At 38.7% G+C, this 144179-nt stretch overlaps 1 protein-coding gene across 1 annotated transcript; it reads right to left on the bottom strand.

The window, feature by feature from the left end:
* Nucleotides 1-70625: 70625 nt before the first annotated feature.
* DEGS1 (delta 4-desaturase, sphingolipid 1) lies at nt 70626-95603 on the bottom strand. The gene is made up of 3 exons (XM_053712595.1): nt 95412-95603; nt 88517-89259; nt 70626-80322 (listed from the first exon to the last, which is right to left on the bottom strand). Exons 1-3 carry the CDS (start codon nt 95491-95493, stop codon nt 80176-80178), a joined length of 972 nt encoding a protein of 323 aa, XP_053568570.1. The 5' UTR covers nt 95494-95603; the 3' UTR covers nt 70626-80175.
* Between the last annotated feature and the right edge of the window lie 48576 nt (nt 95604-144179).

Genomic DNA, 144179 nt, shown 5'->3' with positions numbered 1-144179 from the left:
TTGAGTGGAACATTCCCTTTATGATAATCCTTTTGCAAGGAATGTTAATCCGGGCAATTTATGTTTGTAATACAATTTCCATGTAAAGTTAACTTTGTTGTATATTATATTCTGTTAAATTGATGTATCTGTAACACCGGTGTATATGCTTCTTTATTTTTAATATGTAACAAAAAAAATGTCTGGTTTCCCCCATCACCCTTAGGGAGACTATCCCCAGGGTCATATTACATATGCAAAACAGAAAGAGAATTGCCTGGTATTTCGGGGCTGGACTGACCATGTTGGCGGGATCAGACTGATATACTACAGGAAAGTTTTCCTCTGTGAAAAGCACAATTGGGCAGAAAGAAGCTACTCCCAGGTGGCAACCGGGCCATAGAACAAGCTATTAATGCTGCTGTTCGTTCCTGGCAGACTGCTTCTCATTCTGTTTTGCATATGTAAATATGACCCTGGGGATAGTCTCCCTATGGGTGATGGGGGAAACCAGACGTGGACTCCTTGCCCAATGTGCTTAGAGGGATATGGCTGCACCTCACTGACGAGGCCCAAAGGAGGCCGAAACGATCGTCTGGGGTTGTCATGTTCCTTGTTCAGAGGAGAATTGCCTGGTATTTCGGGGCTGAACTGACCATGTTGACGGGATCAGACTGATATACTACAGGAAAGTTTTCCTCTGTGAAAAGCACAATTGGGCAGAAAGAAGCTACTCCCAGGTGGCAACCGGGCCATAGAACAAGCTATTAATGCTGCTGTTCGTTCCTGGCAGACTGCTTCTCATTCTGTTTTGCATATGTAAATATGACCCTGGGGATAGTCTCCCTATGGGTGATGGGGGAAACCAGACGTGGACTCCTTGCCCAATGTGCTTAGAGGGATATGGCTGCACCTCACTGACGAGGCCCAAAGGAGGCCGAAACGATCGTCTGGGGTTGTCATGTTCCTTGTTCAGAGGAGAATTGCCTGGTATTTCGGGGCTGGACTGACCATGTTGGCGGGATCAGACTGATATACTACAGGAAGGTTTTCCTCTGTGAAAAGCACAATTGGGCAGAAAGAAGCTACTCCCAGTGGCAACCGGGCAATAGAACAAGCTATTGAGCTGCTGTTCGTTCCTGGCAGACTGCTTCTCATTCTGTTTTGCATATGTAAATATCAGAAAAGTAGCATAACACAATTTTTTAAACGTACCCAGGTTACACTTTGAATGGATCCTAAAATTGTGTGCTGAGTTCTTAGTGTCGTATTTGCAGTTAATACTCCAGCCTAAATAAATGGTACAAAAGAAAAGTGTATGTACCCACTAGTTACTATTATATCAGGGATGCTGACTTAGAGTTATAAATTACTGTATTATCTGCTCACAAGGAACTAAATCCCATTGGCCACAAGCTGTTCACATGACCGTCAGCCACCAGCAGCTATGATTTTATCTTAGCGCTCCTACTACCTGATTGATCAGCTCCTCAAATGTCTAAATGTGGCAGGGTTGGAATGGGCAGCCTGTAGTACCTACCAAAACAGCCTGCAACCATCAATGGGCACTTCTCAGCAGCTCATGTGTGCTCTAAGCATTGGCAGCCTGCACTCACCTTATCCTCTGTATGATAGATTAACCATCAGCTATAGAGGACACATTGCTGTCACCAGGCAGGTGAAGAGGAAGTTACATAGTACCTGAACAAATGTAGAGACAAACCCTTGCCCTAGGATAAGCTGGAAGTGGCCACAGATACCTGTTCCCAGTTTTGCAAAGCATCAGAGTCAGCTCCAAAGCCAGTAGAGTGAAAAACAAAATTCCTTGTTGTAATCACAGGATAATGAAAACAAACTTGCACTTTTATCTTTAGTCTGAACAAGTCATTGGAACTTTAACTAAGATCTTAAAGGTGCAAGGCGATTTAGTCAAGCCACTAAGCTAAAATATTAACTTAATTACTAGGAAGGAACTTGGAAGCACTTACTCAGCTCTCCTCGAGTCCTCAGTGAAGATGAAAGGGCGGGTTTAGGGCACGCAACTTCTATCAGCAGCCTGCTCTGAGGAGGAGGAGTTGCTCTGACTCTTTAAAGACTGTGGCTGAAGTAAATAATAGATAGAAGCAAGCAGCCTATGCACAGTGCTCTAGACCCCACCCACAAGACTGTAAAGAAATCCACCGACTTAGAGAATGGCTCCGCCTACTATAGGGCGCTCTCAAAGGTAATTTTTTCTTTCATACAGGTGGTGAGAGTCCATGATTCATTACTCCTGAGAATTACTCTTCTCTACCACTAGGAAGAGGCACACATTGCCAAACCACAAGAGCTATATAAAACCCCTCCCACCCCACACATACCCGAGTCTATACTTTGCCTCCGCTGGAGGTGGTTGAAGAATGAAGATGTGCATTTGATTCTTCAGAGAGAGGGGTTTTCAGTTTATACTAAGGCCCGGTTCCCCCTCAGAGTACAGAGCTTGTCAGAGGGATGAATATCGGGTATCATTTGTGATTCTTTTTTCACCTCATGGGAAATTTTTCATAAACCTTCCATAATTGGTTGCAGGGACTTATGTCAATCATTAGGTGGGAATTCACAGTTCCCTAGCCATGAGGGAGATGTCTAAATTTCTCACATGGGCAGAAATCAATTCTTGTCTAGTTTCTGTGATCATATTCCAGGGGAGAACAACTGGGAAGCGGACTTTCTCAGAGGTCAATCTCTACATCCAGGGGAGTGATCTCTTCACCAGGTTGTGTTCAATAAGATTGTGGATCTTTGGGGCCTCCCAGACATAGTACATTGCGAGGCCCAGGGACCCTCAAGCAGAGTTAGTGGATGCTCTAGTAGCAATAGCGTGATTGGTTATTCTGCTATCCTGGAAAGACAATGGGCTGGATTACAATCAGAGAGCAAAATTATTAGTGCTAATGTGCATTAACATTTGCTAGAGTGAAATCAATAGCGCTTCTGTTTTTGTGCTCATATTGCCAAAGTTATTTGTATCACTCGAGCGATAGCATAGTGCTCACTAACATTTGCATGTCAGAGCAGGCTCGCTAAATCCCTTACATAATAGACTTATATGGGAGGAGAAAACTCATGTTGGAAATCTCTCGAGTGCTAAGCTGATGGAGCTCAAAAAAAAAATACCAAACCTTTTTTTTTCTTCATTAAAGGGACAGTCTACACCAAAATTGTTAAAAAGATAAAGCCTTTACTACCCATTCACCAGCTTTGCACAACCAACATTGTTATTAATATACTTAATAAACTTTAAACATCTAAATGTCTGCCTGTTTCTAAGCCCCTGCAGGCCGCTTCTTATCTTATGCATTTTTTTACAGCTTTTCACAGCCAAACAGGGCTAGTTTATGTGTGCCATATAGATAACATTGTGCTCACTCCCGTGGAGTCAGTCATGAGTCAGCACTAATTGTCTAAAATACAAGCCTGTAAATAACCCTGAGATAAGGGGTGCAGTCTGCAAAGGCTTAGATACAAGCTAATTACCAAGGTAAAAAGTCTATTAATATAACAGTGTTGCTTGTGCAAAATTGCGGATTGAGTAATAAAGGGTTTATCTGGCTCTTTATTGTTTATTAAGGGGTAATACAACACAATATATAGACCTTCATTCAAGTCTAACATAAGTCAAGTACAATCAATAAATAGTAGCTTGCAGCGATACATTACAACAAGCTTGTAGCCCGGAAGTCAGTGAGTTCAGATCAAACATAGCTCTTGTAGGATCCGCTTCTTGAAGAATATGAAGTCCATTCCATATAGAATGAATATGAGAGTATCAATCCATTATGTTAACAATCTTGCATAACCAGAATTAAAGTAACTGTTGAAAACCCGTTGTTTTTCTTTATTTCTTTTTTTTGTATAAAACAAACATAAGAGAAACTAAAGAAACCTTAAAGGGACACTGTAACCATATTTTTTCTTTTGTGATTCAGATAGAGCATGACAATTTAAGCAACTTTCTAATTTAATCCTATTATCAAATGTTCTTTATTCTCTTGGTATCTTTATTTGAAATGCAAAAATGTAAGTTCAGATGCCGGCCCATTTTTGGTGAACAACCTAGGTTGTCCTTGCTGATTGGTGGATAAATTCATCCACCAATCAAAAACTGCTGTCCAGAGTACTGAACCAAGAAAAAAGCTTAGATGCCTTCTTTTTCATATAAAAATAGCAAGAGAAAGAAAAAAAAATTGATAATAGAAGTAAATTAGAAAGATGCTTAAAATTGCATGCTCTATCTGAATCAAAAACTAATTTTTTTGGGTTCAGTGTCCCTTTAACCATATAAATTTGTACAAATTCCAATAAGAAAGAAATATCATATGTATCATTTAGCCTACCTTTCTTATCATGAAAATGCAATGCTATGTGGTCCAGGGATAAAACAAAAAAAGGTTGAGAAATGCAAATAATATGTCTCTTTCCCACTCTCCCTGCGCCTGCGGAAATATGTAATACTGAGGTATCTCCTCCGCCTGTTTCCTATTCCAAATTCCCTTATATAAGCGATTCAGTAGACTGGCACTTTTAATAAATCTTTGTTTCATAAGTTTTTTTTATCTAAATAAAACTTAAATAATTTATTTATATTGCATTTTCATCTTATACTAACTAGCAAGCAATAATCTTCAAAAGGTCTCAAAAAGCACTACATCAGTATTATGGATTGCGCTCTAGTAATACAAATGCATCTCCCTGTGCTATACATTAAAATGATAGGATGCACTAAGAACATTTTGACCACATTAAGTTACTCTGGAATACCAGATTGGGAGCTGTTCTTTGCGTAAGACTAGGCTTTAACGCTGTTAGGATGGCATGGAACATCCTACCTTATATGGCGTATTGGCGTCCTGCAGCCTCCTCCTTTCCGGGAATGAAATATCATACTAGGGGGCGTGCCTAGCAGCGTAGCCAGTCCCTCATGATCTGATCTTGACCTTGAAATCACGTAACCGCATTGACGATCGCATGATTTCCTTTTTCAAGCAAATTTTTACATTGGAACTTTGTTCCGATGTTAAAACGTTTACCCCCAACATGAAGGGGTTAAAATGTTCATATTCTGTTTATAAATATAAATGTGGTATATGATGAAATGGAAAAAAACAAACAAATGAGGACATTTCACATACAAATAATGGCTCAGGATACCAGCTGTCCTTCACAAAAAAAAATATATTGGGCAATGTATATTTGACAATAGATCTGTTCCAAAGCTCTATCTTGGACATCACCTTTGACCTTGAAGTATATATTTGTCACAGCTCAGCAGCAATTTAACTGATCGATTCCTAAGTGTATTGCGTCTGAGTAACCGTTGCACTTTTCCGCTTATGCACATGGCAGTTGTCGGTGGGAGCTTTAGCAGGTTTTCCAACTGTTAAATCACTTAAAAGTGCTGCAGTGTAAAAGCCTAACTAGAAAATATCACATGAGTATCTTTATGTAAAAGGCAAGATATTTACCTCCAAAGTTCCTCAGTAGCAACCTCTCTTTGTAATGAGACTCAGTTAAGGTGCTTGGCCTGTGTTTTGCAGGGGTGCATGCATCTGGCATTTGCAGGCACAGCCACTTTATTTCGCTACTCAGTGTACTATTAATTCTCAAGAGATTATGGTGAAATCCCAGAAGATTAGAGTAAAGCAACATGTGAATTTAGTAAAGATGATGCTTTTGATTGGCTTTTTTTTTTCATTATGCAGATGACAGTAGCAGAATGATAACTACTATCAGAACACTTACTCTGGTGAGCTGGAAAAAAAGTTAAAGGGATAGTAAAGTCCAAATTAAACTTTCATGATTTAGATAGGGCATGTCATTTCAAACAACTTTCTAATTTACTTTTATCATCAAATTTGCTTTGTTCTTTTGTTATTCTTAGTTCAAAGCTAAACCTAGGTAGGCTCATATGCTAATTTCTAAACCCTTGAAGACCGCCTCTTATCAAAATGCAGTTGGCAGTTTTTCACAGCTAGAGGGGCGTTAGTTCATGTGTTTCATATAGATAACATTATGCTCATGCACGTGAAGTTATTTAGTCAGCACAAACTGCCTGAAATGCAAGTCTGTCAAAAGATCTGAGATAAGGGGGCAGTCTGCCGAAGCTTAGATACAAGGTCATTACAGAGGTAAAAAGTATATTTCTATCACAGTGTTGGTTATGCAAAACTGGGGAATGGTAAATAAAGGGATTATCTATCTTTTGAAACAATAACATTTTTGGTCTTTACTATCCCTTTAAGGTAAAATATCTCAATTTTTTACATAGAGATGTTTATGTGATATTTTCTAGACAGTTTAAAGGGATTTAGCATAGAGAGTAAATTAATTAATTGTATTGTTCTCAAAACATGTACAGTTCCAATTGATGCTTTAAAAAAATAAGCTGACAATAGGAGCTTTGTCATTTAGTTTATAATCATGCTGGTTCTTTATATTAAACTCTTAAACAAATAAGGCTTAAAAATGAATCCAAGAGATTGGAATTAATTGTATTTATTTTATTACTTTTTTCAACTCAGTCATATATAGTGTTTAAAGAATATAAACGGCCTCACTCATTTAGCTGATGATAAACATATAAATGAAATCTGTCCTTGTTTCTCCTGTTTTTGTTTTGTTTTCTTTGGGGGAGGGGGTTCCTGCAATCTATAAACACGAGCCAAGCTCAAACATTTCCCTGGAAGAGTTTTCTGGCAATCAAACTGCTCAGTACAATATACGGCTTCCAGGGAACCTTTAATTGATCATTTTCTTAACTGAAGCTCATAAATAGATATTTTATGGCTGTATTGTCCCATGCTAATCTGCCTCTTATACAAGTATTGGTCTTTACAAACCAATTAGGTTCCAAGCTTCTTAAACGTGTATGAGGGTATTACCTATTAGAATAAGCCATATTTTAGCTTAAAGGGACAGTATACACCAATTTTCATATAACTGCATGTAATAGACACTACTATAAAGAATAATATGCAAATATAATGATATAAGAATCCAGTATAAAACCTTTTAAAAACTTTCTTAGAAGCTTCCAGTTTAGCTCTGAAATAGTAGACCCTCCCCCCCTCCCCCTTTCTCTGCGTATGAAAAGACTCTTTACACAAACAGGAGCAAGCTGGAGTAAGTCTAAAAGGGTCCCCCCCCCCCCACACAGCCTTGCTTGCACACAAAGAGATTAATAGAAAATTAGTTTAAACATGGTGGCGACCATTACTTTATAGAAACTAAAGTACTTTATAGGAGCTAAACCTTTACACTTACTTTTTCAATATTTAAACAACTAATATAATTGTATACATACATTTACATAGTATTCCTAAGGTCCAGGCTAATCTTTAGCCTTTAATATATATCATTATGTTTAGCATGTATTCACTGGTTGGTTAACATCCCTTTAAGTGAAAGAAAACTGACAGGCATGGTCCTACATTTTTGAGCTTTTACCTAATAGTGTGAGGATGTTAGGGTTTAAGGAATGCAGGAACAGATACACAGAAAAATGAAAGTCTTTTGGAAGCTTTACTGATTGATAAGCAAAAGAACAGTTGATAGTTCAGAGAAGATTACAGAAACAGCAAGTTTGACCAAACTCTAAGTAGCTTGCAGTAACTAAATCCAATAGACATTGGTGCTTGAATTGAGCAGTAAAGGGTGAGATCGACACAGGATACCTTAAAGGTGCAGCTGTTTTGGGGAAGGCTGTCACCGGTAGGGTAGACACAGGTTTCTCAGTAGGCACAGGAAACCCAGCGGGTACTGTTGTGAGACTGTCACGGGATACCAGATAGCAACAGCTTCAGGAACAAGATGAGCATACACCTTATCAGGTTATTTTGCTTGGCTTTCAGGATCCAGGTGAGCATATGTAGATGCGAGGTAAATGCTTGGTCTCATAGGGCAAGGTGATGTGTGGTGTCTGAAGCAAGGTGAGCATACACAGGTATCAGGTAAGTATGCTTGGACTCTGGAGCTAGGTGAGCATACACAGGTACAGGATAAGTATGCTTGGTCTCTGGAACAAGGTGAGCATACACAGGTATCAGGCAAGTATGCAAGGTGTCTGGATCAAGGTGAGCATACGCAGATGCAAGCTAAGTATGCTTGGTCTCTGGAGCAAAATGAGCATTTTCAGGTATCAGGTAAGCATGCTTGGTCTCAGGAGCAAGGTGAGCATACATTGGTATCAGATACGTATGCGTTGTTCTCAAGAGCAGGGTGAGCATACACAGGTATCAAGTAAATATGCTTTAGTCTCAGGAGCAAGGTGAGCATACACAAGTATCAGGTAAATATGCTTTAGTCTCAGGAGCAGGTTGAGCATACACAAGTATCAGGTAAGTATGCTTTAAACTCAAGAGCAAGGTGAGCATACACAGGTATCAGGTAAGTAGTCTTTGGTTTCAGGAGCAGTGTGAGCATACACAGGAATCAGATAAGTATGCTTCAGTCTCAGGAGCATGGTGAGCATACACAAGTATCAGGTAAATATGCTTTAGTCTCAGGAGCAAGGTGAGCATACACAAGTATCAGGTAAATATGCTTTAGTCTCAGGAGCAAGGTGAGCATACACAGGTATCAGGTAAGTATGCTTTAGTCTTAGGAGCAAGGTGAGCATACACAGGTATCAGGTAAGTATGCTTTAGTCTCAGGAGCAAGGTGAGCATACACAAGTATCAGGTAAGTATGCTTTAGTCTCAGGAGCAAGGTGAGCATACACAAGTATCAAGTAAGTATGCTTTAGTCTCAGGAGCAAGGTGAGAATACAAAGGTATCAGGTAAATATGCTTTGATTTCAGGAGCAAGGTGAGCATACACAAGTATCAGGTGCAGGTAAATATGCCTTGGTTTCAGGACCAAGATTAGCAAAGTAGGTAAGGCAATAACTCAGCCCAGAGTGAATGTGAAGCTATTCCTACCTTTAGAGAAACATAACCAAATGATTTGGTGTTGTCACTACTCATTTACCGTATTTCTAGCATATGTCAAAATAGCAAAATATTTTTAATGTTAGCAGTAATCTGAAAATTAATAATCATATCTAGAAAAACAATAAAACAAGCAACAGAACCACGTAGCACAAGGTCTAAAAAGATATTTTAGTTTATAATAGATAAAGAGCAAGAAAAACAAATAGAAAACTGAAGCTTGGAAAATTAGTTTCATGTACCTTTAAACAGAGAGAATGGAAAAAGTTGAGGGAAATGTAGGTAATAAAAGGAAGGGATTTTCAAGACATGGAGAGAGATTTGTGAGAAAGGTGTGCAAGGTGGTGAAAAATATTGCTAAAGAAAGACAGAAATCTCAGAAAAATTTAGAGTAAAGTGAGAATGAAGTGAGAGAATTCTGGAGAAGAGGCAGAAAAAAAAAGCTTAATGGGAGAATGTGAAAGAGGAGTAAGAGGGGGAAAGACAAGATTAGAGGGGATAGGGGTGAAGATGAATGAGCAAGTAAAGGAGGAGACAATCATCTAAGACTCTGATAAAGGTGGAGGAGCAAGAGGAAGTGCTGCTGCTGTCTGTAACCAGTGGCACATAAAGACAGCAAAGCAATTTTCTTTGGAAAAGGTGCATCAGGTTTCCAAAGAACAAATATATATATATATATATATATACACAAAGTTTAGGATCCAGCACTCACAATATTGCCAGCCTCCGGGGTGCACTTCAAAAATTAGCATATAACCATAGAAGTGAAGAAGGCACTCACTGTTAAACAGTTTACAATTTATTCAGCAGTAAACGTTTTCGGGGTCTGAGGACGGGGGAGACCCCGAAAACTTTTACTGCTGAATAAATTGTAAACTGTTTAACAGCGAGTGCCTTCTTCACTTCTATGGTTATATATATATATATATATATATATATATATATATATATATATATATATATATATATATATATATAAAACCATAGAAATATATATTTATTTATTTATTTATTTATTTATTTAAGGCACTTGAAATGTCCAGAGAGTGTAAGCCTGTGTCACACTTGGTGTTGGGTCTGGGGAGTGAAGCTCATTCGCAGAGGCATATTCGGTTACAGGCTCTAGTTTATTCACTGGGGCTAATGTAGCCTTCTTACTTTTAGGCATAATGACAGATTAGGAATACAGGAGCTGGTATCACATCATGGGAACTTGGTTTCAGGCAAGCAAGAGGGTAACAGAGGTCCTGGCTGTTCAGGCAAGCAAGAGGGTAACAAAGGTCCTGGCAGTTCAGGTAAGCAAGAGGGTAACAGAGGTCCTGGCAGTTCAGGCAAGCAAGAGGGTAACACAAGCCTTGGCAATCCAGGCAGGCAGAGGTTAAGCACATGCCTTGGCAATCCAGGCAGGCAGAGGTTAAGCACAGGCCTTGGCAATCCAGGCAGGTAAAGGTTAAGCAGAGGCCTTGGCAATCTAGGCAGACAGAGGTTAGAAAACAGGCAAGGAAGAAAATCCAGCAGGTAAGTCAAAATCAGGCTTCAAGGCAAAAGGATTCTTCTTTCACATACAAAACCACAGACTGAGTAGACTCAATGTCAAGGCCCAGACTGATTAGCCAGGCCGGTTTAAATAGTCTGTTGGTAATTGCATATTACCAACAGCTGATATGAGGTGGAGCCAAAGAGCCTAAAAGAGAAAGCAGAAAACAAAAAGGAAACATCCACAAGTAAAAGCCCTCTAGTGGCTCAGTGGTAAGTCACTGGGATACAACCTAAGAGACCAGAGTTCAAGACCTAATGTGGGCATGACAGCCTTGTATTGTTTTTGGATTTACTTGTTTGCTGGCACCCTGTCAGTTGAACTTTTACTGGTGAGATACACTCCATGAGATTAGCATTTTATATATATATATATATATATATATATATATATATATATACAGAGCTCAAAATTTCAAGCCCTAGCCCAAAATGTTATGCGCCACTTTTTATTCCACCCACTACCCTGCACACACCACACCCACTAAACAACCTACTCTTCAGTAGTGTCATTAGGGGGTGCGGGGGGTGCGGACCGTACCCGGGTGACACCCTCCAGTGGGTGACACCACCACATTAAAGTCAATGACATGTGCCTTGTTGTAAGGAGGGCCAAGGGGTCCACCGTCAATGCTAAGGCAGATGCGGGGGGTTCTCAGCACACCCGGGCACAGAGGTCAGCAGGGCAGGGCTCCCGGCTTCCAAAACTATGCCTTGCGCAAAAATCTGCACCGCACGCAGGCACTATAGCACAGTGCTGCGCGCAGGCTTTAACAGTCCAGCAGTATCTCTGAGTCTGAAGGATATGAAGGAGATCATTTCCAAGTCCGGTGTACCGGACACCCAACTGGTGCTTTGTGTGAGATGGAGAGGCTGCCCTGGTCTGAGGGCTCTGAGCTGCGGTGAGTTATATCTCTAACTTCTCTTAGGCATTTCATTAATTGTAACTGATGACAATGTTTTATTGTTAGATTGTTTGGTTTCCGTCTGATTTAATGTTGTACAATCACTGTGTTAACACTTTAGCTACTAGATTGTTTCAAGTTTCTCTAGCAGCCCAGTGGTTAATAAATATTTTGCAGCAAACCATCCTGTTAGTTTTGGGCTTATATATAAAAAGAGAGAGAGATGCACTCAGCTGAGACAGAACAAAAGCTAGAAAAACTTCCGTGCCTGTTCATTTTTGGGTGCCACTCAGGGTGCATACTCTTTTAGCACACTATGCCCCTTCACAGAGAAAAAATATCCTGTAGCATATCAGTCTGACCCTGCCCAATGACAGTCCAGCACCGAAATACCAGGCAATTCTTCTCTGAACAAGAGAAAACAACAACCCCAGACGATCGTTTCGGCCTTTTGTGGGCCTCGTCAGTGAGGTGCAGTCGCATCCCTCTAAGGGCATGTGTGCAAGGAGTCCACGTCTCTCTCTCTTTTTATATTTATGCAAATTGCTCTTGGGTCTCCCTAAGAGTAAAAGGGGAAACCAGACGTGGACTCCTTGCACACATGCCCTTAGAGAGATGCGACTGCACCTCACTGACGAGGCCCACAGAAGGCCGAAACGATCGTCTGGGGTTGTTGTTTCTCTTGTTCAGAGAAGAATTGCCTGGTATTTCGGAGCTGGACTGTCATTGGGCAGGGTCAGACTGATATGCTACAGGATATTTTTTCTCTGTGAAGGGGCATAGTGTGCTAAAAGAGTATGCACCCTGAGTGGCACCCAAAAATGAACAGGCACGGAAGTTTTTCTAGCTTTTGTTCTGTCTCAGCTGAGTGCATCTCTCTCTCTTTTTATATTTATGCAAATTGCTCTTAGGTCTCCCTAAGAGTAAAAGGGGAAACCAGACGTGGACTCCTTGCACACATGCCCTTAGAGAGATGCGACTGCACCTCACTGACGAGGCCCACAGAAGGCCGAAACGATCGTCTGGGGTTGTTGTTTCTCTTGTTCAGAGAAGAATTGCCTGGTATTTCGGAGCTGGACTGTCATTGGGCAGGGTCAGACTGATATGCTACAGGATATTTTTTCTCTGTGAAGGGGCATAGTGTGCTAAAAGAGTATGCACCCTGAGTGGCACCCAAAAATGAACAGGCACGGAAGTTTTTCTAGCTTTTGTTCTGTCTCAGCTGAGTGCATCTCTCTCTCTTTTTATATTTATGCAAATTGCTCTTGGGTCTCCCTAAGAGTAAAAGGGGAAACCAGATGTGGACTCCTTGCACACATGCCCTTAGAGAGATGCGACTGCACCTCACTGACGAGGCCCACAGAAGGCCGAAACGATCGTCTGGGGTTGTTGTTTCTCTTGTTCAGAGAAGAATTGCCTGGTATTTCGGAGCTGGACTGTCATTGGGCAGGGTCAGACTGATATGCTACAGGATATTTTTTCTCTGTGAAGGGGCATAGTGTGCTAAAAGAGTATGCACCCTGAGTGGCACCCAAAAATGAACAGGCACGGAAGTTTTTCTAGCTTTTGTTCTGTCTCAGCTGAGTGCATCTCTCTCTCTTTTTATATGTATGCAAATTGCTCTTAGGTCTCCCTAAGAGTAAAAGGGGAAACCAGACGTGGACTCCTTGCACACATGCCCTTAGAGAGATGCGACTGCACCTCACTGACGAGGCCCACAGAAGGCCGAAACGATCGTCTGGGGTTGTTGTTTCTCTTGTTCAGAGAAGAATTGCCTGGTATTTCGGAGCTGGACTGTCATTGGGCAGGGTCAGACTGATATGCTACAGGATATTTTTTCTCTGTGAAGGGGCATAGTGTGCTAAAAGAGTATGCACCCTGAGTGGCACCCAAAAATGAACAGGCACGGAAGTTTTTCTAGCTTTTGTTCTGTCTCAGCTGAGTGCATCTCTCTCTCTTTTTATAGTTTTGGGCTTATGTCAGAGTGGAATGGGGGATGTGCAGAGAAATGTCAGCTTCCCTTGGCTTTCTGTCACCTAGAAAGTCCTTAGAGACTTTATTAATTTAACTGAACTAGACACACAGACTCTCTGTTTAGTTTGGGCACCAGTTGCTGCTTTAACCCTCTCACTCTAAGCAGACCAACAAAACTGCTCTCCAGCTCCCTCTGCCAGTAAAACGTTAATGTATAACTCATCTGACTTTAATCCTATTTTACAAACCTTTCAGATTATTTATAAAGTTTAGATGTTGGGAGTATTTTGTTTAAGCTGTTGTATAAGTAACAATATCCATACAACTGGCATTCATTCTTCCCTGAAGCTCTTACAACCTCTAATTGTGCAATACAAGCAGATGTTCTAAAAACAACCATTTAAATTAAATCTAATTTATTTTATGCCTGTTTTCTTAGTATTTCAACTGTACTCAGTAATCCCTAAGCACTATAACAAGTCACGCACGCAAACATGAGGATTCCTATCTGCAGCAATACACAAACAAGTGCTGTTTTTTTCCCCTTTCAGTGGTCTGTCTCCCCCTCTGCCCTTATATAAGATATAATATATATATATGTGTGTGTGTATGTATATATGTATATATCTTTACATTCCCATCTGAAATACTCAAACCAGTGGTGCTTCCCCCCCCTTTCAGTGGTCTGTCTCCCCTCTATATGTGTGGATCAAGCACCCCAGAAACATATAATTAAATCCAGTGTTAAATGGGAGATTGGAGTTAAGATTTACAATTTATAGCGTTGGTAAAAAAACAACATTTCTTGGTGGGGATGGGGTGACACCATGAGTTACCGCACCGGGTGACACCAAGCCTAGTGACGCCACTGCTACTCTTTGCATATGTTTAGCCAATGTGAAACACCTTATTGTGCAGTTACAAACATTAATAAATGAGCAAAAAATACAGGTGAAACTCGAAATATTAGAATATTGTGCAAAAGTTAATTTATTTCACTAATGCAACTTAAAAGGTGAAACTAATATATGAGATAGACTCATTACATGCAAAGCAAGATAGTTCAAGCCATGATTTGTCATAATTGTGATGATTATGGCTTACAGCTCATGAAAACCCAAATCCACAATCTCAGAAAATTAGAATATTACATGCAATCAATAAAACAAGGATTGTACAAAGAACAATATCGGACCTCTGAAAAGTATAAGCATGCATACTGTATGTACTCAGTACTTGGTTTGGGCCCCTTTTGCAGCAATTACTGCCTCAATGCGGTGTGGCATAGAAGCTATCAGCCTGTGGCACTGCTGAGGTGTTATGGAAGACCAGGATGCTTCAATAGCGGCCTTCAGCTCTTCTGCATTGTTCGGTCTCATGTCTCTCATCTTTCTCTTGGCTATGCCCCATAGATTCTCTATGGGGTTCAGGTCAGGCAAGTTTGCTGGCCAATCAAGCACAGTAATCCCACGGTCATTGAACCAGGTTTTGGTGCTTTTGGCAGTGTGGGCAGGTGCCAAGTCCTGCTGGAAAATGAAGTCAGCATCCCCATTGAGCTCGTCTGCAGAAGGAAGCATGAAGTGCTCCAAAATCTCCTGGTAGACGGCTGCGTTGACCCTGGACTTAATGAAGCACCATGGACCAACACCAGCAGATGACATGGCTCCCCAAATCAACACAGACTGTGGAAACTTCACACTGGATTTCAAGCATCTTGCAGTGTGTGCCTCTCCATACTCTGGGTCCTTGGTTTCCAAATGAGATGCAAAATTTGCTCTCATCAGAAAAGAGGACTTTGGACCACTGAGCAACAGACCAGGTCTGTTTTTTTTTAGCCCAGGTAAGATGCTTCTGACATTGTTTGTTGTTCAGGAGTGACTTGACAAGAGGAATACGACATTTGAAGCCCATGTCCAGGATCCGTCTGTGTGTGGTGGCTCTTGATGCACTGACTCCAGCCTCAGTCCACTCCTTGTGAAAGTCTCCAACACTTTTGAATGGCCTTTTCCTGACAATCCTCTCCAGGCTGCGGTCATCCCTGCTGCTTGTGCACCTTTTTCTTCCACACTTTTCCCTTCCACATAACTTTCTATTAATGTGTTTGATACAGCACTTTGGGAACATCCAACTTATTTTGCAATTGCCTTTTGAGGCTTTCCCTCCTTATGGAGAGTGTCAATGATGGTTTTCTGCACAACTGTCAGGTCAGCAGTCTTTCCCATGATTGTGATTCCTACTGAACCAGACTGAGAGACCATTTAAAGGCTCAGGAACCCTTTGCAGGTGTTATGGCTTAATTAGCTGATTAGAGTGGGACACTTTGAGCCTAGAATATTGCACCTTTTCACTATATTCTAATTTTCTGAGATTGTGGATTTGGGGTTTTCATGAGCTGTAAGCCATAATCATCAAAATTATGACAAATCATGGCTTGAACTATCTTGCTTTGCATGTAATTAGTCTCTCTCATATATTAGTTTCACCTTTTAAGTTGCATTAGTGAAATAAATGAACTTTTGCACGATATTCAAATTTTTCGAGTTTCACCTGTAAGTGCATAGCAGTTAGCAACATCAACTAGGGTTCTGGGGAAGACAACAGCTGGACAGAAAAAGGAAGTTGTTGAACTGAGAGAACGCAGAGAGTGTTGACATTAATGTAAGGTCATAGCAGTCCATCTATCTTTCTCCCGTCCCTCCCCTCTTTCATCTCTCTTTTTACCCCCACCCTTCTCTCTCAGTCCATATCTTCTTTTTACACTCTCTCTCTCTTCTCTCTCCCCCCTTCTCTCTTAACTCTACCTTCTCCACTTTCACTTTTACTCTTCAATCTCTCTCTTCCCCTGTTTACCCTCTCAGAAGTAACAGTCTAAGGCAGCAATAAAAAGGTCTTTATAGTCCTAGATAAATAACATATGCTTGCCCTTTCATGGATATATAATATCCCTTTAGATAATATTTGTAGACATCCACTCACTAACTTTCACTCGCACCTGTTAAATGTCCACTGCTCAATGGCTAGTGGAAAATGTGAGCCTTATATATAAATATATATATACATATAACATAAAATAGAAAATAATTATAAAGAAAAAAGTACTTAAGTTTCCCTTTAAACAAAATAGAATAACTATACTGATACTGTGAGAGTCAATAACCCTGCTAGTGTTAAATAATAATGTAGAATATACTATTAATACAAATTTATACTTCTTCTATGCAAGTTATTCTGGTTTATATATTTTTTACTCCCTTTATATTAATAAGCTTAAGAAACTCCTTTGGAATTTGTCACCTTATCTAATCTTGCAAATCACTATTAAATTTATGAGGTACTTTATTTTTGCACGCCTGCCAGATGACTTCAACCAGACTGATTTTTATGTGATACATGGCTGTCTGGTAAATATGTCAGTGCTATGCTGTTGCTACCAATAAAGTTAGATCCGATAAAATGTTACCTTAGGCTAATAAGTTCGTTTTTAGAAACAAAATGTTTTTGATTAAACATATCAATTAGGATTGTGTAAGTTAAACTTTGATCTGTGTTGTAGTGTTTTAAACCATTAGTCATCATTAAAAACAATGTTAAATGGACATTAAAGTAACAGATTATATAACATATTAAAGGCACAGTAACGTTAAAATTAAACTTTCATGATGCAGTGATTATCAAATTCACATTGTTCTCTTGGTACCCTTTGTTAAAGAACATACTGAGGTAGACTCAGGATCAGAAATGCACTACTGTGGGCTAGTTGGTAATTGATAAAAAAAAAAAAATCTTGCAATTTTATGGATTTCATTTTGTGTAACAGTAACTAAACAGTCACAGGAAAGAAGACAAGATGTCACATGACCTTTGTTCAGTGTCTGTAAAGTGCTTTCTTTGCATTTGCATAAATGTATCTCCAGTTGAAAATACCAGGAATCATATGAGTTCAGTTTTCTGTCTTGGAAGCTGCTGATCTGTAGTTAATCATAAAAGAAAGTTCAACTTTGTTACATATATTCATGTTCATATACAGTGCTATATCTATATTCAAGGGTGGAAACATATCACTAGTTTACTAGTCAAGGGAAAAGTTACAAGTAAACACATTGGCAAAGGACTAATTTAAATGTATTTTAATATTCTTTAGTCTATAACATGAAAATACTACAAGTCTCTGAGCCTAATAAAACTTTCTTTCATATAGGTGACGAGAGTCCACGAGCTGTTACGTATGGCATATACCAGTGCTTTCCAAACTGTGTGTCGGGACACATTAGTGTGTCGGCAGCAGTGTGTAGGTGTGTCCCTGCTTCAGCACAATTTTTTTTAAATTTAATTTTTTTTTTTTAAATTGTTTTTTGGTTTCTGACTTTCCACCTGCCTGCTACGCATATCACATGGTTGACACGTGATTGATACTGAAACTATTACCATTCCCGGATTTGGCGGCAAATTGGCTCCTGACTGGACGTGTAGTCTCCTTAATTGGCTCGTGACTGCATGTGTAGTCAGTGAGTGGGACAGCAGTGTGTTTGCAGCGCGGGCAGTAGTCAGTCGGACTCGCAGAGCTCTGAGGGCAGCAGCTTAAACGCTGAGCTGAAGTCAGAAGTCAGTGGGATTTTTTTGCAGCTAGCTCCCAGTAGTGCATCGCTGCTCCTACTCTTGATATATGGATAGGAAGTAGAAGCTTAAAAATGCTTGATAATGAAATGCGAGTGTCTTTATCTATTATTACACCAAATATTCAGAAACTGTGTTCATCCCATCAACCTCATACATCCCATTAAAATAGTAAGTAGCTATTGGTGTTATTAAACTTTTTTTATTCTTGCACATACATACTGTTACTTGTAAATACATTTAGTTATTATATAATTTATGTAAGTGTCCGTATCTTTTAAAACAAGTTAGTTTAACCTCCTTTTTGCTGGTACAACTGAATTACTGTGTCGCAAAATGATGTAGGTCTACAAAGTGTGTCACCAACATGAGAAGTTTGGAAAGCTCTGGCATATACATTCATACCAGGAGGTAAAGTTTCCCAAACCTCAAAAGCCTATAAATACCCCTCCAATGTTGCCTCCCTAGGAGGTAGTTGAAGCATGATGTGCTTGATTTCTTTGCATGATTACTCCTGGCATTCTTTTAGAATCCCTAGGATTCTACAGTTTCTTTAGGATGGTTTGGATAAAGTTTTGTCTGCCAGTACTTTGAAAGGACAAATCTCCGCTCTCTCTGTTTTGTTTCAAAGAAAGATTGCTCATCTTCCTGATATTCACTGTTTTGTTCAGGCTTTAATCCGACTTCAAACTGTCATTAAACCTATTTCTCCTCAACTGGAGTCTTAATTTAATATTAAAGATTTTGCAGGCTCCCCCTTTTGAGCCTATGCATTCTTTGGACATTAAAGGGACAGTTTACCCAAAATATTTTTCCCCTTTAATTTGTTTCAAATTATCTATTTTACCAGCTGGAGTGTATTAAATTGTTTACAAGTAGCTCCTTTACCCATATTTTGGCAATTGAAATAGCTGATTTAACCTGTGGTATCCCCACCAAGTTTGTTTTACCAAGTTATTAACAGGCATTGTAAACAGAGCCGGGGGGGGGGGTACAAAAGATAACTAATAAAATGAATTTTTCCATTGTTTTCTCTAAGTACTGGGCATTGATTTACAAATAGACACACAATAAGGAACCAAGTGTGTGTATACAAAGTGATAACATAATGAGATCTAGTTTTACCTGCAAGCTCAACCCATTTCATAAGCACAAAACCAGCAATATAATATCCACAAATAAACCTGACAATGCAATTTCTGATGCATTGTATAGTCTGCAGCTGGTATAACAAGTCATTGGAAATACAGTAAGGGAAAAATAATTTTACAGTATACTGTCCCTTTAAACTACTTTCTTGGAAAGTGTTGTTTATTTTGGCCATCTCTTCTGCTAGAATAGTTTCTGAATTGTCTGCTCTCTCTTGTGAGTCTCCTTATCTGATTTTCCAACAAAATAAAGCTGTTTTGCAGGCTTGATTTAAAATTTTACCTAAGGTTGTTAATTCTAACAACATTAATAGTGAAATTGTTGTTCCTTCCTTGTGTCCTAATCCTAACAATGCTACTGAAAAATCCTTGCATACTTTCGATGTTGTTAGAGCTTTGAAATATTATGTTGATGCTACTAAAGATTTCAGACAGACTTCTTGTTTGTTTGTTATTTTTTTCTGGTTCTAGGAAAGGTCAAACAGCTTCTGTCATTTCTTTAGCCTCTTGGTTAAAACTTCGAATTCACAAAGCTTATTTGGAGGCAGGGCATCTCCGCCTCAGAGAATAACAACTCATTCTACTAGGTCAGCCTCCACTTCTTGGGCTTTCAAGAATGAAGCTTAAGTTGATCAAATCTGCAAAGCTGCTACTTGGTCTTCTTTGCATACATTTACTAAATTTTACCATTTTTATGTTTTTGCTTCTTCAGAAGCAGCTTTTGGTAGAAAGGTTCTTCAGGCAGCTGTCTCAGTTTGATTCTAGTGCCTATATTTGAGTTTTTATGATTTCATAAAAGACTTTTATTATTTTATTATTAGTGAAAATAGCCATTTTTTATTGTTATCCCGCCCTTTATTGTTACTCATGGACTTCCACATCTTGGCTATTATATCCCATACGTAACAGCTCATGGACTCTCACCACCTATATGAAAGGAAACATAATTTATGTAATTTATGGCAAGAGTCCAAGAGGCCCACCCTTTTTTGGGTTATGATTAATTTGTTTAAAGCACAACTTTTTTCCTGCTCCTCTTTCAATTGATTTTACTCCTTAAACACCTCACTCCTTGGCTATACGTTAAACTGAGGTATGTGTGAGGTGGGCGGGGTATTTATAAGCATTTGAGGTTTAGGAAACTTTGCCTCCTCCTGGTAGGAAAGTATATCCCATATGTAACAGCTTGTGGACTCTCGCCACCATGAAATAAAGGAATTTATCAGGTAAGTTCTTACATAAATTATGTTTTGTGTGCACTTTAATCATCATCATCTTTAGATCTCTTAGGATGTAGTGAAATAAAGCACAGACATGCCCAACTGCAGATCCACAAATGTTGTGATCAGCATCTCAGAATATATAATGTTGCCAACCAGCATATACAGTTTTATTCCAAAACCACTTTAAAATATGGTCTTTTATCAGGGCAGGCTCAACCATGGGAACAAGTGGGTCCAACGAACCCAAGAAGCAGTTGACAAGGGGCAGCACTTCATCAACTGAGTCAGTCACTGTCAGACCCAGCCCACTCCCTAGACCATAAGCATTGGTTGCATGCAGGTAGGTAGGCTTAGTAAGGCCAGCAGCCAGGCTACTAGGTTGATATGCTTATCAGTAATGTATGTTACTACTGGGGGTTTGTCTTTGAATTCTCGGACCCAGGCAGCACAATATTTTAAGCTGTCACCGTCTTTTATAATGTTTAAATATAGCTACCATTCTTGGGAGAGGCTAAGGAATATTTTAGCCTAAAACATGCCCCTTCATACCTAAACTCTGCCCTCCAATTAGCATAGACTCCTCACAGTTTGTTCTGTACCTAATTGCCAAGGGGGGCAATGTTGGGATGTATGCTTATGTGACCATTTTCAACATGACTTTAAAGGGACATGAAAGTTAAAACTAAACTTCCATGATTCAGAGTGTACAGTTTTTAAATAATTTCAAATATACATATAGTATCACTCTGTCCTTTTGGTAGCCTTTGTTGAAGAACATGCAAAAGTAGGATCAGAAGTGTACACATGTTAATAGCACTATTTAGCAGCACTGTTTGCAATGCAATACATAAAGGAGACATACACAGTCCTGAGCATACCTAGGTATGCTTTTCAACAAGAGACACCACACCAGAAATGTATCGAGTTTAACCTGTACAGATCCTACTTGACTTACAATAAAGAAACTGCCAACTAAAATTAAAACAAGTAATCACATCCCTGAGTTCTGTTTTTAGCAAGAATGTATCCAAGCCAATTTTTTTAAAGGTATTGGCATTCACTACCTTCTTAGGCAATGAGTTCCACAGTTTGATTGCTCTTACAGTGAAAAAAAACGTTTACATTATTTAAGATTAAATCTCCTTTCCTCTAGTCTTAAAGGGACAGTACACTGTAAAATTGTTCTTATATGAATGTATTTTCAATCACTTGTTATACCAGTATAAAAATTATGAGAAAATGCATTTTTCGGTTTAGTTGTGTATATCATGATGTAGGTGGTTTTGTGCTTTTAAACCACAGCCTATTACAATGGGTTGAGCTTCAGGTAATATCAGATCTCATTATGTTATCACTTTTATGTACACAGACTTGCTTCCTTATCTTATATTTGTCTACAAAACCAAAGCTCAAAACTTAGAGAGAACAATGGGAAAATTATAATTTTATTACTTAACTACCATGCCCCCCACTGAGAGTGTAATCTCTTCTGCTGGCTGTGTTTACTTAAGCTATTCAATAGAATATACTCCAGTATAGAAACTTTCAGTATAGGTGGGGATACCACAGGCTAAATCAGCTATTTAAAATGCCAAAATAGGGGTAAAGGAGCTACTTGTAAACAATTTAAAATACTCCAGCAGGTAAAATGAATCATTGGGAACAATTTAAAGGGGAGACATTTTTGGGGTGAACTGTCCCTTTAAAGTGTGACCTCTTGTCACAAACACTAGTCTTTTGTCCACTCTGTATACGGGTCTTGAATATATTTGTATAAAACAATCGTATCTCCTCTTAAAGTGAAGGTAAAGTTACCTTGACACTGATCCACAATCTAATTCTTTGTAAAAAATCAATAGGACTTTAATTCATCATTTTTTAACATTTTTATTCTAAAGCCAGTAATCCCACTTTTAATTGCATTTTTGCCGCTTTGCTAAATCAACAGTTTTTTTAATTGTTTTTTTTTTTTAATCTTTGGGTCACTTTTTTAGTTCAGCCAATTGAATTTCTGACCGTTAGGCAGCCGTGACCCTACGTCATCCACCTACTTGAGGATATGCGCATGCGCTACACTCTATTGATTTATCTGAAAGTAAAAGTGCATTCTCGCTTTGCGCATGCGTACTAGTTTGGTTAACGGCCGCATTGAATACAGAGAAGAGCATTCATTTTGGATTGATTCAAAGAGTTTTGTTAAATAATAATATTTTTATTGGAACGAAATTTGCTCGCGCAGAAGAAGAACCACTTGCGCAGAAGAATGTTAAAATTGCCAAGTGGTGCATGCGCTGTGTCACGGAGCATTGTGAACGCGATTTAGGAAGACGTAGAAAGTGGATAGGACCGCTTTCTACGTCAAACACAAGAAAAGCCGGAACTGGTATGTGGGAGGAGTTACACATAGGAACGGTAGAAGGATAACGATTTAAAAATAAGAAGATTAGAAAAAAAAATTAAAAAAATAAACTTAGCGATTAGGTTAGGGTAAGATTAATAAATGCACTCCTTTATTTCAGATGCTTAAACTTAACCTTCACTTTAAGCACCATTTTTTTTTCTAGAGTAAACACAACCAATTTGTGGCCCTTCTATGAACTTTTCCTAATTCTGTGCTTTTTTTAAATTACCAAAAAATGCACTTCATACTCAAGGTGAGGTCTTACCAGGGACCTTATTAGCTTTAGAAGCCATTGTTTTACATTGCACATTCATTTATAGCTTTCCCACGATTAATCATGGTACTGTCTCACATTTTAATGTACCTATATTTTCCTTCTTAGCTTATTTTGCCATTTATATACTTAAAGTGATTGTAAAGTTTAATGAATAAGTGCCCGATATGTAAAACGAATCTTAAAAACAGAGGCACTCTCATTCATTACACTTTACAATGAAACTTCTTTTTAAAAATACTTACCTTTCTTTATGGAAAACAGACGGGTGATCCTCTGCCCGCATCTCCTGCTGTAGTTAACACAGCGATGACAAATCCGGCTTCCTCCAATCGTTGCGTGCCCCCTTTGGTGTCCAGCTTGTGAGGCCACACAATGATTGGAGGAAGCCGGCTTCGTCATTGCTGTGCTAACTAAAGCAGGAGGTGCGAGCGGAGGATCGCTGGTCTGTTTTCCATTAAGAAAAAGGTAAATATTTTAAAAAAGAAGCATCATTGTGAAGTTTAATGAATGAAAGTGGCCCTGTTTTTAAGATTAGTTTTAGATACTGGGCACTTATTCATTAAACTTTACAATCACTTTAAAAACTTTTCAGGGTTTGTCTTATATTACTTTTTAATACATTTTTCATTTTTGGCTAATCTGATTACTCTTTTTAATGTCTTACATTCCTTATATATCTGAAAAGATTAGTCCGTACTATTTTTTTTTTAATAATTCGAATGCCCTACGTTTTAAACTAATTTGTTCACATTTGTATTCAGCCACATTGATTTGGCTTTCTTTCTTTTACTTTCAAAACCATGTGGTGTGTGTTGACGTATATTTAATTAACAAAGTTTTAGAATGTGAGTATAGGTGGTGAGATATTTGCAATGTAATTTTACTGCTGCAGCTATAGCTACAGATTTGAATGCTGATTTGCTTACTGCCAATTTATTTTCAAATTATGTAACACTTAAAATAGTTTCTGATCTTAAAAGCTAAGAATTTCAGTAAAACTGCTCCTCGGGATGCAAAAGCCCAAATTACTTTTCTTCCTGAAAAAGTTTTAAATTGATTTTTAAAGGGACACTGAACCCAAATTTTTTCTTCCGTGATTCAGATAGAGCATGACATTTTAATCAACTTTCTAATTTACTCCTATTATCAAATGTTCTTCATTCTCTTGGTATCTTTATTTGAAATGCAAGAATGTAAGTTTAGATGCCGGCCCCTTTTTGGTGAACAACCTGGGTTGTCCTTGCTGATTGGTGGATAAATTCATGCACCAATAAAAAGTGCTGTCCAGAGTTCTGAACCCAAAAAAAGCTTTGATGCCTTCTTTTTCAAATAAAGATAGCAATAGAACGAAGAAAAATTGATAATAGGAGTAAATTAGAAAGTTACTTAAAATTTCATGCTCTATCTGAATCACGAAAGAAAAAATTTGGGTTCAGTGTCCCTTTAAACTCTGTGCTTGCAAGTGAGTGCTGGACTTTCTCTGTGTGTTGTATTAATTTCTTTTGTAATTTTCCCTATGGGTCTTGCACCCAGACCTGCTATTAGCACCTAGGGCTGAGCATGTTGCAGGGTCATGTGATGTGTACCCAGCCCAATCTGAGAGTGCAGTCCCCTTCCGTGTTTTATATATATATAGTAATATAGGGTGAAAAAAAGACTCAAGTCCATCAATTTCAACCGTTCACACATTCCTATTACTACTTTCAATAAGGAGGGGATAAACAAAAATTTAAACAATTTCCAAATGTGCCTCAATGGCAAAAAAAACTTTTGATATCCTGCTTTGACAAAAAAGCAGAGGCACTGTAGCCCCTGAGTTCAATGCTTGGGGCTGCATTTATCATTCCGTTACAGACAAGAACGTACATATTCGGCCCTGTACACCCGGCTTCTCCTCTGGCATTTAGCATTGCACATGAGTGCTCCTGTCCTTGGCTCACCCGATGTGTTCAGCTAGCTCTCAGTAGCGCATTGCTTCCTCTTAAACAAAAAACATAAAGAATTAATCAAATTTGATAATAGAAGTAAACTAGAAAGTTGTTTAAAATTGTGTGTGCTATCTGAATCATGAAAGAAAAATTTGGGGTTTTATATCCCTTTAAAGTAAAAAAAAGAAAAAAAAAAAAAAAAAAGAAAATACTTTAGATAAAATAATAAATGCCCACAGCAAAAAGGTCCACTTTCCTGATGTTCCTAAATTGGTTGGGTGTTTCCTGAACAGTTGTATGAATATTTGAAATGCAGCTGCCATATTTTGCTCAAGTCACGGGTACTCTCTTGAGCATACTGCAGTATGTTCTCATGTAGAGGAGCCAAGCTTAAAAAAATGATGCCAAGAGAACAAAGTGAATTTGATAGCAAAATTAAATTGCAACGTTTTATGTAAAAAAAAAAAAAAAAAAAAGTACTTTATCCAGATTTTATTGTTCAAGAAAACAAAGGAAGGCTAATCAAAAGCTTCTCTTTACTGGTAATTTAAGGTCCATAACATATGGTATCTAAAGAATTCAACACAATACCGAGCTGCCTTCAAAATTAAACGCATAGTTGCAGTAGCCAGTGAAATATAGTAAAACATATGCCAAAAACCCAAGTCATACAAAATGGCATCCAAAAAACTAACCAAAGCAGACAAAACCCCTAAGTCACAGATTATAAATCCATACTTCAGATCTGCCAAGATTAATAAATCCTCTAACGATAACATTATAGAAGAGGAGGGAGATTTTGAGCAAGAAGTAGATTCTAATATTACTGATGGAGATCAAACTCCGGTTACAAGAGCAGATTTACGTCTACTTGTATCGAAACAAGATATATCAGCAAATTTTGAACGCCTATGGGAGAAGATAGACTCCATGCACACCGCTGTTACCGACAGCCTCACTGATATAAAGTCTGATATTGCTGATTTAGGAGGCAGAATTGAAACTTTAGAGGAACACAGAGACGCTGTCTCAGAAGACCTCACCTTAATATCTGAGGCTTTCAACTCTCAACAACATTCTATTGCAGAACTCCAAGATAAGATCGAAGACCTAGAGAACAGGGGCAGAAGAAAGAATATTAGAATGAAGGGCATACCAGAAACGGTCTTAAATAAAGACCTCCAAACATATCTGCAACAACTATTCAGAGCTATTACTGGTGACAAAGAAGAACATCTATATAACATCGAAAGGGCCCAAAGAGCTCTCAGAGCGAGACCTAAAGATGATGCCCCACCAAGGGATGTCATTGTGAAGCTCATGACCTTTCAGGAGAAGGAGAAAATTATTTTCGCATCCAGACGAAACCCAACCTTTAAATTTCAAGGGACAGTGGTCCAATTCTATCAGGACCTGAGCCTTAAAACCCTACAGAGGAGAGCCCAGCTGCGACACTTCACAGCCGTGTTACGAAAACACCAGATCCAATATCGCTGGGGGTTCCCCTTTGCCCTGCACATCATGAGAGACGGCAAGACACTCAGTCTGAGGGAGGAGGAAGAAATTCCCGACATTTGCAAGCTGCTGGGTCTGGATCCACCAACTGCTCTGAAGGATGCACCTGCTAAACAACATAAAGATCTACAGCCTTCCCTGAGAGATAGGCAGACCCATAAATGGCAGGCTGTCAGCAAAAGAAAATTGAAAAATAGATGAACCTCGCCGTTAGGCGACAAGAAGTTATTCTAGAAACTGGAGTTTGCAGTCAACTATCAAGTCTACCTTAAGACTGTATATCCCAAGATTTATAGCACAACCATACAAGAATGGGTAAAGTATAGACTATACTCATTAACCAGAAACATTAGAGTTCATTGAACATATCTGTTAATTGTTGAATCCATTGTTTACAATTTTTGCGGCACTTTTAGAACCCGCTCCTTTGCGACTGTTTTCCATGAGAATTTGTTTCTCTCTTTTTAAGAGAGATATAGTTAATGTACTTTTTTCTCTTTATATTCACTGTTTATGGTTTGTTTTTTTAATTTTTTTTCTTCTTATGTTAAATCTGCACTATGGATTTGAGTCACATAAGGTATGGAGGGTTATGATACGGAACTTGGTGGGAGGAGGGGCAAATGTTTTAGTTCACCAAATAAAGATACAAATTAGTCATGTTTCAGGAGCTACATCCAAGCTAATGATAGATATCTCTGATGTCTAAGATACACTTAGTTTCTCACAATGTGAGAGGATTAAATTCAGACATCAAACGTAAGGTGGCTATGACCCACTATCAGAGACTCCATGCTAATGTTCTTTTCTTACAAGAAACCCATTTAACTCACACAAATATTCCCAAATATTGGTCGCATGCATTCCCGCTGCACTACCATGCCACAACAGATACAAAAAAAAGAAGTGTATCTATCTTGATCCATTCATCTTTAAATTTTATACACGAATATACCCTAGCAGACCCAGAAGGCAGATACCTCATTGTAAAGGGGCAAATAGATGAATCTGAAATTATTTTCTGTAATATATATGCCCCAAATGATAACCAACACACATTCTTTAAACATGTCTCGCATGCACTAACAAACTGGTCACAACATAGAATAATACTAGCTGGAGACTTTAACATTAATATGAAATCCATAACCACTACATCGAATTTAAGGCTAAACAACAAACAAATCCGGCATAATATGATTGTTAGATCTATATGGGATACCCTCTCACCCCACACTCTCATAGACACTTGGAAATTTTTGTACGGGGAATCAAATGACACTACATTCTATTCAGCGGCACATAAGTCATATACGAGAATAGACTACATACTAGTTAGCCAAATCTTGCTTCCACTAATCTTGTCATCGGAAATCCATTCGTGTACATGGTCTGACCATTCCCCAATTTCAATCTATCTAAACGGGGTTCAAGATCCTAAAAGATCTAAAACATGGACTTTTGATCCAACCTTACTTAGAGACAAACACACTCTAGACAAAACAAATGAGTTACTGACCGAATTTTGGAAAAATAACACCAACACTACCAACAACCCGATAAACACATGGGCGGCACATAAGGCATACATTAGAGGGCTCCTTATTCAGAATAAATCTCGCTCATCGCATCATAAAAACACTTTGATATCCCAGCTTCAGAATGAAATAAAAGTGCTAGAAACGCAACATAAACTTACCCAGAGCACCTCCATTTTTAAAGAACTCTCTTAGAAACGGGACAATTTAAATAGTATCTTAAACTCTATGGCAGCTAGGGCATTATTAAAGCTGAAGACACAATATTATGTGTTCGCGAATAAACCTGACAAATTCTTGGCCCATAAAATTCGTGAACGATGCAAGGCTTCTGCCATCCCAAGTATAATTAACCCACAAGGCGTTCAAGTAACCCATCCCCAAGAAATTGTAGATATTTTTGCAGAATTCTACGGGAAATTATATGATGGTAAAAAGGTGTCCCACACTCCACAAACTCAATATGCCACTATTAATTTTCTCACAAAAGCTAAACTAACTACTATAACAGAGGAGGACAGAAAACTTCTGAACTCCCAGATTTCGCCGCTAGAAGTGTCATTAGCAATTAAAGACCTTAAAAAAGGAAAGGCCCCTGGCCCTGATGGATTCTCAGGGGAATACTACAAAATATTCAAACCCATACTAGTCCCCCAACTAACTAACTTATGCAATCATATTCTGGAGGGTCGCCCGATTCCATCTGAACTTTTAATGGCTAAAATTGTAGTGATCCCCAAGCCAGGTAGAAATCCAAAATATTGCTCAAACTATCGTCCCATTTCACTTATTAATCAAGACCTCAAAATTCTTACCAAAATCCTTGCCAACCGTCTTAAAACAATACTACCCCAAATAATCCACCCGGACCAAGTCGGCTTTATAAAAGATAGGGAAGCCCCAGACAATATTAGACAAATTATAGACTCTATACATTACTTATCTGTGATTAAAACGCCTTCTCTGCTCCTATCATTGGACGCGGAGAAGGCGTTTGATAGAATAGATTGGCAGTATCTCTTGCAGGTGCTTCGCAATATGGGATTTAGTGGCCCATTTGTAACGGCAATTGAGATGATATATTCAAAACCTTCGGCACAGGTAATTGCGACAGGATACAAATCAAAAATTTTCCCTAGGTAGGGGTGCCCTTTGTCGCCCCTCCTGTTTGCCCTCTGCATTGAACCCTTAGCAACACATATAAGAAACTCCCCACACATTTCAGGATTTAAGCTTCGATCCACTGAATATAAACTAACGTTGTTTGCGGATGATATTCTATTAACAATCACCAAACCACTGATCTCACTCCCTAACCTATACCAACTTTTAGACAAATTCTCAGCCATCTTAGGCTACAAAATTAACCTAGAAAAATGTGAAGCCCTCCCTATAACACTACCGTCCCAAACACAAAAATTTATTGAAACAAATTTCACCATGAAATGGGCTATGCACTCTATTAAATATCTGGGAATAAACTTGACACCCCATTTTAATCAACTATATAAATTAAACTACTTACCGATGTTCAAAGAGATCCGCCAAGATCTTAAGAAATGGTCTCAATATTCCTTTTCCTGGTATGGACGAAAAGCTGCGGTTAAGATGAATATCTTACCACGCATACTTTATCTTTTCAGAACACTCCCAGTCAAAATTCCAATCCCAGAACTAGCTCAGGTTCAATCTGACTTGATTAGGTTTATTAGGGGAAAAAAATCCCCTAGAATCCCGACTACCTGTTTGACGAGACATAGAACACTGGGGGGGGTAGGAGTCCCCAACCTTACTGATTATTATAAGGCGGCGAGATTAGCTCAAACAGCCCTTCTGGATAACCCCTATATTGACACCATTTGGCCGACTCTTGAAGCGGAAATGGGAGGCTGGAATCACCCTGCAGACATTCTTTGGGAGGAGGGACCTCACGCAAACACCTCACAGACACTTAGACCACCTACTCTAGACTCTACTCTTGTATCTTGGAACAAAGTGGCCAAATCAACTAAACTACGACCAATACACTCCAGAAATTTGCCAATTAGATATCTATTAATCCAAGAATACCGCTTACTAATAGACAAATGGCGCAACAAAGGACTCTATAGAGTTGCTGATTTAATATGCAACAATACACTCACAACATTCAACCAGATCCAAGATAAAATCGCACCCCTAGAACTAAAATGGTTCCTATATCTTCAGATAATGTCTGCTCTGAGGGAATTTAAAAAACTGATCACTACACAAAACCCTACAATACTAGAGATCATAATCAAAACACCACACAGAACTAAACACACCATTTCAAAGCTATATTCCGCTATCCAAGCATCCCAGACGCAGGTGAAAACCCAGCTACTATTAAAATGGGAAAGAGACCTGGGAATTGAAATTGACATACAGGAGTGGGCCGACATCTTTAGGGAGATAGATAAAGGCCTAATAAATGCAGATCTCAGGGAAAATGTCCTTAAGACAGCATACCGATGGTATTTGACCCCGATGCAAACGGCACATATGTCACCCACAGGGAATAGATTATGCTATAGAGGATGTAATGCCATTGGATCCTACTCGCATTTATGGTGGGAATGTGACAAAATCAAGCAGATTTGGGACAAGTTATCCCTTCTAATAAATAACACATTAGATGAAAAGATTCAGCTCACGCAGGCACAAGCGCTCTTACACATCCGTATTCCCAACCTTAATAACCCAATTAACACATTTATCAGGATCTTATGCACGGTCACAAGAGCCAGCATAGCTAAATACTGGAAAATGGGTTCTATAACGTGGCAGGAGGTCTTAAAAAAAAATGAATGCAACATTCACTATGTACAATTCTGCATCCTGGATCCTAGATAACAAGGAGGCTGTTGACAGAGTTTGGTTCTATTGGATACTAAAAGGTGGATCAGACACTACTCACACCCCTACTTAGGTAATTATCTACATTCTTAATACTAATGTTCAAAACCCTCAAAATACTTGAAATTAAAATATTGATACCCTTTCCTGAACTGTTAAGCAGATAATATTAATGACAGACTCATACATTGTGTATTCTTGTTTTCTTTGTTTTTCCTTTTTTTTAAAAAATGTTTTTATTAAAGGTTTTGCAATAACATAACAATCGGGGACTCGCAGGACCCCTTTTTTCAGTAATGGAAATGAACAGATTATTGGGTCATAGAACCCATCACAGAAAGTTCCTCACATTTGAAGAACAAAAAAATAAATAAGAATACAGCAGGGCACTTTAGCTGGTATGTTTTGAGTGTAGAAAAACAAAGGTGAGGGGAGGGGGAGGGGGGGGGGTTCATATATGTGGAAGGGGGGGAAACACGCTATCATCAATGTTTCTAGGCACTTGTATACTAGGCTTATTAACTAGAGTAGTCATGTTGTTAGCTGTCAGGTTAGGCGTCAGTCGTCAGAGCCTGTGGGTGCCACAAAGTGTCATGGTCATTCTTCCAGTCGGCCCAGGCCATCTCAAATAGGTCAGACTTATTAAGGTCGAAGTATATTGGCTTTTCCATGGTGTATAGATAGGCTATTGTATGGGTAATCTCCTGCCAGCTAGGGGGGACATCCCTTTTCCAAGCCTTAGCTATGTTGGTCTTGATTGAGGCCAGGAGATAGACACTAAAAAGTCTCTGGTGCCTAGGTAAATTGTGTAAGTCTAAATGAAGGAGGGCAAGCGCCGGATCAGCAGAAACTCTAATGCCATAATTTAGAAGGATACGTATTCCTCTTTCCCATAGTGGTTTAATGACGGGGCATTCCCACCAGATGTGTAGCAAGCTACCGCGTAAACCGCAGCCTCTCCAGCACAGAGGGGACGATCCAGGAAACATCCTAGATAGTCTTGTGGGGACAAAGTACCTGTGAGAGAGCACCTTGTAATACGTTTCAAATATTGTTACACAATGAAGAGTCTTCTTGGTTAACTGGATGGCCCGTTGCCACGTTTCACTGGGGGTGTCAGTGCCCAGGAGAGCATCCCATCTCGAGAGATGAGGAGCCACAGTCGGTGGTGAGGTGCCATCTAAGAGGACGTAGTGCCTTGACAAGGGTCGGATAAGCTTGCGCCCGCCCTGCCAGACAAACTCCCATGGAGTAAGGGGGCGGGAAGCATGTGGAAGAAAATTCCAGCTTCTTAGGAAACTCTGAATCCTGCAAAGTTCAAAGTTGAGAAACTGAGGAACGGTTGTCTGCTGGTTTAGTTGTGGTAATGTTATGAACTCGTCTGGTTTTGTGGTGGACCAGAAATCTGAAACTTTAATGACTCCTAATCGAGCCCACATGTTCGGGTGGGTATCAGGTAAGTTCGCGAGTAGGCCAGCTACCGAAGTTATGGGGGAGGGATGAGGAGCAATAAGCTGACGGTGTCAAAGCTTATCCCAGACTGATAGACACTCCAGAATAACCAGATTATTTATGCTCAACATTCTACGACTGTGGTGTGGGATCCAAATAACATCCCGGAGAAGAACGTTGGGCGGCAATGATGCCTGCTCGAGTTCTCTCCACCTGTCCTGGGCCTGGAGTACTCCCCATTGGGAGATATGTGTCAGCATGGCTCCCTCATAATATTTCACCACCGACGGGGATGCGAGTCCACCTAAGGGAACGGGGAGTTGCAAGGTCTTGTGAGCGATTCGGGGGACCTTGCATTGCCAAATGAACTTCGTAAACTCGCTCTGAAATTGGAGAAGGAGGTGCATTGGGACTCTGATCGGCAAGCAGCAAAATAAGTATGTTAACTTAGGAAGGAAAGACATTTTGAGTGATGTGATTCTTCCTATCCACGATATGGACTTATGATCCCACGTGTTTTTTAACCGTCGTAGCTCTGCTAATAGGGGATTTTCCTTTTATTATACCATTTTTAATTAAGATGCTGTATAAACTTTTATGTACAGTAAAAAATGTTCAATAAAAAAAATTTCAACATAATTAGGAAATGTAATTTTAAACAACTTTCCAAATTACTTTTATCACCAATTTTGCTGTTTTCTTGGTATTCTTAGTTGAAAAGCTAAACCTAGGAGGTTCATATGCTAATTTCTTAGACCTTGAAGTTTGCCTCTAATCTGACTGCATTTCGACCACTAGAGGGCATTAGTTCATGTGTTTCATATAGATAACATTGAGCTCATGCACGTAAAGTTACCATGGAGTGAGCCCTGATTGGCTAAAATGCAAGTCTGTCAAAAGAACTGAAATAAGGGGGCAGTCTGCAGAGGCTTAGATATAAGTTAATTACAGAGGTAAAACGTGTATTATTATAACTGTGTTGGTTATGCAAAGCTGGGGAGTTGGTAATAAAGGGATTATCTATCTTTTTAAACAACAAAAATTCTGGTGTTGACTGTCCCTTTAAGCAACCATAATCCAGGTTTCTAAACCAAAAATGAGCTCGCCCCTAAGATTTACATTCCTGCTATTTAAATAAAGATAGCAAGAAAACGAAGAAAATTTGATAATAGGAGTAAATTAGAAAGATGCTTAAAATTACCTGTTCTATCTGAATCATTCAAGAAAAAACGTGGGTTTAGTGTCACTTTAACTTATTGCAAGAGAAGACGTTCTACAAAAATTATGAAAAACATCACAATAATTTGTACAGGATATTGTTCTACTTATTCAATGGCTGTTATGATAATTAGTAACTCAATAATGTTTGACCTTATTTAACATAAACTTGATGGTTTTGAGAGACATTTGATAACAACTTGGAAGATAAATCATTTTTTAAGCACTTAAGCTAATATTTGTCCAAAATAAACATTAAGTAAATGACTTAGTAGAATGGATATGATATTTCCAAGGTCAGTTAATTATATCCAGAGTTTTTAATGTAGTTCTTGACCCATCAGCAAATGAAGCAATTATGAAGAGTATCAGGTTGAATAAAGATTCTATGACTTTTTAGCCATATGTAAATAAAACACATTTTTTCTTGAAATACTTCAAGATATATTTTATGGGGCGTTAAACTTTCATTTATATAATAGAGAAGCAATTCAACGGCTTGAACATAATTTATACACAACATTAGTTAAAGGACCAGTCAACACAGTAGATTTGCATAATCAACAAATGCAAGATAACAAGACAATGCAATAGCACTTAGTCTGAACTTCAAATGAGTAGTAGATTTTTTTTTCTGACAATTTTAAAAGTTATGTCTTTTTCCACTCCCCCTGTACCATGTGACAGCCATCAGCCAATCACAAATGCATACACGTACATGTGACAGCCATCAGCCATTCACAAATGCATACACACTTATTCTTGCACATGCTCAGTAGTAGCTGGTGACTCAAAAAAATGTAAATATAAAAAGACTGTGCACATTTAGTTAATGGAAGTAAATTGAAAAGTTCTTTAAAATAGCATGCTCTATCTGAATAATGAAAGTTTAATTTTGATTGAGTGTCCCTTTAAAGGGACATTGTACACTATTTTTTTAATCAAAAAGAGAAAATGACAAAATATTTTATTTTTTGTTTATTTGAAAATTGTATATTCCTTAACAAACCAGTTAGGCGTGGTAGGAAATAAGCCTTCAACACTGCAGTATTAGTTTCAATATACTTTAAAAAGTTAACATTTTTAAGGTACAAACATATTTTCAGTAAGTTTAAAGGGACATAAAACCCAAAGTTTATCTTGATTCAGATATAACATACAATTTTAAACAACCAATTTACTTCTTATATCAAATTATCTTTGTTTGCTTGTTATCCTTTGTTGAAAAGCATGGATATAAGCTCAGGAGTGTGTACATGTCTGCAGCAGTATATGGCAGCAGTTTTGTAACAATGTTATACGTTAGAAAGAGCACTAGATGGCAGCACTATTTCCTGTCATGTAGTGCTTCAGACATGTGTACGCTACCTACCTAGATATCTCTTCAACAAAGAAGAACATGAGAACAAAGCAAATTTGATAACAGAAGTAAATAGGAAACTTCTTTTTAAAATTGTATTCTTTGTCTGAATAATGAATTTTTTTTTGGGAGGGTTCATGTCCCTTTAATTAAAGGGACATAAAACAGGTTGAGATCTATGCATGTCCTTAAAGGGCTAATTAATGGTGTATTAATAGATGCTTGCGTGTCAGCAGTTTCCTTCAGCGGGTCTGTTATCAGGGTGCTCATGTCTTCAATAGTGTCCTCAGAAGTAAGAAAAGCCAACGTAAGTTTAAAGGGACAGTCTAGGCCAAAATAAACGTTCATGATTCAGATAGAGCATGTAATTTTAAACAATTTTCCAATTTACTTTTATCACCAATTTTGCTTTGTACTCTTGGTATTCTTAGTTGAAAGCTTAACCTAGGAGGTTCATATGCTAATTTCTTAGACCTTGAAGCCCACCTGTTTCAGATTGCATTTTAACAGTTTTTCACCACTAGAGGGTGTTAGTTCACATATTTCATATAGATAACACTATGCTCGTGCACGTGAAGTTATCTGGGAGCAGGCACTGATTGGCTAAACTGCAAGTCTGTCAAAAGAATTGAAAAAAGGGGCAGTTTGCAGAGGCTTACATACAAGATAATCACAGAGGTTAAATATATATTAATATAACTGTGTTAGTTATTCAAAACTGGGGACTGGGTAATAAAGGGATTATCTATCTTTTAAAACAATAAAAATTCTGGTGTAGACTGTCCCTTTAACCAAAAATTGGCTTCATCCGGGCATATTAATACAAATTGGCTTCATCTGGGCTATTATTACACCAGCTGAGAATGAGCTGCGCATACAGTGTGTGAGTGTAGAAGGAGCAGGCATCGGGTAAAACTTCTCGATTTCTCTGCGGTTAGGATTTACCGAGGTGACTCGGCTGCCGACCACATAAGAGATTGGCACACTCCTTTTAGTATCACTCACACAAGCGGCTTCCAGCAAGAGTGTATTATTGGTCAGCAGCGGATTGTATAACACCTATCTGTTTGTGTTTTCGGCGTGGGGGGAGGAATTCTCTTCAATCAAGGCTTTTCTTTCAAGAACTGTGGCCACCTACTTTTGGGATATTATTATTATCCCTGAGCTCACGGGACTTTACATATTGACGTGGACATTGACGGATAAGTATAACAGTCTTTAAGGGCCCAGTTTTCTTGTACTTGTATTATGGAGATTAACAAATTGTCTGTTTGATGTCTTCATGGTATTCTCTAGTCATACATTGTTTTCAATTTTAGGTGTGTATTAAAAAATAGCACTTATTGTTATTATCTCTTGATAAGAGCCTGTATTCACTAACAATAGGGGTATTCCCTAAGTTATTAAAGTAAGGTTTAATTTGACTAGAGTGCTGTTGTGGGGTTTCTGTATCTCTTGTTGTTATTTGCATTGCTTTAACATTGTTGTTGAATCACACCAATACTAAGGGATAGACTTATCTGCAGCCACACTTGCACTAACAATAATTTGAAAGGTGGCTTTGAGTATCTAAAAAGCTGTGGTAACGCCATTCTATGGGGCAGCAATACGAACTAATCTGAATTGTATTGGGACACAATATACTCATTTGGAAATCAATTTTCATATATTATCAACGGATAATTGTCTCTATAGTGTTTTTACAAGTGTTTAAACATTTTAACCTGTTTTATATTATATGCATTTAGCTATTGATGACCACCGTTGGTTTAGGAATAACAATTTTGGTTACTATAAGTAACTTTTAATAATAAATTGCTCTGTTTATTTTAATTTTAAAATACATTTTTATGACTGTTTTTTACATTGCTGCTTTTCTTAGCACCATACCCCTTTTATAGTGTCTCCCCCCCACCTCAAAACTCAAGTGGGATAACTCCAACAAACCCACTTACCTCACTTACCTGAAAGACGTCCAATTAAATAAAATGTCATTTAAATTAATTCAATATGAATGTGGAAGTTTTATTGAATAGTTATTCTGAAATAATGGCTATAGAATATAAATGTTAACAATGTTATATAACTGTGTCTATACTATACTAGTGTTAAACATTTTCTATGGCCGCTGAATGCATCACCACTGTGGACATGTAATAATGTTGTACAATAGTTATTACTTATGTTGGAAACCAACCATTTTATATTGCCATGTTAGAAATTATTGGGAGTAACTCAAAAAGCAGCCATTGTAAAACACATAAAACTGATGGTAATAAGAAGATTGAGAACATTATTTAAAGGGACACTCAATCAAGATTAAACTTTTATTATTCAGATAGAACATGCCATTTTTTTTTTTTAAACCTTTATTTATAATCCAACCAAATGTCAAAAACAAATAAAACAGCATTAAACACATAACATAAACCACAGTTTCATGAACCACAATTTATACAAAAATCCATTCATGTAACACTATGTTTAACTATAGATGCAGATATACATTAAGTAATCTGCGTATTAGTATAGTCTAATCAATTTATTCATTGACATTGCTTGGGGTTTTACTTTTCAACCCCCCCTAAACCTTCCCCTCCCTCCCCGCATATATCCCCCCCGGTGCAAAGAGGTGATCCAACTAAACAAAAATCATAAAAATAACAACAGAGAGAACAAAGAAAAAAAAAAAAAAAAAAAAAAAAACCATTATAATGCTACCTCGCCTAGTTTTTACCAATTCCCTAGCAAAACAATTTCTGTATTCCTGAAAGGAAAGATTATGTGATTCATTTCTGCCTCAGGAAATATTTTTAGAAAGACTGCCCATTTATCAAAGAATCTTTTGATGTCTTGGTCATTATTTAAGTCTGCACCTCTCTGCTCTAAAATACATTGTTTTTTCATGCAATTTTTAATCTCAGAGATGCTTGGAGTTACACGACTTTTCCACTTTTTACAGATTAAGTATCTGGTGGCAAGGATGGTAGAAATTACTATTTTTTCATTAATTTGCCTGCCAGGATCTTTCTTAAGACAGAATATTATCTGATATAGTGTTAGCGAAAAACTTGCTATCTTTAGCACATTCTTAAGCCAATACTCAACCTTGGCCCAAAGATTTTTGATCTTTGGGCAGAGCCAAAACATGTGAATTAAATCAGCCGCCTGTAGCGAACACTTAGGACATTTATCAAACCCCACACTAGTACATTTAAAGCCTCTCTTAGGGGTAAAATATGCCCCGTGTAGGAGTTTAATGTGTGCCTCTCTCCAGGTTGCAGATAGTGTTACTTGAGCAATTTTCTTAATTGATAATTGAATAGTATTTTTTCCAATATTACTACACGGGATTAACATGTTCCAGTGAGCTATCATATTTGTCAATACTGAAGCTGCTTTATTTATGCTCAGAAGATGGTAACACGGTGCAATCGACATGTGACCATTCCTTGTTAAAATGAGCCACTTTTCCAATGTGCCCAATCCCCACTCCCAGCCCACTATTCTAACTAGATCTTGAACAAAGTGTCTTAATTGTAGGTATGCAAAAAAATCCTTATTGGATAAGTCAAATTCCGTTTTTAATGTCTGAAATGTTTTAATACACTTCCTTTCGTTATCTATAATTTGAATAACCTTTGATAGTCCAGCAGTATGCCATTTTCTAAAAACTTCCGAATCCAAACCTGCTTGGAAAGTAGGGTTACCTATTATAGGTAAGATATAGGAAAGTCTATTATTAATTGACAGAAAATACATTATTTTACGCCAGGCTTTGAGTGGATTAAGGATAGTTTTGAACCTTTTAATTTCTGCTGGAATTTCTTTAGGTTCTAAATGTATTAACGCATCTAGAGAGTACGGATAGCAGATACTGGATTCAAGATCGTTATTCAATACATAATTATTATGTGAGATCCAGTCTGCTACGTTTCGAGCTAGAAAGGAGAAATTATAGAACCTTATGTCAGGTAAGGCAAGACCTCCACATTCTATTGGTAATGAGAGTTTCATGAGAGAAATTTTTGACCTTTTATTTTGCCACAGGAATTGAATAAGAGAGGTGTTAATTGATCGAATGTCCTTTCCTAAGAGAATTATTGGTGTATTTTGAAGTATATACAGTAGTTTTGGGAGGAGGGCCATCTTAAAGAGAGCAATCCTTCCAGAGAGTGATAAAGGGAGTTTTTGCCAAATCAAAAGCTTTTCTTTAATTATTTTTATTACCGGAGGGATATTCAAAGCATATAGATCTGAGGTTCTTGTCGGGATGTGAATCCCTAAGTATTTAAAGGAGTCTGTTACTTGGTGAAAAGGAGTTTTCAGTATGGAGGTATTATTTTTCCTAAGCCAAAATATCTCTGATTTGGCCATGTTTACTTTATATCCAGAGAATGACCCAAATTGTTCCAATATCTGAAAAAGTTTTGGCAAATTCAATTTAGTATTTGCCAAATAAAGCAGCAGGTCGTCAGCATATAAGCCAATTTTTATTTCAGTACTACGGATTTTTATACCATCCAAGAGATGACGAATTTTAATTGCTAGGGGCTCAATAGAGATATTAAATAGAAGTGGAGAGAGAGGACACCCCTGCCTTGTCCCTCTACCTAAAAGGATAGAAGACGAGATGGTGTTATTTACTATCAGTTTCGTTGAAGGCTGTTTATAAAGATTCCCAATAAATTCAAGAAAATTGCCCCTGAAACCAAACTGTCTTAGTGATGTTTTAATATGTTCGTAGTATATTGAATCAAAGGCTTTTTCGGCATCGATGGAAATAATGGCAAGGTCAGGTGTGTCCCCCCCCCCATCCCCCAGCTTAGACATAGCCTCGAAGTATTCTGTCACTAGTAGTGCTTCTCTAATTTTTGCAGCTGAGTTACGATTATTCAGAAAGCCTGCTTGATCCGTGTGTATAATTTCTGAGAGGATCCCTTGAAGCCTGGATGCTAAAATCGCAGTAAGAATTTTGTAATCAGAATTTAACAGAGCAATTGGTCTATAAGATTCTTTATAGTGGGGATCCTTTCCACCCTTTAATAACAATGTTGTATATGAACTGGAGAATAGAGAGGGAATCAAGTTGCCCTTTGTGAAAAAACTATTAAAAAGAATAGAAAGATGTGAGGTAGCTTCACTTGACAAGATCTTATAAAATTCATTGGGTAGGCCATCCGGACCTGCTGCTTTATTTAAAGAAAGTTCAGATATTATTTTCTCTATTTCTTCAACGGAGATGGGAGCATTTAAACTGTTAGACATTTCTAATGTAATTGTAGGATGTTTGATATCCCTCCAGAAATCCAAAGATTTCTGTGAGTCACTTATTTTAAATGAATACAATTCCTGATAATATTCGTAGAATGTTTTTAAGATGTCATCCGGTTTAGAGATCTGTAGCCCTCTATCCTGCAGTTTATCTATTACAGGTTGTTTTTTCTCATTTTTAATTAGTTTGGCCAACATCTTACCCGATTTATTCCCATATCTATGTAGCTTAGCCTCTATTCTTAATTCTCTTTGTGTTTCCTGCAACAAAACAAAGGTATCCCTCTCGTTTTTTGCCCTGACATATTTTGCCCAATTCAATGACGATTTATCAAGCAAATACTGATTGTAAGTGTTGGTCAGACATTGACATGTCTCTCTTTCTCTGAATCTGAATTTCTTTTGTAGGGCAATATTGTACGATAGTATTTCCCCTCGCATGACTGCCTTCGCAGTCTCCCAGAATAATTCAGGGCGGTTCAAAAATTCTTTATTAAAATGTACATATTCCTTATATTTGTTAACAAGCCAATTCTTAAATTTTATTTCTGACATCAGATAATAGGGAAAGAAAAAACGCGATGAAACAGGGCGTGAATGTGAAAGCTGAAACTCAAGCACAATTGGTGCATGATCTGAGAGGAGGATTGGTAGTATGTCCGATTTTACCCCGTGCATTAACATGCGTTCATCAATTAAGAATATATCAATTCTAGAGAGTGTTTTATGCGCCTTCGAGAGACACGTGAAACTCTGGATAGAAGGATTTTGATGTCTCCAAACGTCTCGCAATGCTAGATTTTGTGTAATTCTTTTAAACATTTTACATTCTAAGTTGTCTTTTTTTTGTTTCAGCCGTTTAGAATCTCGTCTTAATCTGTCGATTGGGCTTTGCGGAGCCATGTTGAAATCTCCGCCTAAAACCAAACACCCTTCTGTGTACGCTAACAGTTTGGACTGAAGAGAAGTCCAAAAATTTGGATCAAATGCATTAGGGCCATATGTATTACATAACGTATACATCTTCTGAAAGATCTTGAGCTTCAACATGACATATCTCCCCCCTGGATCAGCTTCAAACTGTATCACTTCAGTGTTAATTTTTTTCCCAATTAGTATTGCTACCCCTCTCTTTCTCTTAATGCTAGGTGCGAAATATATTTCTTTTACCCAGGCCGTCTTAAGTTTTAAAGATTCTTCTGCAGATAAATGAGTTTCTTGAATAAAACCAATGTCAGTCTGAATTTTTCGAAGCTGAGTAAGAATTGCCTTTCTCTTGATAGGAGTGGATATGCCACCCACATTCCATGATACTATTTTACATTCACTAAGTGTATTCATTTATATATAAAAGGAAAAAAAGAATGAAAGGAGAGAGAGAAAAAAAACAACACAAAAAAAAAAAAAAAAAAAAAAAAAAAAAAAACCCATGAATAATTACCCTAAAAAAATGAGCCCTCTCCGCACCGAGAGAAGATAGACACTGAATCCTGCGTCTAAGCAAAAAAAATCTTTCTACCTTGAGAAAAAAACAGAGAACCCACATATTGTGCAATATCTGAGGTCTTGCTATTTAAACTTGTTGTCATCGGACCGGGGAGTTCAATGTTTTGTAGAGGCTCTCAGCTAAGTGAGCCTCCTCAAAAAAACGAACTGTATCATTAACTTTAACTTTTAGTTTGTAAGGGAATATTATAGTTGCTTGATATCCTTTTTGTATAAACTTGGTACAAATAGGAGCAAGTTCCCTTCTTTTTGCTGCGGTGTCTGCTGAGAAATCCTGAAACATAAGGATTGTAATGCCTCCAATTTTAACTGGTTGTTGTTTACGATAATACTGAAATAATGTGAGTTTGTCTTGGAAGTTTAACAGTTTGGCTATAACAGGTCTAGGCTTAGTTCTAGTTTTGTCCTCTGGGCGTAAAGAGCCTACTCTGTGCGCTCTCTCCACAGGTATAGGATATAAGGTAGATGGCAATTTTAGAATTTTAGGTAGAGTCTCTGATACAAAATTAACAAGATTATCGTATTGTTGTTCTTCTGGGAGCCCTATGATTCTTATATTATTTCTCCTAGAGCGATTTTCTAGGTCCTCTAGCCTGTTTTGTATTTTTTGTAGGTTAGTATTCACAGCTTCTAAGTTGGATCTGTGTACTGTTGTTAGGTCTTCCAGGTCCGAGACTCTCTGCTCGGCTTCCTGTAACCTATTGGAAAATTGGCGGACTTCTTGTGTTAGAGAACAGAAGTCTTGTTTAATTTCAGCTCTAAGAGCTTCAAATTTGGGAGAGAGCGCATCAGATATGCTAGCAACAAGACTATGTATGTTAGTAAATTCTTGTATCGCTGACATATTTAACGCAACTGAATGTGTGTCCATGACTGTCTCTTGATTGCCTTTCGTTTTCCTATCTCTCTGCCTCGCTGCCATGGCCGGAGGAGTCTTGGGTGAAACGTGAAGAAATTTGTCCATGTGCCAGAAAGTGAGAATTTACGAGCGAGATAAAAAAAAAAAAAAAAAAAAAAAAAAAAAAAAAGAGTGAATGAGCCGAGATTACGTGAGAAATAGTGCTTAAAAAGTGACTATGTGTTAAATTTGAGAGCAAGAGAATGCCCTTGCATAGACCAGTGAGGATAGGTATGTGTAAGTGATGATCAAGTGAGGGGAAAAAAAAAAAAAAAAAAAAAAAAAAAAAACCCCACCACGAGGCCCAGTACCAAGGGGAAAAAATGGGGGTGAAAAAGACTAGTGATGTGAGTAAAGAAGTCCAGCCACGAATGCGAGAACTAGAGGGTAGCAAAATGTATGAGACTACGTCAACACGATTTACCAGAACTAGTGGCGATCGCCAATCTCAGAAATCACAGTGTCAGTGACTACGTCACAGTATATCAACAAGACAATACTTAGTAACCCCAGCAAGGATAACCTAATTAGGCTAATTTTAAGAAAAACTCTAGTATTTTGTGGAGGAAAGGAGAGTAAACCCTATAACATACAAGTCTCCAGCTTCTTTATACTATTCTCTAACCCTAAGGGGTAATCCCCTCAGTGGATATAATTTACTCAATATATTTTCAAGGATACAGAAGCCTCCCCTGTGCTTATGTTTATTAAAGAACCATAGATAAGAGACCAAATGTCAACTTTTTTTTTTTTTTTATATTAGGAAGGAGCCAGATGTATATATATGGCTCTTGTTACCAAAACATATATGCAGGGAAAATATACATTAAAAAGTGAAAAGAAAGATGAACTATGCAATGCTTTTTAGAAAACAATTATCTTTCTTTTTTTTTTTTTTTCTTACTCTACCCTTCCCCTCCCTTCCCTCCCCTCAACTTCCCTCACAGATCCAACTAGTTAATCGGTCAGATTTCCTCAAAACAAGTAGGCATATAAACAGTGAAAAAGAAAGAGAGGTATCAAACAATATCAATCTTCCTCCCTGACAACACACAATATTACAAAGATTGGCCTGCTATCTATATAGGAAGATACAAATGTTAATAATGTCTCTTTGTTTCCTTCTGTGTTCACTATATCCTTTTCCTACTAGTTATGCAGCCAGAGAAGTAAATCTTTAACTAAAACATTGTAATACCCCAAGTTATGTTATTTTCCTTCCCCTTCAGTACCCCTTCTTTTTTCCTTTCCCCCTCCCCTCTCCAGCCAAATCTAGGTCTTAGGTCAGATAATATTCTTTAGGTGTATAGGCCAGGAAAAGACTGTCAAGGTAGTCCATATAGATAAAGTAATGTTTCCCAGCTCTTATAAAGTTCTTTAATTATAAGAGTATATATTCTTTCTTTCTTCCTTCCAGGGAGTATCAATTTATACCCAGTGTCCAAACATGTTGAGAGGACAAATCTTTGCTGCTTGTCACTGAAGAGTTACAACACTTTTTCTTCTCTATTTCTTCCTTTCCTCTCCCTTCCACAACCCCTCTCTATAATCTTTCCAGATTCCTTTACAAGTCTAAGGGACTCACCTCCTTCTCTTGTCCCCAAATGCCGTTAAAGAGTCCCCTGCAGAGGGCCCACGCCAGCACCGATAAGGAGCACAGCCTCTCCAATAACCGCCTCTCACGGCTCGAAGTCTCAGTCTAATCCTCTAGTGCGGCCCGCAATGCCTCCATCTCCACTCACACAACCAGCGGTGTACAGGAGAGGACAGAGGGTAATAATCCCCAGAGAGACAAACAAAAGCCTGCGCCGCGTCTTTCCGCAGCCACACCAGTTCCAGGGTAGCGCCCGCCCCCTCTCACGCAGCACCGGTGGGAGAGGGGGTAGAGTCAACAGCGGGTAGAGCCGAGAAAGAAGACACGGCAAGATGACCCCCGCCTTCCGCGCAGCACCGGTGGGGAAGGGGGGAGGAGAGAAGAGCCCCAGACGATCCTCGGACAGCGTTCCAGGGTCAGGACTCTGCAGGGGGAGAGGTAAGCCTTGCGTTTCAGGTGTTCCGATTAACTGAAGAGAGGGGAGGGGGTGAGAGTTACCGCACAAGTCTCCTGAAAGCAAAGGGAGATGGTGAGGAAAAAAAGACAATACGCTGATATTTATCCCGGTATGTAGTGTTTTGCCTTTCCAACCTCTCAAGTGACTTTAATGATGGGGGTATCAGAACATGCCATTTTAAACAACTTTCCAATTTACTTCTATTAACAAAATGTGCACAGTCTTTTTATATTTAAACGGTTTGAGTCACCAGCTCCTACTGAGCATGTGCAAGAAAAAGTGTGTATGCATTTGTGAATGGCTGGTGGCTGTCACATAGTATGTGTATGCATTTGTGATTGGCTGTCACATGGTACAGGGGGAGTGGAAAAATACATAACTTTTAAAATTGTCAGAAAAAAATCTACTACTCATGTGAAGTTCAGACTAAGTGCTATTGCATTGTCTTGTTATTTTGCATTTGTTGATTATGCAAATCTACTGTGTTGACTGGTCCTTTAAGTTACAATGAGTTATATATGTAGGAATAGTAAACTTTGCATTGTCTGAATCACTAAGAGGTTAATAAGAAATGTTTTTACAATTATTAACTCACGGTTATCTGCAAATTATCTATATTTTTCTTGGAAACATTTTTGGGTTTGTCTAAAGCTTGAATTATTGTGCCAGTTAGGTAATTATAAATGATTTAATTTGCTGAAAGTATCCTTACATTTTATATATTAGAATAAACTCATTAATTTAGAGATGCCCTTACTGAATAAAGGTCAGTATAATTATTCCTGTACAACAGAATATATTGCATTGCCCTGAGCTAGTAAACTCAAACCATTCCTGTCTTGAACAAAGTAGAAATAAACTGGATATGGAAGGGAAATTAAAAATGTAATTTTAAACATTAATGATTGAGCATACAATTAAAAAAAACTTTACTATTTAATTGTATTATCAAATTGACCTTATTCTCTTAGTATATTTTGCTGAGAGCGAGCTCTTTTCTATGACAGCATACTGAAATAAGCTGTCTTCAGCACTATTAGTAACATGATGTGGCACTAGATTATTGCATTATAACCACTTTTGCTTAGTTTTTGCTTATAGGACATAGAACCCATTTATTTCCCCAAGCTTCTAATAAAACAATTTCAAAAATGTTTCCAATTTACTAATATTCTCAAATTGACTTTGTTCTCATGGTATAATATGTTGAACAGAAAACCTAGGTAGGTAGCGTGCACGTGCCCGGAGAACTATATGACAACAGTTTTGCATGAATGCTTTTAAGCACTAGATAGCAGCAGTATTTTCACAATGAATAACATTGCTAACAGCATTCTTGCAAAGCTGTTGCCATATTGTGATCCAGACTCGTGCACACTCGTGCGCTTACCTCACTGCTTTACATAAATTATACCAAGAGAAAAAAGTAAATTTATACTAGAAGTTATTTGGAAAGTTTAGTTTTAATTAATAATTGTAGCTCCAACTTTCTTTTTTTTTTTTGAGCAGACAAAATGTATTCTTCTGACAGCATTTTATTTGTGTAGCTATGAACCTTCCTGTTCTGCTCAGAGGAACAGAGTTCTCATTGTGTAGAGTGGAAAAGAATGACCTGCTTTCTCTTAATCTCAAGGATGTAAGATATCTGATCTTTCTTAAACTGTAATAAGATCTAGTCATATGAGCTCATATAGAAAGCTTGTAGAAGATCCCTCATGTTAATTACCAGGCATACAGCTTGAGGGTACGGAAAGGTATTCATTAGGGAATGGCAGTTATTAGTAGGACATTACATTGTATTTAAAAGGACAGTAGTAAATATACACATTCATGATTCAGATAGGGCATGTCATTTTAAACAACTTTCCAATTTACTGTTATCAACAATTTTGCTTTGTTCTCTTGGTATTCTAAGTTGAAAGCTAAATCTAGGTAGGCACATATGCTAATTTCTTAGCCCTTGAAGGCTGCCTCTTATCTGAATGCATTTTGACAGTTTTTCAAAACTAGAAGGCATTAGTTCATATGTGCCATAGAGATAACATTGTGCTCATGCCAGTGGAGTTATCAGCACTGATTGACTAAAATGCAAGTCTGTCAAAGAGCTGAGAAAAGGGGGCAGTCTGGAAAAGCTTAGATACAAGGCAATCAAAGAGGTAAAAAAAAAATATTACTATAACTGTGTTGGTTATGCAGAACTGGGGAATGGGTAATAAAGGGATTACTTATCTTTTTAAACAATCAAAAGTCTGGTGTAGTCTGTCCCTTTAATTATTATTTCTGCAAATTGGACACTAGCTACCATAAAAGAAAAACTTTGCCACACAAAGGTCTGTTGGTTCCTGGCTTGCTCAAAAACCGCTGCTTCCTTAACCCTCTAAACCAGCTCAGAGGTTGCGGAATAAAATCATCCCGGACTGATCTGATTGGGTGATTGACAAGCCTTGCTGCCACGCGATTGGTTTCACAAGAGTAGGGGACTGCATTGCAATGCTAAACACAGGCAGCAAATTCTGCTCACAAGTTGATCCCCGGGCAGACACTACCTAAATTTAGCCCAGAATATATCTTACTGATATTTACCGAAGCCCTGTGAATTTACAGCCTCAGCTATCTGGCTTAGTTTCCATTGAGGTGGTAAAGTTTGGAAACTGCTGGCAACAATACAATTATCCATAGACTTAATTGGAGATAAATGTTTTTATTACCAGTTTCCAAACTTTACCACTTCAATGGAAACCAGCTCTATGTCGTTAGTTGTGTTTCTGGCCACACATAAAGGTGCTGGCTATAATATGAAACAGCCCTCATGATGCATCATTAATATGTAGCAATAACATTTGATTGTATTTATTTTTCCTGCTTTTCCAATATTTGAACTTGTTGTGTTTTTTTTTTGTTTGTTTTTTTACTGTCCTCAGATAGGCTGGAGTGGATCCCTTCCAATACTGAGCCTTGGTCCTGGAACATTCTGCACAATGACTGCTTGATCAGGAGCAGGTGGGGGATTGGGACCAAAGATAGGCTTGGACATTGTAAGACAGAGCGGCCTACTCTCCTCTCATTTTTGATATTTAACCACACCTCAAAACAGACAAGTATAAAGTACTAGTTTGATTTACAAAAACATTAAAAGTTTGTAAAATCCTTTAGTCACTGTAATTTGTAAATTGGTTGTCAATCATTAAAGGGACAGTCTACACCAAAATTGTTATTGTTTAAAAAGATAGATAATGCATTTACTACCCATTCCCCAGCTTTGCACAACCAACCTTGATATATTAATATACTTTTAGAACCTTTAAATTTCTGCCTGTTTCTAAGCCACTAAAGACAGTCTCTTATCACATACTTTTTTATTAGATATTCAAAACAGGGGAGTGCTAGTTCATGTGAGCCATTAAGATAACATTGTGCTCACGCCGGTTAATTGTGGCAGACACTTCACTAATTGGATAAAATGCAAGTCAATAGATAATAAATAAAATGTCATGTGATCAGGGGGCTGTCAGAAGATGCTTAGATCGCTGTCAGAAGATGCTTAGATACAAGGTAACCACAGAGGTAAAAAGTGTATTAATATAACCAGGTTGGCTATGCAAAACTGGGGAATGGGTAATAAAGGGACTATCTATCTTTTTAAACAATAACATTTTTTTATTTGACTGTCCCTTTAAGTAGTAAACAAGTAAAATATAATTAAAACAAAAAGTTCACATTTAAATAAAGAATAAGTGCTTGTTGCTCATTAGCCTGTGCAGTAGCAATCACTCAAAAATAGCAGCCACCTGAGCACTTGTCATCACACATAAGTTGCACCATCAGCAAGGAAAAACATATAAAGAGATTCACATAGATACACAAATAATGTAAATGTTTAATAGAAAGGGAATATAAATATTTTTTTTTAAACTGGAGATGTCCCCTCCCTATTCAATAAGAGCAAAGCCCTGTCATGGAGGCCGGTCCAAATGTCCTACGAACAGAAGAGTTTTGGTTTGCACAATCCACAGAGAGCTTATCACATGGTAAAGATAAATGAAATTTATTTTTTCCTGATTCAGATAGAGCATACCATTTTAACCCCTTAACTACCACAACGTACCCTGTACGTCGCTGGTCGTTAAGGGATTGTCACACTATTGGACCCTCCTTCCCTCCTGCAGCTTTGCTAAAATAGTGGCAACACCGTGCCATAGAAACACCAGCGACGTACAGGGTGCTTTATTTTCTTGGTATCCTTTGTTGAAAGGGCCCCAGTGCACTACTAGGAGCTAGCTGAACACATTGGGTGAACCAATGACAAGAGCCATATATATGTAGCCACCAATCAGCACCTACCTCCCAGTGGTGCATTGCTGCTCCTGAGCCTATCTAGATATTAATTACGCACAGCACAGCACCTAGGGTACAGAGACTTTGAAAGCATAAGTCAGCCCTCCCTAAAACTATTTTTTTACAAGCTTTATTTCTTAGTAAGTTGTTATACAAGGGGGGAAAAGTGTGAGACAGGTTAAAAAAATGCTTTGTGAAGTTTATTCTGTTTTAGGTTTAGTAACCAAGTACTTATATTATTTATTGAAGGAGGTGAATACTGTACACTCCTGCATTCACATTGGAATAATCTATTTTAAAGGCAGCGTAATAAAGGTAAAGATCACATTTGCTTCATTTTGTGTAATAAGATAAAGTTTAAAGGGACAGTGTGCTATAATTTAATGTGTTCCCAATAAATAATTTTACCTTCTGGGGTGCATTATGAAAACTGCTTCTTTAACTTTATTTTGCCATTTGAAATAACTGCTTTCCTGTTGAAACTATACTGAAAATATGAATACTAATGTATTTTCTGTAAAAAGTTATGCAAACAGCAGACAGGAATAAAAGGGGGGAGATATTTTTTTAATGAAATAGCTATTTTTGCTTATTGAACCCCTTAGCTATAATTTCAATGCACATAGATGAATTACATCTTTGGATAAAAACATATCTGCAATATACACGTACTGGCAAAAATGCTTCAAGTAAAAGTTACTACTGGTTTAGTGGTAGCATTTTTCTCTGCACATGCATGTGAAGCATAGTTAGAAATTCTCAATGCACCAGCATTTTAAAAACTCATCAGTGGTACAAACACCTTAGGCTGGTGCACTGTGCATATTTAAATACACTTTTGAAGCAGCTAGATTGTAGTAGAATATTTTTTGCTAATACATGTATATTACCAAAATGTTTATTTTCAAAACTGAAATCCATTCATGTGGATTCCAATTTTGGCTGGAATGTCCCTTTAAGCAGCAGCTAATTTCTCACACTTGCCTCTGCATTAAACTTACCACACTGCAGGACACTGAACAGACAATATACCTTTGAAAAAAATCTGTCAAAGTAAATAGTAATATAATTACAAAACATTTACTGACCAGATCCAAGTCCTATTGCAGCAAGTGTAATGCTTGTTATTTATATTATTACTAGTCCTAAAGCCCGTTTACACAGGCCATTTTTTGCAGTAGAGCGGTCCCACCCCTTGCTCTCCCCCTCTCTTTTCTGCTCTCTCTGCCCCTCTCTTTTGCTCTCTCTCTCCCTCCCTCCCTTTCGCTCTCTCTCCTTTCACCCCTCATTTGCTCTCTCTCTCCCTCTCTTTTCCTCTCTCTCTCCCTCCCTCTATTTTGCGCTCTCCCCCCCTCTATTTTGTGCGCTCTCCCCCCCTCTCTTTTGCTCTCTCCCCTCTCTTTTGCTCTCACTCCCTTCCCTTTTGCTCTCTCTCCCCCTCTCTTTTGCTCTCTTCCCCTCTCTTTTGCTCGCTCTCTCCCCCTCTTTTGATCCCCCTCTCTTTTGCTCTCCCTCTCCCCCTCTCTTTTGTTCTCTCTCCCCCCTCTTTTGCTCTCTCTCCCACCTCTCTGTTGCTCTCTCTGTCTCACAGCCATGGCCGCTCCCACTGGCCCTGCCCCCATCACGCCCGCCCCGCCCCCATCATGCCTATCGTTCTCGCGACGGACAGGTCAGTTTGTAGAATGCGAGGATAAACACACATGGCCTTTTATATTATAGGATATGGAAACAGCAAGTGAAGTCCATTTGCCGTGTTTATTTCTATAAATAAATGTGCTACCCATGCAGAAAACACATTGCACGGATGTAATGGCTGTAGAATATTAAAATGGCTAGAGGGACATGGATGTGAAAAACACAATTGAGCAAAAATAGGCTGCTCCCAGGAGGTGAGCAACAACAAATAGGTAGGATGCTCCAGCTCTATTCCTCCCATGGCGTGTCTTTGTAGCCGACACAATGGTGAGGGTGCAGCGTCACTGACGACTTCTGGTCCAGTTAGGTGCTCCAAGAACGCCCCTGAGTGGGTGCGCAACAACAGCAAAGAACTTCAGAAAACCCAGCACTCAAGAAACCGGAACGGTAGTAGATAAAATTCCAATTTTTATTTGGTAAAGTAAAAACATCAAGGGCACTTGCACTGCACCATAAAAACAGGTACAAAGAAAGGCAAAGTGAGAGAGCCTAGACCCTCCGCATCAGACACGTTTCATGCCGCTAGGCCACTTGATCACTGATGCTACCAGGAGGTGACCCACCAAAGAACAAGCTACAGAGGCATTGTTCATTCTTGGTTGAGCACTTCTCTTTCTGTGTATAAGAAATAAGAGTACCTACCTGAATAAAGAGGGAGGCAGACAGGTGCAGATTTCTTCAAACATACATGAAATACAATAAATTATTATTAATATTTGAGATACAGATCTTCAACTCTTTGTCAGTCTGGCCCTAGTGCACAGGACAAATAAATATGTGTGTGTGTGTGTGTGTGTGTGTGTCTGTGTCTGTGTCTGTGTCTGTGTCTGTGTCTGTGTCTGTGTCTGTGTCTGTGTCTGTGTCTGTGTGTCTGTGTGTCTGTGTGTCTGTGTGTCTGTGTGTCTGTGTCTGTGTGTCTGTGTGTCTGTGTGTCTGTGTGTCTGTGTGTCTGTGTGTCTGTGTGTCTGTGTGTCTGTGTCTGTGTGTTACCAGTCACAATCTTGGCCACACCTACTGATAGTTTTTTTTTCTCTTTTATTATTACTATTTACCACATTTTACAATAATTGTTGTCATCAAAACTGGGAAATATCTAGCAGTGTTTTCTATTTTTTTTTTAAACTTTCTTTTGCAAGAAGCAGCATTCTTAAAGGGACATTGTACACTAGATTTTTCTTTGTATAAATGTTTAAGATGATCCATTTGTATAGCCCATCTAGGAGTGTTTTTGTAGTTTTTCAGACTCCTAACCAAGCCCCTAAGTTTTAGATGTATACTGATGGCTACAGATTCCTGGTTGTGTAAAGGGTCTTTTTCATATGCATGGTAGGGGGGAGTATCTGCTCTTCTTGGTTTCACAGCCCCTTTTACTGGGTGTCCCATCTTGACCTCATCAAGTACTAAACTGTGAGCTTTACATCAGTATCTGTGCATATTCTTCTTTATAAGTTGTGTATTATATGCAGTTATATAAAAATTGGTGTATAATATCCCTTTAATCATTCAAGAACAAAATGATCCCACTAGTGAGGTCATAGGCATTCACAGGGGGGCATCTGCCTCCCCTGGATTTTTCTCCCCATCTGGAGTACAAAATACAGAAGAAAAAAAAAAAACATTTGAATGTCTGTTTTATTTTTTACTTTTAATCCTCCTAACTCAATTTTAGAGAAGGAAGCACTGGATACTAGTTGTATTTTACTATTTCACTCAGTATTGTGTCTGAACTATTAAGAAAATAATTCATGAGATAAAAGAATAGTTGATTCATTCATGGGGTTAAAATTGTCACTCTAAGGGTGAAAAGGGCTACAAATTTATATTTTTCAATATGGATTGATCCAGCAATGTCCTTATCTGTTGATTGATTTGTGTGACAGCCAATAGGTTTGTAAGCTTAACTTATGTTCTTAGCCAGCCATGGCCCTCTTAAAAAAATAAGTACTGCTGATTGCTTGTAGCAATAGCACTAGCTACTACTTTAATATTATTCAAGTGTAATTTGCTGTCCAGCTGCTCCTCTGCAGTCTGCTGCCCTAAAGGAAACAAGCAGCAAATCAATCTCATGGGCTTAGGGGAGCATTAGTTGTGACTTTTTTTTGTGTGTGTCATTTTTATGAATTTTATTCTCAAATCCCCTGCTCAAAATGGATTTGCTGGTGCCTGAAACAGTATATTGATCCCCTTTTCAATGGATGTAGTTTGAGTAGTCAGCTTATTTTTATGAGCGTAAGTTGTACCACACAGTCAGTCTTTTCCAATCTGCAAATTCAACAGGTCCTTATCTAGTACTCCGTCTACTTAAACGGACGGTACTATTATTATTATTTATATATAAAGCGCCAACAGATTCCACAGCTCTGCCCATGGGTACAAGAATAAAAGTATAAAATTGGTTTCCAATTACTTGTTTTACCAGCTGCAGAGTACAAAAAGTAAGGTAAATTTTTCCTGTAGGTTTATTTTTGTATATGAAATAACTGTTTTTGTTTATTGAAACAAACAGCTTTTAAATAGACTGAGCTTGTAGTGAGAGCAGACATCTTTATCTTATATATTGCTCTATACACAGTCATCCTTATCTTATCTTTTTCTGTCTACACAAAGGACAACGCTTAGAAAGAGCAATTGAAAATGATCATTCCTTTTCCCCCCCCACTAAGGGCTCGCTTCCAATGAGCCAAAAACATAATTTATGCTTACCTGATAAATTTATTTCTCTTGTGGTGTATCCAGTCCACAGATCATCCATTACTTGTGGGATATTCTCCTTCCCAACAGGAAGTTGCAAGAGGATCACCCACAGCAGAGCTGCTATATAGCTCCTCCCCTAACTGCCATATCCAGTCATTCGACCGAAACTAGCCGAGAAAGGAGAAACCATAGGGTGCAGTGGTAACTGTAGTTTAAAATTTAGACCTGCCTTAAAAGGACAGGGCGGGCCGTGGACTGGATACACCACAAGAGAAATAAATTTATCAGGTAAGCATAAATTATGTTTTCTCTTGTTAGGTGTATCCAGTCCACGCCCATACATTACTTGTGGGATACCAATACCAAAGCTAAAGTACACGGATGAAGGGAGGGACAAGGCAGGTACTTAAACGGAAGGGACCAGTGCCTGTAGAACCTTTCTCCCAAAAATAGCCTCTGAAGAAGCAAAAGTATCAAATTTGTAAAATTTTGAAAAGGTATGAAGCGAAGACCAAGTCGCCGCTTTGCAAATCTGTTCAACAGAAGCCTCATTTTTAAAGGCCCAGGTGGAAGCCACAGCTCTAGTAGAATGAGCTGTAATCCTTTCAGGGGGCTGCTGTCCAGCAGTCTAATAGGCTAAGCGTATTACGCTCCGAAGCCAAAAAGAAAGAGAGGTTGCCGAAGCCTTTTGACCTCTCCTCTGTCCAGAGTAAACAACAAACAGGGAAGATGTTTGACGAAAATCTTTAGTCGCTTGTAAGTAAAACTTTAAAGCACGGACTACGTCCAAATTATGTAAAAGACGTTCCTTCTTTGAAGAAGGATTAGGACACAATGATGGAACAACAATCTCTTGATTGATATTCTTGTTGGAAACTACCTTAGGTAAAAACCCAGGTTTTGTACGCAGAACTACTTTATCTGTATGGAAAATCAGATAAGGAGAATCACATTGTAAAGCTGATAACTCAGAGACTCTACGAGCCGAGGAAATAGCCATCAAAAACAGAACTTTCCAAGATAAAAGTTTGATATCAATTGAATGAAGGGGTTCAAACGGAACCCCTTGAAGAACTTTAAGAACCAAGTTTAAGCTCCATGGAGGAGCAACAGGTTTAAACACAGGCTTAATTCTAACCAAAGCCTGACAAAATGCCTGGACGTCTGGAACCTCTGCCAGACGCTTGTGCAAAAGGATAGACAGAGCAGAAATCTGTCCCTTTAAAGAACTAGCTGATAATCCTTTATCCAAATCCTCTTGGAGAAAGGACAATATCCTAGGAATCCTAACCTTACTCATGAGTAATTCTTGGATTCACACTAATGAAGATATTTGCGCCATATCTTATGGTAGATTTTCCTGGTTACAGGCTTTCGTGCCTGTATTAAGGTATCAATGACTGACTCGGAGAAGCCACGCCTTGATAAAATCAAGCGTTCAATCTCCAGGCAGTCAGTCTCAGAGAAATTAGATTTGGATGATTGAAAGGACCTTCTACTACAAGGTCCTTTTCTCAGAGGCAGAGGCCAAGGTGGAAAGGATTGACATGTCCACCAGGTTGGCATACCAGGTCCTGAGTGGCCACGCAGGCGCGATCAAGATCACCAATGCTCTCTCCTGTTTGATTTTGGCAATCAGTCGAGGGAGCAGAGGAAACGGTGGAAACACATAAGCCAGGTTGAAGAACCACGGTGCTGCTAGAGCATCTATCAGCGTCGCTTCTGGGTCCCTGGACCTGGATCCGTAACAAGGAAGCTTGGCGTTCTGGCGAGACGCCATGAGATCCAATTCTGGTGTGCCCCAACAATGAACCAATTGAGAAAACACCTCCGGATGGAGTTCCCACTCCCCCGGATGAAAAGTCTGACCACTTAGAAAATCCGCCTCCCAGTTCTCTGCACCTGGGATATGGATCGCTGATAGATGGCAAGAGTGAGTCTCTGCCCAGCGAATTATCTTGGAGACTTCTAACATCGCTAGGGAGCTCCTGGTCCCCCCCTTGATGGTTGATGTAAGCCACAGTCGTGATGTTGTCCGACTGAAATCTGATGAACCTCAGGGTTGCTAACTGAGGCCAAGCTAGAAGAGCATTGAATATTGCTCTTAACTCCAGAATATGTATTGGGAGTAGTTTCTCCTCCTGAGTCCACAATCCCTGAGCCTTCAGGGAATTCCAGACTGCACCCCAACCTAGAAGGCTGGCATCTGTTGTTACAATTGTCCAATCTGGCCTGCGAAAGGTCATACCTTTGGACAGATGGACCAGAGATAGCCACCAGAGAAGAGAATCTCTGGTCTCTTAATCCAGATTTAGCAGAGGGGACAAATCTGTGTAATCCCCATTCCACTGACTGAGCATGCATAATTGCAGCGGTCTGAGATGTAGGCGCGCAAATGGCACTATGTCCATCGCTGCTACCATTAAGCCGATCACTTCCATGCACTGAGCCACCGAAGGGCGCGGAATGTAGTGAAGAACACAGCAGGAATTTAGAAGCTTTGATAACCTGGACTCGGTCAGGTAAATTTTCATTTCTACAGAATCTATCAGAGTTCCTAGGAAGGAAACCCTTGTGAGGGGTGATAGAGAACTCTTTCCCTCGTTCACTTTCCACCCATGCGACCTCAGAAATGCCAACACTATGTCCGTATGAGATTTGGCAATTTGGAAGTTTGACGCCTGTATCAGGATGTCGTCTAGATAAGGAGCCACTGCTATGCCCTGTGGTCTTAGGACCGCCAGAAGAGACCCCAGAACCTTTGTAAAAATTCTTGGGGCTGTAGCTAACCCGAAGGGAAGAGCCACAAACTGGTAATGCCTGTCTAGAAAGGCAAACCTTAGGAAACGATGATGATCTTTGTGAATCGGTATGTGAAGGTAAGCATCCTTCAAATCCACTGTGGTCATGTACTGACCCTCCTGGATCATAGGTAGGATTGTCCGAATAGTTTCCATTTTGAATGATGGAACTCTGAGGAATTTGTTTAAGATCTTTAGATCCAAAATTGGTCTGAAGGTTCCCTCTTTTTTGGGAACCACAAACAGATTTGAATAAAATTCCTGTCCTTGTTCCATCTGTGGAACTGGATGGATCACTCCCATTATTAGGAGGTCTTGCACACAGCGTAAGAATGCCTCTTTCTTTATCTGGTTTACAGATAATCTCGAAAGGTGAAATCTCCCTGTGGGGGGGGGGAAAGCTTTGAAGTCCAGAAGATATCCCTGAGATATGATCTCCAACGCCCAGGGATCCTGAACATCTCTTGCCCACGCCTGGGCGAAGAGAGAAAGTCTGCCCCCTTCTAGATCCGTTACCGGATAGGGGGCCGTTCCTTCATGCTGTCTTAGAGGCCTGCTTGCCTTTGCTCAAGGCCTGGTTAGATTTCCAGGCCGGCTTGGATTGCACAAAAGTTCCCTCTTGTTTTGTAGCAGAAGAAGTTGATGCTGCACCTGCCTTGAAGTTTCGAAAGGCACGAAAATTAGACTGTTTGGCCCTTGATTTGGCCCTGTCCTGAGGAAGGGTATGACCCTTACCTCCAGTAATGTGAGCAATAATTTCCTTCAAACCAGGCCCAATAGGGTCTGCCCCTTGAAGGGAATGTTAAGTAATTTAGACTTTGAAGTCACGTCAGCTGACCAAGATTTAAGCCATAGCGCCCTACGCGCCTGGATGGCGAATCCAGAATTCCTAGCCGTTAGTTTAGTCAAATGAACAATGGCATCAGAAACAAAAGAATTAGCTAGCTTAAGTGTTCTAAGCTTGTCAAGTATTTCAGTCAATGGAGTAGCTGTCTGAAAGGCCTCTTCCAGAGACTCAAACCAGAACGCTGCAGCAGCAGTGACAGGAGCAATGCATGCAAGGGGCTGCAGGATAAAACCTTGTTGAATAAACATTTTCTTAAGGTAACCTAATTTTTTATCCATTGGATCTGGAAAAACGTCAGTACACACCGGCACCGCGTAGTATTTATCCAGTCTACACAATTTCTCTGGCACTGCAATTGTGTCACAGTCATTCAGAGCAGCTAAAACCTCTCCAAGCAACACCCGGAGGTTCTCAAGCTTAACTTTAAAAGTAGACATATCTGAATCAGGTTTCCCCGAGTCAGAGACGTCACCCACAGACTGAAGCTCTTCCTCAGCTTCTGCATATTGTGACGCACTATCAGACATGGGCCTTAAAACATCTGCGCGCTCTGTATTACGTCTAACCCCAGAGCTATCGCGCTTTCCTCTGAATTCAGGCAGTCTGGCTAATACCGCTGACAGGGTATTATCCATGATTGCCGCCATGTCCTGCAAAGTAATCGCTATGGGCGTCTTTGATGTACTTGGCGCCATTTTAGCGTGAGTCCCTTGAGCGGGGAGTCAAAGGGTCCGACACGTGGGGAGAGTTAGTCGGCATAACTTCCCCCTCGTCAGAATCCTCTGGTGATAATTCTTTTAAAGATAAACAGCTGATCTTTATTGTTTAAAGTGAAATCAATACATTTAGTACACATTCTCCTATGGGGTTCCACCATGGCTTTTAAACATAATGAACAAGGAGTTTCCTCTATGTCAGACATGTTTATACAGACTAGCAATGAGACTAGCAAGCTTGGAAAACACTTTACATCAAGTTAACAAGCAATATAAAAAAAAAAAAAACGTTACTGTGCCTTTGAGAGAAACAAATTTTGCCAAAATTTGAAATAACAGTGAAAAAAGGCAGTTAAACTAACGAAATTTTTACAGTGTATGTAACAAGTTAGCAGAGCATTGCACCCACTTGCAAATGGATGATTAACCCCTTAATACAAAAACAGATTTACAAAACGAAAAATATGTTTTTTTAAACAGTCATAACAACTGCCACAGCTCCTACTTTTGAAGCCTTTTGAGCCCTTCAGAGATGTCCTATAGCATGCAGGGGACTGCTGAGGGAAGCTGAATGTCAGTTTGTAATTTTAACTGCACCAACTGTAACTTTTATACTGTAACAGTGGAAAGCCTCAAGAAACTGTTTCTAGGCAAAAATAAAAACAAGCCATGTGGAAAAAACTAGGCCCCAATAAGTTTTATCACCAAAGCATATATAAAAACGATTAAACATGCCAGGAAACGTTTTATATTGCACATTAATCAGAGTATATACCTCTGATAGCAAGCCTGATACTAGTCGCTATTAAATCACTGTATTTAGGCTTTAACTTACATTAATCCGGTATTAGCAGCATTTTCTAGCAAATTCCATCCCTAGAAAAACTTAACTGCACATACCTTATTGCAGGATACCCTGCACGCCATTCTCCCTCTGAAGTTACCTCACTCCTCAGACATATGTGAGAACGGCAATGGACCTTAGTTACTTTTGCTAAGATCATAGAAAAACGCAGGCAGATTCTACTTCTAAATGCTGCCTGAGATAAAACAGTACACTCCGGTACCATTTAAAAACAATAAACTTTTGATTGAAGAAAAAACTAACTATATTTTACCACTTTCCTCTAACTACCTCCAGATATGTTGAGAGCTTGCAAGAGAATGACTGGGTATGGCAGTTAGGGGAGGAGCTATATAACACTGCTGTGGGTGATCCTCTTGCAACTTCCTGTTGGGAAGGAGAATATCCCACAAGTAATGGATGATCCGTGGACTGGATACACCTAACAAGAGAAATTAGGTTTGCATGCACTCGCTAACCAATAAATATGCTGTTGAAAGCAATATCGTTCAAGACTGTTTCCAATGGCCCATTATACCTAAATTTCGCCAACCAGACTCCGGCTGCCGAAAACCTTTTCTGTGTCCCATAGAAGCTATCAGAAGCCGCTAATCTATAAATAATACCAGGTTTCCAATGACTGCGCAAACCGTTAATACACTGTCGGAGGCTGCCGATAAAATAACAAAAATTACACCCAGCTCAACTAGGTGTAAAAGAGGAAAAATTAGCTTTTTGAGACCTATTTCCCATTGAAATTTAACTGCCTGCCAAAAATAAACACGACACGTCAAAACCCCTCTATCCACCATCCCCCCACATGGCAACTAATAATAAATGTATTAACCACAAAACCGCCATCCCCTCACATCGCAACTCCTTTTTCCCGGAGGTGCAGAGCTGCCTTCAGGGGCGCGGTCATCCAGCGTGGAGGCACCTCTTCATGCGATCGTCCGCCACACACTGAAGCTTGAATACAAGGTACCCGTTTGATATTGGGGCACCCTGCATTCCTATTGGCTGAAAATTTTAAATCAGCCAGTAGGAACGAGCGCTTGCTTAAATCCTATTGGCAGTTCAAAGGGCGACTGCACGCAATGCGCTATTTTAATGGAAACCTGGTACTAAAATTACTTTTAACTGCCGGCAACTTCGGTAGCTTACGGCTCCATTTTTAGCGGCTTAATGGAAACAAGCGCTAAGAGTGTGATTTCTTATTTACATAGCTTTTCTGTAGCCATCACTACAGTATTGAAAATAGAGGTGGCAGTTTTAACAAGAAAAAGCTGCTATTGCAAATGACAAGATAAACGTAAAGGATTGTGTATCCAACCTTGTTTTGGGCTGTAGTAGTGTAGGTTTTGCCATTTCTGCTTGCCTCACAAGTGATGCAGCACAGAAATAGAACTATGATGGCCACCCCAGGCAAGCGATCGCTGGGATCAGGTGTCAGTGGGGTGCCTCAATTACATGAGATACACTGTGAGATCAGTGTGTATCTCATGCCGTTAATGGATGCCTGCGTGTGAGGCTATCCAGCAACAGTGCAGTAACAATCAAGTATGAATGTTACTGTGTATAGAAGCATTGTGACAGTCAGCCAATAGAGCCTAGATATTGTTATGCTGCAATAAATGCTGGTATTAAGTTCAGTGGGCTATCACCACCAGATATCCCGTGATCACTGTTATCACAGATCATGTGTACAAACAATGGCTTGTCATTTATGACAACATAACGGCTTGTCTTGACTCTTCCTCTTCGCACCCTGCCATCACCTGTCAAATAGTTAAAATTAATTAAAAAAGTGTAGTTTTTTATAAATCTATTACATTGTGTATTTTTTTTATTATTTTATGAAATTTGTCTTTTAAATCCCTAAATATTATTTTCTACCCTTGGCGATAAAATGGTTAAATAAAATTGTAAAAATGCCTACAATAGGCCATTAGTCATTCAGCACCCCGCAATCTGATGAAAGAATCTGGTGTGGCAAATGCCATGAGAACACTACCTACAGGAATGCTTAGTGCCTACTGTAACGTTTGATGGTGGAGGGATAATGGTCTAAGGATGTTTGGACTGGGCCCCTTAGGCCCAAAACTAGCTATGTGATTTACATACCTTGCTGCTTTTTGGCATCTTTAAGGCTTGTGAGACAAGCACAATTTATACATAAAACCAAAAGAGGGAAGTAAGAAATATTATAAATAGCCGGTAAGATATACACATACATTATATATATATATAGTTTTTATATGAGAAGAAAAAAAATTCAATTTCTGATTAAATAAAGTGATAACAAAAATACTAAAAATTCTCCAGTACTTTGAGCAAGTTTTTATCTGAAATTCCTGGAAGGGGTTAATGTCATTATCCTGCAGGTTGCTAGGCTCAAGAGCAGATAAAGATACACTGCTTTATAGAAAACATCAAGCCCTAATGCCCCCCCTCTCTTCTTTCAGAGGATTATTTATACTTTCTAAGTTACTGCACTGGTGCAGATTATTAGGTTTCGCACCTTTGCACATTTAGGAGATTGTCTCTTTTTTCTCATTTAAGTTCCTGCTAGACAGAATTCAGCAAGTGAAATAAAGAAAAAATATGCACCTGTTAAGTCCATCTGGATTAGATAACCAAGTCTACAATAACCTCTTTTTTTTCATACATAAAGATAATTAACTAAATAATATTTGAGTTTTGCATACCTAGAATTATGACCACGCTCCAAATTTTACGCATTAATTCTAGAATTTATCCTCTAAAGACTGGTGCATTTCATAGGTTGTAAGTTCACTATATGGACAAACGAGCGTGGGTTTTAGCCACACCCATTGCTAACAGTTGCATAAAAAACAAAATGTATGCTTACCTGATAAATGTATTTCTTTCCAGATATGGTGAGTCCACAGCTTGAGTAATTACTGTTGGGAATATTACTCCTGGCCAGCAGGAGGAGGCAAAGAGCACCACACTTAAACTGCTAAGTATCACTCCCTTACCCAGAACCCCCAGTCATTCGACCGAAGGGAAATGGAGAAAAAGGAGTAACAAGATGTAGAGGTGCTGGAGTTTATAGTCAAAAGAACTGTCTTAAAATAAAGGGTGGGGCCGTGGACTCACCATATCTGGAAATAAATAAATTTATCAGGTAAGCATGCATTTTGTTTTTCTTTCCTAAGATATGGAGAGACTACGGCTTGAGTAATTACTGTTGAGAACCAATACCCAAGCAAGAGGGTAAAGGTAAATAGGGAGGGATAAGACAGGCAGTCCTAAAAACGGACAGCACCACCGCTTTTAGAATCTTTCTCCCAAAAGAAGCCTCAGCCGAGGCAAAAGTATCAAATAAGTAAAATTTTGAAAAAAAAAAAAGTATGTAGAGAAGACCATATTGCAGCCTTGCAAATTTGTTCCACAGAAGTTTCATTTTTGAAAGTCCAAGAAGAGGAAACAGCTCTCCTGGAATTAACCATAGTTCTCTCAGGAGGCTACTGTCCAGCAGTCTCATAAGCCAAATAAATACTTTGTAACCAAAAAGAAAGGAGTAGTAGCAGTAGCTTTCTGACCTTTACGTTTCCCAGAGAAACAGAAAAAGAGGGCAGAGGACTGGCAAGAATCCTTAGTTGCCTGCAAGTAGAATTTCAGAGCACGTACAACATCAGAATTGAGTAACAAACGTTCTTTGGAAGAAGGATTAGGACACAGAGAGGGAACAACAATTTCCTTATTGATATTTCTATTAGAAACAACCTTAGGAAGGAAACCTAACTTAGTACGAAGAACCGCCTTAGCGGCATGAAAAATAAGATAAGGGGAATCACAATGCAGAGCTGAGAGTTCTGAGACTCTTTGAGCAGAAGAGATAGCAACAAGAAATAAAACCTTCCAAGATAACAACTTAATGTCTATGGAATGCAATGGCTCAAACAGCCAGCGGTAAAACTTTAAGAACAAGGATAAGGCTCCAAGGAGGAGCAACAGACTTAAAGACACACATCCGCCAAACGTTTATGTAGTAAAACTGATAAAGCAGAAATATGACCCTAAGGGACTGCCAATCCCTTCTCCAAGCCTTCCTGAAGAAAAAAGATAAAATTCTAGGAATTCTAATTCTACTCCAAGAGTAGCCCTTGGATTCACACCAATAGATATTTACGCCATAGCTTATGGTAAATATTTCTAGTAACAGGCTTGCAAGCCTGAATCATGGTCTCAATGATTGACTCATAAAAACCACGCTTAGACAGAATTAAGGGTTCAATCTCCAAGCAGTCAGCTTCAGAGAAACGAGATTTGAATGAAGGAAGGGACCCTGAATCAGGTCCTTCCTCAGAGGTAGTCTCCAAGGTGGGAGAGATGACATCTCTTCTAGGTCTGCAAACCCGATCCTGCGAGGCCATGCAGGGGCTATTAGAATCACTGACACCCTCTACTGTTTGATACAAGCAATGACTCGTGGAAGGAGAGCAAACTGAGGAAACGGGTATACCAACCTGAAAACCCAAGGAACCGCCAGAGCATCTATCAGAACGGCCTGTGGATCTCTTGACCTTGAAACGTACCTTGGAAGCTTGGCGTTCTGACGGGATGCCATCAGATCTAACTCAGACACCCCCCATTTAAGGACTAAGCTGGAAAACACCTCCGGATAAAGTTACCACTCCCCGGGATGAAAAGTCTGCCTGCACAGAAAGTCTGCTTACCAGTTGTCTACTCCTGGAATGTGGATGGCAGATAGACAGCAAATGTGGGTCGCTGCCCACTGAAGAATACGAGTAACCTCCCTCATGGCTAAGGAACTCAGAGCTCCTCCCTGGTGATTGATTTAAGCCACAGAGGTTTTGTTGTCCAACTGGAACCTGATAAACTGGGCTGAGGACAACTGAAGCCAAGCCAATAGAGCATTCTAGGATGTTGATGGGAAGAGCAGACTTCTCCCGAGTCCAAAGGCCCTGAGCTTTTTTTAACGAGTTCCAGACCACTCCCCAGCCCAGCAGGCTGGTGTCCATGGTCACGATCACCCAGGAAGGCCTCCAAAAGCATGTGCCCTGAGACAGATGTTCCTGAGAAATCCACCACATGAGAGAATCCCTTGACGACTGATCTAACTCTATTCTCTGAGATAGATCTGTATGGTCGACATTCCATTGCCTGAGCATGCACAACTGGAGAGCTCTCAAATGGAATCAAGCAAAAGGAATGATGTCCATGGAAGCCACCATTAGAGCAATTACCTCCATACATTGAGCCACTGAAGGATGAGCAGAAGCCTGAAGAGAGAGGCAAGAGGAAATGATTTTGTTTTTCCTGACCTCTGTCAGAAAAATATTCATCAATAGAGAATCTATTATGGTGCCTAAGAACACTACTCTTGTAGCAGGGGAAAGGGAGCTTTTTTTTTTCCAGATTCACATTTCATCCATGGGAACGAAAAAACAAAAACAAAACAATATCTCTGTGTGAGATTTTGCTAGTTGAAAAGATGGCGCCTGAACCAATGTCATCCAAGTAGGGTGCCACAGCAATTCCACGAGAATGGATCACTGCCAAAAGAGACCCCAGAACCTTTGAAAAAATTCTGGGAACCATGGCTAGACCAAATGGAAGGGACACAAACTGAAAATGTTTGTCCAGAAAGGCAAATCTCAGGAATCTGTGATGGTCCCTGTGAATAGGAACATGAAGATATGTATCCTTTAGGTCTATGGCTGTCATGAACTAACCCTCTTGTAATAAAGCGAGAATGGAGCGTATAGTCTTCATCTTGAAGGATGGAACTTTGAGAAACTTGTTTAGACACTTCAAGTCTAGAATGGGACTGAAAGTTCCCTCGTTTTTGGGAACCACAAATAGGTTGGAGTAGAACCCACTGGAACTATCACTCCCAGGTAGGAAAGATGTTGTATACATTTCAAGAACGCCTCTCTCTTTATCTGGTCTGCAGATAATCTTGAGTGAAGGAATCTGCCTCTGGGAGGAAAAGTCTTGAATTCTAATTTGTAACCCTGGAATACTATTGTCCACAGTCCAAGGATCTGGGATCTCATATCCAGGCTTGAGAGAACTGAGAAAAAGTCTGCCCCCCCCCACCTGATCTGATCCCAGATCGGGGGCAAACCCTTCATGCTGATTGTTTCTTTGATTGTTTCCCCTTGTTCCAAGACTGATTGGGTTTATAAGACGACTTGGATTGTTCCAGCTTGTAAGAAGGGGAAGGCTTTCCTCTGAAGTTACGAAAGGAACAAAAATTACTCTGACGTCCTTTAGGCCTATTCTTATCGTGAGGTAGAAAAGACCCTTTTCCACCCATAATAGAGATAATTTCTGCCAAATCGGGTCCAAACAAGGTTTTGCCCTTGTAAGGAATCACCAGAAGCTTGACTTTAGAGGAAAGGTCCGCAGACCAGGATTTCAACCATAACGCCCTGCGGGCTAGGACAGCGAAACTAGAAGTTTTAGCTCCTAGTCTAAACCTGTAAAATGGCATCTGCCATAAAGGAATTGGCCAACTTAAGAGTTTAATCCTGTCTTGAATTTCATCCAAGGAAGTCTCTACTTGAAGAGAATCAGACCAGGCGTCGAACCAATAAGATGTCGCACTAGTCACGATGGCAATACACAATGCAGGTTGCCATTGGAGACCTTGATGAAATAAGCCTCCAGCTTCTTGTCCATTGGATGCTTAAAAGAGCAGCTATCCTCAATAGGAATAGTGGTTCTCTCAGCCAGAGTGGAAATAGCCCCTTCAATGTTGGGTACAGTATACCAAGTGTCTTTAACAGGGTCCTCAACAGGAAATATTTTCTTCAAAATGGGGAAAAAAAAAAAAAAAAAAAAAAGACACCCCTGGTTTCTTCCATTCCTGTGAGAATCTCCCTAGCACGGTCCGGCACAGGAAAAACCTCCGAAGTGGAAGGTTCATCAAAGAAACTATTAGGTCTACTAGATTTCTTAGGAGTGACAATGACAGGGGTATCGGAGTCATCTAAAGTAGCTAAAACCTCCTTTAACAATACACAAAGGTGTTCAAGCTTAAATCTTAAGGATACCACCTCAGTCTCAGAAGAAGGAATTACACTGTCCAAATCTGAGATTTCACCCTCAGAAAATCCTGATGTATCTTCATCAGACTTATGAGAAAGGGTAACTTGGGAAGCAGAACTGAGGACAGGCACCTTAATTTCTGAATTTCTAGATTTCCTCTTGCGTTTTCCCTGTAATCTAATGCCACAGATACTGCTAAAGATACCTGGGCAGCAATTTCTGCTTTTAAATAAACTCCACTAGGAGTTAGAGGAACCGCAGGGCACGGCATGTGACACCATTGAGGCTTGGGACATAGCAGGAGAAAGCGGAGGTATTATTTTAACAGCATCATCCTTTGAGATATTAGGCTCAAAAATTGTACCTTTATTTTGCAAGGTTTTCTTGACACATGAAGAACAAAATTGCATAGGAGCTGCAATTTGTGCATCTAAATAAAATAAGCATGAATTCATGAGAGCAGGCTCTTGCTCCATATCAGCGATGTTGTGAAACAGTAAATAAAACTTGTACAGATAAGTTTCAAAGATTTTAATATTCAATTAAAATAAGCCAAGGAAAAAATTCACTTTAAATTTTATCCCAAATTAGAATCAATCCCCAGCTAAAATTATGTGAGAAAAGATTAGTACCCCTTAAGCAACCCACACCTCAATTACCGAGGTGCCTTGCCGCTACAAGTTAAAGGGGCAGTCTACTCCAGAATTGTTATTGTTTAAAAAGATAATCCATTTATTACCCATTCCCCAGTTTTGCATAACCAACACTGTTATATTAATGGGGCAATAAACCTACAAAATAATGTAATATAATTCTGCACATAGTTCAGAATTATATTACATTATCTTAGCGCTAACTTTATACTTTAAAGTATTGCAGGCATATTTTATTAAAAAATTTCAGACCGCCACTCAGTGCTCTACTGAGCGGGTCTGGCTTTTTGTCTAAGCGCATCTGGGCAGCTGTCTAGTCACAGCCTGGCCCAATCGCGTCATTACTCATTGTAGCTTGCTCCTGCACCAAAGGCAAAGAGAATGACTGACGGTTGTGGGTAATGGAGTGATACTTAACAGTTTAACTATGGTGTTTTTTGCGTCCTCCTGCTTGCCAGGAGTGATATTCCCAACAGTAATTACTCAAGCCGTGGACTCACCATATCTTAGGAAAGAAATTTTGCAAATAGCCATGAAATCTCCAAAGACAAACATTGGCATTATAATGGGTCATCCTGGAGAGCGCAGTGACTTTAAATGTGGCACTGTCATAGGATGCGACTTTTGCTACAATTCAATTTGTGAAATTTCTGCAATGGTCAACATAAGTGCTATTATTGTAAAGCAGAAGTGTCTTAACCCTTTCATGATAGGGTCATTAATGTCTACAGCAGAACAACGTTCTGACGTAGACAAACTGAAATCCCGCGATCGTGAGATTTCAATTATGGGATCGGGTCAGGGGGGCTTCAAAACAGCCAAACGGCTATGATGTATTTCGTCCTAACGGCGCTAAAGCCCAGCGCCGTTTGGACGGAATACAATGTCATAACGGCACTAAGAGGTTAAAACAGCCCAGTCACAAAGTGGTACACCACACAAACTAAGAGCAGGCCTGAAGCGCATATCACATAAAAATCGCCTTTCATCTGTTGCATCATTCACTATAGAGCTCCCAACTGGCTCTGGGAGCAACATCAGCACAAGAACTGTATGTCAGGAGCTATACACAAGCTTTCCATCAGCATGCCCAATGCCAAGCATTAACTGAACACGGGAGCCCTGGAAAGAGTGTTCTGTGGAGTGATGGATCATGCTTTCTTATCTGGCAGTCTGATGGAAGAATCAGGGTGTGGCAGATACAAGAAGAACATTACCTACGAGAATGCATAGTGCCTACGGTAAAGTTTAGTGGAGGAGGAATAGTCCGGGTTTGGGTTAGGTCCTTTAGTTTCAGTGAAGGGGCATCTTAATGCTGCAGGATACAAAGACATTTAAGACAATTGGGTACTTCCAACAGTTTGGGAAGCCCCTTTCCTGTTCCAGCATGACTGTGCCCGTCTACATGGTTCTCTTCTCATGCAACATCAGTGCCTGACTTTGCATCTGCTGTTTTGGCTAAATAGGCATAAATTCCCACAGATAGACTCCAAAATCTTATGGAAAGCCTTTCAAGAAGAATAATAGCTGTTATAGCCACAAAGGGTGGTCCAAAAAGTTTATGTGTGATGGTCAAGAATCTAAATACTATTGGCCACATAGTATCATTTACACTAAGACATATGTGCAACCAAAAAACTAGGTTTTTTGTGCGCTCTGCTGATAGCATTCTCTGGCCTATTCAGTGCAATAACAGGCTATTCATATATACATAAGTTCAGAATGCTTCGCTGTGCTTTAAACTTTATATACTGTTAAGTTGTGAATTGCTTTCGATTTTTATTACTTTTTCCTTGTTCATACTTTGTACATGTACAGTGTCAGCTCAATACATTGTGCTACCTGGGTTCTAGAATAAAATGAAACCCCTAAACTCTGTGCACAATAGTCTAAACCCAACCAGAGTCAGATGTCTCAGAGACCGAGTTAAGCAGATTGAAAAATTCACATGAGAACATGCAGATGGGCATCAGAGAAGATTAATCTCTTTAAAACGACTTATCCAGAACATGCTCTCCCAGTGTACTGCCCCTGTCCCATCTAGTCCAATTATAGAGCCGGCCCTGCCTTTATAGTTAAGGGAATCTAGCTGTTCCTAGCATTAAATCATGGTGTTATTTAAGATAGTCTTTCTGCATTACTCTGACTGTTGTAGGTTCTGCAGCTCATAGATACACTAGTTAACTTTATTAACCTAGACATAACTAGCCCAGCAGCATGTAGCTCTGATGAAGGTGCTTATTATATAATAATTTTGTTTGGCATACTTAGAATATAATGACTCCTCCTAATGGTGCTTCCTCATTTGCCAGCTCCACTGCATTCCTTGGATATGTGTGCATCTATTTCTGTCTTCTGGTCCAGAGAATGTTTGCAGCAGGTAGATGATTAAATGTTTAGGTACCCAGTATGCCACCTCATTATCCTATGTATCTTAGTGACACGGTCTTGTTTATACACAAGTTTATTTATTGCCTGACTGACATTCTCTGAACCACATACACATTACAGCACTTAGGCCATCTAAAAAAACTAACCCATTTAAAGGACCAGTAGATTTGTATAATCAACAAACACCCGATAAAAAAACAATGCAATAAATAGCACTTAATCAGAATTTCAAATGAAGTAGATTTTTTTTCAAATTTCAAAGTTATGTATATTCCCACTCTTGTATCCTGTGACAGCCAGCAGCCAATCACAAATGCATATACGTATATGCTGTGAATTCTTGCACATGCTCAGTAGGAGCTGGTGACTCAAAAAGTGTAAAAAAAACAAAACTGCACATTTTGTTAATGGGAGTAAATTGCAAAGTTGTTTAAAATTGCTGCTCGATCTGAATCATGAAAGTTTAATTTTGACTTGAGTGTCCCTTTAAAATAACTTTTGTCAGTAAAGTCCTTTATCAGTTTGTACATATGGTTTATTGCACATTACTAACATTTGCTGATCCTCTTAAAGGGACATTCCAGTCAAAATCTTAATGCACACAAATTACATCTTTGAATAGAAATGTATTAGCAAAAATGCTTCTAGTAAAAAAAAAAGTTATCACTGTTTTAGTATTAATTTTCTCTGCAGGTGCATGAGAAGCATAGCTAGATATTGTCACTGTGCCCACATTTTAAATAATGCAGCTGCTCAGATCATCACTGGGGCTTGTATCATGTCAGCAATTAACAAAATTGTGTCATTACCAGATGGTACAAGCACCTTAGGCTTTCTGAGCAAGGGCTGTGTTTAAAATGCTGGTGCACAGTGCATACTTAAATACACTTTTGAAACAGCTATAGCTTTCATTAGAAGCATTTTTGCTAACGCGTGTATATTACAAAATTGCTTCTGTTCAATATCTAAATGCACCTATGTGGTTTCCAATTTTGGCGTTTCCAATTTTGGCTGAAATATCCCTTTAAGAGGCCTGAAACATTTTGCTTGTGTAAAATTCTGCAATTTCCCACAAACTATTTGATTTATATTACTTGCTTTTTGGTCTATAGAGGGCTTGTGGGACAAGCATAAACACGAGGTGACATCTCACAGGTCCACAAGAGCAGCTATATAGGCTTCTTTGTGGCAACCAGCCTAATACCCCATTCAAAACTGGTAACCAGTTTTTCATAATGTTGCAATCTGCATAAACCAACTATTGAATTGGCATTCTGAAAACTTAGGTTACAGAACGCGCTCTTTGGCCTGTAGAGATTGTGGGAGAATTTATTTTTTCTTCTCTGCAGCATCTAAAATTATTTCAATGTTTTACATTTTTGTTTTTTGTAAAATAGACGTTTCTGAATAGAAGGGAAAAAAATCCAAACTTATTTGTGGAGTTTTACTTATCAGACAGTGATCTTAGCCCAGGGACCAATATTGTACATATATACAGTGACAAGGAGCTGTAGCACATTCACGCACTAACCACCTGCCATTCAATTATTTGTCGTTGTTGCAAGGTATCTAAAGTTGTTTTTTATAAAATGAAGGTTCAAGCAAAAAATAAATATACTTTTATGTTGAGGGCATGCCGAGGGACACAGATCGTTTTGAGAGGCTCCCCCCCATGGACCAGTTTTGCACAACTTTAGCTTCACATTCAGTTTAAAACCATTTTAATTTAACATTTTTTCCCATTAAACATATATTTAACATAAAAAATCATCAAAAAGTGGAAAGAGGTTATGTATGATCATCATCTGGGGTTGGTTTTATAAATTAACACAAATCCATTCCAGAGCCCAGCACTGACCTCAAGAGACATTTGCCAGAATTCACAAAAATAACTTATTTTTGTAAAAACCCCCCGTCTTCTAAAGACTTTGTACTTTACATTTACAAAAAAATAAAAACCGATACATTTAATAAACTTATTTTAATAGTTACAATAATTCCTTTTAATACTGACATCTTTATGAAAGCAGCTTTTCGACAAGCAAGTGATGGACCAGTTTACTTTTTTTTTTTTTTAATTTACAAGAACACAAGATCTTTGGAAGTTAAAGAAACTCAGAAATGAGGCAACAGATTCAGGTGAAATAGAACAAAAATGTAAATAGTCTCCTACCCAACTTCGTTATGAAGGTTATGATGTCTGAGCAGGGACATGATACAAACACAAACAAAATAGTTTTGGCAGAACTAATCTAAAAACAGAGAACAGGCAAAACATGTATCTTTATTTTACTGCTAAAAAATACAGCCTAATATAAAAGGGACATTCAACAGTTCTTGTTTTTGTGTAAAGATTGTGCCTGTCCCCCTAGCAACGCCAAAAAGCAAATTCTGTAACCTAGGTTTTGTTCGAATTGCTGCAAATCAAATAGCTGATTTAGGCAACTTTGAGGAAAACTTAGGTTTAAAGGTACAGTCTACTCCAAAATTCTGTAAGTCTGTAAATAGCAATGAGATAAGGGGTAGTCTGCAGAGTGTTAGATACAAGGTAACCACAGAGGTAAAACGTATATTAATATAACAGTGTAGGTAATAAAGGGATTATCTTTTTAAACAAAAAAATTGTAGTAGACTGTCCCTCTCTAGGAAGTATAAGACCAGCACATTTTTTTTTTACACAAAGCAAGGTGTCTAGTGTCCCTTTTAAATCATATTAAAGGGCCATTAAATACTAAATACATTTAGTAGAGGCTATTCTAGTCATGGCTGCCACCATGTTGAAATCTAGGTTTCACTACATTCCAGGGTTGATTTATTCACATGTGCAGCAACTCTGGTTAAGATACCTGCAGTGTAAATTCCATAATGGCAACTCCCATTATTAGAGAGGGTGCATGAAATGTATTTAGTGCTTAATGCCCCCCTTTAATGCTTATGGTATAACCTTGGAGAGTGATTAACCATTTTATGTGTAATTAAAACAAACTGGTACCAATAACATGATTTTTCTTCAACAGCAGCCCACCCATTTTTCTGCAGATACACGATTATATGCAGGCGATATTATTGGCAGCTCATTCCATAGCCTGAATGTTGGCAAACAGTTTAGCGTTGTGAAAAATACTATAGCCATGAAAATAATGATCAGTTGATGTGAAGACAATATCTTTCAGTCATTAAAATGTTTTCACTACAAACAAAACTCATTAAAAATATTTAGAAGAAGAACTACCCTCTGCAAAGAATGCATGTATAGCACGTGCACATATCATGACTGCAAATAAATGCATTAAAGGGACACTGAACCCAATTTTCTTCTTTTGCAATTCAGATAGAGTATGCAATTTTAAGCAACTTTCTAATTTACTCCTTTTATCAAATGTTCTTCATTCTCTTGGTATCTATTTGAAATGCAAGAATGCAAGTTTAGATGCCGGCCCATTTTTGTGTTGTTCTTGCTGATTGGTGGATAAATTCACCCACCAATAAACAAGTGCTTTTCATGGTTCTGAACCAGAAAAATAGCTTAGATGTCTTCTTTCAAATAAAGCTAGAGAATGAAGAAAAATTAATAGGAGTAAATTAGAAAGTTGCTTAAAATTGCATGCTCTATCTGAAAAAAAAAAAAACAGAATTTATGCTTACCTGATAAATTACTTTCTCCAACGGTGTGTCCGGTCCACGGCGTCATCCTTACTTGCGGGAATATCTCTTCCCCAACAGGAAATGGCAAAGAGTCCCAGCAAAAGCTGGCCATATAGTCCCTCCTAGGCTCCGCCCACCCCAGTCATTCGACCGACGGACAGGAGGAAAAAACAGGAGAAACTATAGGGTGCCGTGGTGACTAGTTAGAGAAAATAATTAATCAAACCCGATTAAAAAACCAGGGCGGGCCGTGGACCGGACACACCGTTGGAGAAAGTAATTTATCAGGTAAGCATAAATTCTGTTTTCTCCAACATTGGTGTGTCCGGTCCACGGCGTCATCCTTACTTGTGGGAACCAATACCAAAGCTTTAGGACACGGATGAAGGGAGGGAGCAAATCAGGTTACCTAAACGGAAGGCACCACGGCTTGCAAAACCTCTCTCCCAAAAACAGCCTCCGAAGAAGCAAAAGTATCAAATTTGTAAAATTTGGCAAAAGTGTGCAGTGAAGACCAAGTCGCTGCCTTACATATCTGATCAACAGAAGCCTCGTTCTTGAAGGCCCATGTGGAAGCCACAGCCCTAGTAGAGTGAGCTGTGATTCTTTCAGGGGGCTGCCGTCCAGCAGTCTCGTAAGCCAATCGGATGATGCTTTTAAGCCAAAAGGAAAGAGGTAGAAGTCGCTTTTTGACCTCTCCTCTTACCAGAATAGACGACAAACAGAGAAGATGTTTGTCTGAAATCCTTTGTAGCTTCTAAATAGAATTTTAGAGCACGGACTACGTCCAAATTGTGCAACAAACGTTCCTTCTTTGAAACTGGATTCGGAAACTAAGAAGGTACAACTATCTCCTGGTTAATATTTTTGTTAGAAACAACCTTTGGAAGAAAACCAGGCTTAGTACGCAAAACCACCTTATCTGCATGGAACACCAGATAGTGTGGAGAACACTGCAAAGCAGATAACTCAGAAACTCTTCTAGCAGAAGAAATAGCAACCAAAAACAGAACTTTCCAAGATAACAACTTAATATCTATGGAATGTAGAGGTTCAAACGGAACCCCTTGAAGAACTGAAAGAACTAGATTTAAACTCCAGGGAGGAGTCAAAGGTCTGTAAACAGGCTTGATCCTAACCAGAGCCTGAACAAATGCTTGAACATCTGGCACAGCTGCCAGTCTGTGTAATAAGACAGATAAAGCAGAAATCTGTCCCTTTAGAGAACTCACTGATAATCCTTTATCCAAACCTTCTTGTAGAAAGGAAAGGATCTTAGGAATTTTGACCTTATTCCATAAGAATCCCTTGGATTCACACCAGCAGATATATCTTTACCATATTTTATGGTAAATTTTTCTAGTTACCGGTTTTCTGGCTTGAACTAGAGTATCACAGAATCTGAAAACCCACGCTTTGATAGAATCAAGCGTTCAATTTCCAAGCCGTCAGCTGGAGGGAGACCAGATTTGGATGTTCGAATGGACCCTGTACAAGAAGATCCTGTCTCAGAGGTAGCTTCCATGGTGAAACCGATGACATATTCACCAGGTCTGCATACCAAGTCCTGCGTGGCCACGCAGGGGCTATCAAGATCACCGGAGCCCTCTCCTGCTTGATCCTGGCTACCAGCCTGGGAATGAGAGGAAACGGTGGAAACACATAGGCTAGGTTGAAGGTCCAAGGCGCTACTAATGCATCCACTAGAGTCGCCTTGGGATCCCTGGATCTGGACCCGTAGCAAGGAACCTTGAAGTTCTGACGAGACGGCATCAGATCCATGTCTGGAATGCCCCATAATTGAGTAAACTGGGCAAAGATCTCCGGGTGGAGTTCCCACTCCCCCGGATGGAAAGTCTGACGACTCAGATAATCCGCCTCCCAGTTTTCCACACCTGGGATGTGGATCGCAGATAGGTGGCAGGAGTGATCCTCCGCCCATTGTATTATTTTGGTCACTTCTTTCATCGCCAGGGAACTCCTTGTTCCCCCCTGATGATTGATATAAGCAACAGTAGTCATGTTGTCTGATTGGAATCTTATGAATCTGGCCTTTGCTAGCTGAGGCCAAGCCCTGAGAGCATTGAATATCGCTCTCAGTTCCAGAATGTTTATCGGGAGAAGAGACTCTTCCCGAGACCATAGTCCCTGAGCTTTCAGGGATTCCCAGACCGCGCCCCAGCCCACTAGACTGGCGTCGGTCGTGACGATGACCCACTCTGGTCTGCGGAAGCTCATTCCCTGGGATAGGTGGTCCAGGGTTAGCCACCAACGGAGTGAATCTCTGGTCTTCTGATCTACTTGAATCACTGGAGACAAGTCTGTATAGTCCCCATTCCACTGTTTCAGCATGCACAGTTGTAATGGTCTTAGATTAATTCGCGCAAAAGGAACTATGTCCATTGCTGCAACCATCAACCCTACTACTTCCATGCATTTCTAAAGAATCCTCATTTCTAAAGAATCTATTATTGTTCCCAAGAAAGGAACTCTTGTCGACGGAGACAGGGAACTTTTTTCTATGTTCACCTTCCATCCGTGAGATCTGAGAAAGGCCAGAACGATGTCTGTATGAGCTTTTGCCTTTGAAAGAGACGACGCTTGTATTAGAATGTCGTCCAAGTATGGTACTACTGCAATGCCCCTCGGTCTTAGAACCGCTAGAAGGGACCCGAGTACCTTTGTGAAAATCCTTGGAGCAGTGGCTAACCCGAATGGGAGGGCCACAAACTGGTAATGTTTGTCCAGAAAGGCGAACTTTAGGAACTGATGATGTTCTTTGTGGATAGGGATATGTAGATACGCATCCTTTAGATCCACGGTAGTCATAAATTGACCTTCCTGGATTGTAGGTAGAATCGTTCGAATGGTTTCCATTTTGAACGATGGTACTCTGAGAAATTTGTTTAGGATTTTTAAATCCAGAATTGGTCTGAAGGTTCCCTCTTTTTTGGGAACTATGAACAGATTTGAGTAAAATCCCATTCCTTGTTCCGCCATTGGAACTGGGTGTATCACTCCCATTTTTAACAGGTCTACACAATGTAAGAATGCTTGTCTCTTTATTTGGTTTGAGGATAAGTGAGATATGTGGAACCTTCCCCTTGGGGGTAGTTCCTTGAATTCCAGGAGATAACCCTGAGAAACTATTTCTAGCGTCCAGGGATCCTGAACATCTCTTGCCCAAGCCTGAGCAAAGAGAGAGAGTCTGCCCCCTACTAGATCCGGTCCAGGATCGGGGGCTACTCCTTCATGCTGTTTTGTTAGCAGCAGCAGGCTTCTTGGCCTGCTTACCCTTGTTCCAGCCTTGCATCGGTTTCCAGGCTGGTTTGGTTTGTGAAGCGTTACTCTCTTGTTTAGAGGATGCAGAGTTAGAGGTCAGTCCGTTCCTGAAATTGCGAAAGGAACGAAAATTAGACGTATTCTTGGCTTTGAAAGGTCTATCTTGTGGAAGGGCGTGGCCCTTTCCCCCAGTGATGTCAGAAATAATCTCTATCAATTCTGGCCCACAGAGAGTTTTACCCTTGAAGGGGATATTAAGTAATTTTGTCTTGGAAGATACATCCGCTGACCAAGACTTTAGCCAAAGCGCTCTGCGCGCCACAATTGCAAACCCTGAATTTTTCGCCGCTAATCTAGCTAATTGCAAAGCGGCATCTAAAATAAAAGAATTAGCCAACTTGAGTGCGTGAACTCTGTCCATAACCTCCTGATATGGAGTCTCTCTACTGAGCGACTTTTCCAGTTCCTCGAACCAGAACCACGCTGCTGTAGTGACAGGAACAATGCACGAAATGGGTTGCAGGAGGTAACCTTGCTGTACAAAAATCTTTTTAAGCAAACCCTCCAATTTTTTATCCATAGGATCTTTGAAAGCACAATTATCCTCGATAGGGATAGTAGTGCGTTTGTTTAGAGTAGAAACTGCCCCCTCGACCTTAGGGACTGTCTGCCATAAGTCCTTTTTGGGGTCGACCATAGGAAATAATTTTTTAAATATAGGAGGGGGGACAAAAGGTATGCCGGGCCTCTCCCACTCCTTATTCACTATGCCCGCCACCCGCTTGGGTATAGGAAAAGTGTCGGGGTGCACCGGAACCTCTAGGAACTTGTCCATCTTGCATAATTTTTCTGGAATGACCAAGTTGTCACAATCATCCAGAGTAGATAACACCTCCTTAAGCAGTGCACGGAGATGCTCTAATTTAAATTTAAATGTCACAACATCAGGTTCAGCCTGTTGAGAAATTCTACCTGAATCTGAAATTTCCCCATCTGACAAAACCTCCCTCATGGCCCCTTCAGATTGGTGTGAGGGTATGACAGAGCAATTATCAGCGCCCTCCTGCTCTTCAGTGTTTAAAACAGAGCAATCACGCTTTCTCTGATATGCAGGCATTTTGGATAAAATATTTGCTATGGAGTTATCCATTACAGCCGTCAATTGTTGCATGGTAATAAGCATTGGCGCGCTAGAAGTACTAGGGGCCTCCTGCGTGGGCAAAACTGGTGTAGACACAGAAGGAGATGATGTAGAACCATGTCTACTCCCTTCATCTGAGGAATCATCTTGGGCAATTTCATTATCTGTGGCAGTACTGTCCTTACTTTGTTTGGACGCTATGGCACAATTATCACACAATTTTGAAGGGGGAGACACATTGGCTTTCATACATATAGAACATAGCTTATCTGAAGGTGCAGACATGTTAAACAGGCTTAAACTTGTCAATAAAGTACAAAAAAAACGTTTTTAAACAGAACGTTACTGTCACTTTAAATTTTAAACAGTGCACACTTTATTACTGAATATGTGAAAAAGTATGAAGGAATTGTTAAAAAATTACCAAATTTTCACCAGTGTCTTAAAGCATTCAAGGTATTGCACACCAATTTTCAAAGCTTTAACCCTTAAAGAAACCGGAGCCGGTTACAGTTTTAACCCCTCTACAGTCCCAGCTACAGCCTTTGCTGCGACTTTACCAAACCCAGAGGGGAATACGATACCAAATGAAGCCTTCTAGGAAGTTTTCCAACTACTTTGGGATCCTCACACATGCATCTGCATGTCTGCTCTCAAAAAGCAACTGCGCAGTAATGGCGCGAAAATGAGGCTCAGCCTACAACTGGGAAGGCCCTTCCTGACTGGAAAGGTGTCTAACACAGTGCCTGACGTTAAACGTTCCCCAAGCTTATAAGTGTGAATTACAAGCATAAACGTGTATAAAATGCCCAAATAAAGCAATCGATTTTGCCCATAAAAGTGTCTACCAGTTTTATAGCCCATATTAAGCCCTTTATTCTGTTTGAGATTAAGAAAATGGCTTACCGGTCACCATGAGGGGAAATGACAGCCTTCCAGCATTACACAGTCTTGTTAGAAATATGTCTAGTCATACCTTAAGCAGAAAAAGTCTGCTAACTGTTTCCCCCAACTGAAGTTACTTCATCTCAACAGTCCTATGTGGAAACAGCACCCGATTTTAGTTACTATCTGCTAAAATCATCTTCCTCTCACAAACAGATTCTTCATCTTTTTCTGTATCAGAGTAAATAGTACATACCAGCACTATTTTAAAATAAACTCTTGATAGTAGAATAAAAAACTACAACTAAAACACCACATACTCTTAACCATCTCCGTGGAGATGTTGCCTGTGCAACGGCAAAGAGAATGACTGGGGTGGGCGGAGCCTAGGAGGGACTATATGGCCAGCTTTTGCTGGGACTCTTTGCCATTTCCTGTTGGGGAAGAGATATTCCCGTGGACCGGACACACCAACGTTGGAGAAATGTGGGTTTAGTGTCCCTTTAAGCAATGCTTACAGATATGACAGGGTGACAGCTCTTTTATTTCTCCTTACTAAGTCCCTGTGCATGTGAAGCATAAACAGGAATTGCGTAAAGTTAAAATCTCTCTCATACTTGTGATATGATCTAGCTAAATTCAAGTCAGATTTCACAAGTGTTTAGAGGTTCCGGTCGATCTATGGGATATAGCTATATATACACACAATAAAGACACAGAAACACTCTGGACTTCTCAGAATAGTCACTATTTAATGTAACGTTTCAGGATTTTACCCCCTTCGTCATCCACCTTAAAACAAGCTTGTTTTAAGGCGTCTGACGAAGGGGGTAAAACCCCAAAACGTTACATGAAATAGTGACGATTCTGGGAAGTCCTGGAGAGTGCTTCCGTGTCTTTATTGCTCATCTAGTGGTTTGGAAGCACCCTGGGCTGATGTTTTGACGAATCGTGAGTGCTGGACTAAAATATTATAAATATATATATATTTTATCTTACTAGAAGTTATATACTAGATTTAACCTGTACTCATCCACCTCTCATATGTATCACATTCATAGATCTGTGTTCTACCAGTTAACGGGATATAAAAAGTACAGCCCCAGCATAGTATGCTTCTACTTAAGCAGCAATGCCCTGATCAGTGCACAAGCTTTCTGCTGATCTCTCTACTCCAGCACTCATGCATAGTCACACCCCATACTGTGAACTGAGCAAAACTACCAATCATGTGCACTGACCAAGTGCATGTGGCGCCAATAACGGCACGCACCTTTTTAAAATGTCAAAATGATTCTGTGGGACAGGTTTGATCCCTATAAGTAACAATAAGGTTATATATGCAAACGTATTTACTCACCAGTGTTAATGTGGCAAAAGGTAATTCATGGTTTCTTGTTTTAAAAAAAAAGTTCTGTGGTCATGATTTTCTGTACAGTATCCCAAGACCATTTGAAACCAAGATATAGAATTTCCTAAGTGCAGTTATCTGGATGGCTTACCGTGGTAATTGTACAATGGAGTGTCTTTAAAGTGAATGTCAATTTTGATGCTAAAGTCCCCGGTTTTTAAAAATTAGATTAAAAACAGGGGCACTTTAATTAATCAAAATTTACATTTCACTCCTATTGAGGCAAAAAACCAAACAAAAAAAAACCAAACAAAAAAAAACACAACAACTTGCCTTTAAATCTTCACAGCAGCTCCAGCTTCCTCCACCCATCGCAAAGCCTCTTCCTGGGTCTAAAATGAGGAATCCAGCTTCCTCCAATCACTGCGTTGAATCAGACACTGATTTCCCCCGGGGGGGGGGGGGGGAGCCGTGATTGGAGGATGACCTATCCATCATTTCTGATGTCAGAAATTACTTGCAACGACCGGAGGAAGCTGGAGCTGCTGTGAAGATTAAAAGGTAAGTATTTTTTCACAACAGGAGTGAAATGTAAATTGATGAATTAAAGTGCACCTGTTTTTAATCTAATTTTTAAAAACCGGGCACTTTAGCATCAAAATTGACATTCACTTTAAGTGTCATTGCTCAAAAAAAAAAAAATGACTGGGAAAGTTCAAAGTGGGGGGGGGGGGGGGGGGGAAACAAAATCATAGCCTTATACAAAACAGAATTGTAATTTCATCAGAATTACAAAACATTAATTAAATTAAAATATTTAAAACCCCCTTCTAGAACACTAGTGGAATAGAAGTAAAAGAACAGATAAAAATGATAAGGGGGTAACATCAGCGTGAGCTTAACATGTAAAGGAGCTGAAATGGTTTCCGGTATATAAAGCGCCAAGTTAAATCATAGTATCCTGGTACACAAAGAAAAAAAATAATTGAAACAAACAGTGTAGGAGATTTATAGAGTATAATTAGCTCAGTGACATGAGCAAAGAAGCTATAATTCTGCAACTGCTCCTAAACAAGTGACCCATGTGGAATTTAAGAAGGTAAAATAGCAGTGTCACTAGAGATTAATCTCTTTTGGTATTGACAGGTTTCCTGTACAAATAACCAGAACATCTCTTGGTGTTAACACAAGTCCTTTGCATTGCTAGATTATTCCTGTTTTACTTCTCCCTTTAATTTCCTTTTGATACGGGAGTATGGGCTGAGTGTATCGTCCATTATAAAGTCATACAGAACCTTGACCCAGGAGCTGTACTGTGGCAGTGGGTCATAATATTCAGCTGCAATTTTTCTCACCTACAAAAGAAAGACAACCATAGTTTTATTAGTCACAGCATTCAACAACCAGAATTCATAATAGCGCAAACATGACATGCTAAAATCCGTTAGGGAATACAATTTTAGCACTAGTGACCCTGCAGATCTGTGTGTGCAGAGAGAAACACAAAGTACTGCTCTGGAGCTACAGAAAATTGCTGGTCTCGAGCGTAAACAGCTGGCGACCAAATTGGCAGCAATATTGAAAAAACCTAGCTGCTTGATTGCTACTGGTGATTCAGTCTCATGCCATTTCTGTGTGTGCGCATGGGGGGGGGGGGGAGTCAGCAGATATGTGCATTAAGATCCTTTATTAGGATCTGAACATGGCGACCACAACTCATGGCATTCTGCACTTTTCTGAGCCGGATTTATTCTTGTGAAAGTTCAACACACTAAGATCTGGATTTGCACAAGAATAAATCCGGCTCAGAAAAGATCAAAATTTCACGAGTGGTTGCTTTCTTCTGCATTTGGACCCCAACAAAGAATCCTAAAGCACATATCTAGCAAATACAGCATTTGTACAAGGACAACAAACTAGCCTATCATGGATAATCACCTTTTAAAGGGGGGACACACAAACACTTTAATAAAATGCTTTTTGAGGCGGGCTGGGGGGGGGAGAAAGAGGAGTCTATACATAAGAATTTCCTATTAGAGATACATTATAGTCCAAAGGTCATTTATGCTGAACTAAGGATTAAGGCTGTGACACACTGAAAGCGATGCGATGGGGGGGGGGGGGGGGGGGCGTCAGCAGATATGTGCATTAAGATCCTTTATTAGGATCTGAACATGGCGACCACAACTCATGGCATTCTGCACTTTTCTGAGCCGGATTTATTCTTGTGAAAGTTCAACACACTAAGATCTGGATTTGCACAAGAATAAATCCGGCTCAGAAAAGATCAAAATTTCACGAGTGGTTGCTTTCTTCTGCATTTGGACCCCAACAAAGAATCCTAAAGCACATATCTAGCAAATACAGCATTTGTACAAGGACAACAAACTAGCCTATCATGGATAATCACCTTTTAAAGGGGGGACACACAAACACTTTAATAAAATGCTTTTTGAGGCGGGCTGGGGGGGGGAGAAAGAGGAGTCTATACATAAGAATTTCCTATTAGAGATACATTATAGTCCAAAGGTCATTTATGCTGAACTAAGGATTAAGGCTGTGACACACTGAAAGCAATGCGCTGCGAGGCGATGCAGCTGCTTCTCACCGCATCGCTTCTGAAGTTAAATTATTTCATCTGAGCGCTCAGCTACGCAACCTGACGCAGCAGAGTGCTCAGAGATGAAAAGGCAGGACACACTGAGCACGCACAGCCGCATCTACACGCTGCGCACCGCTCCGCTTGCAGTGTGTCACAGCCTTTAGTTTTTAAATTAGCATGAGGCTGTATATATATTCATGGTAGTAATGTTTTCTTTTTTTGGTAAATTAATTCTATTAATGTAATCTCAATGTAATGCTCTCCTCTCCCAGAGGTTTCTGTACAATTTGGGGCATTTTCTCTATATAGAAAATAACACATTCTTGTTTTTATGTCTACAGAAATAACATGCCGCCTCCTCTTCACAGCAAAAATGTTATAAAATAAAGTTGAGAAATAGACGTTAATAGGACATAAACCCAAAATATTTCTTTTATGATCCAGGCAGAGCATACAATTATAAATCAACTTTCGGATTTACTTCTACTATAAAATAGGATTCATTTTCTTGGTATCATTTGTTAAAGGAGCAGCAACGCACTAGTGAGAGCTAGCTGAACACATGGGGTGAGCCAATGACAAGAGGCATATATGTGGAGCCATCCATCAGCAACTAGCTCTCAGTAGTGCATTGCTGCTGCAGAGAGGACCTAGGTATGCTTTTTCAACAAAAGATACCAAAACAAAGCAAATTAGATAAAATACACTGGAAAGTTGTTTAAATTCACGTTCTATCTGAATCATGGAAGTTGTTGACTTTACAGTTCCTTTAATCCCATGGTTCCCCTGCAATTCTACGTAAACAGATCAACCTCTTACTAAATTGCAAGAAGCTCAATTGTATTATCTATCTGAATCATTAAAAACATTTTTTGTGTTTCATGTCCCTTTAAGACACTTTATTTAAATCATGGTTTTCTACATAAAGGCTTCATTTTTAGAAAACTTTTTTCAGATGGTTTCCAGTTGTATCAGGAAATTGCTGATTGTTTGCAGTGGAACAGATCTGCATAAGGATCTAAGTGTGAGGGGAAAGGAGCAATCGGTGAAAATGGTATGTTATTGTTTTGGGTAATGGGTACGAAATAGAATAAGAATAATAAGAATAATAATAAGAATAATAATAATAACTGTCCCTTTAACTAAAAACTATATAACAATTTCCCATCTGGACTAAATTGTCTACATCGGAGCTAAGTGCCGATGTAAACAAATTGAAATCATGCAATCCTGTGATTTCAACGATTGGATCAGGTCAGGGGGGAGTGCCTGACGCTAAGCACGCCCTCTAGCCCGCAATCCCATTTACCAAGCCGCTATGGCTTCAAGGCAGCCAAACGGCTAGGACGTTCCATGCCGTCCTAATGGAGCTAAAGCCCAGTGCAGTTAGGACGTTCCATGTCGTAACGGCTGAAAAGGGTTACATTGTTAAGGTAATGATTATTTTTCACCTTCCAATAAAGTACAGCTGGAAAATGTATCAAATATGAATGATTAACCTACTAGACTTGAAATAAAATGATGAAATTATTGGGAGATGAACTATGCATTTCCAATAATATACAATTAAAATGAGCAATTTCCTGATAAAACTGGAAACCATCTGAAAAGTTATTCTAAAAATGAAACCTTTATGTAGAAAATCATGATTTAAAAAAAAAAAAAAAAAAAAGTGTCTGAAAGTCAAAAATTTTTTAATGATTCAGATAGAGAACACAATTTTAAACAACTTTCAGATTTACTTCTATTGTCAATTTTGCTTCATTCTCTTCATATCCTTTATCGAAGGAGCAGTAATGCATTACTTGAAGCCATCTCATGTGCATATGCCGCCTAAAACAGTTATAACTTTTACTAGAAGCATTTTTGCTAATGGAAGTAGATCATAAAAATGCACGTTTTAATTTTAACCTTTATATTTATAGCCTTTTAAAGTCTAGGGGGATTTTTGAAGATAAATAATTTGATACATTTTTGTAATGGATTGTGATTGAGCCTATTGTTGTCTAAAGTCCTTTCATGAAAAAACAAATTTATATAAGAACTAAGCTGATAAATTCATTTCTTTCATGGTGGCAAGAGTCCAAGAGCTAGTTACTTATGGGATATACATTCCTACCAGGAGGGGGCAAAGTTTCCCAAACCTCAAATGCCTATAAATACACCTCCCACCTCACTCATACCTCCGTTTAACATATAGCCAAGTTAGTGAGGCGTATAAGGAGTAAGAGCATAAAAAAAAAAAAAAAAAAAAAAAGGGAGGAACAGAATATATAAATGTGCTTTATACAAAAAAATCCTAACCCCCCAAAAAACTGGGTGGATCTCGGGGACTCTCACCATCATGAAAAAAATGAATCGGGTAAGTTCTTACATAAATTAAGTTTTTTTTATATAGGTGGCAAGAGTCCATGAGCTAGTTACTAATTGGATATAATACCCAAGATGTGGAAGTGCACGAGTAACTATAGAGGGAGGGATAAAATAAATAAAAACAACTATTTCCACTGAGAAATTAAACCCACAAAAAAGAATTAAGTTTTCCTAAAACTGCAAAAAAACAAAAAAACAAAAACAAATCATAGGCACTAGAATCAAACTGAGACAGCTGCCTGAAGAACCTTTCTACCAAAAGCTGCTTCCGAAGAAGCAAAAACATAAAAATGGTAAAATTTAGTAAATGTATGCAAAGACCAAGTGGCTGCTTTGCAGATTTGATCAACTGAAGCTTCATTCTTGAAAACCCAAGATGTGGCAACTGATCTTGTAGAATGAGTTGTTATTCTCTGAGGCGGAGCTGCCCCGATTCCAAAAAAGCTTTGTGAATCAAAAGTTTCAACCAGAACGCCAAAGAAATGGCAGAGACTTCGACCTTTTCTGGAACCAGAAAAAATAAATAGACTAGAGGTCTTTCGGAAATCTTTAGTCGCATCGACATATTTCAAAGCTCTTACCAAAGAATGGAAAGATCTTTCCAGAGTATTCTTAGAATTAAGGACACAAGGAAGGAACAATAGTACCCTATTAATGTTAGAATTCACAACTTTTGGCAAAAATTTAAACTAAGTCTGCAAAAAAGCTTTATCTTCATGGAAAAAAAAAAAAATCGGATATGGAGACTCGCAAGAGAGAGCAGATTATTCAGACACTCTTCTAGCAGAAGAGATAGCCAAGAGAAATAACTTTCCAAGAAAGTAGTTTAATGTCCAAAGAATACATAGTTTTATAAGGAGCAAATTTAGACTCCAAGGAGGAGATAGATTTAATAAAAAGTTTTGATACAAGTCAAAGCCTGTATGGAACAGTGAACATCAGGAAGATTAGCAATCTTTCTGTGAAATAAAACAGAAAGACCAGATATTTGTACTTTCAAAGTATTGGCAGGAAAACCTTTATCCAAACCATCCTGAAGAAACTGAAGAATCCAAGGAATTCTAAAAGAATGCCAAGAATAATCATGAATGGAACACCATGAAATATAGGTTTTCCAAACCTTGTGATATATTTTCCTCTAAACAGGCTTACGAGCCTCTATCAGTGTGAATCAGAGTCAGAGAAACCTCTGACTAAGCTTTCAATTTCCATGCCTTCAAATTTAGAGATCCAGATGAAAAAACAGGCCTTTGAGACAGAAGGTCTGGTCTTAGAGGAAGTGACCAAGGTTGGCAACTGTGAGGCAATGCTGGTGCTATCAGGAACGCATAAGATTGTTCCATTATGAACGTTATGATCACTCTTGGAAGAAGCAGAGGTGCAAAAATGTAGGCAGGTTGGTAAAACCATGGAACTGCTAGAGCATCCATCAATTCTGCCTGAGTATCCCTGGACCTGGAGAGGTATCTGGGAAGTTTCTTGTTTAGACGAGAGGCCATCAGATCTATGTCTGGAAGACCCTGCATCTGACAATCTGATAGAACACATCTGGATGGAGAAACCACTTCCCGGATGTATAGTTTGATGGCTTAGCTAATCCACTTCCCAAGTGTCTACACCTGGCATATGAATCAGTGATTAGACAAGAGTTGGATTCCGCCCAAGGAAGTATTAGAGATACTTCTTTCATTGCTAGGGGACTGAGAGTCCCCTCTTAATGATTGACATATGCCACTGTTGTGACACTGTTTGAAACCAAATATACAGTTCTCTCTTTAATAGAGGCCAAGCCTGAAGAGCTCTGAAAATAGCACAGAGTTCTAATATTGATTGGTAACCTCGCCTCTCAAGGATTCCAAACTCTTTGTGCTGTTAGAGATCCCCAGAGAGCTCCCCAACCTGTGAGACTTGCATCTGTTGTGATCACAGTCCAAGTAGGACAAAGGAGGCCCCTTGAACAATAAGGTGATGGTTCAACCACCAAGTCAGAGAGAGTTGAGTGTTGGGATTTGAGTATATCAGTTGTGATATCCGAGTATAATCCCTTCACCATTGGTGCAACATGCAAAGCTGTAAAGGTCTCATATGAAAACGAGCAAAAGGGATCGCATCCAATTCTGCAATCATAAGACCTAGAAATTCCATGCACATAGCCACTGAAGGGAATGAGAGACTGAATGTTAAGACAAGCTGAAACCAATCTCAAGCGTCTGTTAGGGATTAAAGTCATGAACACTGAATATATCTGGAATCCTAAAAAGGTGACCTTTGAGGAATCAAGAAATTCTTTGGTAAATTGATCTTCCAACCATGTCTTTGAAGAAACAGAAGAAGTTTTTTTGTGTGAGATTCTGCTAAATGAAGAGGATTGAGCTAGTACCAAGAAATTGTCCAAATAAGGAAACGCCACAATACTCTGCTCTCTGATTACAGAGAGAAGGGCACCTAGAACTTTTGAGAATATTCTTGGTGCTGTTGCAAGGCCAAACGGAAGAGCGACAAATTTGTAATGCTTATTTAGAAAAGAGAATCTCAGAAATAGTTATCTGGATGAATCGGATTATGAAGGTAAGCGTCCTGTAAGTCTATTGTGGACATGAAGTGACTTTGCTGAACAAAAGGCAGAATAGTCACCATCTCGAAAGTTGGGACTCTTACAAAACAATTTAAAGTTTTCAGATCCAAAATTGGTCTGAAAGAATTTTCCTTCTTTGAAAAGATTTGAATAAAAACCCAATCCTTGTTCCTGCTGTGAAACTGACAATTACCCCTGAAAATTCTAGATCTGAAATGCATTTCAGAAAGGCTTGAGCTTTTACTGTGTTTTTTGGTAAATGGGTAAGAAAGAATCTTTCCAAGGGAGGTCTTATTCTGAATCCTATTTGATACCCCTGAGAAATTATATTCTGAATCCAATGATTTTTGACAGAGTCTGTCCAAACTCTTTGAAATAGCTTTAATCTGCCCCCTAACAGAAGAACCGGCTTGAGAGCCACACCTTCATATAGGTTTAGGGGTAGGATTTGGTTTCTTATAAGGCTTAGATTTATTACAATTTGGAGATGGTCTCCAATTAGAGACAGAGCATAGGGGAAGGAGTGGTTTTCTGTTCTCTATTCTGGCTAAAGGAACAAAAATGATTAGGAGCTTTATACTTACCCTTAGATTCCTAGTCTTGTGGCAGAAAAACTTCCTTAGCCCCAGTAATAGTGGAGATAATAGAATACAATTGTGAACCAAAAAGATTTTTAACCTTGAAAAGAGAGAATCTAGTTTTAGACACCATGTCAGCATTCCAAGATTTAAGTCAAAAAGCTCTTCTAGTTAAAATAGCTAAAGAAATTAATTTGACATTGATCTTCATAACATCAAATACAGCATCACAAATAAAGTGATTTGCATGTTGACGTATAACAATGTTGATTACTAGCTCAAAAAAAAAAAAACCTGCATGTTTCAGACTACCAATCTTGATAAATATTTAGTCACAAAATAATATCGCTAAAAAAAAAAAAAAAAAGAACTCTGAATTACTGACTTGTATAACAACTTTACAAAAAAGTGCCCAATCCATTACAGAGTGTCTTATATAATAAAAGTATATACTTACTGTGTAAGACACCCATCCACATATAGCAGACAGCCAAACCAGTACTGAAATATATCAGCAGAGGTAATGGTACAAGAGTATAATGTCAATCTATAAAGGGAGTCAAAAGATGAATCCCTGCGTCCAATTTACAGAGAGCCTTATGAAAAGCTTCCCCATAGGCAAAAACATGGAATCATCAGGCAATACTCCCTTCACATCCCTCAGACAAACACTGCACTTAGAGAGGAACTGGGCTTCAATATGCTTAGAAGCGCCTTTCACTGTAGAAATCAAGCAGATTATGCTTCACCACCTCCCAAGGAGGCAAAGTTTTTAAAACTGAGGTATGAGTGAGGTGGGAGGTGTATTTATAGGCATTTGAGGTTTGGGAAACTTTGCCCCCCTCCCGGTAGGAATGTATATCCCATCAGTAACTAGCTTGTGGACTCTCAGCACCTATATGAAAGAAAATTGTCTAGAGTCCTTTCATCTGCTCTAATGAATTAGATAATGTACGTTAAATTAGAATATCCCTTTGTGTTTACATGCTAAATAAATTGCCCATTTAAAGTTTATACGGCATCAAATCTGAGTAACCAACTAAGTCAAAATAACATAACAGGTCACAAATAAAACCCTTGAAAATGCTGGGTATTAAGTGGTTTCATTTTTTTAAGTTTATTTTTTATTTATTTGTTTAAATGTCCAGATTGAGGCGAATTGGGGCTAACAAGTACAAAATATAAGAATCAGCCTCTCAAGGGACAGTGAATAAAAGCACAATTTTCTTTCTAAATGAGTGTATTTTGCAATGTTATAGTTTCCTTATGGAAACATTTTGTAGAGGGGAGTCTATGGACTTGTTTCAACCTCATCTTCTATGAATATGTTTTAAATGTAAATGTCCCTTTAAATACTAACAGGCAATTCTATTTTTGAGAAAGCGCTTTTCCAAAAAAATGAAAAATAAAAATGTGCTTACCAACGGAAGGTTTTTGCCAGGAACACTGGGGAAATCATGATGCTCATTGTGGTAGCCAACATTAAAGGTCAGATAGTTCAGAGGACCATAGTAAGAGTAGGTCTCATGGCCTTTTAAAAACATGTAATGTTCCGCTATGAAGTGCCCTGAGATGGGGTGCAACCCCAGACCGAGTATGGATCCCACTAGCATGTAAACTAGAGATTTTCCTCCCAGAAAATAATAAACAAGTGCATCAAAGGAAAACTGAACGAACAAGTTTATCAATTCCAGCTGAGTAATGGGTTTTGGGTTGATGCACAAAGGTCGAATGGCATAGAAGAGAGGTTGAAGAATAATCCAAACAAGTTTTCTTAGCCGTGTGCAGAAAAACCAGCCCTCAAAGTCCGTGGGAATATCCACATCAATGCCATCCCCTCCCAGATAGCGATGATGATCCATGTGGTATCTCTTGAAGGAGACTGAATAGGGGAGACCGATGGGCAGATTGGCAAAAATTCCAAAGAAACGGTTCCACATGGCTTTGCTGTTCCCAAATGCACTATTGTGTGAGATTTCATGGATGGCCAAGGTCATGGAGTGACTGATGCAGCTGCCAAAAACATATGTCCAGAACATTAGCCATTTCCAGTCCATGTCTTTTACCAGATAAAATGCTATAAACTGAGTAATTACCATCAACGTAACAATCCAGATTAAATTATGATCTGGTTTCATGAGAGATTTAATTTCTGGGTATTTAGCTGAAAAACAAAGGAGAAACAATATATTAATAAATTAGAATACTACAATTATAATACTAAAATTTCCTAACACTGCCCTTCCAAAACATTCAGTGTAGCAATTTGTTTTGTCTAGTCTTTGTTATAGGTCTGTATTTTATTTTTTACCATGTATCACTGTGTACCCTCTACAGCAGAGCTTTCCAAACTTTTCATGTTGGTGACACTTTTTAGACCTACATAATTTCACGACACAGTAATTCAGTTGTATAAGCAAACAGGAGGTTAAACTAACTTGTTTGAGATACGGATACATACATAAATTATATAATAACGAAATGTATTTACAAGTAACAGTAAGTATGAGCAAGAATTAAAAAAAAGTTTAATAACACCAATAGCTACTAACTATTTTAATGAAATGTATGAGTTTGATGGGATGAACACAGTTACTGAATATTTGGTGGAATATTAAAGATGCTCACATTTCATCCTCAATCATTTTTAAGCTTCCATTTCCTATCCATATATCAAGAGCAGGTGCAGCAATGCACTACTGGGAGTTAGCTGCAAAAAACAAACACTGACTTCAGGTCAGCATTTACGCTGCCACCCTCAGAGCTCTGCGAGTCCGACTGATTACTGTCTGCGCGTGAAAACACACTGCTGTCCAACTCACTGACTACACATTCACCACACATACAGGGTTACGTTACACACCACACATACAGGGTTACACACCACACATACAGGGTTACACATTCGGCATGGTTGTCAAGTGAAAACCCACATGGTCTGCCCTGCACACAGCCCCCTTTCCCTTTTTTCCCCCTCCTGGTTAGTTTGTCAGCCCACTTGCTTTACATTGCATAACCCAGTTCCCCAAGTGATCAGAAAGAAATCTGGAGCAGAAAAACTTCTCAAGAGTTAAGGGCCTCTGTTTTTATGGAATTCCACACATTGCAAACACTGTGTGAATACCAGCTATTAATTCATGTATTTCACACCCTCTGTAGAATATATTGCTTTTGGCTCTCCCTAACCTAGTGATTCAAGCTGTTTGCAGTGCAGATTATATACATTCATGTATATCAGTGTGTTCATTTTCTCTCTTTTCTTAGAGAGACACAGTCTAGTCAAAATTAAACTTCTGATTTAGATAGGGCATGCCACTTTCCCGTTTACTTTTATCATCAAATTAGCTTTGTACTTTAGGTATTCTTTGTTGAAAGTTAAACCTAGGTAGGCTTATATGCTTATTTCTCGCCCTTGCAGGCCGTCTAATCTCAGAGCATTTGACAGTTTTTTTTACAGCTAGAAAGTGCTAGTTCATGTGTGCCATATACATAACTTTGGAGTAGACTATACCTTTAACTGCAGGCACTGAGTCATGAGTACATAGCAAGCTGTTGTAAGCTGTAACTGTCACAAGTTTCCATGGGGTGCAGTAGGGTTCCGACTTCTCAAAGAAATAGCTCATTTTTCTTTTTAATCAGTATGTATGATCTATGAGGTATATTGTGATGAACAAATCAAAGTTCACAATCCCAGACATAAACCTGTCTGCTTCTATAGTCAAACAAAGCCAAGCATTTCCATTAAACATATTTACAGACACACACATCCCCCCCTAATGAAAGTCCACTAGTAGGGAAATGCTTGCTGACAAATAGGAGTATTGTATTATTGCTTGCATAGAACTATGTCTAACCCATGTTATATGTCAAATGACCGATACTTTAGGTACATTGATAATTTATGTAGTGTTCCCCCAGGCCTCCAAACCAGCTGATTATTCTGACTAAAATGTAAACCAATATTAACCTAAAGAAACAAATATTTTATTCAACATTTGTTGTACACATTGATTTTAAATAAATTTATAGTTAAAAAATAAAAAATGAACTTTCTGCTTTAAATAGCCATATGTAACATTTATTTTAGGTCTATGAATACGGCACCAGCTGAAACGAATAAGATCTGTCAACCATTTGCTCCCTGTTATGAACGGTGTTTTTTTATCTACATGGATTGAGACTGCTTTCCGGACTATTCGTTTGCTTTAACATTTAACTTACACTGCCCCCACCCGGCTACTTCATAATGCCACCCAGCTGACAACATATTCAGTAGTGAAGACTATGTATGTGTATATATTGCACATGTGAGTTTTATGCTTATTACAACTAACATGAAACTTTTTTCAGCTGATAATGTGCAAAGCTCCTAAGAGACAAGCACTGTTGTGCTATTTATAGGTCATGAAGATGCCCCTGGAGTAATAAGGTGGAAAATATACTCTGCCAGTTCATTTACATAAACACTTATTTTCCACATCATTTTCCTCATCATTTTCCTACTAACTTATGGTGAACAAGGAGTGAAGGGATAAACCTGCATATACCCTACCAAAACTGTTCATAAACATGTTATCTGCACCGTCTTTATTTATCAAGAGGAAATATGCTTAGGATGCACCGATTTATAGAGAAAGAACCACGTCTTGCTTTGTCCCCTACTCCTTAGAGTAACTAGAAAGCAAATTCTCAAAAGGTTCTTTAAAAATGTTTGCAAAGCAATAGCTGGTTAAAGCAATTTGCAACATTTTGAAGAAAAATTAGGTTACAGAATTTACTTTTTAGAGTCTCTGGGGAAGGCAGAAAAAACAACTTTTACACAAAAGGAATAGGTGTGTAATGTCCCTTAGAGCTGCAACAACTAATTGGCATAATCGATTAGGAAAATAGTTGTCAACGAATCTAATAATCGATTAGTTGGTTTGCAATTAGTTGCACCATCTGCTTCACTCCAATGAGCTCCTGCACATGGTATTGTGCTTTATGGTTATGCCCTTAGCCTAAAGGACGACTACAGACATTTTACTTTTTCATGACACAAAGTTTCTTTTTAAGTTTACAACTACTCCTGGCTTATGTACAACCCAGAAAAAAAAAAAAATAGGACTCATAATTTGGATTGTTAATATTAAATCAGGTGATTTAGGACTATGCCCATGATATAATGCAGAGCTTGTTATTTACACCTAGCCCTAGATTGATGGCATGTGTTATACGACTTGATGTCACTATTACCTGTTTGCACAATTAGCGGATCGCTTGCTATTGCTGATTGTATGTACTGTATAGATAAATGTGTAAGGATGTGTCCTGTTACTGATATATAGTCTTTAGCCCTTGTGCTTTTTAGTTTTTAATTAATTGGAATATGTACCAAATTCAACCTCTGTAAGTATATATGTTATTTTAGGAGTGGACTAGATATTTTTTTCCCCTAACCTTATAGCTGGTCGTTTACTATTGCATAAAGATATTCAAGATTTTTTTTTATGTCAGAATGAAGTCCAGGCTTGCATTGGTGGAGCTAAGAAAGATAAATAGCCCACCTTGGTGAAATTGGCAAAACTCAACTTATGCATCTCAGGCACCACAACACCATCTGAGTGCCTCTTTTCTGCTGCAGGCTAAATAGCTTGCAAAAAAAGAGCCAGCCTCAGCCAGGAGCATAAGGTAATGTTGACATTTTTGCATTTCAATGCAAAGTATCTGAAAGAGTGAATAACAGAATTTTATAAACAGTGATTGTCTACCTATTACTAGTTCTACCTCTTTTCAAACAGTTTGTGGTTTTGTTTTTCTTAATTATAAAAATTTGTTCTGCTGCTTAAAAAATTGGACCAACAGTAGTGTTAATGTAAAGTTTTAGTCTGAAGTTTATATTTATAACCCTAAGTATGTGTGTTTTTATTTTAACTATAGGATTATATATGAAAAAATGATTTATTTGTTATCCGATTAGTCGATTAACCGAAATTGAAAATAGTTAGTTGCAGCCCTAATTTCCCTTTAAAGGGATACTGAACCCAATTTTTTTCTTTCATGATTTCGATAGAGCATGCAATTTTAAGCAACTCTAATTTACTCGTAATTAGCAATCTTTATTCATTCTCTTGATATCTTTATTTGAAAAAGCAGGAATGTAAGCTTACAAACCGGACCATTTTTGGTTAAGCAATCTGGATAGCGGTTGCCGATTGGTGGCTGCATTTAGACATATACAGATAAAGCTCATGACATGGCTATGTATAAAGTATGGCTACATAGTTTAAAAATATTTAAAAGGGACGTGTTTGAGCATTGTATTATTGCTCGGAGATATATATATATATATATTTGCATAGTTTAGAAATATGTAAAGGGGCATGTGGGAGCATTGTATTATTGCACTGTTGGTTGCAGGGAGCTGTGTGCCAACAGGCAAGTACTTCTATGGAATCTTCACAAGACATCAGCATATAACAGGCATTATCCAAAGAAAATTGCGCTGTGATTTGTGAAAGTGCACATTTTGTAGGTAATAGAAACCTCGGAAAACAGCTATGACTTTGGCATTCTCAAATGCAGCATTGGAGACAATGACAGGTACACGCTTTTGTTTTTAATAACTATCACATTTTCAGCAGCCCATTTTGTTACAGGATCTTTCTGGCCCTTTACAAATATTTGTCTTTAGTGTTAAGTGTTGGAAATAACTTTAATATTCCTAAATGATATTGATACAAAAGGTCCACACACTTTGGAAGCCAGAGTATTTGTTGTACTTACTGTAAACAGGGAACTAAAATATATCTATGTATAACGACAAGTACAAATTGCTTGGTGTGGGTATCCCAGGGCTTTATAAATCCCAAAAATCACAACTTGTAGGATGTGATATGGGACTGCTACATTTTTGTATTATTCTGCACATATTCACACATAAATAACTTTTTTTTACCTCCTAAAGTGTTTATCCCTGGTCTCTAAAATGTAAAGAAATGTAACCAAACCCCTCTAGTCAAGTGTCCCATAGCTCACATTTGGTTTGTTTCTGTCAAAAAAAGATTCCAGACTTCTAAGCATACAGCGTCAAAGCACAAAAATTGAAATCTTCATAGATGAGTATTACAAACACACAATCATACATCTTTTAAAGGATATGACACCAAAACACTAATACATTACTAGCATAAAATGCACATGAACAATATATCATGATATATAAAGTCTGCCTCATTGTGAAACATCAGGTTTTCACACATACAGAGAGAGGAAGGAAATAGCATGAAACAGGAAACTTTAAAATTGTTCTACTGCTTTCTGCACCAGATGCAGGGCTTGGTCATTGCCTAGAGCCGCCAGTCACTACATGATCAATCTCACAAATATTTCAAGATCAAACATATGTTAAAGTTGTTATGTCCCTAACCTTGTTCCACATTATCAAGGATCTAGGTTTTAGTCTAACAATATTTGTTTACAATTTTAATACATAAACAAGAACAAATTGTAGACATCTACTTATGGACACATTGTGATTAGTAGCTACACTACAAAACCAGCCTGTTCATACAGGTTTATTACTGATCTGGCACAAAGCATAGAGGCATTACACCACACAGTGGAAAGCTGTGGCCTAGAGATAAGAGGGTTTACATAAGTGTGGTGCAAAAGCCAGTACTGTGCATCTTAGAATTATTTTTTTTACCAGATGTATTTTACCCCCATATATATGTATGACCCCTCCTGTCTGCACATACAGGAGAATAATGTAATGCTATCCACACGCTTGGCATCAAGAATGAGCATGGAAGGGAGATGAGACACCTAAACGTGGGCATAATAAGGACCCAAGAAACGCCACAGAGCACCGCCAGATGTGCAATAGGCACTGCTCTCAGTACAGGGCAACAAGTAGCAGATACAGGATAATAAAGCAGAATGAGTAAAGCTCAGGGCTAATGCAGGGAATAGCTAGAAGCCAGTCAGATAAAGCAGATAGTGAAAGGAAGACAGGAGCGGAAAGTCACACAGCCCTATCAGGTGACTGGCAGCAGCGCATCTCCCAGCTAGATACGCCGACTCTGGGGTAGGCGGGTTCCTGTGGTACCTGGTGCCCGAGTGCCAGCTCAGCATGTAGGCACAGGATTCTGTATAACCGGGGGGCACGGAATGTGCGGACAGGGCGTGGTATCAGGATTACTCCATATAACGGGAATGCTTAATAACTCCCAGGAACGCCTGTAGCGCGCTGGCACCCAGCCCATGGCTCAGATAACGTTTAATATACAAACGGATAAAGCGAGTAACGTAACCGTACCGGTTACGTGTTCTTACCCAGGATCTCTTTCCTCCTGTCAGCGTGCGGCTGGTCGGTATACACCCAGTCAAAGTCCTGCCGGGCAACACTGTTTCCCATAGCTGCGGTTAGAAAGTAACGTTCCCCTGGCCCTGAGCCGCGTAGTGTCCGACAGTTTATAACGAGGGACGGGGGACACTGGCGGATACGCCCACACTGAGACAGATAGGGGGAGGAGCTATCCGAAACAGACACGCGCCTCTCAGACGCTACAGCACAACGCACTGAAAAGTATGAGGGGCGGTGACGTGTCCTGCTGTGACTAACAGGCTGAGCCAGACTCCAACCAATGAGGTGACGAGGAGACAGTTATAGGCACACCCCTTACCATATACGGAAAGCTTTTCCAATATAGTACCGCCTACTATTTACATAATAACACAGCTGCGCTAATGGTGTGAGACTTGATGGGAAATATTTGGGCCCCTGGGGCAATGTCTGACACAGCCGTCATTTTACCGCATGCACAGTTATATAACTAGTAAATAAATTGCGGATATGTATGTTAAAGTACCTAAAAAAAAAAAAAATTACATAGTTTAATTCACCTGGAATTACATTTGTTTTATTTTGTGTTTAAAAAAACAGTTTTCTGTCGTTGTGAAGTAATATATTAATACCTTCATTAAATGTTTCCAAATAAATTGCAAAATAATGTATTCATTTTTTAACATCAATTGACCTTTCTTAAACGAAATGAGACAAAAAAAAAGAGAGACTGCATCTGCTTAGGAAGTCACTCAACAGCCTCTTCTGCAGATGACAATAAGGTAGAAAAACCCCAATGGCAAAAGTGATGCAACCTATTTTGTCAATAGTGGCTTAAAGGGACAGTCAACCCAAAAATTACTATTACTTATTAAGATTAGTTATTAACGATTTTTATAGCCAACTGTAGCCCAATTTTCATCTAGATAAACTTTGCCAGTAAATACACTTGCTAGTTCTCATCTGGCCGTTTTTAAATGGCCGCCTGACCCCTCCTTCTCTGACGTCTCCCAAAGCTTCCACTACAGGATCCTGTCGATCCTGCACGTTCCTATGTCTCCCGCATACGCAAGGCGCCGTCTTCGTTCAGTTAACAGCGCACCCCCCCCCCCCCCCCCCGGTGTCCAGCAGTTTCTTCTAGTGCCTTGATGCACACTTTTTTAGAGACTAGAATGCCGGTATGCACTAGAGCAGGGATATTTACACTATACTGAGCGTACAAAAGAAGAAGCATCACTTACCGCTATAACTATGAAATTGCCTTTAAGTGAAGGAGAACCAAATCAACTTGTAAAAGATGCCATGCTGGATGTGGGTGCTGATAATGCATATACCGGAGACTCTTACAGCCTTAGCGTCATGCAGATGGGGAAAGGTACCGACATCTCTGTGAAGGAGATTGGTTTTCCTGGGCTGTATATGCTGTGCCTGTATAAAGCTGCTGTTTATAAGATAGTCTCTCAGACTCCAGTTGCAGTTTTAACAAATTTATTAAAAGAACATCTTATAACAGAATGCATAAACTTCAGCTCTTGTTACAGTTAATGTCTGTGTAGCTGCCTTACTCATCAACTAACTATTTCCTGCTGAACTGCAGTGTAACATATATTAAACTTACCCCCTGGAACCAAACACTATCTTTTTTGGTTCCATACATATTGATACATCTTTTCCCTGTTTGGGGAAATGGCAAAAGCTATCTCTTTTATGTATTGTAGGAATATGGATCCTGAGATACAGTCTTTCATTGTGCTAAATATTAGTCCACATAGTCATTTAGATATTCTGGTTTTCGGATACATCTCCCACTTCTAGTCTGGGTGTTTCTGGATCCCTGTGGTTGTTCTGACAGGACTCTGTTGTCAGATTCCTCTTGGGTGCTAGTTTGGGTCCTTGCTGGAGGCCTGTAGCGTCCAGTGCCTCTCAGATGCCTCCTATTTCTCCTCAGGACCTGTCCTGACTCTGTCACCACTTCATATGACCTAATTCCTACAGGAGCTCTTAGGCAAGCCTTCCGCCACTCTTTTCCTTGGTTTGTTTGTGGTTGTACCCACACCTGTTCACCAACATTTAGAGGCCGCAGGTCTTTGGCTCCCTTGTTATATTGAGCCGCTTGCAATGATTGCTGCTTCCTGCACAGGATTTGGTGCATGTCATTCATCACCTGATCCTGTATTAACAGACTCCCTCTCATTGGAAGTAACGATTTGGTCCTTCGACCCATCAGTCTTTGAGCAGGACTGCACTCCATGCCTTGTGTTGGTGTGTTGCGATGATCCAAAAATGCTAGATAAGGATCATTTTGAGAAGTTACAGCTTTTTGCAGTAGTCTTTTGGCTGTCTTTACTGCCGACTCTACTTTTCCATTGCTTTGAGAGTATCCTGGTGACGAGGTAATGTGGTCAAAGTCCCAACCCATACTGAAGTCTTTAAACTCCATTGAAATAAACTGTGGTCCATTATCAGAACATACAGTGTCTGGAATTCCATATCTGGCAAAATGGGCCTTTAATTTTCTTATTACTGTAGTAGATCTTATATCCTGAAGATGGTCTATCTCCCAGGAATTAGAGTCATAGTCCACTGTTATTAAATACTCCTTTCCTTGGAATGTGAACAAATCAATGCCAAGCTTTTCCCACGGTCTCGTTGGGATCTCATGAGGAACGAATGCCTCTTTCTGTTGTTTAGTATCAAATGAACGGCATATGTCACATTGGTCGATATATTCTTTTAGCTGTGCATTCATTCCTGGCCAGTAAATACTCTCCCTGGCTCTGCGTAGACATCCTTCCACACCAAAATGTGAAGAATGTATTCGAGACATAATATCTGTTCGGAGATCAGATGGAATAACTACTCGCTCACCTTTGAATAGAACACCATCCTGTACACTCAATTCATCACGTATGTGGTAGAATGGTGAAGCCTCTAGGGGTACCTGTTCCTTAGTATGAGGCCAGCCACTCATCACAATTCGCTTTACTGCTTGTAAAGTCTTGTGTTTTTCTGTGCTCTGTTGTATAGCAACAAGTCTCCTGTTTGAGATGGGTAGATATTGGAGCATGTTTATAGTTTCAATCTGGTGCTTCACAGAACCCTCCATGGAACCTTCTTCTAAATAAGCCCTACTTAATGTGTCTGCCACCGAAAGAGACTTCCCCGGGCAGTATCTGATACATGCATCATACATCTGAAGCCGTAACATCATACTCTGAAGACGTCTTGGTGCTTTAAGTAAGGGTTTTTTCATGATGCTTTCAAGGGGCTTATGGTCTGATTGTACAGCTACTGTCTGCCCAAATGTGAATTGGTGAAATTTTTCCATTCCAAATAGGACTGCTAATAGCTCCTTCTCTATTGTGCATAACCTTGCTCTGTCTCTGTCATTGCTCTGCTTGCAAAAGCGATTGGTTGTTTACCTTGCATCAGTGCTGTTCCCAGACCTTTCTCTGATGCATCACATTGAAGTTCTAAAGGTTCGTCTGGGTTATAATATTTAAGCACTGGTGCACTGCTGATTTTTTATTTGATCTGCTGAAATGCCTCTTCCTGCACCTCTGTCCATTCCCTGATTAATGAGTCTCTTATATTACCAAAGTTGCAAGTGGCTGCCAGTGTACGCAGATCTGTGACATAAGCATCTATTCCTTCATCTTCCCTCTGACATCTTGAAATTTTTTTTATATCTTTCCACAGTCTCATTTTGCTTTGGCTCACAATAATCATCAAATGCTTTAATTAGCAGAGCTAGTGTGGGAGCTGCTGCTTCTGGGAGAAGGGTGTCTTTTACCTCTCTGCCTTTTTCTCCAATTAAGTACAGAAACAACTTTACCTTCATCTCCTCTGGTTTGTCAGCCATGATTAGGTCTGTGTATAAAAGAATGTCTTCTTTCCATCTCTTCCATGCCTGAGACAGATTCCTTGCCTGAAAATCCAGCAGACCTGGTGGTTTTAAACCTTCCATATCCTCTTTTGGTGTATTTCTCAAATAACATCCGCTGCCACCATGTATAAAGCTGCTGTTTATAAGATAGTCTCTCAGACTCCAGTTGCAGTTTTAACAAATTTATTAAAAGAACATCTTATAACAGAATGCATAAACTTCAGCTCTTGCTACAGTTAATGTCCATATAACTGCCTTACTCATCAACTAACTATTTCCTGCTGAACTGCAGTGTAACATATACTAAACTTCCCCCCTGGAACCAAACACTATCTTTTTTGGTTCCATACATATTGATACAGTGCCAAGGAAAGTTCTGCGTACCACATAATACAGTGTCTAGATATGTCATATACAGCCCAGGAAAACCAATCAGGAGATAAGGGGTTCATCATCTCACTGTATGATCCGAGGGCCAAGCTTGTAGTGTAACCACGTCAGGGTAGGTATGGGTTTCATTAAGCCAGGGATGTCGGTACCTTTCCCCATCTGCTACTAATAAACCAGTGTGATTATACTTTGTTGTCTTTTTTTGCTTTTCAAAAATGTCCTAAATTTTGATTAAGTTAAGCAAATAACTTTATTTTTTTTTATATTCTTGTATCTTGGATCAAATAAGTAAGATTAGTGAAAAGAATATATTTTATATTTAACCCCTAATAAAATGCATTGTTAGTAAATAGCACTGTACAATGTATTTGTGTTTGCAGGGCTATTACACACATTCTGAAATTGTTTTACACAAAACAAAAGTATATATTTGTATATAAACAAAGATCAAACAAACCATTGTTCCTTTCTGTTTACCTCATTACCTATGTTTACACACATGCCACAACCCTACGTAAATATATATATACAGACACAATAACATATATATAGGATCTTTCCAGAGAGGACAGAATGATCTAGTTCCTGAGGAATACAATAAATAAGCTGTTATGTCATTTTAACTGAAAGTTAAAGGAACAGTAAATTCAAAATAAAACTTTCATGATTCAGACGGAACATAAAGCTTTAAACAACTTTTCAATTTACTTCTATAATCATTTTCTTTGTTTATTTGACTTTTAAGAAATCTCTTCAATAAAGCTTCAATTATTTTTAAAAATCCTGCGAGTGCCAATACCTATGAGACTGTTATATACTTTGTACCTTCTTGGATTACTCCAAGGTCATCTATGGAGCACTAAGGGTGGAGTGCTTGGTGATAAACATTTCTCTCTCTCTAGTAGACAAAAAAGGTGTATGGAGGGGTGAGACCCACCTAAGTATACACAAATAGCACTCTAGAGTCCAGGATAAATCCAATAAAACAAAAATATGTTGCTCACAAGGACACTATACCAAAAGATCTGGGTCAGGTACTGGTATAGTGTCCTTGTGCGCAACATATTTATGTTTTATTGGATTTATCCTGGACACTAGAGTGCTATTTGTGTATACTTAGGTGGGTCTCACCCCTCCATCCCCCTTTTTTGTATACTAGTATTGCACACAGCACCACGCCTTGAATCTACAGCAATAATATTGTGGATTTTACAAATTAGGCAGTAGTCCTCACTCTTAGTAGTGCCATTGGTTTTTCTTCTCTATTCCCCTCTCTCTCTATCTATGTGTACATATATATATATATATATATATATATCAGGGCTCAAAATTTCCACTCTTTAGCCATTAGCGAGTGGAAATGTAATGGTGGCGAGTAAAAGTTAGTAAGTTAAAATATGTACACTCCTATAGCAGCATTGACACACACATTTTGGGCTATGTGCTAAAAATATTATCTAAAGGGCAAGTATACATTATTATTCCTCTAGGGCTGTAGGAACACCAGTAGTGCTTAGACTTTTACTTCTAAGGGAAAACGGGAGCAGAGAGAGAAAAATCAGAGAGAAAAAGTTAAAGTGGAAAAGATAGCTTTATGAGAGAGTGGAGAAAAAAAAAAGTGAGTAAAAAGATATGAGAGAGGTGGAAATAAAGAGTGTAAAGAGAAGATATGGCCTGAGAGATAAGGGAGAGGGTAAAAAGAGAGATTGAAGAGAGGAGGGAGGGGAGAAAGATAGTTAAGAGAGAGAAGGGAAAGATGATAATTATTGAAAAAAAATCTCCAGGTCTGCTATGACCTTCCATGACTGTCAGCACTCTCTCCACTCTCTCACTTCAACAACTTCCAATTTCTGTTGTTTTACCCAGAACCACCAAGTTGATGTTGTTAACTGCTACGCACATATTTTAGTTAATCTATTTCTGTATGTAGCATTATTTAATTTGTTATGGTATAAAATAAAAAATATTAAAAAGGACTGCACAATAATGTGTTTCACAAGGGCTAAACATATGCAAAGAGGGGGTGGAGTAGTGAGTGTGGTGTGGGCAGGATCAGACGTGGCGAGTAAAATTTTGGCCTGGCTAGTAGACATGTGCAATTCGTTTCGTTCCGAATCAAAATTCGGACGAAAATCTGGTGATTCAGAAATTCAGATGTATCAGAATCTCCGAATCACCCTAGTAATGAAACTAAACTAATCCAAATCAATTTGTAACGAAAAATCAGAATTAGTTTGGATTAATTTGTTTTATTCAAATGGCCATGGCGCGATAGTCTGACTCTCTGGACCAATCCCAATTCATTTGCCATTCCATATTTATTATAAAAAAAACCTAAAAGAGATAAATTACAATTAAATATAGTGAAATAGAACAGTCAAATTATTCCTTTTGTGTTGGTTGGAACCATCCAAATCAACGTAACATAACATAATGAATGAATCCGAACAAACCAAACTTCCGAATGCAACCAAAACGAATGACCGCTATAACGAATAGATCCGAATGCATCCAAAACAAAATTAAAAAATACTGAATCGATACGAAACAAAATTTTCCGGCGTGCACATGTCTACTGGCTAGTAGCTTACAACCTGAAATTTTAAGCCCTGTATATATATACAGGTATATATATACAGGGAGTGTAGAATTATTAGGCAAGTTGTATTTTTGAGGATTAATTTTATTATTGAACAACAACCATGTTCTCAATGAACCCAAAAAACTCATTAATATCAAAGCTGAATAGTTTTGGAAGTAGTTTTTAGTTTGTTTTTAGTTATAGCTATTTTAGGGGGATATCTGTGTGTGCAGGTGACTATTACTGTGCATAATTATTAGGCAACTTAACAAAAAACATAATTTATGTAAGAACCTACCTGATAAATTCATTTCTTTCATATTAGCAAGAGTCCATGAGCTAGTGACGTATGGGATATACATTCCTACCAGGAGGGGCAAAGTTTCCCAAACCTCAAAATGCCTATAAATACACCCCTCACCACACCCACAAATCAGTTTAACGAATAGCCAAGAAGTGGGGTGATAAGAAAAAAGTGCGAAAGCATATAAAATAAGGAATTGGAATAATTGTGCTTTATACAAAAAAATCATAACCCCCACAAAAAGGGTGGGCCTCATGGACTCTTGCTAATATGAAAGAAATGAATTTATCAGGTAAGTTCTTACATAAATTATGTTTTCTTTCATGTAATTAGCAAGAGTCCATGAGCTAGTGACGTATGGGATAATGACTACCCAAGATGTGGATCTTTCCACGCAAGAGTCACTAGAGAGGGAGGGATAAAATAAAGACAGCCAATTCCTGCTGAAAATAATCCACACCCAAAATAAAGTTTAATGAAAACATAAGCAGAAGATTCAAACTGAAACCGCTGCCTGAAGTACTTTTCTACCAAAAACTGCTTCAGAAGAAGAAAACACATCAAAATGGTAGAATTTAGTAAAAGTATGCAAAGAGGACCAAGTTGCTGCTTTGCAAATCTGATCAACCGAAGCTTCATTCCTAAACGCCCAGGAAGTAGAAACTGACCTAGTAGAATGAGCTGTAATCCTTTGAGGCGGAGTTTTACCCGACTCAACATAGGCATGATGAATTAAAGATTTCAACCAAGATGCCAAAGAAATGGCAGAAGCTTTCTGGCCTTTTCTAGAACCGGAAAAGATAACAAATAGACTAGAAGTCTTTCGGAAAGATTTAGTAGCTTCAACATAATATTTCAAAGCTCTAACAACATCCAAAGAATGCAACGATTTCTCCTTAGAATTCTTAGGATTAGGACATAATGAAGGAACCACAATTTCTCTACTAATGTTGTTGGAATTCACAACCTTAGGTAAAAATTGAAAAGAAGTTCGCAACACCGCCTTATCCTGATGAAAAATCAGAAAAGGAGACTCACAAGAAAGAGCAGATAATTCAGAGACTCTTCTGGCAGAAGAGATCGCCAAAAGGAACAAAACTTTCCAAGAAAGTAATTTAATGTCCAATGAATGCATGGGTTCAAAAGGAGGAGCTTGAAGAGCCCCCAGAACCAAATTCAAACTCCAAGGAGGAGAAATTGACTTAATGACAGGTTTTATACGAACCAAAGCTTGTAAAAACAATGAATATCAGGAAGATTAGCAATCTTTCTGTGAAAAAGAACAGAAAGAGCAGAGATTTGTCCTTTCAAGGAACTTGCGGACAAACCCTTATCTAAACCATCCTGAAGAAACTGTAAAATTCTCGGTATTCTAAAAGAATGCCAAGAAAAATGATGAGAAAGACACCAAGAAATATAAGTCTTCCAGACTCTATAATATATCTCTCTAGATACAGATTTACCCTGGAAAGAAAGGGAAAGTAGAGTTGATTTAGAAGACATATCAGCATTCCAAGTTTTAAGCCATAAAGCTCTTCTAGCTAAAATAGCTAGAGACATAAACCTGACATCAACTCTGATAATATCAAAAATGGCATCACAGATAAAATTATTAGCATGTTGAAGAAGAATAATAATATTATGAGAATCATGATCTGTTACTTGTTGCGCTAAAGTTTCCAACCAAAAAGTTGAAGCTGCAGCAACATCAGCCAATGATATAGCAGGTCTAAGAAGATTACCTGAACACAGATAAGCTTTTCTTAGAAAGGATTCAATTTTCCTATCTAAAGGATCCTTAAACGAAGTACCATCTGCCGTAGGAATAGTAGTATGTTTAGCAAGGGTAGAAATAGCCCCATCAACTTTAGGGATTTTGTCCCAAAATTCTAATCTGTCAGATGGCACAGGATATAATTGCTTAAAACGTTTAGAAGGAGTAAATTAATTACCCAAATTATTCCACTCTCTGGAAATTACTTCAGAAATAGCACCAGGAACAGGAAAAACTTCTGGAATAACCACAGGAGATTTAAAGACCTTATCTAAACGTTTAGATTTAGTATCAAGAGGACCAGAATCCTCAATTTCTAAAGCAATTAGTACTTCTTTAAGTAAAGAACGAATAAATTCCATTTTAAATAAATATGAAGATTTATCAGCATCAACCTCTGAGACAGAATCCTCTGAACCCGAAGAGTCATTAGAATCAGAATGATGATGTTCATTTTAAAATTCATCTGTATAAAGAGAAGTTTTAAAACATTTTTTATGTTTACTAGAAGGAGGAATAACAGACATAGCCTTCTTGATGGATTCAGAAACAAAATCTCTTATGTTATCAGGAACACTCTGAACATTAGATGTTGATGGAACTGCAACAGGTAATGGTACTTTACTAAAGGAAATATTATCTGCATTAACAAGTTTGTCATGACAATTAATACAAACAACGGCTGGAGGAACAGCTACCAAAAGTTTACAGCAGATACACTTAGCTTTGGTAGTTCCAGCACCAGACAGCGATTTTCCTGAAGTATCTTCTGACTCAGATGCAACGTGAGACATCTTGCAATATGTAAGAGAAAAAACAACATATAAAGCAAAATTGATCAAATTCCTTAAATGACAGTTTCAGGAATGGGAAAAAATGCCAAGGAACAAGCTTCTAGCAACCAGAAGCAATGAAAAATGAGACTTAAATAATGTGGAGACAAAAGCGACGCCCATATTTTTTTTTTTTTTTTTTTAGCGCCAAATAAGACGCCCACATTATTTGGCGCCTAAATGCTTTTGGCGCCAAAAATGACGCCACATCCGGAACGCCAACATTTTTGGCGCAAAAGAACGTCAAAAAATGACGCAACTTCCGGCGACACGTATGACTCCGGAAACAGAAAAGATTTTTTGCGCCAAAAAAGTCTGCGCCAAGAATGACGCAATAAAATGAAGCATTTTCAGCCCCCGCGAGCCTAACAGCCCACAGGGAAAAAAAGTCAAATTTTTAAGGTAAGAAAAAAATGATTGATTCAAATGCATTATCCCAAATATGAAACTGACTGTCTGAAAATAAGGAATGTTGAACATCCTGAGTCAAGGCAAATAAATGTTTGAATACATATATTTAGAACTTTATTAAAAAAGTGCCCAACCATAGCTTAGAGTGTCACAGAAAATAAGACTTACTTACCCCAGGACACTCATCTACATGTTTGTAGAAAGCCAAACCAGTACTGAAACGAAAATCAGCAGAGGTAATGGTATATATATAAGAGTATATCGTCGATCTGAAAAGGGAGGTAAGAGATGAATCTCTACGACCGATAACAGAGAACCTATGAAATAGACCCCGTAGAAGGAGATCATTGAATTCAAACAGGCAATACTCTCCTCACATCCCTCTGACATTCACTGCACGCTGAGAGGAAAACCGGGCTCCAACCTGCTGCGGAGCGCATATCAACGTAGAATCTAGCACAAACTTACTTCACCACCTCCATAGGAGGCAAAGTTTGTAAAACTGATTTGTGGGTGTGGTGAGGGGTGTATTTATAGGCATTTTGAGGTTTGGGAAACTTTGCCCCTCCTGATAGGAATGTATATCCCATACGTCACTAGCTCATGGACTCTTGCTAATTACATGAAAGAAAACAAATATATACCCATTTCAATTATTTATTTTTACCAGTGAAACCAATATAACATCTCAACATTCACAAATATACATTTCTGACATTCAAAAACAAAACAAAAACAAATCAGTGACCAATATAGCCACCTTTCTTTGCAAGGACACTCAAAAGCCTGCCATCCATGGATTCTGTCAGTGTTTTGATCTGTTCACCATCAACATTGCGTGCAGCAGCAACCACAGCCTCCCAGACACTGTTCAGAGAGGTGTACTGTTTTCCCTCCTTGTAAATCTCACATTTGATGATGGACCACAGGTTCTCAATGGGGTTCAGATCAGGTGAACAAGGAGGCCATGTCATTAGATTTTCTTCTTTTATACCCTTTCTTGCCAGCCACGCTGTGGAGTACTTGGACGCGTGTGATGGAGCATTGTCCTGCATGAAAATCATGTTTTTCTTGAAGGATGCAGACTTCTTCCTGTACCACTGCTTGAAGAAGGTGTCTTCCAGAAACTGGCAGTAGGACTGGGAGTTGAGCTTGACTCCATCCTCAACCCGAAAAGGCCCCAAAAGCTCATCTTTGATGATACCAGCCCAAACCAGTACTCCACCTCCACCTTGCTGGCGTCTGAGTCGGACTGGAGCTCTCTGCCCTTTACCAATCCAGCCACGGGCCCATCCATCTGGCCCATCAAGACTCACTCTCATTTCATCAGTCCATAAAACCTTAGAAAATCAGTCTTGAGATATTTCTTGGCCCAGTCTTGATGTTTCAGTTTGTGTGTCTTGTTCAGTGGTGGTCGTCTTTCAGCCTTTCTTACCTTGGCCATGTCTCTGAGTATTGCACACCTTGTGCTTTTGGGCACTCCAGTGATGTTGCAGCTCTGAAATATGGCCAAACTGGTGGCAAGTGGCATCTTGGCAGCTGCACGCTTGACTTTTCTCAGTTCATGGGCAGTTATTTTGCGCCTTGGTTTTTCCACACGCTTCTTGCGACCCTGTTGACTATTTTGAATGAAACGCTTGATTGTTCGATGATCACGCTTCAGAAGCTTTGCAATTTTAAGAGTGCTGCATCCCTCTGCAAGATATCTCACTATTTTTGACTTTTCTGAGCCTGTCAAGTCCTTCTTTTGACCCATTTTGCCAAAGGAAAGGAAGTTGCCTAATAATTATGCACACCTGATATAGGGTGTTGATGTCATTAGACCACACCCCTTCTCATTACAGAGATGCACATCACCTAATATGCTTAATTGGTAGTAGGCTTTCGAGCCTATACAGCTTGGAGTAAGACAACATGCATAAAGAGGATGATGTGGTCAAAATACTCATTTGCCTAATAATTCTGCACTCCCTGTATATATATATATATATATACATTATATATATATATATATATATATATATATATATATATATATATATATATATATATATATATATATATACAGTATATATATATATATATATATATATATATATATATATATATATATATATATATATATATATATATATATATATATATATATATATGTAGACAAATGGCTTGCACTCACTGGACTTTTAAATACGTGCCTTTATTCGTATAAAGGCACGTATTTAAAAGTCCAGTGAGTGCAAGCCATTTGTCTACTTCTATTCATGTTCCTGCATGCACCCTGGCAGGATGACCTAGTTGTGCGAGTGCTCTCCTGCTGCTCATATTTATATATATATATATATATATTTATATATACAGTATACAGGTAGCCCTCAGTTTACGCCAAGGTTAGGTTCCAGAAGGAATGGTTGTAAATCGAAACCGTTGTAAATTGAAACCCACTTTATAATGTAAGTCAATGGGAAGTGAGGGAGATAGGTTCCAGGCCCCTCTCAAAATTGTCATAAGTAACACCTAATACATTATTTTAAAAGCTTTGAAATGAAGACTTTAAATGCTAGACAGCATTATAAACCTAACAAAAAAATCACACAACACAGAATATATAATTAAACTAAGTTAAATGAACAAAACATTTGCTAAACAGCATTATAAACCTAATAAAATAATCACACAACACAGACTTCACTTGCATTTTTCTGCAAACAGTTCTTTCTGTGCATTCCAATCTGGACTGATAGACTTTAAATTCTGCTTGATAGCTCAGGTCTGGTTAAACTGATTAATTTCAGCTTGCTTGGCTTTGCTGCAACACAAGCGGACAGCGCCATCTACTGGCTATTTTAATAAATGCACTGCTTCTCAATGCTTTTCAATAGCAGTCACATGACTGGAAAAAAAGGTTGTTATTCTGAAACGGTGTAAATTGAACCGTTGTAAAACGAGGGCCACCTGTATATATACTTGTAATTGCAGATTGTACACTAGTCATAGCGCTGGTCCACGATATTGATAACGCCCCCCTGCACTATCAGTAGTGCTAAAACTTGTAGTAGGGGCCTAAATAATCTGCTATATTTTGAGACAATGGTTTAGAGTGAACAAAACTAATTCATGAAACTAATATTTTGCTGAAAAAACACAATGAAACATTGCAACTAAAAAGTTTTATCATTCAAAGATATTTAAAAGTGCCCCTTGTCACAGCTACAAGGTGTGAGATCAGCTCTGTTATAATCAGTGAAGCCGCATTTATCTTGCAGCATAGAACAAGTTTATTTTTCTGCATAGAACAAGTTCCATTGTCCAGGATGCCGCCATTATAAAAAAGCCTTCAAATCCTTACAAAACAAACAAATTAAAACGTAAAAAAAAACAAAACTTTATAAAACAGTTTACTCTAACATATGCACAACTGAAATAGCAAGTAAAGATACTTCACAGGGGCAAAAGAGTATGCCACATACTTGCTAATTCCACATATTAGATATTGTCACATATTTGATAATTCCACTTACTTGAACAAAGTTTAGGTTTAAAAAACAAACAAAAAACCCTGACCCTGCTTTGTAACGCCTATTGGGAACACCCAAATGATAAGATGTGTGCTATCCTCATTACAACTACTACTTCACATTTCCTTTGTACAAAACGACAAATATCAACCATTGAAACAACAAAGAACAATAAAACAGGCCTAGGAAATAACCATTATCATGATATTCACTGTTTTCTTAAAGGGACATTAAACCCAAATTTTTTCTTTCATAATTCAGACAGATAATACAATTTTAAACAACATTCCAATTTACTTCTATTATCTAATTTGTTTCATTCTTTAGATATCCTTTGTTAAAGAAATAGCAATACACACGGGCGAGCCAATCACAGGAGGCATCTATGTGCAGCCACCAATCAGAAGCTACTGAGCCTATCTAGATATGCTTTTCAGGAAAGAATATCAAGAGAATTAAGCAAATTAGATAATAGAAGTAAATTAGAAAGTTGTTTAAAATCTGAATCATGAAAGAAAAAAAATGGGTTTAATGTTCCTTTAAACTCACTTTTACTTTACACAGTGTTTCTGTGATGGAGCACAAGTAATTATAACTAAATTTGCAGGGTTAAGAACTTGTGAGTGAGGCCCAAAAAAGAGGAGCAATCACAACTGGAGGGGCATGGTTGTAGGGTTACCAGGTGTGTTTCTGGGTGGTGAATGGGGTGTGCACATAGACTGAAAAGTCCCTTAAAGCTGGGACACCAAAGGGCTGCAGAAGGCCATCTAAGCTTCCATCACATCTAGGATAAATGCCCTAAGGTAAGTTAAATGTTCAATGTACTCAGTCAAGCACATGATGAGTTAATTGTTTTCAAAGCTGCTGCAGGACCACCCTTTCAAATGTGCTGTGCTTTCTCTCTCATCCCCACCGGGAGGTCAATTTATGCTGCTACCTCTCATTTATATAGATTTTCTATAACCAACAATTTACAACTAATTTGTGCATATTTTAGTCAGGCTACTCTGTGCTTTTGAATACATCATTCTATCTAGCATTTATTCAATTAATAACCCTTTAATATCTATTTAGTAGAATACATATAAATATACTATACAGAACAAGGTACTTAGCAATAAGTTTCTATGCAAACACATAATACTGTATAGTCCTGTGAGCAGATTTGCATAATTTGTATGAATTTGTATGAATGCAAAGAAAACTTTTAAACCAATTCTGCAATTAAGTAGAACAGATTGACAGGGTAATATAAACTTGGTTAGTTGACTAATGAAATTAAGGAAACAGGTTTACACATCTCAAAAAACACAGATGTATTTGATAACTCAGTCTTTAGAGAATTGTATTTATTAGGTTAAAAATATATATAGAACATGGCTAGAGAAACTTTTGAGAGCGTATTGCCCATTTGCCCAAATTCACTTTAACCTTCTCGAGTGCCCATGGGACCTTATTTATTTCATAAGGTGGTGAGAGTCCACAAGCCATTACTCCTGGGATTCAACTGCTGGCCACTAGGAGAAGGCAAAGATTCTCGAAGCGCTAAGAGCACTTAATCCTTCCCATTTCTCTAGTATTTTAGTCTTTGCCTCACAGGAGGAAGGGGAAGAATTGAGGTGCCCTAGATTCTTCGAACCGATTTGAAGCCCATTTTCCCCCTCAGAGAGCTGCTACTAAGAGACAGAGGGGAGATTGGAGTATTGGGCAGTGACTTAATTACTCTCAGTGAAAGAGTAAGTCACAAGCCTGCCATAGGTGCCATGGGGACCAGTCCCTTAGCTCCCTCCTGGTAGGTTTTCTATGTATTCCACACATAGATCCTCTGCTGTGACATACACAGCACTGGGTGGGCTCTCTACCGGAAACAGTCTTTTCTGCAGCCACTATGCATGGTAGATTGGGTGCGGTAAGAGCAGTCATTTCTTGCACTCACATAGCCCACGAGGCAAATAAATTGGAAAGTTGATTAACATTGTTTGTTCTATCCGAGTTTTGTGTCCCTTTAACTAATGTAGACTAATAGCACAGTCAGGCAGTGATTAGTAACGGTATATAACCATATAGAAACGATCAGGAAAATTATTATATAAAAATACTTTGTTATTGAGGGCACTGCATATCTCGCACAATGAAAAACCTGATCGGTGACTAAGCTCCTACAATCTAGGAGCTGATTTACTTGTAACTCTGTCTAAAAATGTATTGTGATATATAGAACATGAGAGCATAGCATCTAAATATTAAATCAAATAAGCAAGCTAAACCCAAGAATATTAAAAATAGGATGACTCGGCATCCGGTATTGCACCCCTCGTATCGTACTATATGGTTATCTACGGTTACTCATCACTGAATGACTGTAGTCTTGGTCCGCATTAGTAAAGATATTTAATAGCATCTTTGTAATTATTACTACTCATAATTAGCTATTCCTATGTATCTTTTATTCATCTGAATGTTTATGCAAGTCAAACAATATAGTGACTATACAATTGTATCTATGTAAATAAAAGTTACATTTTAATTAATGATTTTTATTTTACTACTACACTCAGATATTATGTTTCTTTAACATACTGTTGGTGTTTCAATGGGGGGGGGGTGCATTTGCATTACTTTTATCAATGATGGGATGACTAGTACTAGGGGCTATCACCCTGAACCTAAGGCAATAAAGCAATACATATGGGCTCAAGCAGTCACACCTAGTAGTCATGAGGTAGCAGAAGGATACAGAAAAATAAAAAAAGACACCACAATTGTTTATTTGTTTGTTATTTAAATGGTAACATTGTTAAACTTGGAGCTTCTAAATAAGTTTTTTAAAGGTTTTATACTGGATTTTTAGATCAGTATCTGTGCATGTTATTCTTTATAGCAGTGTCTATTACATGCAGTTATATGAAAATTGGTGTATACTGTCCCTTTAATCACTAAACTAAATCAACATTCCACCTTAGTAAAGTGCATTATTATCAAACACACAGACACACACACACTCACTCACATACACACACAAACATGCATTCATGCACACACAATCACATAAACACGTAAACACTCAGATACACACACTCACATGTACACACACGTACACTCACCCTTACACACTCACACATACACACACATGCACTCACATATACGCACACACTCACTCACACATGCAGATCTTTAGATATAAATATATAAAATAGATGATAGCTAATTTATTTTTGATGCATGTGCACATGCAGATCTCTAGCACTTTTTATTTTGTTTAATAGAATTTGCACACTAGAATTTTGCACACTCCTACTATATAAATATACATTTTGAAGTTTTTCATTTTTCACAAAAAGTCCATATGCCAGATCTTCTGCTCAGTGGTTTATGTTTTTTGGTTCCTGCTGACATAAAGCAATAAACAGCACAGACCAGTATAAAAGATTGAGAATGTCCAATCAGATATTACCTGGAACGGAAAGTCACAGGAAATATTGAGCTTGAAGCCTATGTAGACAATAATAATCAGCTAAATATTTTGTTGAGACTATAAACTATTCTGGTAATCGAGAAGGATATAAGCATTGAAATACAAAATATTTATTTATGATTTCAACAAGTTAAAACAATGTCACCTGGAGCAGGTATACACCAGATAGAACACTCACAGTGATGTTCTGAATTGTTCCATTTCAGATCTAAATTGTGTAAATATGGAAAGGGTTTTAACCAGCTCAGCTCAGCAGTGTCCAGTACTGTTAAACCCTAAGGAAAGAAGATGCAGGTAACACTGCAATATCCTTGGATATGTCACATGTTTTTGCTAAAAGCTAAAGTCAGCTAAGATCGGGTCTTCTTCTAGGCAGCTAGACAAGAACTGGTTAACACTTATTTTATACATTTAAAATGCCAACTTACACTAACCTGTCTTCTAATGTTCCTACTCTCAAGATACATTATTGGACAGGGGGTAATTTATTAATTATTGTAGCACCTGTAAACATCAAATGTGCTAGGTATCATGAACATGTGGAGAGTTTTGTATTTTCATGCATAGCTGATTAGTAAACATGGTTATTTTACCTGCTCTCACCTAAGGTAATCCTAAAAACCTGGCCTGTTGGGGAGGCCCGAGGACAGGTTTGAAAACCAGTCAGTGGTAGAACTACAAATGGAAAGAAAGGCATGCATTTACTAGGCTACAGGCTTGTAGATTAATTCTGTTAAGCAGAGCTGAAATTCTCATAAGACCATACAGGTAACTGTCTCTTAGATGGGTGACTTAGGGCTAGATTTATCAAAGCTGAGGCGTACAGGGGCGCCCCTGTATGCCTCAGCTTGCCTGTGGCAGGGCGAAATTACCCACAGGTATTCACCATTGTACACAAGCGCAATTTTGCGCTCACGTGCAATCCCGCCCCCTGCCCGCGCACAGCCAATCACGCGCGGGCAGGAGCTGTCAATCTCCTCGGTCGGACTCGACCACGGAGATTGAATTTTGCCACCCTAGAGGTGGCAAAGAGGTTAGGGAAGTGGTGGTCTAGTGACCGCTGCTTGTTAAATTACGGTGAGCAAGTTCTTATGAGAACTTGCAGCCATAGGGGCTTTAATAAATCGAGCCCTTAATGTCTGGGTAATCCAAAATTCAGTGACAGCTAATGCAAAGCTGTACTAGGAAAAATATTTGTTTTTCTTATACAGATGTTTGTCTGTTGGCTCACAATAGTGAAGGAAAATGAGTTAGTAATCACCCAGGAGCTTCAGCAGTATAAATACAGCTTTGGAGTAACGTGCACTGTGATTTTCTCTCTCCCTTTCAATGTGTTTCCAATAATCCATTTTACCTACTGGAGTGTATAAAATTGTTTAGAAATAGCAAATTTACCTTTATTTTGCCATTTGAAATAGCTGCTTATGTCTGTTGTATAACAACCTATACTGCTATGTAAAGCTATGTAAACGAGAAGGTTTAGGAGAAGCCAAGCTTCCAGTGAGGGGTGGGACAGAGTTATAATAAACAGTTAATTTTCCATTGTTCTCTCTAGGGCCATTGTGCTGCAGGTTAAAGTGATCTAATCATTGTTTGAAGTTGGTCTCCCAAATGTGTTTTATTACACTTCACTGTGGAATACAAACTTTCTTTGCCAGTGGACAAATGTTCTAAGTATATTATGTATTTTAAGTAACATCATTATTAAAATAAAAGTGTTTGTAATTTTGCATGTCCCTTTAATAGTGTATGGGATATAAAAGGGACATAAACCCCAATTTTTTCATGATTCAGATAGAACATTCAATTTAAAAAAAAAAAAAATCCAATTTACTTCTATTATCAGATTTGCTTTATTCTCTTAGGGTCCTTTGTTCATGGCGCAGTGATTTACTACTGGGAGCTAGCTGAACATATCAGGTGAGCCAATGGCAGCATGTACATATGTGCAGCCACCAATCAGCAGCTAGCTCCTGGTGCATTGCTGCTTTTAAACCTACCTATGTATCCTTTTCAACAAAAGATACCAGTAGAATTAAACAGATTAGATAATAAAAGAAAATTGAAAAGTTGTTTAAAATTGTACGCTCTGGGGGGCGTGACCAAGCTGCAGCCATGAAAAGACGTGTAACTACATAGCTCTGATTTTGACTCGAAGAACCAACGTCTTTTCTAACTATATTTGCATCTTTTGGGCATAATAATTTTGTATATCTCACGAGGAGTTAACCCTTATTCCGGAGATACCATTTTCATAGTGACTCTATCAAGTGGAGGATATAATTATGATCGCCTAAGACAGACTGCTGCAGCCCACTTCACAGATCCATCTACCCCCCCACTCCCGGTTTGAGGGCTAACCGGGTAGAGCGGTACCTAGTTATTACATTTAATAAAGGGTGAAGCTACATTCAAGCGGATATTATCCTAACTACCCACACATGGAGGAGGACCTTTCTATCCAGATACGAGCGCTTTTAGAGGATTTAGAATGTCGGATGTGCCGTGGTTATGAAGAGCTTTCTAACGTTATAAAAGCTGTGAGAGAGAAGAAAACTGATGGCGCGATCAAGATGGCAGATAACAAGAAGAATGACTTGCCACACGACACCTCAAACACCAGCGCATACTCCACCCTTCCCAAGGCAGAGCTCACGCTAGGGACGGAGGGGCTATCGATGCAGCAGGGACTCATTTGCTCCGTTAGGGAACCAATACTCTCCTGTAATCAGCTTAGACGTTGCACCTCCTTTTGGTCTAAGGACTTGCATGTGGAGTTCCTCTCAGCCAAAGCCCGTGATGGAGCGGCCGGCCAGCAGGCGCAGATTGAGATTCTGGTTGGAGGATGGAGGAACATGAAACGGATGCACGACCCACAAAGGGAGCGAAGAAACGTTCAGTGTCACACAAGAAGCGCAGAAGCTTTGACACTCACGAAACACAGTTTACTCCCCCCCCCCCACCACTCCCTTTGCTTTACAGCCGAGGGATACTATCTGATATATGGCCTTCCTGCATTGTGTTTGGCTCCCTATCCTGCCGTATTTCTGCCTTCGCCCCACTACTAAAGAGAGGGGTTGGTTGACTGTTCCGCCACTATTGTTTATTATGAGGTACCTGTTCACCCTCCAGTTGAGGACCTGTTATGCTGACATTTACTTTATCCTACTTTCTCCTCATATTGAAATAGATCCATGGACTCTTTGCCTGTTTATTCTTAATAATGTTTGAGTGTTTATGCATATCCTGTTTTTTATATTGTTACTCATCTTTTTACGTACGCCCCACAGTCCCCACGACTGCCCGGAGAGTTATTTATAGAAACCCAATAAGGAATATACCCAGGTTTGTGTATCCTAGACATACCTTATATGTTTATTGCTTCTACTAAAAGAGTCTTACTTAATTTAATCTGATCCATAGTAAGGAGGCTTTATACCCTATACTGCAATCCCTATATACACTTGTTTGACCATTTTCTCTCATATAACCATATGTACTGACATCGCTAGCTATCTTATTAGTGCAGGATGTCTTTCTCAACTGTATCACGTTAATCATCTGTAGCTTTAGACATAATATACAATGCCCATACCATATCTGACCACATATATGGGAATGCCCTTAGTGGAGCCAGAGGGGGAAAAAACAAAACCTTAGATAGCTACAATTGGTTTTTGGTCATGTGAGCCCCTAGTCTGCTGAAGCTTATACATTACACCCTAAGCATAGTAAGTTCTTAACACTAATATTTCCACATTTCGCAATCAAGGGGATTCCTCCCTTCACTGATTTACTTGCCTCCTCGCCCAAAACATCTATAAACCCTAAACCCAATTAGCTTTAATTAACCCAAATTGTCAGATTCACCTTCATCTGGGCTTTGGAGTTGTCATTTAGTAATTATTATATCACCCAGGATTGTTTGTTTTGTGCAAATGTTTTGTTTTTAGTGTATATACCAATTTGTCTCCTAGCTTCATTGTTTACCACTTTAAGTGTCCACTTTACATCGGTTACTATAATGGTCCAACAACCCTAACATATATGCACCTAATTAACCTCCGAATACCTTAACTACGTATTATTATTTACAAAATTTATGATTATGCCCCCACCTAAATCTATATGCACTGGCGAATCTATATATCTGCATTCATACATCTATTGAGGTCCAAGAAATTGCGACATGTACACGGCCTGGAAGAGACTCTAGGTCTTACTTTGTTCAGCTCATCTATTTTTATGTCAATATAAATGCCACACACTGATATGGCGTATCTCACAATGTAAATAACAGCTTATAGCTCTCTTAATCCTCTAGAGACCTAAGCTTGATTGTAGGAAGTAAAACACCTTACACATCCCATGACTAAGACGAACAAAGATTCCCTAACCTAACTCCTATGGGTCATAAACATTGATATTTGTATTTAGTGGCATAACTTCCTCAGGTAGAATAAGGTCCAAGACTTCTATATAACCTCAACCAGTTATGGTAGTTTCACTCACCGGAAACCATATAAGTGGGAACTAGGACGTGCCCTCATTCCCCTACACCCTTATTATATAAGCGGCTTCTGTCCGTTGTACCCTTTCCTTCACTATTTCATGCAACATTCAGCTTCTCATACACCTGTATGTCCATATAGTTGCTCTAAGTAACTACTTTTTGTCATAACATTAGAGATAACACTGGTCCTAGAGTGGCCGGCACAAAAAAAAAGAGGTTTCATTAAGGCTTGTCTAGTTTCCTTTCCTAATATTGTTTATGTTTCAGATATCTTATCTTACAAAGAGGGTCTAATTTAATAATTTTCATATACAGGTAGACATTAACTTGGTTGTTCTTAGGTGGTAGGGTACTGTGCGACCTGAAAGTTGCATTTACCCAGTTACATACCTATTTATGACTCTACCACTATACTGTTATGTATAAGGAAAACATTTGCCTGTGAGCTTCATTAACTTCCTCTTGTAAAACTATTGTATATCCATGTATTGACTAGACAGCAAATACTGTATACTGTATATTTTTACTTTACATTACTTTCCCTTTAAAATCCCACATTTTTCGGTTTACAAGTGTGTTTTTTTAAACATTGCACTATGTAATTTGCATTTATTCAACCTCTACAGTTGCACAAATCTGTAAGTAGTTCACACTGTACAGAACAGATTTAGTTCTAATATCACAGTCACACTGTACAGAGCAGGTTTAGTTCTAATATCACAGTCACACTGTACAGAACAGGCTTAGTTCTAATATCACAGTCACACTGTACAGAACAGATTTAGTTCTAATATCACAGTCACACTGTACAGAACATGTTTAGTTCTAATATCACAGTCACACTGTACAGAACAGATTTAGTTCTAATATCACAGTCACACTGTACAGAACAGATTTAGTTCTAATATCACAGTCACACTGTACAGAACAGATTTAGTTCTAATATCACAGTCACACTGTACAGAACAGATTTAGTTCTAATATCACAGTCACACTGTCCAGAACAGGTTTAGTTCTAATATCACAGTCACACTGTACAGAACAGGTTTAGTTCTAATATCACAGTCACACTGTACAGAACAGGTTTAGTTCTAATATCACAGTCACACTGTACAGAACAGATTTAGTTCTAATATCACAGTCACACTGCACAGATCAGGTTTAGTTCTAATATCACAGTCACACTGTACAGAACCGGTTTAGTTCTAATATCACAGTCACACTGTACAGAACAGATTTAGTTCTAATATCACAGTCACACTGTACAAAACAGATTTAGTTCTAATATCACAGTCACACTGTACAGAACAGGTTTAGTTCTAATATCACAGTCACACTGTACAGAACAGGTTTAGTTCTAATATCACAGTCACACTGTACAGAACATGTTTAGTTCTAATATCACAGTCACACTGTACAGAACAGGTTTAGTTCTAATATCACAGTCACACTGTACAGAAAAGATTTAGTTATAATATCACAGTCACACTGTACAGAACAGATTTAGTTCTTTTTTTTTATTATTATTTTTTTATTTTATTTATTTATTTATTTATATCTCCAGCAAAAAGTACAATCAAATGAATTTTCACCTTTATGTACCATGCAGGGTCAGGTGTAGAAAAAACAAAAAGTAAGATACAAAACAAACAGTATATAGCTTTTTCATACAGAGTCTAGCGAGAGACAAAAAGAAGAATAACATTATATAACCTGTTTGTACAAAATGTTGGAGTTTTTTTGTTTTTTTTTTCAGGATAAATAGAATACCATTTAACCTATACACACTCATACATACCAAAAATCAAAAAAAGAAAAAAAAAAAAAAAAAGGACATATTCTTTCCATTTCTCTTCCTTTTCTGCCCTTATCCCAACCCTTTTCCTCTTCTCTCTTTTCCTGCCTTGACTTACATCCTTCCGATCTTCCCCTCTCTTTCCTCCTTTTCTTAGCTACTTTTCCCTATCCCTTTATTTACCTTATCCTTCTCTATAATTAGTTATCCATGTGTGTGGGAAGAGATCTAGAGCCACTAAGTCCATAAAAGCATTTGAGGACAAGAATGGAGTAAGGATAGCTTTTTGTATAACTAAAGGGTAAGATTTAATAACTGGTAGCCATCCGGCTAAAAAAGATTTTATTCTCTTTTCCAAAGTGGCTTTTAAGTGAAATGATTCATATTTAATTTGAATTTGAATCTCCTTCAAAATTTGTGATAATCCAGGAGCTGAGGTAGATTTCCAATTTTTGACGATTTGAAATCTAACAGCTAAAATAATAGTATTCAAAATGTTTGTTTGAAAGCCCCTAATACTAACAACATCTAACCACAATATCTCATTAAGTGATAATGTAATAGCTTTGTAATGTAAATTAAACCAATATTCCATCTTACGCCAAAGTTGTATAATTTTTGGACAGTACCAAAACATATGTAAGGTATCTGCTTTGGATTTCTTGCAGCGGGGACAAGCCCCATTACTAGTCGGATATAATTTAGCTAACCTTATAGGGGATAAATAATAATTATTAATAAGTTTTAGATGAGATTCTATTCAACTCCTGGGAATTTCACAATTCTTTAAATTTACCATACTTTGCTTAATTTTTCCAGCATCTATTGAAGGGAAGGTGGGACTCCAAGATAGAATCAACTTATCTAGGAAAATTAATGTTTGTTTAGAGAGCATAATATCGTACATGAGAGAAATAGAGGGATTACCTGTCGCAAATTTTTGAATATATGAATTGAAATCCGACCATGCATTCGATCTACTCATATCCCATTTTCGGGTATTGATGAAATGGCACACTTGTAGATAAGCAAAAAAGTTAGATCTAGCTAACTGGTAATGTTGAGACAGAATTTCAAAAGAAATTATTTGCCCATCTTGTGAAAGGATCTGACGAATATATTTGAGATCTTTTTTCCGCCCCCCATTCTCTAAACACTAAGGCCTAGATTTAGAGTTCGGCGGTAAAAGGGCTGTTAACGCTCCGCGGGCTTTTTTCTGGCCGCACCATAAATTTAACTCTGGTATCGAGAGTTAAAACAAATGCTGCGTTAGGCTCCAAAAAAGGAGCGTAGAGCATTTTTACCGCAAATGCAACTCTCGATACCAGAGTTGCTTACGGACGCGGCCAGCCTCAAAAACGTGCTCGTGCACGATTCTCCCATAGGAAACAATGGGACTGTTTGAGCTGAAAAAAAACCTAACACCTGCAAAAAAGCAGCGTTCAGCTCCTAACGCAGCCCCATTGTTTCCTATGGGGAAACACTTCCTACGTCTGCACCTAACACCCTAACATGAACCCCAAGTCTAAACACCCCTAACCTTACACTTATTAACCCCTAATCTTCCGCCCCCGCTATCGCTGACCCCTGCATTACAGTTTTAACCCCTAATCTTCCGCTCCGTAAACCGCCGCAACCTACGTTATCCCTATGTACCCCTAATCTGCTGCCCTAACATCGCCGACCCCTATGTTATATTTATTAACCCCTAATCTGCCCCCCACAACGTCGCCGACACCTGCCTACACTTATTAACCCCTAATCTGCCGAGCGGACCTGAGCGCTACTATAATAAAGTTATTAACCCCTAATCCGTCTCACTAACCCTATCATAAATAGTATTAACCCCTAATCTGCCCTCCCTAACATAGCCGACACCTACCTTCAATTATTAACCCCTAATCTTCCGATCGGAGCTCACCGCTATTCTAATAAATGTATTAACCCCTAAAGCTAAGTCTAACCCTAACACTAACACCCCCCTAACTTAAATATAATTTTAATCTAACGAAATAAATTAACTCTTATTAAATAAATTAATCCTATTTAAAGCTAAATACTTACCTGTAAAATAAATCCTAATATAGCTACAATATAAATTATAATTATATTATAGCTATTTTAGGATTAATATTTATTTTACAGGCAACTTGGTATTTATTTTAACCAGGTACAGTAGCTATTAAATAGTTAAGAACTATTTAATAGTTACCTAGTTAAAATAATAACAAAATTACCTGGAAAATAAATCCTAACCTAAGATATAATTAAACCTAACACTACCCTATCAATAAAATAATTAAATAAACTACCTACAATTACCTACAATTAACCTAACACTACACTATCAATAAATTAAATAAACACAATTGCTACAAATAAATACAATGAAATAAACTAGCTAAAGTACAAAAAATAAAAAAGAACTAAGTTACAGAAAATAAAAAAATATTTACAAACATAAGAAAAATATTACAACAATTTTAAACTAATTACACCTACTCTAAGCCCCCTAATAAAATAACAAAGCCCCCCAAAATAATAAATTCCCTACCCTATTCTAAATTTAAAAAGTTACAAGCTCTTTTACCTTACCAGCCCTGAACAGGGCCCTTTGCGGGGCATGCCCCAAGAAGTTCAGCTCTTTTGCCTGTAAAAGAAAACATACAATACCCCCCCCCCCAACATTACAACCCACCACCCACATACCCCTAATCTAACCCAAACCCCCCTTAAATAAACCTAACACTAAGCCCCTGATGATCTTCCTACCTTGTCTTCACCATGCCAGGTTCACCGATCCGTCCTGGCTCCAAGATCTTCATCCAACCCAAGCGGGGGCTAGACATCCACTGAAGAAGTCCAGAAGAGGGTCCAAAGTCTTCCTCCTATCCGGCAAGAAGAGGACATCCGGACCGGCAAACATCTTCTCCAAGCGGCATCTTCGATCTTCTTCCACCCGGTGCGGAGCGGGTCCATCTTGAAGCAGGCGACGCGGATCCATCCTCTTCTTCCGATGTCTCCCGACGAATGACGGTTCCTTTAAGGGACGTCATCCAAGATGGCGTCCCTCGAATTCCGATTGGCTGATAGGATTCTATCAGCCAATCGGAATTAAGGTAGGAATTTTCTGATTGGCTGATGGAATCAGCCAATCAGAATCAAGTTCAATCCGATTGGCTGATCCAATCAGCCAATCAGATTGAGCTCGCATTCTATTGGCTGTTCCGATCAGCCAATAGAATGCGAGCTCAATCTGATTGGCTGATTGGATCGGCCAATCGGATTGAACTAGATTCTGATTGGCTGATTCCATCAGCCAATCAGAAAATTCCTACCTTAATTCCGATTGGCTGATAGAATCCTATCAGCCAATCGGAATTCGAGGGACGCCATCTTGGATGACGTCCCTTAAAGGAACCGTCATTCGTCGGGAGACATCGGAAGAAGAGGATGGATCCGCGTCGCCTGCTTCAAGATGGACCCGCTCCGCACCGGGTGGAAGAAGATCGAAGATGCCGCTTGGAGAAGATGTTTGCCGGTCCGGATGTCCTCTTCTTGCCGGATAGGAGGAAGACTTTGGACCCTCTTCTGGACTTCTTCAGTGGATGTCTAGCCCCCGCTTGGGTTGGATGAAGATCTTGGAGCCAGGACGGATCGGTGAACCTGGCATGGTGAAGACAAGGTAGGAAGATCATCAGGGGCTTAGTGTTAGGTTTATTTAAGGGGGGTTTGGGTTAGATTAGGGGTATGTGGGTGGTGGGTTGTAATGTTGGGGGGGGGGGTATTGTATGTTTTCTTTTACAGGCAAAAGAGCTGAACTTCTTGGGGCATGCCCCGCAAAGGGCCCTGTTCAGGGCTGGTAAGGTAAAAGAGCTTGTAACTTTTTAAATTTAGAATAGGGTAGGGAATTTATTATTTTGGGGGGCTTTGTTATTTTATTAGGGGGCTTAGAGTAGGTGTAATTAGTTTAAAATTGTTGTAATATTTTTCTTATGTTTGTAAATATTTTTTTATTTTCTGTAACTTAGTTCTTTTTTATTTTTTGTACTTTAGCTAGTTTATTTCATTGTATTTATTTGTAGCAATTGTGTTTATTTAATTTATTGATAGTGTAGTGTTAGGTTAATTGTAGGTAATTGTAGGTAGTTTATTTAATTATTTTATTGATAGGGTAGTGTTAGGTTTAATTATATCTTAGGTTAGGATTTATTTTACAGGTAATTTTGTTATTATTTTAACTAGGTAACTATTAAATAGTTCTTAACTATTTAATAGCTACTGTACCTGGTTAAAATAAATACCAAGTTGCCTGTAAAATAAATATTAATCCTAAAATAGCTATAATATAATTATAATTTATATTGTAGCTATATTAGGATTTATTTTACAGGTAAGTATTTAGCTTTAAATAGGATTAATTTATTTAATAAGAGTTAATTTATTTCGTTAGATTAAAATTATATTTAAGTTAGGGGGGTGTTAGTGTTAGGGTTAGACTTAGCTTTAGGGGTTAATACATTTATTAGAATAGCGGTGAGCTCCGATCGGAAGATTAGGGGTTAATAATTGAAGGTAGGTGTCGGCGATGTTAGGGAGGGCAGATTAGGGGTTAATACTATTTATGATAGGGTTAGTGAGGCGGGTTAGGGGTTAATAACTTTATTATAGTAGCGGTGCGGTCCGCTCGGCAGATTAGGGGTTAATAAGTGTAGGCAGGTGTCGGCGACGTTGAGGGGGGCAGATTAGGGGATAATAAATATAATATAGGGGTCGGCGGTGTTAGGGGTAGCAGATTAGGGGTACATAGGGATAACGTAGGTGGCGGCGATTTGCGGTCGGAAGATTAGGGGTTAATTATTTTAAGTAGCTGGCGGCGATGTTGTGGGGGGCAGGTTAGGGGTTAATAAATATAATACAGGGGTCGGCGGGGTTAGGGGCAGCAGATTAGGGGTACATAAGTATAACGTAGGTGGCGGTCGGAAGATTAGGGGGTAAATTTTTAATCGAGTTGCGGCGATGTGGGGGGACCTCGGTTTAGGGGTACATAGGTAGTTTATGGGTGTTAGTGTACTTTAGGGTACAGTAGTTAAGAGCTTTATAAACCGGCGTTAGCCAGAAAGCTCTTAACTCCTGCTATTTTCAGGCGGCTGGAATCTTGTCGTTAGAGCTCTAACGCTCACTGCAGAAACGACTCTAAATACCAGCGTTACAAAGATCCCATTGAAAAGATAGGCTACGCAAATGGCGTAGGGGGATCTGCGGTATAGAAAAGTCGCGGCTGTAAAGTGAGCGTTAGACCCTTTAATCACTGACTCCAAATACCAGCGGGCGGCCAAAACCAGCGTTAGGAGCCTCTAACGCTGGTTTTGACGGCTACCGCCGAACTCTAAATCTAGGCCTAATAGATTAAGACCTGGAGAAAATTGTGGGTTTCCAAAAATCGGCAGAGATCCAGAAAATGTAAAATCTATTTCCAACATTGTTCAGCATTTCTGCCAAGCCACAACAACATTTCTAATAGAAATTAGAGAAGATAGGTTACTTGGTAATAAATGTAGAGGGCAATGTAAAATTGCTTTTAGAGAAAAGGGAGAGACCATATAGGTCTCAATCTCTAGTGATGACACTAACTCATTCTCTACAATCCAATCCACCGCTGTTTTAATTAAACAAGCCCAATTATATAATTTGAAGTTGGGAAAAGCAAGGCCAGCCGCCTCAAATTTTTGCATGAGTCTGTCTAAGGAGATACGCAATTTCCTGTTATCCCAAACAAATTTGGAACAGCAGGAATACAGTTTTCGCAAATCCTTACTAAGAATAAAAAGGGGAAGATTCTGGAGGGGATAAAGTAATCAAGGAAAAATAATTGTCTTAATTAAATTGATACGAGCTGTGATAGATAATCAAAATGCCATCCATAATTCCAGATCACTTTTAATCTTCTGGAAAAGGGGTGAGAAATTGAGGTGATACCAATTTTTCGGATTTTTATGTAATACTATGCCTAAATATGTAATTGCTTCAACCTCCTTAAATGAGTGCTCTTGAAAACTATTTCTAGATTTATCAACCCACATGAGCTCACTTTTGTAGAAATTAATTTTATAGCCAGCAAATGAACTTAACTCATCTAAGCATTGTAACACTGTAGGGATGGAATACGATGAATTCTTTAGGAATAAAAGTAAATCGTCTGCATAAAGAAGAATCTTAAGAGTATAGGAGGACCTTTTCTTCCTGGCTTGGATGCAGACTTCTGCCCGTCTGGAGGACAACTTCACCCGGCTTCGTTGAGGACTTCGGCCCGGTTGGGTGAAGACTTCTCAAGGTAGGGTGATCTTCAAAGGGTTAGTGTTAGGTTTTATTAAGGGGGTATTGGGTGGGTTTTAGAGTAGGGTTGGGTGTGTGGGTGGTGGGTTTTAATGTTGGGGGGTATTGTACTTTTTTTTTACAGGTAAAAGAGCTAATTACTTTGGGGCAATGCCCCGCAAAAGGCCCTTTTAAGGGCTATTTGTAATTTAGTATAGGTTAGGGCTTTTTATTATTTTGGGGGGCTTTTTTATTTTATTAGGGGGATTAGATTAGGTGTAATTAGTTTAAACTTGTAATTATTTTATTATTTTCTGTAATTTAGTGGTTTTTTTCCTTACTTTAGATAATTGTATTTAATTGTATTTAGTTTAGGGAATTAATTTAATTATAGTGTAGTGTTAGGTGTAATTGTAACTTAGGCTAGGTTTTATTTTACAGGTACTTTTGTATTTATTTTAACTAGGAAGTTATTAAATAGTTAATAACTATTTAATAACTATTCTACTAGTTAAAATAAATACAAACTTGCCTGTAAAATAAAAATAAATCCTAAAATAGCTACAATGTAATTATTAGTTATATTGTAGCTATCTTAGGGTTTATTTTACAGGTAAGTATTTAGTTTTAAATAGGAATAATTTAGTTAATGATAGTTATTTTATTTAGATTTATTTAAATTATATTTAAGTTAGGGGGGGTTAGGGTTAGACTTAGGTTTAGGGGTTAATATGTTTATTATAGTGGCGGCAACATTGGGGGCGGCAGATTAGGGGTTAATAAATATAATGTAGATGTCGGCGATGTTGGGGGCAGCAGATTAGGGGTTCATAAGTATAATGTAGGTGGCGGCGGTGTCTGGAGCGGCAGATTAGGGGTTAATAATATAATGTAGATGTTGGCGATGTCGGGGTGGCAGATTAGGGGTTAATAAGTGTAAGATTAGGGGTATTTTAGACTCTGGGTTCATGTTAGGGTGTTAGGTGTAGACATAAAATGTATTTCCCCATAGGAATCAATGGGGCTGCGTTAAGAGCTGAACGCTGCTTTTTTGCAGCTGTTGTTTTTTTTTCCAGCCGGCTCTCCCCCATTGATACCTATGGAGAACTCGTGCACGAGCACGTTTTACCAGCTCACCACTACCGTAAGCAGCGCTGGTATTGAGGTGAGATGTGGAGCAAAATTTTGCTCTCCGCTCACTTCTCTGCGGCTTACGCCGGGTTTCTAAAAACCCATAATACCAGCGTTGTCTGTAGGTGAGCGGTGAGGGAAAACTGCTCATTAGCACCACACACCATTACCGACAAAACTCGTAATCTAGGTGATAATGTAGCAGCCTTTGGTTCCTTATCAAATAGAAAGGGCAACTCTCAATGCACGGATCAAAGGAACGTTTGAAAGATTTTATTGAGTTGTTTTATGTTCAGGAGGAACCTATTATGTCTCTTCTTTATGATAGCAAAGCAAATTTGATAATATAAGAAAATTAAAGTGTAGTATTGCTCTGTCAGAAAGCTCCAAAGGCATTATGTCATTTGCTTTGTTCTCATGGTATCCTTTGTTGAAAAGCATACCTAGCTTCTGATTTGTAGCTGCACATATATGCCTCTATTCATTGGCTCACTCACCCAAAGTGTTCAGAGTATTGCTGCTCCTGGGCCTACACTTCAACAAAAGATACCAAGAGAACAAAGCAAATTTGATAATAGACTTAATTGGGGGGGGGAATTAAAATTGTATGCTCTCTCTAAATCATGATTATTATTATTATTTTCATGCTTGTGAATATATAGGAATGAGGATTATGAGCCAGTGAGCAATGAATCCCTAGGTATGCTGCAGTAAGTATGCAGTAAGTTTCAATACTAAATTTAAAATGGAACGTAACCATTCTCACACAAAAATATGTTTAACAGGTTTAATTGTTGTTCTTTCACATGTATGATGGAAGATGTATGTATCAACCTATGGAAAAGTTTACCTATGGATTTTTCTGCAAAATTCAATCTCAAAGTCTATGGGTTTGTAGTAAAATAATTTAGTAAGCTTTTCTAAAGGATTGTGATCGACCCTATGTGTTTAACCAACACATCTGTTAAGATGGTGCTGGAGAGGACATGTCATCGGCAGCTACACGTGTATGCCACTCCTTATTGGTTCACGGTTATGGCTTGCTCTAGAGCTTCAATGAATTTAGACTCCTTAGTAACACATAGTTCTTTATTATTTAACCCTTTTGCAGAAAGTTTAAACACAGACAGAAATATTTGTGCAATAATAATATGCATTTGTACATTTTACTATTGCATTATCCAGTCTTTTAATTTAAAGGGACACTCAAGTTAAAATAAACTTTTATGATTTAGAGAGATCACGCAGTTTTAAGACACTTTCCAATTTACTTCCATTATCAAATTTTGCACAGTCTTTTTATATTCACACTTTCTGGGGAACAAGATCCTACTAATGTGCACAAGCTCACAGGGTATACGCATACTAGTCTGTGATTGGCTGATGTCTGTCACATGATACAGGGGGCCAGAAAATGGTAGAAAAAATAAAACTTGTCATAAAGAAATCTACTGCTTATTTGAAATTCAGAGTAAGTGCTATTGCATTGTCTTTTTATTATGTACTGGTTAATTATGTAATTCTACTGCATTGAGTGGTCCTTTAAGTAGGTTCCTGTGAATGTTTCCTGTGAAAGGAAAATACTTGTCACATGTATTTGAAGAGACCATTCTTTCACATTTATCAGGACAACACATGCAGACCCTCCCCCCTGAAACAAAAAGAGAGGAACATAATACATATACGCTAGATCATTCCTCATGCTGATGAGGTTTTCCTACGCAAATGTAATATATTTCTGTTACAGTGGTCCTTTGTTCAGCTAAACTACTAAACTATCAAGTATTGCTTTTTTGTGTGCTCCCTACCCCTTACTCTCTTTTCACATTTTTCTTTTTTCTTAAAGTGGTTTATGATCTCCCAGCAGGAAGTTACAAAATAAATAAACTAATTTATGAAAGTCATGAAAAAAATGTGTTATCTTAAAGGGCCATCAATTTGTTTACCAACTCTGCAAATCTATGTGTTTAACTCCTGGGAGATGCAGAGTACTGCTGGTCTTTAGCAGAAATTACAGCTGACCTAGAACCACTGATGGAAAAAGTCTATACAAGGTCATACCTCCCAAAAATTGTGGTTGAGAATGAGGGACACAGGAGGTTGATAGGATCCCGTCACCATTTTGTGGGCGGAGCTGTGTTGGGAGGGGAGGGATCAAGGGGTTAATGTGCAGGATTGTAGGTGTTTCTGGGTGGTCTGTGGGTGTTTCAGGGCAGTTTGTGGGTGCCTCTGGGTGTTTAATGCGTAGGACTAAGAGAAATTGTGTAAAGAGGGACATATGGCTGCCTTAGAGGGACAGAGCTTAGAATCTATGTAGTGACATATAACATTTCAAAGTGCTTTTATCTCCATACAAAATGTTTCTAAGGGTTGTGTGATCTAAAGCTCTCCACTCTGGCGAGATTATGCCAAAGTCTTATAAATATGGTGAGGTCCCCCAAAGAATTTTAGAAAGGTAAATTTTAGCCATGGCCGTTATTAGCTGGTGGAGCAATTTGTCTGGTTAATTTCAATAACGAACAAAACTCCTCCATGCTAACTAGTTACGTGATCCCGGCGGTCGGCTTCCATGCATCTTAGCTATGCAGAGTTTAGGATGTGAAGAAGAGTCACAGACATTGCAACATAATGCTCAAAAAAGCCCCCAAAGATTTGTTTTGATTTCTCTCCATGACGGAAGTTTTTCATCTTAAGTCTCTAAGAGTTGTCTTGATAAACCTATGTGGCCAACATACATATTCCAACCAAATGAGCAGTTTTGTTTCCATAAAACATAAAAAAAAGTTATGTTTCAAAAATCAAATAACTTTAATTATATAAACTGAATGCTGTGATCAAGGACGTACCAGTAGCAACCTAAGGTTTTCTACATATAGATAAAGTTGTACATTTCCTACAAACAAGTCATTTTTTAATGCTGGTTTATTCTTATCTTGTATCTCCAACCTTGGATATAAATAGACAGAGGGTACGGGGAAATGTACTTTTAAAGGAAGGAGCAAACATAAAGGGATATTGTACTGTAAAATGTTCTCCCCTTTAAAGGACCATTGTAGGGTTTAAACAACGTGCTCTAATCTGCTAAGTTCCTGAGCCTATCTAGATATGCTTTTCAACAAAGGATACCAAGAGAATGAAGCCAATTAGATAATAGAAGTAAATTGGAAAGCTGTTTAAAATTGTATGATCTACCTGAATCCTGAAATAAAATTTTGGGTTTCATGTCCCATTAAGATTATCAAACCACATGGTTCCAGATCTGAGTCATGCAACTAGCATTGCTGATTGGATCAGCACCATTTTCCACTATGGACCACCAGTGCTCTGGGAGTCCTGAGCAGTATTTTATAGTCGTAAAATAACATTCTCTAACAGATTAGAGCATGCATTTTTTTACTGTAATGCACCTTTAAGTAACATTTATTAAGAACAGAAAATTGTATAATATTCTAAAGTATTTACACCGCTGCCACCCGGGTGACATAATTTTATTTAGAACATTTGTTGACAAGTAGCTTATATACCTTTATTTTTTTTTGTCTGTTTAAACCTCTGCATGTACATACAATTTCACTACTGAATTACTGACTGTTAAAGGGATATGAAACCCAAATTTTGATTCAGATAGAGCATGGCATTTTAAACAACTTTCTAATTTACTCCTACATTTAGCCACCAATCAGCAAGCGCTACCCAGGTGCTGAACCAAAAATGGTCTGGCTCCTAAGCTTACATTCTTGATTTTCAAATAAAGATAGAAATAGAACTAGGGATGCACCTCTACTAGTATCGGTATCAGTAACGATACCAAGTACTTTCACCAGTACTTGCACCGATACCTCCAGATCTTAGATCGTACTCATACGCCATCTTGTGGCGTTTTTTCAAACTTTATGTTCCCATTTCATTTTAAGCAGGAATAGAGACCTAACTAAAAAGTGTTCACTTCTGTTCTGCCAATACAAAATGCTGTTATTATTATTGTACGTCTGAGAGCAGTGCTCCAAAAGCTCTATACAGCTGGAAGCCTACCTGGGAGAGATCACTGTACCTCATTCAGACAAACCCCTGAAGTACTGGGCAGTTAATAAACTGAGATTTAATGGCCCAAAAATATATTTCTGCCCCATGCAGTAGTGTGGAAAGTGAAAGACTGTTTAGCTTAGCGTCAAACGTCCTTACTGATAAAAGAAACAGACTTATATCTGAACATGCAGAGATGCCTCTGTTCCTTAAAACTAACTTTCTACTAACTTTTGTAAAATGTTTTCTAATTGCTAGATTGCCTGTTATACTGCTAGTTCTCATCTTGCACAATTATGCTCAAAACATACTGTACTCCGAGGAACATCCTTAGCTTATATAATTGCAGGAAGAGTGTTCATAGGACATATTCATTTAATTCCTATGAACACTCATCCTACAATTATAGGACTAGATTACATTTGATTGTTAAGCTTTACCAATGCTCTGTTCACATTTCCAACTCCATATACTTTAATGGAGTTGGACATGTAATGAGAGCATTGGCAAAGCTTACCAGTCAATGTAATCAATCCCATAGTGTTGTTCCCCATGATTAAACAGTGCACTGTTATATTTTTAACTGTATTGCACTTTTGGTTGGTTGCGATTTTACATTTGTTATTATTAATATATTTTATTGTAATATTTTTATATTTAAACATGTTCTGTGAAATTTTTACAACTTTGTGACAACAAGCAAATAAAACTGTTTAATTATTCCATAATGTTTTTTGAGTTACAGTTCCTCATAATTATAAAGAAGCTATCTTAAATCATTAGTCTGTATTGTGCCTGAGAAGTTGTCACATGACATTGAAAATAAAAGTATCAGTAATTGGTATCGGCGAGTATTTGAAAATAAGTATTGGTATTTGTACTAGGTTTTAAAAAAAATGCTATTGGTGCAACCCTAAATTGAAGGAAGAAAATGGATGAAAGGAGTCAAATTAGAAAGTTGCATGCTCTATCTGAATAAGAGGCTACTGCAAAAATAAACCTCCAAGTGTGGGGGGGGGGGGGGGAGAAAGTCCAGTACATTTGAAAGGGCATTCCAGCAGCAGTCTTATTAATTTCTTTCCTGAGCACATTGTCCATGTACAACTACCTTGCTCAGGATTATGTATACACATTGGGGCATATTTATCAAGGTCTGACGGACCTGATCCGACACTGCGGATCAGGTCCGCCAGACTTGGCTGAATACGGCGAGCAATACGCTCGCTGTATTCAGCATTGCACCAGCAGCTCACAAGGGGGGTGTTAATCAACCCGATCGTACTCGATCGGGTTGTATTTTGGCGATGTGTGTCCACCTGCTCAGAGCAGGCAGACAGGTTATGGAGCAGCGGTCTTTGTGACCGCTGCTTCATAACTGCTGTTTCTGGCGAGTCTGAAGACTCGCCAGAAACAGGGGCCATCAAGCTCCATACGGAGCTTGTTAAATAGAGCCCATTATGTTAATTGGTACAAAATAATAAAATATCAAGGCTGGCACAGATCTACAGCTTTTATGTGTCTACTACTCTTTGTTAATGTGATGCAGTTTAGGGTGGGCATGAGGGTGCTCTGCATATAGATGAAGTTTAGGATTGCTCTTTATCTATTTTATGGCCTAAGATAAAATATTACAATCTGACGTTAAGGCACAATAATGCTGGAATTATAATGGGCTCTCATTAGCTTTTAAGCAAAACACCTTCAAGAGACATTAAACACTAAATAAATGCTAGATAGAATGATGCATTCAAAGAAAAGATTAGTCTGAGAATAAAATGTAGATGCATTTTTTTTTAAAGTTTTATTATCTGTTTAAATATTGACAAAATAAGTGTAAAGTTTTAGTGTCTATAAAACAATGGGAGCTGCCGTGTTGTAACTTAGGTTACAATTAGGGACAGTTATAAATAGGAAACTGTAGAGGAGAGAAAAATGTCACTCCTCTTTAATATTAGAGGGAACACTATCCAGGTACTACATTTGTTATGTCCGTATGAGTGTATTGGTGCTTAGTATCAAAACAAACTTTATTTACAATTTCAACATAGAGGTTGACTAGGATACTATTATAGCACTCTTCCCTCAATTGGAGAGTCCATGCATGTTTAAGTATAAGGAATTTAAAATATAAACTTTATTATGACCTTTAAAATGGGCTACAATCGATTAAAAACAGTTGCAGCAAGATAGCCTAAACTTGATATGTGATATATAGTATTACCGTAATGTTGGGTCACATATGTTAGTACATTTCATAATACAACAACTATTTATTGGTTTATCTTTGCACTTGTTATTAGATATACCAATAGTGTTGATTTAATATAGCGTGTACATATGTGTGTTACTGGTTCACCGGATTAGGGTAGATTACTTTCAATGTAAATACCACTGAAGAGATTCACAGTATAAAAAGCTTAATTACTTATATAATGTGCCAGTTATAAATAACCCCTATATAGGTGGGATAACATTCCTCTATATTACCGATTGTAACAGGTTAAATTAGACACTATTCAGTCATATAAATCAGGTAATATTAGTTCATAATACCATCTACTAAAATAACTTAAAGGGACAGTCAAGTCCAAAAAAACTTTCATGTTTCAAATAGGGCATGTCATTTTAAACAACTTTCCAATTTACTTTTATCACCAATTTTGCTTTGTTCTTTTGGTATTCTTAATTGAAAGCTAGACCTAGGAAGGCTCATATGATAATTTCTAAGCCCCTGAAGGCTGCCTCTAATCACATGCTTTTGTATTTGCTTCTCACAGCAGGGGAGAGCTAGTTCAGGTAAACCCTATAGATAACATTGTGAGCACGCCCGTGTGTTCTGGCAGACACTGCACTAATTGGCTAAAATGAAAGTCAATAGATAATAAATAAAATGTCATGTGATCAGGGGGCTGTCAGAAGATGCTTAGATACAAGGTAATCACAGAGGTAAAAAGTGCATTAATATAACTGTGTTGGTTATGCAAAACTGGGGAATGGGTAATAAAGGGATTATCTATCTTTTAAAACAACAAAAATTCTGGTGTTGACTGTCCCTTTAACTTATGAAATAGCCTGTAGTGATATTTGCCATAGTGACTGAATCCTTAAAGGACGTGATAGCTGTTTCTAACGATAAAAATCGTTTAGCATGAAGATAAACATAGCAACCCAGCAGTTCTTTAACTTTAAGCCTCCAAAGCAGGCACGTTGGTTTAGCGGTTACCTTAATAGACGGTTCAGTCCAAACTACAGAGACACTTTTAACGCCTAGTAACATAACCAAACGTAACACATTTTGATCTATTTAATTAACAAATTATTTTAGCAAACAATAGCCATTGTTCAGTAGATACTCGGCAATGTCACTCGGGTGACCCGCAAGTGTGCACAAACATTTGACCTATGAAGTGATGTTTATAATAATAATAACACATTAATTCACAGTGTAATATCTGAATGGCTACAAGCCCTAGAATGAACTAAATATTCTGTGCAACAATTATTATTTCCTGAAGGAATATAGCTACTGTGTTGCACAATCACAACAGGTTTACTATGTGAATAGTAACTACTGCTCAGTAGACGCCTGTGTGCTAATACTATGGTAACACACAATTCACACCTAGATCTCACTGACATGTCTACGTTTAGAATATAATAACTGGTAGTTAATATATGTATGGCCACAATCCCAAGAGTGGAAATGATATTCTCTAGATATACAAGTACAATCGAGTCCGCAGAGTACATCATCTCTCTAGGCATTTAGAGGTCAGATTTTTATCGTTAGAAACAGCTATCACGTCCTTTAAGGATTCAGCCACTATGGCAAATATCACTACAGGCTATTTCATATGTTAAGTTATTTTAGGTATTAGGAATGTTACCCCACCTATATAGGGGTTATTTATAACTGGCACATTATATAAGTAATTCATCTTTTTATACTGTGAATCTCTTCAGTGGTATTTACATTGAAAGTAATCTACCCTAATCCCGGTGAACCACTAACACACATATGTACACGCTATATTAAATCAACACTATTGGTATATCTAATAACAAGTGCAAAGATAAACCAATAAATAGTTGTTGTATTATGAAATGTACTAACATATGTGACCCAACATTACGGTAATACTATATATCACATATCAAGTTTAGGCTATCTTGCTGCAACTGTTTTTAATTGATTGCAGCCCATTTTAAAGGTCATAATAAAGTTTATATTTTAAATTCCTTATACTTAAACATGCATGGACTCTCCAATTGAGGGAAGAGTGCTATAATAGTATCCTAGTCAACCTCTATGTTGAAATTGTAAATAAATAGGAAACTATCTGTGCCTGTGTGGAATATAACAGTGTTCTGCACTTACACTTCTAACAAGAACTTAAAAGCTCAAACTTTCAGAATAGAATTACAGGAAAAGGGGACAAAATAAATAATGAAAGTAAATTGCAGAGATTTTTTTTATATATATAGGATTTATCAATTTATACTACCATCTCAAAGTGTTTAATGTCCCTTTAATGCACATATAGTCAAACATGTTTCATCAGCTGTATGGGACAAGGCTCAAGACTAATTAAAGGGACATGATACCCAAACATTGAAGCACTTCAAAGTGATGCAGCTTATCTATAAAAAGCTGACCATCTCTATGTAAAAATGTAAGATATTTTACCTCAAAATTTTATCAGTAGCCACTTCCCATTGTAAAGGGACTTTAAGGAGCCAATCACGATGTTAGTCCTGGGACTTGCATGGGAGAGTGCATCTGGCATGTGCAGGCACAGTCATGTTATTTTAAAGGGACAGTAAATGCAAAAAATAATGTTGCATAATTCTGCACATAGTGCAGAATTATGTAACATTATCTTAGCGACAGCTTTAAAAATCAAAAGATTTTAGAGATTTTACCCCTCAAAGTTGCACTTACCTGGTCTCCTCTTCAGGCTCTTCTGATCACGTCTTCTTTTTCAAAAGTGCATTGCGTGCGTGCTGTCTAATCACAGCGTGCCCAATCTCACTATTGAACCAAATGTAGCTCGCTCCCGCTAGCAGACCAGAGTGAGAGCGCGCTACATTCAGTTTAATAGCGCTTTTGAAAAAGAAGACGTGATCAGAAGAGCCTGGAGAAGAGACAATGTAAGTGCAACTTTGAGAGGTAAAATCTCTAAAATCTTTAGATTTTTAAAGCTGTCGCTAAGATAATGTGCAGAATTATGTAACATTATTTTTTGCATTTACTTTCCCTTTAAGGAAGTGGCAGTGTGACATCAGCACTGAGAAAGCAGATTGGTTAGGTTTTTTTTTCAACATGCAGCTGACAGTAGCTGAATGATAACTTCATAAAACATTTACTATTGGGAACTGAAGAAATGTTGAGGTAAAAAAAAATCTTTCCTTTTACATGTTCAGGAGATATTTTCTGAGATCATCATAACAAATACAAATCAATGCTTTTTGTTCTAGTCTAGAAATATCTTATGGACCATCAACTGTTATTGCAAAAGATATATCCTTAAAGGGACACTCAAATCAAAATTAAACTTTTATTATTCAGACAGAGCACACAACAGTGCAATATTGTGTGCACCAATGAATGTAAAATCTCATTTTAGCAATCAGAAACCGTCTGATATTTGATATTTTTAATGTCACGGCCATGTCTGGATTTGAACCTGTGACCCCTGGTTCCCTGCCTGTTTTTCTTTTCCTGTGCCACCAGAGGTATCTGTTTATGTTTCTAGCATTTTGGAGACCTGTTACCTGCAGTGGGTTACTCTCTGGCTCCACCTGCTTGCCAGCTGCAGGTAGTTTTCTAATCAGCTCTGCTATAAAGGGCTGCTTCACTAATTTTGGGCCTTGACATTGTGATTGATTTCGCCTCTGTTTTGTTTCCTGAATTCCTGTTTTGTTGTTGGATCCCTGGCATCTGATCTCGGCTTGCTTATTGACCATTCTTCTGGATTCCCATTTGGCTTTATGAAAGATTGGACTTCTTTCCTGGCTACTGACCCATGGCTTGTATTCTGACAATTCTTTTGTATCCTGTATGCTTACTTGGCTACTGTGTCTAATCACCTGTGCTGTAAGAACTGTATGTTAATCTGCTTGCTGAGTCTAAGCAACTATACTGTGACATCTGTTTATCCTGAAGCCAAGTACCTCTGCTGTGAGTACCTGTATACTTCCTTAGCTGTTGGTACTAAACTCCACTGCTGTAAGAACTGTATGTTAATCTGCTTGCTGAGTCTAAGCAACTATACTGTGACATCTGTTTATCCTGAAGCCAAGTACCTCTGCTGTGAGTACCTGTATACTTCCTTGGCTGTTGGTACTAAACTCCACTGCTGTAAGAACTGTATGTTAATCTGCTTGCTGAGTCTAAGCAACTATACTGTGACATTTGTTTATCCTGAAACCAAATTGCCTTACCGAGATACTAGCGTATGCTCGGCCCGTTCCTGAACCCAAGTTGCCTTATTGAGATACTGGCGTATGCTCGGCCCCTTCCTGAACCCGTTACCTTACCGAGACACTGGCGTATGCTTGGCCCGTTCCTGAACCCAAGTTGCCTTACCGAGACACTGGCGTATGCTTGGCCCGTTCCTGAACCCAAGTTGCCTTACCGAGATACTGGCGTATGCTCGGCCCGTTCCTGAACCCAAGTTGCCTTACCGAGATACTGGCGTATGCTCGGCCCGTTCCTGAACCCAAGTTGCCTTACCGAGATACTGGCGTATGCTCGGCCCGTTCCTGAACCCAAGTTGCCTTACCGAGATACTGGCGTATGCTCGGCCCGCTCCTGAACCCAAGTTGCCTTACCGAGATACTGGCGTATGCTCGGCCCGCTCCTGAACCCAAGTTGCCTTACCGAGATACTGGCGTATGCTCGGCCCGCTCCTGAACCCAAGTTGCCTTACCGAGATACTGACGTATGATACCAAGTACCCTGGCTCTAATACCCGTGTATGCCCACTTTGATCCTAATATCAAGTACTCGTAAGGGTCGTCTGTCTGTTTAAGTACTTCGGCTTGAACTGTTCTTTTACAAAGACGTTTGTTTATTATCAGTTTGGAATATAAGCTTGATGTGCTTTACCTCTTGTTTTCCTTGCGTTACATTAGTAAAGTTTCTTTAAGAAAAGACCTTCTTTGTTCTGTGTTTCCATTCTGGCATACTGAGTCCTACTCACCTCTTCACATCCTCTCAGCTTAACTCAGCCATCACCTTGCACATGCTCCATACCCCTGAACCTACTCAGCCGAGCATGACATTTATGTTGTAGTGCAAGAAGTTATTTTGTCAGAAGGGTAATTTGTTTGAATAATTATGATCAGGCTTATTCAAGCATCATTATGTTGTCGCTATTGACATTAAAAAGTTAGCATTGATATGTTTTGATCCCTTATAGCGTGTTCATTACTTTATTGCATATGTATGAGTAGAAATACTTTGTTGTTGTTTTATATTTTCGCTTCGCCAACTTTGTAATTCGGAAATAAATACCAGCTGAGCATTTTTTAGTTTAAGGCACATGGAAGTCAAAAACTAAACTTTCATAATTCAGATAGAGGGGCCCATTTATCAAAGGGCTTGCGGACCTGATCCGACACTGCGGATCAGGTCCGCAAGACCTCGCTAAATGCGGAGAGCAATACGCTCTCCACATTTAACATTGCACCAGCAGCTCACAAGAGCTGCTGGTGCAACGCCGCCCCCTGCTGACTCGCGGCCAATCGGCCGCCAGCAGGGAGCTGTCAATCAACCCGATCGTATTCGATCGGGTTGATTTCCGGCGGTTCCTGTCCGCCTGCTCAGAGCAGGCGGACAGGGTTATGAAGCAGCGGTCTTTAGACCGCTGCTTCATAACTTGTGTTTCTGGCGAGTCTGAAGACTCGCCAGAAACACGGCCCTTCAAGCTCCATACGGAGCTTGATAAATGGGCCTGAGAGTGTACAATTTAGAAAACTTTCCACTTTACTCCAGATTTTAAATAGAGGCTCCTAACGCTGGTTTTGAGCTACCGCTGGTATTTAGAGTATTGTAGGTAAGGGTCTAACGCTCACTTTCCAGCCGCGACTTTTCCATACCGCAGATCCCCCTACGCCAATTGCGTATCCTATCTTTTCAATGGGATCTTTCTAACGCTGGTATTTAGAGTCTTGGCTGAAGTGAGCGGTAGAGCCTCTACCGACAAAACTCCAGCCGCAGAAAAAAGTCAGTAGTTAAGAGCTTTATGGGCTAACGCCGGTTCATAAAGCTCTTAACTACTGTGCTCTAAAGTACACTAACACCCATAAACTACCTATGTACCCCTAAACCGAGGCCCCCCCACATCGCCGCCACTCTAATAAAATTTTTAACCCATAATCGGCCGACCGCACACCGTAGCAACCTACGTTATCCCTATGTACCCCTAATCTGCTGCCCCTAACACCGCCGACCCCTATATTATATTTATTAACCCCTAATCTGCTGCCACCAACGTCGCTGCTACCTTACCTATAATTATTAATCCCTAATCTGCCGACCGGACCTCACCGCTACTATAATAAAGTTATTAACCCCTAATCCGCCTCACTCCCGCCTCAATAACCCTATAATAAATAGTATTAACCCCTAATCTGCCCTCCCTAACATCACCGACACCTAACTTCAAGTATTAACCCCTAATCTGCCGACTGGACTTCACCGCTACTATAATAAATGTATTAACCCCTAAAGCTAAGTCTAACCCTAACACTAACACCCCCCTAAGTTAAATATAATTATTATCTAACAAAATAAATAACTCTTATTAAATAAATTAATCCTATTTAAAGCTAAATACCTGTAAAATAAACCCTAATATAGCTACAATATAAATTATAATTATATTGTAGCTATTTTAGGATTTATATTTATTTTACAGGCAACTTTGTAATTATTTTAACCAGGTACAATAGCTATTAAATAGTTAATAACTATTTAATATCTACCTAGTTAAAATAATTACAAAATTACCTGTAAAATAAATCCTAACCTAAGTTACAATTAAACCTAACACTACACTATCATTAAATTAATTAAATAAAATACCTACAATTAAATCTAACACTACACTATCAATAAATTAATTACATGAAATACCTACAAATAAATACAATTAAATAAACTAACTAAAGTACAAAAAATAAAAAAAGCTAAGTTACAAAAAATAAAAAAAATTAATTACAAACATAATAAAAATATTACAACAATTTTAAGCTAATTACACCTACTCTAAGCCCCCTAATAAAATAACAAAGCCCCCCAAAATAAAAAAAATGCCCTACCCTATTCTAAAATTAAAATAGAAAAGCTCTTTTACCTTACCAGCCCTTAAAAGGGCCTTATGCGGGGCATGCCCCAAAGAATTCAGCTCTTTTGCCTGTAAAAATAAACATAATACCCCCCCCCCAACATTACAACCCACCACCCACATACCCCTAATCTAACCCAAACTCCCCTTAAATAAACCTAACACTAAGCCCCTGAAGATCTTCCTACCTTATCTTCACCACGCCAGGTATCACCGATCCGTCCAGAGGAGGCTCCGAAATCTTCGCCCAAGCGGGGGCTGGAGATCCATCATCCGGCTGAAGTCTTCTATCAAGTGGCAAGAAGAAGTCCAGAAGAGGCTCCAAAGTCTTCATCCTATCCGGGCAGAAGAGGAGATCCGGACCGGCAACCATCTTCATCCAAGCGGCATCTTTTATCTTCATCCGATGACGAGCGGCTCCATCTTGAAGACCTCCGGCGCGGATCCATCCTCTTCTTCCGACGTCCTAAGTCCGAATGAAGGTTCCTTTTAAATGACGTCATCCAAGATGGCGTCCCTCGAATTTCGATTGGCTGATAGGATTCTATCAGCCAATCGGAATTAAGGTAGGGAAAATCTGATTGGCTGATTGAATCAGCCAATCAGATTGAGCTCGCGTTCTATTGGCTGTTCCGATCAGCCAATAGAATGCAAGCTCAATTTGATTGGCTGATTGGATCAGCCAATCGGATTGAACTTGAATCTGATTGGCTGATTTCATCAGCCAATCAGATTTTTCCTACCTTAATTCCAAGTGGCTGATAGAATCCTATCAGCCAATCGGAATTCGAGGGACGCCATCTTGGATGACGTCATTTAAAGGAACCTTCATTCGGACTTAGGACGTCGGAAGAAGAGGATGGATCCGCGCCGGAGGTCTTCAAGATGGAGCCGCTCGTCATCGGATGAAGATAGAAGATGCCGCTTGGATGAAGATGGTTGCCGGTCCGGATCTCCTCTTCTGCCCGGATAGGATGAAGACTTTGGAGCCTCTTCTGGACTTCTTCTTGCCGCTTGATAGAAGACTTCAGCCGGATGATGGATCTCCAGCCCCCGCTTGGGCTTGGATGAAGACTTCGGAGCCTGGACAGATCGGTGATACCCGGTGTGGTGAAGATAAGGTAGGAAGATCTTCAGGGGCTTAGTGTTAGGTTTATTTAAGGGGGGTTTGGGTTAGATTAGGGATATGTGGGTGGTGGGTTGTAATGTTGTGGGGGGGGGTATTGTATGTTTTTTTTTTTTACAGGCAAAAGAGCTGAATTCTTTGGGGCATGCCCCACAAAAGGCCCTTTTAAGGGCTGGTAAGGTAAAAGAGCTTTTCTATTTTTATTTTAGAATAGGGTAGGGCATTTTTTTATTTTGGGGGGCTTTGTTATTTTATTAGGGGGCTTAGAGTAGGTGTAATTAGCTTAAAATTGTTGTAATATTTTTATTATGTTTGTAATTAATTTTTTTTATTTTTTGTAACAGCTTTTTTTATTTTTTGTACTTTAGTTAGTTTATTTATTTGTATTTATTTGTAGGTATTTTATTTAATTAATTTATTGATAGTGTAGTGTTAGGTTTAATTGTAACTTAGGTTAAGATTTATTTTACAGGTAATTTTGTAATTATTTTAACTAGGTAGCTATTAAATAGTTAACTATTTAATAGCTATTGTACCTGGTTAAAATAATTACAAAGTTGCCTGTAAAATAAATATTATTCCTAAAATAGCTACAATATAATTATAATTTATATTGTAGCTATATTAGGGTTTATTTTACAGGTAAGTATTTAGCTTTAAATAGGAATAATTTATTTAATAAGAGTTAATTTATTTTGTTAGATTTAAATTATATTTAACTTAGGGGGGTGTTAGTGTTAGGGTTAGACTTAGCTTTAGGGGTTAATAAATTTATTAGAGTAGCGGTGAGGTCCGGTCGGCAGATTAGGGGTTAATACTTGAAGTTAGGTGTCAGCGATGTTAGGGAGGGTAGATTAGGGGTTAATAAATATAATATAGGGGTCGGCGGTGTTAGGGGCAGCAGATTAGGGGTACATAGGTATAATGTAGGTTGCGGCGGTGTAAGGAGCGGCAGATTAGGGGTTAATAATATAATGCAGGTGGCGAGGATGTCGGGGCGGTAGATTAGGGGTTAATAAGTGTAAGGTTAGGGGTGTTTAGACTCGGGGTACGTGTTAGGTGCAGACTTAGAAACTGTTTCCCCATAGGAAACAATGGGGCTGCGTTAGGAGCTGAACGCTGCTTTTTTGCAGGTGTTAGGTTTTTTTCAGCTCAAACTGCCCCATTGTTTTCTACGGAGGAATCGTGCACGAGCACGTTTTTGAAGCTGGCCGTGTCTGTAAGCACCGTTGGTATTGAGAGTTGCAGTGGCGGTAAATATGCTCTACGTTCCCTTTTTGGAGCCTAACGCAGCCCTTCTGTGAACTCTAAATACCAGCGGTATTTAAAAGGTGCGGGGGGAAAAAAGCCAGCGTTAGCTACGCGGGTCGTTACCGACAAAACTCTAAATCTAGCCAAAAGTGTTTAACCCCTAAATCGCCGCTCCCGGACCCCTCCGCAACCTACATTATATGTATTACCCCCTAATCTGACCCCCCCCTACACCGCCGCCACCTATAATAACTATATTAACCCCTAATCTGAGCCCCCTACACCGCCGCCACCTATTTTTAAATATATATATCCCTAATATGATCCCCCTACACCGCCGCCACCTATTTTAAATATACCCCTAATCTGATCCCCCTACACCGCCGCCACCTACATTAACTCTATTAACCCCTAATATGATCCACCTATATTAACTATATTACCCCCCAAACCTAAGTCTAACCCTAACACCCCCTAACTTAATTATTATTTAAATAAATCTAAAAAATATTAATATTATTCACTAAATAATTCCTATTTAAAACGAAATACCTATAAAATAAACCCTAAGATAGCTACAATATAATTAATAATTACATTGTAGCTATTTTAGGGTTTATATTTATTTTACAGGTAAATTTGTATTTTAACTAGGTACAATAGCTATTAAATAGTTAATAACTATTTAATAGCTACCTAGTTAAAATAATTACCAAATTAACTGTAAAATAAATCCTAACCTAAGTTACCATTACACCTAACACTACACTATCAATAAATTAATTAAATAAACTACAATTATCTAAGTATTTAGTTTTAAATAGGAATTATTTAGTGAATAATATTATTTAGATTTATTTAAATAATAATTAAGTTAGGGGGTGTTAGGGTTAGACTTAGGTTTAGGGGGTAATATAGTTAATATAGGTGGCGGCAGTGTAGGGGGATCATATTAGGTGTTAATAGAGTTAAAATAGGTGGCGGCGGTGTAGGGGGATCAGATTAGGGGTATATATATTTAAAATAGGTGGCGGCGGTGTAGGGGGATCAGATTAGGGGTATATATATTTAAAATTAGTGATGTTGCGAACATAAAATTTTCGGTTCGTGAACGGCGAACACGAACTTCCGCAAATGTTTGCGAACGGGCGAACCGCCATAGACTTCAATAGGCAGGCGAATTTTAAAACCCACAGGGACTCTTTCTGGCCACAATAGTGATGGAAAAGTTGTTTCAAGGGGACTAACACCTGGACTGTGGCATGCCGGAGGGGGATCCATGGCAAAACTCCCATGGAAAATTACATAGTTGATGCAGAGTCTGGTTTTAATCCATAAAGGGCATAAATCACCTAACATTCCTAAATTGTTTGGAATAACGTGCTTTAAAACATCAGGTATGATGTTGTATCAATCAGGTAGTGTAAGGGTTACGCCCGCTTCACAGTGACAGACCAAACTCCCGCAGCGGGTACAACATATAAATAGTTTCTAAATTTTGTCCTGAGTTTAGAAATACCCAATGTTAACATGTTCTTTGCTTTTTTTGCAAGTTATAGGGAAATAAATACAAGAAGCACTTTGCTATTTCAAAACCACTTTTTTTCAAAATGAGCACTAGTTACATTGGAACCCTGATATCTGTCAGGAATACCTGAATATCCCTTGATATGTATATATATTTTTTTAGAAGACATCCCAAAGTATTGATCTAGGCCCATTTTGGTAAATTTCATGCCACCATTTCACCGCCAAATGCGATCAAATAAAAAAAAATTGTTCACTTTTTCACAAACTAAGTTTCTCACAGAAATTATTTACAAACAACTTATGCAATTATGGCATAAATGGTTGTAAATGCTTCTCTGGGATCCCCTTTGTTCAGAAATAGCAGACTTATATGGCTTTGGCGTTGCTTTTTGGTAATTAGAAGGCTGCTAAATGCCACTGCGCACCACACATGTTTTATGCCCAGCAGTGAAGGGGTTAATTAGGGAGCTTGTAGAGTTAATTTTAGCTTAAGTGTAGTAGACAACCCAAAGTATTGATCTAGGCCCATTTTGGTATATTTAATGCCACCAT

The sequence above is a fragment of the Bombina bombina genome, chromosome 4 (genome assembly GCF_027579735.1).
Source record: "Bombina bombina isolate aBomBom1 chromosome 4, aBomBom1.pri, whole genome shotgun sequence".
Taxonomy (NCBI): domain Eukaryota; kingdom Metazoa; phylum Chordata; class Amphibia; order Anura; family Bombinatoridae; genus Bombina; species Bombina bombina.
The sequence above is the reverse complement of the archived record's forward strand: the minus strand, read 5'-3'. Positions and strand labels throughout refer to the sequence as shown.

Coding starts and splice junctions, on each gene's coding strand:
- DEGS1 (XM_053712595.1), bottom strand. CDS start 95,493: ATGGGAAACAGTGTTGCCCGGCAGGACTTTGACTGGGTGTATACCGAC. Junction 89,260..95,411: donor CAGGAGGAAAGAGATCCTGG/GTAAGAACACGT, acceptor TTTGTTTTTCAG/CTAAATACCCAGAAATTAAA. Junction 80,323..88,516: donor CTGGCAAAAACCTTCCGTTG/GTAAGCACATTT, acceptor TTTCTTTTGTAG/GTGAGAAAAATTGCAGCTGA.